General features: G+C 37.8%; 8 protein-coding genes, 1 long non-coding RNA gene, 2 other non-coding genes and 4 pseudogenes across 44 annotated transcripts; 2 read left to right on the top strand and 13 right to left on the bottom strand.

The window, feature by feature from the left end:
* Window positions 1-3,183: 3,183 nt before the first annotated feature.
* Window positions 3,184-4,939, bottom strand: LOC148292490 (TMV resistance protein N-like; annotated as a pseudogene).
* An 18,292-nt stretch (window positions 4,940-23,231) lies between these two features.
* LOC148292489 (TMV resistance protein N-like) lies at window positions 23,232-30,116 on the bottom strand. Its single transcript, XM_088245431.1, has 4 exons — window positions 29,165-30,116; window positions 27,013-28,120; window positions 26,644-26,928; window positions 23,232-26,519 (listed from the first exon to the last, which is right to left on the bottom strand). The coding sequence occupies exons 1-4, from the start codon at window positions 29,632-29,634 to the stop codon at window positions 25,068-25,070; spliced, it is 3,315 nt and encodes a 1,104-aa protein (XP_088101557.1). The 5' UTR covers window positions 29,635-30,116; the 3' UTR covers window positions 23,232-25,067.
* A 494-nt stretch (window positions 30,117-30,610) lies between these two features.
* LOC110774281 (putative CoA ligase CCL6) lies at window positions 30,611-71,927 on the bottom strand. The gene is given in 21 exon segments (XM_088245434.1): window positions 30,611-30,997; window positions 31,392-31,511; window positions 31,592-31,774; window positions 31,992-32,131; window positions 32,301-32,501; window positions 32,504-32,545; window positions 32,968-33,085; window positions 33,162-33,237; window positions 33,318-33,384; window positions 33,472-33,559; window positions 33,691-33,779; window positions 33,782-33,800; window positions 34,085-34,249; window positions 34,355-34,449; window positions 34,538-34,577; window positions 34,824-34,900; window positions 50,700-50,748; window positions 50,899-51,751; window positions 51,924-51,997; window positions 52,378-52,477; window positions 71,793-71,927. Coding segments are annotated over 18 exon segments (1,623 nt in total). The 5' UTR covers window positions 50,905-51,751; window positions 51,924-51,997; window positions 52,378-52,477; window positions 71,793-71,927; the 3' UTR covers window positions 30,611-30,949.
* Window positions 35,279-36,229, bottom strand: LOC148292488 (uncharacterized). The gene is made up of 3 exons (XR_015826291.1): window positions 35,798-36,229; window positions 35,579-35,674; window positions 35,279-35,302 (listed from the first exon to the last, which is right to left on the bottom strand). It is a non-coding gene; the product is annotated as an uncharacterized LOC148292488 (long non-coding RNA).
* On the top strand, window positions 36,163-36,236 carry TRNAI-AAU (transfer RNA isoleucine (anticodon AAU)). Its single transcript has one exon. It is a non-coding gene; the product is annotated as a tRNA-Ile (tRNA).
* Window positions 41,756-44,769, bottom strand: LOC110773634 (TMV resistance protein N-like; annotated as a pseudogene). Its single transcript, XR_015826242.1, has 4 exons — window positions 43,876-44,769; window positions 43,635-43,840; window positions 43,259-43,548; window positions 41,756-43,184 (listed from the first exon to the last, which is right to left on the bottom strand). The product of XR_015826242.1 is annotated as a TMV resistance protein N-like (transcript).
* Window positions 46,628-47,226, bottom strand: LOC110772147 (putative CoA ligase CCL6 pseudogene; annotated as a pseudogene).
* On the bottom strand, window positions 47,223-48,569 carry LOC148292487 (putative CoA ligase CCL6). Its single transcript, XM_088245437.1, has 6 exons — window positions 48,506-48,569; window positions 48,295-48,382; window positions 48,135-48,201; window positions 47,979-48,054; window positions 47,785-47,902; window positions 47,223-47,360 (listed from the first exon to the last, which is right to left on the bottom strand). Exons 1-6 carry the CDS (start codon window positions 48,554-48,556, stop codon window positions 47,269-47,271), a joined length of 492 nt encoding a protein of 163 aa, XP_088101563.1. The 5' UTR covers window positions 48,557-48,569; the 3' UTR covers window positions 47,223-47,268.
* LOC148292486 (TMV resistance protein N-like) lies at window positions 52,484-57,969 on the bottom strand. The gene is made up of 4 exons (XM_088245433.1): window positions 57,365-57,969; window positions 54,956-56,063; window positions 54,584-54,868; window positions 52,484-54,461 (listed from the first exon to the last, which is right to left on the bottom strand). The coding sequence occupies exons 1-4, from the start codon at window positions 57,808-57,810 to the stop codon at window positions 53,043-53,045; spliced, it is 3,258 nt and encodes a 1,085-aa protein (XP_088101559.1). The 5' UTR covers window positions 57,811-57,969; the 3' UTR covers window positions 52,484-53,042.
* Window positions 71,928-72,325: 398 nt separating the features above from the next.
* LOC110774282 (TMV resistance protein N-like) lies at window positions 72,326-77,951 on the bottom strand (annotated as a pseudogene). The gene is made up of 4 exons (XR_015826287.1): window positions 77,260-77,951; window positions 74,047-75,154; window positions 73,676-73,960; window positions 72,326-73,553 (listed from the first exon to the last, which is right to left on the bottom strand). The product of XR_015826287.1 is annotated as a TMV resistance protein N-like (transcript).
* A 400-nt stretch (window positions 77,952-78,351) lies between these two features.
* On the bottom strand, window positions 78,352-84,609 carry LACS2 (long-chain acyl-CoA synthetase 2). The gene is made up of 19 exons (XM_021978166.2): window positions 84,250-84,609; window positions 83,434-83,497; window positions 83,231-83,320; window positions 82,898-82,954; window positions 82,699-82,747; window positions 82,448-82,524; window positions 82,125-82,164; window positions 81,942-82,036; window positions 81,673-81,837; window positions 81,272-81,382; window positions 81,061-81,148; window positions 80,907-80,973; window positions 80,751-80,826; window positions 80,557-80,674; window positions 79,893-80,138; window positions 79,585-79,724; window positions 79,226-79,408; window positions 79,022-79,141; window positions 78,352-78,691 (listed from the first exon to the last, which is right to left on the bottom strand). Exons 1-19 carry the CDS (start codon window positions 84,390-84,392, stop codon window positions 78,644-78,646), a joined length of 1,977 nt encoding a protein of 658 aa, XP_021833858.2. The 5' UTR covers window positions 84,393-84,609; the 3' UTR covers window positions 78,352-78,643.
* On the top strand, window positions 83,812-83,885 carry TRNAI-AAU (transfer RNA isoleucine (anticodon AAU)). The gene has a single exon. It is a non-coding gene; the product is annotated as a tRNA-Ile (tRNA).
* Window positions 84,610-86,112: 1,503 nt separating the features above from the next.
* LOC110773650 (RING/U-box superfamily protein) lies at window positions 86,113-88,171 on the bottom strand. Its single transcript, XM_021978174.2, has one exon. It carries the CDS (start codon window positions 88,063-88,065, stop codon window positions 86,824-86,826), a length of 1,242 nt encoding a protein of 413 aa, XP_021833866.2. The 5' UTR covers window positions 88,066-88,171; the 3' UTR covers window positions 86,113-86,823.
* A 9,428-nt stretch (window positions 88,172-97,599) lies between these two features.
* On the bottom strand, window positions 97,600-101,654 carry LOC110770115 (uncharacterized). 32 transcript variants are annotated; one of them, XR_015826467.1, is made up of 9 exons: window positions 101,489-101,654; window positions 101,227-101,391; window positions 100,367-100,605; window positions 100,225-100,276; window positions 100,007-100,067; window positions 99,788-99,870; window positions 98,902-98,944; window positions 98,036-98,386; window positions 97,600-97,926 (listed from the first exon to the last, which is right to left on the bottom strand). XR_015826467.1 is itself a non-coding variant. In XM_088246096.1 (8 exons), the coding sequence occupies exons 4-7, from the start codon at window positions 100,243-100,245 to the stop codon at window positions 98,195-98,197; spliced, it is 372 nt and encodes a 123-aa protein (XP_088102222.1). In that variant the 5' UTR covers window positions 100,246-100,276; window positions 100,367-100,605; window positions 101,209-101,391; window positions 101,489-101,654; the 3' UTR covers window positions 97,600-97,926; window positions 98,036-98,194. The 32 variants fall into 32 exon arrangements, 11 of the variants coding, with proteins under 11 accessions (XP_088102222.1, XP_088102220.1, XP_088102226.1 ...); XR_015826459.1 differs by having other exon boundaries at window positions 98,036-98,767; window positions 99,788-100,067; XR_015826456.1 differs by having other exon boundaries at window positions 98,036-98,944.
* A 13,583-nt stretch (window positions 101,655-115,237) lies between these two features.
* On the bottom strand, window positions 115,238-115,801 carry LOC110756318 (uncharacterized). The gene has a single exon (XM_021957732.1). The coding sequence runs from the start codon at window positions 115,799-115,801 to the stop codon at window positions 115,238-115,240; it is 564 nt and encodes a 187-aa protein (XP_021813424.1).
* Window positions 115,802-117,762: the final 1,961 nt, after the last annotated feature.

Raw genomic sequence — 117,762 nt, 5'->3', positions numbered from 1 at the left:
AAACAAAACATAGTTTAACAAGGAAAAACCCTAAAATTGCAGTGAATAGTGTTTCTGCCGTGAACAGTATTTCTAATGTGAACAGTATTTCTGCCGTGAACAGTACTTTAGGGGTTCTTAGTGTCCGTTTTTGACGCAAAATACCTTTCTGAATAGGGAATAACATAATTAACACAACTCACAGAAGGCCTGTGACATATGGGCATTTTTAGGGTTTTAAGGTGATCTGCTAGGTCAAAAACGTGTTTAAAGTTTTGAAAATATGAAAACCGAATCAAAACATGCTTTTTCCAGATTCTTTAATATTCTCAATATTTCAGAAAACATGTTCAATCAATTTTCAAAAATTAAACATAACCAAAAATAATATAGCATAACCAAATATGTAAACAGATGTAAACAGATTAGGCATGCTTGAACAACGATTACAGATATGTGTGAACAACCTAAAGCTCTGATACCAACTGTTAGATTTCTTTAGTAAATAATCTCGATCTTTCACACAAACATGTAATACGTATAAATACATGGAAGACATACCTGGAGCCATCTTTTCCCTGAGTACACAGCTTTTGAACTCATCCTATCCGTTGCGCAGCAATCCTAGCAATTTATCAGGGACGGCTCAAGAACTTCTGCTCTCTCTCAGAATCTGTTTCAGCTCTCTCTTTATGATGAGAATAGGTTTTGAGAACGTGTCTGATGAGAGCAGGGCCTTAAGCTTATATAGGTCTAGGTCAAGTCGTCTCTACTCATCACCGAGGGCCGACTTGACTAATCTTCCAAGCCCACTTAATCGGTTCACGCAAAAAGGAAACAAAAATAGGACTCCTTAATAGGCCCTAAAACCTTTCCTTATTTCACAAGGTTTTGGGCCTCAAGGTACAACTTAATTTAAACCCTTATCAAACTTGATGTGACTTAGTATCTAGTGCACCGATCTAATTAGGAAAACATAACACCTACGAGCTAAGAATCCTGGGTCCGTCCCTGCCTCTAAGCCTATTTCCATGGCTTCCAAGAGGTTGTGCGACCCCAATTATCCCACTGTTGCTCCCCCTCAGCCTACAATCCACTCAAAGTCAAGAAATACCACCTTTGAATGCAACAATTAACCATCAACAAAACATTCTAACATGCACAGTGGTGACATCTTGACAAGCCAAAAGACTGACCATCAAGCAAGTAAATTATTTCATTCAACTGTATGGCTAACTATTGTAAGAATTTTCACCAGTATGAAACCATCCATCAATAAGGACTTCCTCTGTCAGATGTTGTCGCTTGTGGTAACCAGAAAACAAGGATTTTCCTCTCAGGCAAATCTCTCCACGTGGCACACTGGAAAGTGCATCATATCCCATTTCTGGCACTGACTCAAGCCTTGTTTCAATAGTTGTCATGGGGACAACCACAGTTCCCATCATAGGAAAAACATTGCCAATAGACGTAAGACATCCACCACAGCTTTCAGTGAGGCCTACATGTCAAAGAGCGTAACAAGCTGATGGAAAGCTCTTTTTTAAAGGAAAACTTTTATAAACTACTGTTGATGTGTTGTGCATCAAAATTTAAAAAGCTCGCATCACTGACTAGAAAATCTTGCACACATGGTACATCCTGGATCATGCATATATAGTTGTAATGATAAGTAATTATTTTCCTGTGCATGATTCTCATTGCCCATCTAACTGTGATCTACCTTAAAAACATCATTATCTTTTCTTGAACGAGATCAGAATTATCCTCAACTGAGTCCATTAGAAGTGATCATGTATGTAAAGTGAATATACTTTTATGAATTGATAGATAAATTAACTCATGTAAAAAATTGTTATTAGGAACAGTTATCTTGAGCTGGCCTACAATAATGTACCAAAAAATTTCTAGGCTTATATTCAGAGTACTAAATAACAGTTGACCAGGTTTGACCAATGGCCTCGACCGGGACAAAGAAGAAAGAGCTGACCAATATCTCCTTTGTGTATTGGGCTATCTGGAAGGCCATTCTGAAGGCGAATTCTGAGGTCTGCAACTGTAAGTGAACCCAATGCCTGTCATAACACAAGCCTCAACTGGAGCTGCAATGTTTTTTGAAAGCACAAGAATCAGTGGTTGAATCAAAACTGGAACTAGACCTGAGGAAACCCATAAATAAATGCACCTCTTTGCTCCCAACAGAGGAATCAGTGATAAATATCGACTTGGATGGTGCTTGCAGGGCAGAAATATCCACTTGGATTGCATTGTTGCCGCTTTCATTTTCTTCTGCCACAACACCTTCATTAATTTCCTTCTCTCTCTCCCCAACATGAGGCAACATGCAAAGCCCTAACCAACAACGACGGGATAATGCAGCAACACCAAGGAGAAAACAAGGCAGAGCCAAACAGCAGCCTATTCTGCTATCAAAAACACAATGCAGCCGCAGGAAGAGCAAAGTCTACAGCCAGCAACACACCTTAACAAAGCAGCATGGCAGCACCAACCCGCAAAGCAGGTCAAAAGAGAGGAACTGTGAAGAGCAACTAGCCAAAAACAGTGGCTCACCAAGGGGAGACCAACAAATAGGGACTGCAATAATAGCAACCCCAAACTGAAGGAGGAATCACCAGTAACAAATCATCCACACAACCAAGCAGCAAGAAGAAAAGACATCCAGGAAACTAGCATGAAAAGAAAAGCAAGACCACGCCACAAGGAATAGCAGGCACCAGAACACTAAGTGATCACAGACTAGGGGAGATTCCACGGCACAATTGCTGGGAGAGATTAGCAGGATGAGGCTTGAAGCTTCAAAGAATATTACTTGGGAAGTATAACTTTATACCCTTACCCTAGTGGACACCATCTACTCAGAAACAAAAAGGTGCAACGAGTCTCCTCCCCTCTTATCTCATCTTGAATCAGAGCAAAACTGCACCATTCCAACAATACATTCTACAATGTCCACCATTCAAAACTCAATTGAAGCCTACGAAGACAAAATCCTCATGTTAAACTAGCACAAAAACAATCACAAATATTAATCACTGAATTCTACCCGCAGGCTTGAAAATGTCAGCTTGCAAGAAGGATGCAAATCCTTATCATCCCAATCACATTTGAATGCTGGCCTTTCGCTTTGGAGGATTGATCAATTGGTCTCTTCATGGATGTATCCATGGCTCCATACTGATGCCTTCATCCTGGTGGCATTACTAGGTGGACTCCGCAGCTTTTCACAGCTTTGCTAATACGCACCAAGTGAACTCGAAGTGTAGGCAAATAAGACGGCACCAGCCATGAGCTTTTTGCTCTTCCTTTCCTGCATTCGTACTCCCATAAGGTTTCCGTGGCTGACATCATTTCAAAGAACAGAAAATACCACAGCCACACTACACTTGACTCTTTCGCTGTAGAATGAGTATTATTAGTGCATCGTTCATTGATGGTAATATCAATAACAAACTCCCTGACGTTAAGTCTTGGTTTAGTATCAAAATGGAACCTGTTTTTGGTTTTTTCAAGAAAAGCACAAAAAGCCAATCCTTTGTTCTCAAATTTATAATTTTGAGGGATTTTAATAGAGAATGCACATTCACAAAGATCCTTCAAATCTTTACGAAAACTGAACCACTTTGGAATCTCACTTCCAGGAAATACAACTCAACTTCCGATTGCTGAGAAGAGAGAAAGAGAGAGAAGAGATTGACCTGATTTCCTAACATGTTTTTCTTCTTTGCCGTGCGAGCCAGATTGTTACACAGTGTCCAACAATTAGTCAAGTTCATTTCAGGGATCATTTGAGACTCTTTACGTTCCAAAATGTCGGACAATTTTGAAACTCTTTCTAATGATACACAATCACCCACATCTAAAATTTCAATTTCTTGGGGAAGATCTGGGATTTCTCTAAGTCTCTTGCAACCAACCAACCGAAGTTCATGCAAGGTGACAAAGTTGCTAATGCATACAGGAAGACTAACAAAATTGCTTCCTGATAGATCAAGTCTTTTTAATATGGCCATGCAATCAAGAGTCACAAGGAAAGCAGTAATTTCTGAAAGATTAGATCCCCCCACATTGAACTTAGATAGCTTGGGAAATGCTAAATTGTTTCTGTGAAGAGTGACAAGTGAGTCTGCACTCCTTGAATCTGCAGACTTCATCATTTTAGGAAATGTAACCAATTTTTGGGCATTTACTGACAGAAATTTCCACTAGCTGCTGCAACTCGTAAATGCTGCATGGAAGATTCATAAGGTTTTCGCAGCCAGTTAGATACAATGTCTTGAGGCTAGTGAAATGTCGAATTGATGATGAAGGCAACTCTTTGATAGAAGTCTTCGATAGATCTAGGTATGTCAAAGATTCCATCATTCCCATAATTTCAGGGAAATTCTCAAGACTTATGCACCCTTCAAGATTCAACTTCATCAGAGATTTCAAGTTGACAATTCTTGGAAACAAAGTAAGACTATGGCATCCTGTAAGACTCAACTTAACAAGTTTATGAAGGAATCCAACAGAAGGATGAAGCTCAACTAAACTTGTACAATAGTTTAGATTCAACTTCTCCAAGTTTGGGACTCCAGACCAGAGAAGTCAGGGGTTTTTCTCAGGAATTGTTGTGCTCCACATTTATAAATTTCAAACTCTGTCCCACAAAACAGGGAGAAAAAGTGCCTGACCGAAACTGCCCCTTTGAAGACGCATAGTTTTTGGAGAATAAGATGACAGAAATCTTCGACTCTTCTATTGCTCTGAGTAACGCCGGAGATATTTCTTCCCCTCTCTTAAGACCATCATCTCTGAAGGTTTTGATTCCCTTCCCAATCAGATTACTGTGCAGATGATCTGTGAAGTTGAACCGCTTATCCTCACCTCTGAAACTCAGAAAGACGTCGTATGTGCATGCTCTTGGAAGGCTCATTGAATGCCTATTGTTGGATTGCATGCCGGAGAACTAAGCAGGCTTGTCAAAGAGCTGGGAATGGGACTTATTATGCCGATGACTAGTCTAGTTATGATGATGGCCTCTTGGTTAATTGGCATCTTATTAGCCAACACTGCGACTTAAGAAGATACAACCAGAATGGGAGGAAGAAACAAAGACGAAGAAAAGGCCAATCTGGTTCCATTGGAAGTTCAAACGTCTTGGCCTGTCCAGTGGTTGGCAATGGGTCGACCCATTAAATGTGTAATAAATCTTTAAGCTAAATATTAAAAATCTCCGCCAACAAGGTCTAACAAGGTCTAGTCCAGTAGAAAATGACTTGAACTTGTAGAGCAGTGGTATTATATTCGAACCCAATGGCACCCTAGTATATGTGAGAAATCCCCCGCCCTTTATAATTTAGACTATCAATTATATTAACAAAAAATAGAAAATTCCAACTCGAACACAACTTGTTTGTTAGACGAATAAGAAGACAAAATCTGTGCAACCCGTATATTAAATGGGTTCCGTGGAACTGTTACCCAGGTAAACCTATTGATATGCAATCTATTTAGCATATTTGAACCAAATGGGAAATCAACATATTTGAAACTCAAAACAAGAAAAAAGTGTTGTGCGAAAACACTTCCAAGACCTTGTCGTTGATGGACTACGCAACAATCACAACACAAGCTACGCAAAGATAAATCGCACACGAAACCACAAAAGCAAACACACACAAGAACACACAAGAATTTATAGAGGTTCGGCGTCGTGCCTACGTCCTCTCCGGTGATCCCCGAGAAAATTCACTAGTATGAGAAAAATCCATTTGGTTACAATAAAGAACTCCCTTTGATCTCTCTCTCTCTAGATCTCTTTTTCTCTCACCCTAGGTTTGTATATCTTGAACCTCTACTAAACCCTAGTCTAAAGTACCTATTTATATGTATAGGCCTTTAGCACAATCATACAAGGAATAGGAAACTAAAAAACCTCCCAAAATTAGGCCAAAAACCGACCTGTTTTGAAACAGGAAATCGTGATCCGCTCGAGCGCCTGCGCCAAGATGCCTCTGCCGCTCGAGCGCCTGCAGTTTCCGCTCGAGCGCCTGCATGCTGGGCTGCTTCCTTCTTTCCTTCGTTTAGTCGAGCCAACTCCAACAATCTCCACCTTGGTGAGCCTAAACACCTTTGTGAAAACCATGGATCCCTAGAACATCTTCAAACCTCTTGGAAATCGTTCTAGTAACTCCCAAGAGCTCCACCTCAATCTTCAGCATGTAACAAGATTGAGCAAGCTCAAACAATGTCTAAACTTCTCAGCTGTAACTGGCTTGGTCAAGCAATCTGAAGCGTTCTCATCTGTATGAACCTTCTCTATCGCAATGTCCCCATCGTTCACCCAATCCCTTATCCGATGGTACTGTACATGAATATGTTTGGATTTTCCATGATACACTTGGTTCTTGGCCAAACATATAGCACTTTGACTGTCACACTTAATCACCACTAGGTCTTGAGCTATCCCGAACTCTTGTGCCAATCTTTGCAACCATAATGCTTTCATTGCAACCATAATGCTTCCTTAGAAGCCTCCGTTAGTGCCATATACTCCGCTTCAGTAGTAGACAATGCAGTGACTGATTGTAGCACCGATCTCCAGCTAATCGGTCCTCCACCACAAACGAAAACATACCCTGTGGTGGACCTTCTCTTGTCTAAGTCTCCCGCATAATCTGAATCCACATATCCCAACACACATGCCTTTCTTTGTTGTCTTTCAAACAAAATCCCAAACCTCTTGGTGCCCTTCAAATACCTGAAAATCCACTTCACCGCATTCCAGTGTTGTTTGCCCGGATTTGCCATGTATCATGAAACTACACTTACAGCTTGAGCCAAGTCGGGACGTGTGCAAACCATTGCGTACATGAGACACCCTACTGCTCTTGCATACGGAACCTTACTCATCTCATCCTTCTCTTTGTCAATAGAAGGACTCTCTTGGGCACTTAGCCTGAAGTGCTCCGCCAAAGGAGTAGACACGGGCTTGCAATCCAACATATTGAATCTTTCAAGTACCTTAGCTATACTTGCTTTGTGACAGCCACAACTTGCCCTCATCTCGGTCTCTCCTTATTTCCATTCCTAGGATCTTTTGTGCGGGTCCAAGATCCTTCATGTCAAATTCCTTCCCAAGTTGGATCTTCAACTCTTGAACCTTTGACATATCTTGACACGCAATCAGCATATCATTCACATAAAGTAGTAACAGAATGATCTTCCCATCCTTGAACACATGAGAATACACACAGCAATCCGATTCACATCTTCTATACCCAATCCGCAGCATATAAGTGTCAAAGCGCTTGTACCACTGTCTTGGAGATTGCTTGAGCCCATACAAAGACTTCTTCAACCTGCAAACCAGATTTCCCTTACTTGCTTCAACGAACCCTTGAGGTTGACTCATGTAGATATCTTCCTCTAAGTCTCCATGGAGAAAAGCTGTCTTTACATCCATTTGCTCCACCTCCATGTCCCACTGTGCCGCTATGGAGAGTAATAACCGTATAGAAGTATGCTTTACAACCGGGGAAAAAATTTCATCATAATCAATTCCTTCCTTCTGTAAGTATCCCTTCGCCACTAGACGAGCTTTGAATCTAGTTGGCTCCTTCTCACATATTCCTTCCTTCTTCCTAAACACCCACTTGCAGCCAATCACCTTTCTGTCTTTGGGTTTAGGGACCAACTCCCAAACGGAGTTCCGGTGTAGAGATTCCATCTCATCCATCATAGCACTCATCCAACTTTCCCGCTCCGCACTCTCAACTGCTTCTTGGAACGTAGTTGGGTCTCCTTCACTTATGTTTAGAGCATAGTGATCGGTTCATAATTGTATATCATTTTGTACCCTTCTAGCTTATGATTTGGTTATGTTTTTGAGTTAAACTTGTGCTTTTAATCCTTTTTGTGTTTATCTTTCAGTTCATTGAGCTTTAGGTAATAATGATGGCTTTGGATAGTAAATGATGCAATCCATGCATGATAGGGCCTAATTTGGATGAATGGATGAAGAGCTTAAACACAAACTCAATTTTGGCTACAGTCCCCTGCCAGCCCAGTTTCGTAGGTCATATTGCAAGCTTTGTTTCAGCAACCTACATAGCTCGGATGAGGCCACATTCTTCATGAAAGTTGTTCCAATGGGTGTGTAATATAACATATCCAAAATGCAGCCCCATTGGATAAATATGGAGTCTGTTACCTAGCAAACACAGAGCCATGCTCAGGATGGATTTTATCAGCGCGCAAAATGAGTTAACAATTTGTTTTGGCCTTAACTTCCTCCTCCGACCTTGGATTGGCCCAAATGATATATGGCTGGAAAGAAGACATTCTGAACTTCAAGTTTGAGTGCTTAAAGTCTTAATTTGCTTAAGGGAAGCCCAATTCGTAAGCCCTTGAAGTTTCTGGTCATGCTGACCTCAGGATGAGCTATTATTTCTGGTTGGAAGCTTGGTCATGGTGACATGAAGATGAGCTAGGGCTGCTGGTGGGATTTATTAGTGAAGTGCATCAACCATTTCAGATTTTATAATGCAAGTGTTGTATGCATTAGTGAAGTGCATCAACCATTTCAGATTTTATAAAACAAGTGTTGTATGCATTAGCCATACTTAATTCAGATTTTCAGCTTCCTTAGGCCTATATATAGTGAGGTTTCCCAAGCTTGTAAACACACCCCAAGGGGGGGAGCTCTCAAACACTTCTCTAGAGCTCCCTTCCCTTCTCTCCCTCAAATTCTCTTAGTTTCTCTTTCTAGTTTTCAATTGTTGTAATGAAATCTTTTGTGTTGAAATTTTCCCTAAGTTTTTCTTAGTTCCACTTTACTTTTCATTATGTAAATTCTTTTCTTTAGTTTCAAGTTTGATTAGTTTCCAAGTTTCAATTATGGTTTTTGTTCTTATTCATTATGCTTATAAGTTAATATGCTAGTTTGAATGATTGATCACCATTTAGGCTTGCATGTTAGCTATCTTGGTTTGAATTAAGAGTAGACACCATGCTTTAATTCGAATTGAACTATGAATAGGAAGAGTATGTATGGACATTCGACAACAGGGATTAGATACATGCTTGGTTGTTTAAATTGTTCTTCTATGCTTAATGGGTTCCTAATGCTTAATTTTAGGTTAGACAACAAATGATCAAATTAGGGAATTAGGAACACAAGGTTATGACCACACACCATGGCTTAATCATACTTTAGCTAGAATCAATCCATTAATCTAATTGAACTTGGGAACTTATCTGCTTGAGTTAGTTATTTCTTTCTTCCTTGTTTTATTTATTTCCTTTCTTTTTCATTTCTGTTTTGTGTAGGGAAAATGAATTGAATCATTCAATCACCAATCCTCGTGGGATCGACCTCGCACTTACATATGCTATACTACCAAACGGCTCGTGCACTTGCGAGTATCACAAGTTGAGGATGCAGCTGAATCCATTTTGGTGCAGCTGTATCTACACAACACATAGTGAACTGCGTCCGTCTCCCATCCAAACCGTTGAGGAGGTTTGATGGTTCTCTTGGGCCTGGACCTTGCTATGGATGGTGGCTCCACCTGATCTTGAGCCTCTTCTTCTTCTTCATCTTGAGTCTGTTGTTGTTGCCCAAATTCCTCCACCTCAGTGTCGGACTCCACTGCTTCATGGACGTCTCCAATTGGCTGCAAACTCGGAGTACCCCCGAACACTCTACTAGATGATTCTGTAACGGTTGTTTCTGTCCCAACAACATTCTCCTTCACCTTTGGTTTCTTGACTTTAATCATAGGCATAGTCTTCTCGTCAAAGACAACGTCTCTACTGAGTATCTTCTTTCGGTTCACTGGATCCCATAACTTGAAACCCTTCACACCACTCTCAAACCCGAGGAATATGCATTCAAGAGACTTTGGCTTCAACTTGGTTCTCTCATCACTAGGTATAAGAGCATAGGCACTGCATCCAAATACTTTCAAAATAGAATACTCAACAGACTTGTTAGACCATACCTCTTCCGCACACTTGAAATCAAGATACTTTGATGGTGACCGGTTAACCAAATAGGAAGCGTGGTTAACCGCCTCCGCCCAAAATGGCTCGGGCAAGCCTGCATGAATCCTCATGCACCTCTCACACTCCATGAGAGTTCTGTTCATCCTCTATGCGGCTCCATTTTGTTGGGGCGTCTTCTTCACGGTAAAATGCCTCTTGATACCTTCGCTCTGGCAAAACTCCAGAAATTTGCTATCTTTATATTCCCCCTCACTGTCACTCCTAAGGACCTTGATCTTCCTTCCTGTCATGTTCTCTACTTCTGCCTTCCACACCTTGAATTTTGTGAAGACTTCGGATTTCTCCTTCATGAAATAGACCCAAACCTTTCTAGAAAAATCATCCAAGAAAGTAACATAGTACCGAGCTCCACCCAATGACTTAACTGGCGCGGGCTCCCATACATCCGAGTGAATATAGTCAAGCACTCCCGTGCTCCTCTTTTCCTTGTCTCTTTAAGTCTTTCCAAGTTCTACTTTAATTTTCATTGTTATGTAACAAATGGCAAGTGCAAAGAAGGTTTCGAACATATCATGCTAGAACGATGCCAAATTAATTAATTAATGAATTATTTTTTTTAATTTTATTTTACAAGAAGAATTTACAAGGAACAAAAATAAATAAATAAATAAATAAATAAAATTCAATTTTCATTTAAGTCATGCAAACATTTATCACAATCTCATCAAATGTGTTCGGAAAGTGACTCAAAACAAAACAAGACTCAAAATATAGAAAAATAAAAAAAACAAGCAAGAAATATATATTTTTTTTTTTTAATAAGAGAAACTAAATTTACTTGGTACACTCCAATACCCCCAAACCTAGATATGAACATTGTCCTCAATGTTTAAAAATTAGGAACAAGCAATGTCATAACAAGAAATGAAAGGTACTAAAGTAAATATAAAATCACAAAACACACAAGAATTGAAATAAAATAATTACAAAATAAAAATTACAAACAAACAAAAAAAATAAAAATAAAAAAAACGAAACAGTAAAACACTCGAAACAGAAAACAAACAGTCTTACACAAACCAAAACCCAAACGATTGAAAGCCCAACCCAAAAGAAGTTAACACACTTTGAAACCTAACAACGGTGAAAACCCGAAGCCCACAATGAAGTCCGAAGCCCACATGTTATTATTAATTTATTTTTTTATTTATTTATTTTAATTTAATGAAACGTGAATTGGGAGTGCGAAGGCGGGTATTTACGAAACAGAAAAAGTGTGGTCCTTGATGCCTTGGTTCCTGGGAAGTCACGGGGAAAATAGGTGAGGGACGTGTCGGCGTGCAGAGGCCGCTTTCACATCCCCCAAGCTAGAATTATTAGACTCGTAGGAAGGCGCGACGACTTTTTCACTTGAAGGTGGTGAAAGGTGAAAATGCAATTAAGGGGGTTGGGAAACGGGTGCGGCGACATATAGAGATAAGCCGTAAGGGCTGCACAGAACTCAGAACCGCAATGGCTAGGGTTAGCAAAAACTAAGTCTATAAAAGGTAAAAAAAAAGAAAGGGTAAAAAACACAAACTCAGAAACACACAAAAGAGAAAAGAAAGAAAGAAGATAAGAAGTGAGAAATCAAATGGCCTCTAACTACCCATTTTCGTTGGATCTCAACCTAGCTCCACCGACTCAGACACGAGGCCAAGCAGCGGCACCAGTATGGATGCCCTACTTTGCTTCCGCACGGGGGCCTGTGACAGTAACTGACTCAATACTCCTGGACAACGATGTTGCCATTGGAGTGGCTAGAAATTTAGTGACTCCTAAAGATATACGTGTTCTGGGGACAAGGGATGACAACCGGGTCGTGAGCGATGCCCTGGCACTGAGCGTGCAGAGTACGGCAACAGTCGCAAGTTTGGGTCATCGCCTACTTGCGAAGTCCCATGAGGTAGAGGTGCTGAAAGGTCAGTTGGCGGCGGAGCGAAGTATGGTTGAGGAGTGTCAGACTGCTATAAAAAGCTTGAAAAGGGAGAGGTCAAGGATAGTGGAGGTGAATCGACACCAGCTAGAAGTATTGCGGGACGAGAATAGAAACCTATCAAAGATGGTAGAGTTGTACTCTCGCGACATGCGAAAACAGCTGGAAGACCTAGACAGACCGGGTAAACGCAAACAAGCAGATCGCGAGAGTAGTTACGCTCTAGCTAAGATTGCGATCTTTGGGAGCTCAAGTGATGAGCCCCAAGAAGCTGTGCGTGAAGCCCCGGAAGAGGACAGCCAGAGGGCCAAACTCAAAGCTCCAATGGTCGAGACACCAAGCACCGAGAAGAAATGATTTCCTACTGCATTATTGTTGTTTTTATTTTATTTTGTTGTTTTTGTGTTTTCGTTATTTTGTTTCGGAAATAAAATAGTAAAGTTGCAGAAGAAAAAAAAAGAAAACGGAAAAGAAAGCACACTTCCCAAACTTAAATAAACTAAAGATGATAGCCGAAAGGGAAAAGCAAAAACACAAAGCTCTAGAAAATGAAAGTAACGGGCAAAAATATTAAACACCAGAAAACACGGAGGAAAAAAAAAGTAAAGTAAAGTAAAGGTGCTCCCCTTTGAAGCGATTAGGTCGAGCATGCCCGGGAAATCCGAAATGGTGTTGGCTCTCTCTCATCAGCATATGTCTATTTAAACCACACTTCTGCAAGCGGATGATACCCAGCATTTCTTCCTGCAAACTCAAGGAAAAACATCAAAAAATTCAGAAGCAAAACAATGGCATCCTCATGCACTCACCTTGATGATCTCGACCTTGAGCTGTCCCTTGCACCTCCGAATGCCCAGACAAGGGCTCCTCCAACTCCTGTCTTCCCAAACTCTTCATATCATCACGGCACGGCCTCAAACTTTGCTGAGGCAATACCAAACTTTTCTGAGGCACTGTCAAACAGAGCAGTGCTACTAGGAGGCATGATTAGCAGCAAGCTCACTCCGACAGATCATCTGCATGTGGCACAGAGGTCTGACAAGGCAGCGGTAGAGGAGTCCCACAATTTAACTGTGCTCCACGCGGTCTCGGCTACCAATTTGGGCATGCGATTACTGGCGAGGACACGTGAGTGTGCCGCGCTGAGCGAGGAAGTGGCTTCCTTGAAGGCTATGGTGGCAGACTTGCAGAAGCGGCTTTACTGTGCCAATCAGCACGTGGAAGCACTGCAGAGAAAAAATGAGGACCATGTGGAGCTGCTGCAGATTCTACAAGTGCGAGAAAATAGAGGCAAGTCATGATGATGATGGAGATGAAGAAGATGAAGAAGATGATGATGATGTTGTTTTTTTATTTTTATTGTTTTTATTTTTGTTTTGTTTTGTTTTGTTTTGCTTTGTTTTTTTTTTGTTTTTATGCAATGTTTGAAATAAAATAAAAAAGTGTTTTAACACTCAGAAATAAACTAACTAACCATACCACGTAAATAAATAAATAAACTAACATAACAAAACAAAAACAGAAACAAAACAAAAACAAAGACTCAACAGAAAAGAAAACAAAGAAAATAAAGAAAACTTAATTTAAAAACACACGAATATACAAGCAACTCACGGATGACCAGTTAAGGGCCTCAGAAAACACAGCCAGGGGATCCGGGAAGGTTGGAGGGGTCACAATGGTCCCGCTTAAAACCCAAACTTCTTAGACGCCGAAGGTGTCGCCTATAGAACTCCTAGACACTGTATTGACGGAAGTGCTCACTGGAGTTACCATAAGTCAGCTCATATGAAAAATCATTTTAAATTTTTGAATTTTTTATTTTTTTAAATTTTTATAAAAAAGAAACAGAAATTTTAAATAATAACAAGTAAAGAGAAAGGATTGAAATGCTCCCCCTTGAAGCGATTAGGTCGAGTGTGATGCAATTGGAGGTCGCGACTTCTCCCATTGCTCCACACTTCCCATTCTTATGATTGAGGTTGCCATCTCTCTCCATTTTTATTAAGCTGTCATAAATTGCTAAAACAAACACAAAAACTTGAAATGGAATTAAAAGGATTAGGAAATAAAAACTAAAATGAAAAGGAAAATCAACACACATCCAATTCCATGCTTCAAAGCAACAAGCGCCAATGGGTTGTGTAAGCTGGGACTTAAACCTAGTTCTCTTGCTTGTTGGGCAATTGTCCTTTTCTGTTGGACTACAAACACAACTTGTCCATTAACGCCATTAAATTTAAAACATGAAACTGTCTAGAAAAACATGAAAATGAAAAATAAAAATAAAACAAGTAGGGAAAAGAAATAGAACCAAACTATGTTGCCAATCCCCGGCAACGGCGCCAAAAACTTGTTGTGTAGATACAGCTGCACCAAAATGGATTCAGTTGCATCCTCAACTTGTGATACTCGCAAGTGCACGAACCGTTGGTAGTTTAGCGTATGTAAGTGCGAGGTCGATTCCACAGGGATTGGTGATTGAATGATCCAATTTAGTTTCCCTACACAAAACAGAAATGAAAAAGAAAGGAAATAAATAAAACAAGGAAGAAAGAAATAACTAACTCAAGCAGATAAGTTCCCAAGTTCAATTAGATTAACGGATTGATTCTAGCTAAAGTATGATTAAGCCATGGTGTTTGGTCATAACCTTGTGTTCCTAATTCCCTAATTTGATCATTTGTTGTCTAACCTAAAATTAAGCATTAGGAACCCATTAAGCATAGAAGAACAATTTAAACAACCAAGCATGTATCTAATCCCTGTTGTCGGATGTCCATACATACTCTTCCTATTCATAGTTCAATTCGAATTAAAGCATGGTGTCTACTCTTAATTCAAACCAAGATAGCTAACATGCAAGCCTAAATGGTGATCAATCATTCAAACTAGCATATTAACTTATAAGCATAATGAATAAGAACAAAAATCATAATTGAAACTTGGAAACTAATCAAACTTGAAACTAAAGAAAAGAATTTACATTACAAGAAAAATAAATTACAACTAAGAAAACATTAAAGAAAGCTAGAATTGAGAACTAGAAAGCAAAACTAAGAGAATTTGAGGGAGAGAAGGGAAGGGAGCTCTAGAGAAGTGTTTGAGAGCTCCCCCCCTTGGGGTGTGTTTACAAGCTTGGGAAACCTCACTATATATAGGCCTAAGGAAGCTGAAAATCTGAATTAAGTATGGCTAATGCATACAACACTTGTTTTATAAAATCTGAAATGGTTGATGCACTTCACTAATGCATACAACACTTCCATTATAAAATCTGAAATGGTTGATGCACTTCACTAATAAATCCCACCAGCAGCCCTAGCTCATCTTCATGTCACCATGACCAAGCTTCCAACCAGAAATAATAGCTCATCCTGAGGTCAGCATGACCAGCAACTTCAAGGGCTTACGAATTGGGCTTCCCTTAAGCAAATTAGGACTTTAAGCACTCAAACTTGAAGTTCAGAATGTCTTCTTTCCAGCCATATATCATTTGGGCCAATCCAAGGTCGGAGGAGGAAGTTAAGGCCAAAACAAATTGCTAACTCATTTTGCGCGCTGATAAAATCCATCCTGAGCATGGCTCTGTGTTTGCTAGGTAACAGACTCCATATTTATCCAATGGGGCTGAATTTTGGATATGTTATAGTAAACACCCATTGGAATAACGTTCATGAAGAATGCGGCCTCATCCGAGCTGTGTAGGTTGCTGAAACAGATCTTGCAATGTGACCTACGAAACTGGACTGGCAGGGGGCTGTAGCCAAAATGTGTTTGTCTTTAAGCTCTTCTTCCCTTCATCCAAATCAGGCCTTAACATGCATGGATTGCATCATTTCCTATCCAAAGCCATCATTATTACCTAAAGCTCAATGAACTGAAAGATAAACACAAAAAGGATTAAAAGCACAAGTTTAACTCAAAAACATAACCAAATCATAAGCTAGAAGGGTACAAAATGATATACAATTATGAACCAATCAAATGTCACTTTCGACTGCTTCTCCATGGTACAATACTTGCAGAACTCAAGTTTGCAACTGTGCACGCCTTTAGAAGCTTCCGTTTGTGCAACTCTTGCATGGCTCGCTCACTCATGTGCCCTAGCCTCAAATGCCAAAGCTGAGTATCATCTTCTGAGTTCTTCTTGGTAGATATAGCTGCTCCACCGGTCACTGTTGTACCACATAGTCGATACAGGCAGTTAGGTTGAATCTCCCCTTTCATAATCACGAGCGAACCCTTCGAAATTATGAGCTTTCCTCCCACACACTTTTACGAATAACCATTCTTGTCAAAAGTACCCAGGGAGATGAGATTCTTCTTCAGCTTAGGTATGTACCTAACCATACCCAATGTTCTAACCACGCCGTCATGCATCTTCAATTTGATTGTACCTGTTCCTTCGACTCTACAAACTGAGCCGTCCCCCATCATAACTTCGCCGCCAATGTCCGTCTCATATGTGTCAAACCAAGACTTGTTTGAACACATGTGATACAAGCACCCGGAATCCAAAATCCAATTAGAAGCAGAAACCCTGGAAGTAATAGCAAGTGCATCAGTATTAACAATGCTATTAGTAAGTAAAAGCTCACCGTCACTCTCTTCCGCGACCCCGGCTTCATCCGGCTTCTTCTCTTTGTTTCTCTTCTCTCTCCATGTAGGGCAATTCTTCTTCCAATGATCCTTTGACCCACACTCGAAACAACCATCTTTCGCCTTGGATTTTGACCTTCCCTTATTGCTCTTCTTGCCCTCACGCTTGCTCGATCTACCTCTCTCTCCGGACTTGACCACAAGACCTTCACCTTGAGAGACTCCATCGGAACGTTGAACCATTCTGTCATGTGTCAGGATGTCTTGCATGACCTCTTCATACTTCAAGGTTCCCTTCCCGAACATAAGCGTCGTGCGAAAGTGTTTATAAGACGGTGGCAAGGATGTCAACAACATCACGGCCTTGTCTTCCGACTTATAAACCTCATCCATTCTCTGCAAGTCAGCAATACACCTATTAAAGGCGCTTACGTGCTCCATCATGCTTGCGCCCTCCTCCATCTTAAGAGAGTGAAGCTCTTCCTTCAAGAAAAGCTTGTTGGACAATGATTTTGACGCAAACATCTCTTCTAGCTTTTCCCATGTTTGCTTTGCGGTGTCTTCCATCGCATTACATAACACCTCATCGGTTAGATGTTGTTCGATGGATCCTCTAGCAAGCTCATCTAGGTCATCCCACTCTGCATCTGTCATGGTTACCGGCTTCTTTTCCTTGCCTTCCAAAACTTTGCTGAGACCTTGCTGCTTAAGAACATGCTTCATTCTTCTTTGCCAAAGCGTGAAGTTCTCCTTGCCGGTGAACGGCTTTAACTCCACCTTTGTGCTTGATACCCGTTGTGACTTAGTACCGGAACATTCTTCGTCCTTGTCGCCTGCCATCTTCAACACACCGCCGCTTTTAAAGTTATAAGAGCACTTGGGCATAAACCAATGCCCGCCGCAAACCTGGCTCTGATACCACTTGTTGTGCGAAAACACTTCCAAGACCTTGTCGTTGATGGACTACGCAACAATCACAACACAAGCTACGCAAAGATAAATCGCACACGAAACCACAAAAGCAAACACACACAAGAACACACAAGAATTTATAGAGGTTCGGCGTCGTGCCTACGTCCTCTCCGGTGATCCCCGAGAAAATTCACTAGTATGAGAAAAATCCATTTGGTTACAATAAAGAACTCCCTTTGATCTCTCTCTCTCTCTCTAGATCTCTTTTTCTCTCACCCTAGGTTTGTATATCTTGAACCTCTACTAAACCCTAGTCTAAAGTACCTATTTATATGTATAGGCCTTTAGCACAATCATACAAGGAATAGGAAACTAAAAAACCTCCCAAAACTAGGCCAAAAACCGACCTGTTTTGAAACAGGAAATCGCGATCCGCTCGAGCGCCTGCGCCAAGATGCCTCTGCCGCTCGAGCGCCTGCAGTTTCCTCGAGCGCCTGCATGATGGGCTGCTTCCTTCTTTCCTTCGTTTAGTCGAGCCAACTCCAACAAAAAGAAAGTTCATTTTCACAACCTAAAATGAGTGCAAAGACGAACCCAACACAATCTCATCTATTGAGGCAAATAGATAGAGATGAGATAAGAGAGCATTGCAGAGGTTTGTTTTCAATGCTATCCACAACATATTCACCTTGACAAAGTTAAATTCGATTCATTCTTATTCCTCGACATGATTTTCGTTGCCCATCTAGCTGACCAATCTCATCTGCATAAGACATCATTATCTTTTCTCAAACTAGATCAGGATAGTGTTCGAGTCCATAAGAAGTGATCACATACATAATGTGTATATACTTTTATGAATTGATGGATAAGTAAACTTGTGTAAAATGGTTATTATGAACAGTTATCTTGGGCTCGCCCAAAAATTGTTGAAGTAACATTTAAAAATAACTAGCGAACATAGCTTTCTAGGCTATATTCAGAGTCATTAAATCACAGGTGACAAGGTTTAACCAAGACCTGAGCTTTACTACCTCATTGGCTGTAGTTGCATAGCAAAACAGCAACCTGATCACAGATAATCTTAACTCCTGGGAAAACATGTTAAAGTAATCTAGACTTCATTAATAGTCGGCTGGTAACTTTGAAATAGTTGGCAGTTTGTTAGTAGTTGTGTGTTAAAATAATGGTGTGGTAGAAGTTAGTTGAATTAACTATGTTTGGTTTTAGTTGTGTTTTTAATGTGCTAGGTCAATAGCGGCTATTATATAAAGCCACCCTTTTCTCTTCATTTTGAATCAAGTCAGGACAACATCATTATCTAAAATAGCTTTCCACTACTTCCTGTCTTTTGAGTATCACAAGAGAACAAGTTTCTTCTCTTACCTATTATTACTCCCACATAATCGTACCCACCACCAATAATATCATTCCTTTATTCCATCAAAGTGGTATCAGAGCTGTAAACTCAGAACCATATGGCTTCAAACAACAACTTGTTGCAGCCCCAGCTTCCAAAGTTTACAGGGAAGAATTATAGTCAATGGAGCTTCCAAATGAAGGTGCTGTATGCTGCTCAAGATTTGTGGGAGGTGGTTGAAAATGGCTTTGTGGAGCCAAATGATCAAGCATACCTCACTCAACAACAACTCACAGAGCTGAAGGAGACACGTAAGAAGGACAAAAAGGCTTTATTCTTTATCTTTCAAGTAGTGGATGAAGCTATCTTTGAAAGAATCTCATCATGCACTACATCAAAACAGGCGTGGGACACTCTCTTTGCATCATATAAAGGAGAAGAAAAAGTGAAGATGGCAAGACTGCAAACTCTAAGAGGTGAGTTTGATATGTTACGTATGAAGGAGTCAGAATCTGTTGAAGACTATTTCAATCGTGTCATTTCTCTAGTCAACCAACTGAGAATTAATGGAGAAAAAATTGAAGATCAGAGAGTTGCTGAAAAAATTCTTCGAAGTATGTCCCGAAAGTTTGAATATATTGTGGTGGCAATTGAAGAATCCAAATATCTGTCTACTTTGTCTCTTGACAGTTTAATGGGTTCTCTTCAATCCCATGAGTTACGACTGAAGCAGTTTGACTCTGGCCCTGTTGAGCAAGCTTTTCAATCTCAAGTCTCATTCAGAGGAAGTTCTAAAAGAGGAGGAGGCGGCTTTTCTCATGGACGAGGAAGAAATAATCAAGGACGTGGCTATGCAAATGACCAGAAAGAAACTAATGATGAAGGCTCTGCACAAGATTATGGTTATTCAATAGGAAGAGGAGATTATGGTTATCCAAGAGGAAGACGGGATTATGGTTATCAAAGAGGAAGAGGAGATTATGGTTTTCCAAGAGGAAGATGAGATTATGGTGGTTATTCAAGAGGAAGAGGAAGAGAACAAGGTTCCTCTCTTTCTAATATTCAATGCTACAATTGCAAGCAATATGGGCACATCAAGTCAACATGCAAAAACAAAACAAATGGGGGAGCTGAATCAAGCTTTGTGCATGAAAAAGCTTCTGAAAGGGAAAATGATAATGTGGTTCTACTTGCATATGCAGCTGCCAGGGAAGGAAACGTGTGTGCAGAAAAATGGTATCTTGATAGCGGATGTAGTAATCACATGACAGGCAACAAAAGTGCCTTTGTCAATTTCAAGCATACCAACAATTCAGAAGTGAGGATTGGTTATGGTGGAAAGCTAGTGGCCAAAGGATGTGGAGATATTCTTTTTTTGTCCAAGTATGGAGAACAAAAAAGAATCTCTAATGTGTTATATGTTCCAGATTTAAATTACAATCTCCTTAGTGTGGGGCAACTTCTTCGTAAAGGCCATAATATTCAGTTCAGGGAAGACCAGTGTGTAATTAGAGACAAGTACAACTCTCTAATTACAAAGGTGCAGATGTCAGGAGACAATATGTTTTCTCTGAACATAAAGTATGAATCTTTTGCTTGCTTAAGTGCACTTATCAAGGATTCCTCATGGTTGTGGCATCTAAGCTATGGGCATTTGAGTTTCAGCACACTATCATTGATGGGGAAACAACATATGGTATGAGGCCTACCAACTATACAGCATCAAACACAAGTTTGTGAAGCATGTGTGCTGGGAAAACATCAGAGAAATTCGTTTCCTACAGGAAATTCTTGGAGAGCATCCCATCCTCTTGAGCTGGTGCAATCAGATGTATGCGGGCCCATGAACACAACATCAACAGGAGGTAACCGCTACTTTCTTACATTCATTGATGATTATAGCAGAAAGACATGGGTCTATTTTCTCAAATATAAATCAAAGGTGTTTAATTACTCTAAAGTTTTCAAAGCTTTGGCTGAGAAGCAAAGTGGATTTGCATTGAAAACCTTGTGGTCTGATCAAGGTGGAGAATTCTCATCCAATGTGTTCGAAAATTTTCTAAAAGAAAATGGGATTAAGCATCAGTTTACAGCTCGGTACACCCCACAGCAAAATGGTGTGGCCGAGAGAAAAAATAGGACCATTATGGAATTGGCAAGAAGCATGTTGAAGGCAAAAGCAATGCCTAATCGTTTTTGGGCAGAAGCAGTGGCATGTGCTGTATATCTCTTGAATCGTGCATCGTCCAATAGTGTGGAAGGCAAGACTCCTCAAGAAGCCTGGAGTGGCCTCAAGCCATGTATTAGTCACTTAAGGATATTTGGCAGCATTGCTTATTCTCATATTCCTGAAGAAACAAGGAGAAAATTGGATGACAAATCAGAAAAGTGCATTCTTGTTGGGTATAGCGAAAAGGCCAAGGCATATAAGTTGTTTAATCCATTGACTAACAAGATTATTGTTAGTCGTGATGTCAAGTTCAATGAAGAAGAAGCATGGAATTGGAGTGAAGCTGAAAATCAAAGTCCAATACTGTTGGACATTGGCCTTGAAAATCCAAATTTAACTCCATCATCACAGGAATCTTCATCACAAGGGTCATCATCAACTTCTTCTAGTGATAGCAGTGAGGAAGAAGAAATTTGCAGAGGACAAAGGAGATCAACAAGAGCTCATCAACCATCCACAAGGTACCCATATCTAGTGATTATATTTTGATCACTAATGGTGGCACAAATTTTGCTCTATTTGTAGATGCAGACCCAATTATGTTTGAAGAGGCTTCAAAGGATGAAAAATGGGTGAAGGCTATGGATCAAGAAATTGATTCCATTAAGAAAAATGACACATGGGAGCTGGTTGATCTTCCTCAAGGAAAGAAGCCTATAGGAGTAAAATGGGTGTATAAGACCAAGCTGAATGCTCAAGGAGAAGTTGAGAAATACAAAGCTCGCTTGGTAGCTAAAGGCTACAAGCAAAATTATGGAATTGATTACAATGAAGTTTTTGCTCCAGTTGCACGCTTTGACACCATCCGAATGGTGTTAGCTCTTGCTGCCCAAAATTGTTGGAAAGTCTTTCAAATGGACGTTAAATCAGCGTTCTTGCAAGGTGTTTTAGAAGAAGAGGTATATGTTGCTCAACCTCCAGGTTATGTGCAGGGAAATGAAGAAACAAAAGTGTGTAGATTGAAGAAGGCTTTATATGGTTTGAAACAAGCTCCAAGAGCTTGGTACAGTCGGATTGATGCATTCTTCCAAGAGTATGGGTTTCACAAATGCCCATATGAGCATACTCTTTACACCAAGAAGAACTCTCAAGGTGAGATTTTGATTGTCTGTTTATATGTGGATGACTTAATATTTACTGGAAGCAATGCTCAAATGTGTGATGATTTCAAGATGATTATGTCACAAAGATTTGAAATGACAGACCTTGGTTTGCTTAATTTCTTTCTTGGAATTGAAGTCAAACAAAATGAGAATGGTATCTATATTTCTCAAAAGAAATATGCAAAGGAATTGTTGAAAAGGTTCAGGTTGGAAAATGCAAAGTCAATTGCTACTCCAATGGAGGTTGGTGTTAAGATAGGAAAGAATGATGAAAGCACAATGGTAAATCAAACTTTGTTTCGAAGTCTAGTGGGTGGCCTCTTGTATTTAACTACAACAAGGCCAGATCTTACATATGCAGTAAGCTTCCTCAGCCGTTTCATGGAGTCACCAAAAGATGTTCATTGGGAGCTTGGAAAGAGAATCCTAAGATATGTGGTTGGAACTATCAATTATGGTTTGCATTATTATCCTGTTCAGAATCTAAATTTGATTGGCTACAGTGACAGTGACTTGGGTGGAGATGTTGATACTTGCAAAAGCACATCTGGTTATGTCTTTAGCATTGGCTCAAGTGCGATTTCATGGTCCTCTAAAAAGCAATCTATAGTGGCACTTTCAACTACAGAGTCTGAGTATGTTGCTCTTGCATCAGCAGGTTGTCAAGCTAGGTGGCTGAAAAGTATTTTAGAAGAGATGGGTCAAGTTCAAGAAGGCCCTACAAAGCTGCTCTGCGACAACAAATCAGCTATTTGTCTTTCCAAAAATCCAATGTTTCACAGCAAGAGTAAGCATATCAAGATCAAGTTCCATTTTATCAGAGAGCTAATCAAAGACAAAGAAGTTGAGGTTCTGTATTGCAAGTCCCAAGATCAGCTGGTAGATTTGTTCACCAAACCATTAAAGAAGGACCTGCTCATCAAGATGAGGAAATTAATTGGCGTAAATGAAGTCTAGCTTAAGGGGGGATGTTAAAGTAATCTAGACTTCATTAATAGTCGGCTGGTAACTTTGAAATAGTTGGCAGTTTGTTAGTAGTTGTGTGTTAAAATAATGGTGTGGTAGAAGTTAGTTGAATTAACTATGTTTGGTTTTAGTTGTGTTTTTAATGTGCTAGGTCGGTAGTGGCTATTATATAAAAAGCCACCCTTTTCTCTTCATTTTGAATCAAGTCAGAACAACATCATTATCTAAAATAGCTTTCCACTACTTCCTGTCTTTTGAGTATCACAAGAGAACAAGTTTCTTCTCTTACCTATTATTACTCCCACATAATCGTACCCACCACCAATAATATCATTCCTTTATTCCATCAAAACAGAGCAAAATGAACTGAAGCAAGATCAAAGTCCACAACCAGCAACACACCGTAACAACACAGCAAGGCAGCACAAAGCAGCAAAGCAGGGCAAAATATTCTGCACATCAGATTACAGCAACTGGAAGAGATGAACCAAGAGGACCAACCAGCCATAGACAGTGTCGGAGAATGACTAATAGGACTGTAATAACAGCAACCCCAAATTCTTGATAACAAAATCTTGACGCGATGGTACAACACTCATGTGGTTCTTACAATCACGCAACCAAAACGTCCGCAACTTGAAAATTTTGCTGGTGCATATGGGAAGACTAACCAAAATTTCTTCCTCAAGGAAATCAGTACTTTCTGATAAACTGCATTTCCCCACACTGAATCCAATTAGCTTGGGGAACGGTAAGTTGCCTTCAGCATAACTTTCTGTTTCCAATATATTTGAGAAATAGCTAGGCAGGCATTAAAGAGAGGGAGTCTTCTTATGAAATCTTCAAGTTAGTTCGAATCCCAAGGAAGGTTCTGCACTCCACGAAACTTTAGACTTCACCATTTTTGGAAATGTAGCCAGTTTTGAGCATCCACAGACAAAATGTTTCTCTACATGTTGCAGCTCAAAAATGCTACATGTGTGTAACAAAGGACGAGCTTTCATTTTCTTCTGCGACAATAGTTTCTTAATTTCCTTCTTTCTTCTCCCCAACATTAGGCAGCACGCAAAGCACTAATCAACAATGACGGGAGAACTAATGCAGCAATGCCAAGGAGAAAACAAGGCAGAGCCAAACAGCAACCTGTTCTGCTATCAAGAACAAAATGCAGCCGCAGGAAGAGAAAAGTCCACAGCCAGCAACACTAACCAGCAAAGCAGGTCAAAAGCGAGGAACTGTGAAAAGCAACTAGCCAAAAACAGTGGCGCAGCAAGGAGAGAGCAACCAAGAGGGACTGCAATAAAAGCAACCCCGAACTGAAGGAAGGAAAGTAGAATCACTAGTAACAAATCATCCACAAAACCAAGCAGCAGGAAAGAAAAGACATCCAGGAAACCAGCAGAGCAGTGACATGAAAAGGAAAGCAAGACCATGCTAGCCATCAGGAATAGTAGGCACCAGAACACTAAGTGATCACAGACTCAGGGAGAGATTTCCACGCCACAATTGCTGGGAGAGTAGCAGGTTGAGGCTTGAAGCTTTAAAGAATATTGCTCGGGAAGTATAACTTTATTCCCTAGTGGGCACCATCTACTCCGAAACAATAAGGTGCAGACCAATCTCCTCCCTCTTATCTCATCTTTAATAAGAGCAAAACTGCACCATTCCAACAATACATTCTACAATGTCCACCATTCAAAACTTGATTGAAAAGAAACCAAAATCCTCATGTTGAATTAACACAAAAACCATAACAAATAATAATCACTGAATTCTACCCGCAGGCTTGAGAATGTCATCTTGTAAGAAGGATGCAAATCCTTAGCATCCCAATCACATTTCAAGGCTACTGATCTTACGCTTTGGAGGATTGATCAGCTGGTATGCTGGTATCTTCAAGGACGCACCCATGCCTCCATACTGACGTATTCATCCTGGTGGCATTACTAGGTGGACTCCGCAGCTTTTCACAGCTTTGCTAATGCGCACAAAATGAACTCGAAGTGTAGGCAAATAAGGTGGCATCACCCGTGAGCTTTTCGCTCTTCCTTTCATGCATTCGTACTCCCATAAGGATTCCCTGACCGACATTATTACAAAGAATGGAATATACCACAGCCATACTACAGTTAACTCTTTCCCTGTAGAATGTGTATTATCAGTGTGTCGTTCATCTAAGTAAATATCAATAGAAAAATCCCAGATGTTAAGTTTGGGCTTAGTATCAAAATGGAACCTATTTTTGGTTTTTTCAAGAAAAGCACAGAGAGCCAATCCTTTGTTCTCAAATTTGAAGTTTTGAGGGATTTTAATGGAGAATGCACATTCGCGAAGATCCTTCAAATCCTGACGACAACTGAACCACTTTGGAATTCCACTTCCTGGAAATACAACCTCGACATAAGATTGCTGAGACGAGAGAAAGAGAGAGAAGAGATTGACCTGATTTATGAACATATTTTTCTTCTTTGCAATGCGAACCAGATTGTCACACAGTCTCCAACAATTAGTCAAGTTCATTTCAGGGATCATTTGAGACTCTTTACGTTCCAAAATGTTGGACAATTTTGAAACTCTTTCCAATGATACACAATCACTCACATCTAAAACTTCCATTTCTTGTGGAAGATCTGGAATTTCTCTAAGTCTCTTGCAACAAACCAACCGAAGTTCATGCAAGTTGACAAAGTTGCTAATGCATGCGGGAAGACTAATGAAATTGCTTCCTGATAGATCAAGTCTTTTTAATGTGGCCATGCAATCAAGAGTCAAAAGAAAATTGGTAATTTCTGAAAGATTAGATCCCCCCACACTGAATTTAGATAGCTTGGGAAACACTAAATTGCCTCTGTGAAGAGTCACAAGTGATTCTGCAGTCCTTGAATCTTCAGATTTCACCATTTTAGGAAATGTAACCAATTTTGAGCATCTACTCAAAGAAATTTCCACTAGATGCTGCAATTCATAAATGCTGCATGGAAGATTTGTAAGGTTTTCACATCCGGTTAGATACAACGTCTTGAGACTAGTAAAATGTCGAATTGATGATGAAGGCAATTCTTTGATGGAAGTCTTCGATAGATCCAGGTATGTCAAAGATTCCATCTTTCCCATAATTTCAGGGAAATTCTCAAGATTTATGCAGCCTTCAAGATTCAACTTCAGCAGAGATTTCAAGTTGACAATTCTTGGAAACAGAGTAAGACTACGGCATCCGGTGAGACTCAACTTAACAAGCTTATGAAGGAATCCAACAGAAGGATGAAGCTCAACTAAACTTGTACAATAGTTTAGATTCAACTTCTCTAAATTTGGGACTCCAGAGAAGTTAGGGGTTTTTGTCAGGAATTTGCTGTTCTCCAAATTTATAAATTTCAAACTCTGCCCCACAAAACAGAGAGAAAAAGAGAGAGGATCACATCATAAGCTCTTAATAAACTCCCAATATGCTGAAAAAGAAAAAGAAAAAAAATAAACTCTTGAAAAAAGCTGTAATTTTAAATACCTTGAATTCCAAATCCAGTTGTAAAATGCGGCTATGAGGCATAGTAAGACCAACAAGTTTCTTTGGATTAAAATTTGCTGGCAAAGATTGCAATGGATATTCAGGCCACCTGAGGAGCCGCAACTCATTGGGAAGATAATCAACTTCTCCAGATAAGCGTGCATTACGATTTAAAAGAATTTGAAGATTTTTCATCTTTGAGAAGCTTTTAGCATTCAAGCATATCTCATCTGACTCAAGGCCAGCAGGCAACTTCACCATGATACCTTTGATCTTATCTGTTCCCTAGTATGAAAAAGCAATAGTATTAGCAAAGGATAATTTTTTGTGAAATAATTATAGAAGTGTTTCAAATTATATTCTACTTACTGTATTTTCAGTTAAAACATGGTTAACATCCTCGTGAAACCACAACCTACTACGCTTTCCAGGCTCAGTTGGCGACTCTTGGCGAACTACTTCTTTACCCATTTCTTCTATCAAGTCATGCATCCAAATCCTGCCTTCTTCCGTAATATTTATAAGAGCCTTTTCCACGAGTACTTCAAGATCATACTTAGGGTTTAGGTCACAACCTTCTAGTATTTCAATCACATAGTCCTTGCCTACACCTTTAAAGAAACATGCAATATCAAGGAAAACTTCCTTCACCGCATCTTCTAGTGCACTATAACTTATTTTGAGAATGTCTTGAATCTCTTGGTTAGGCACTCTTCTGTAACCATCTAATGCACATTTCCATTGATCAATACTTCTACCACATAGATGTGAACCTAAAACCATAAGAGCTAATGGAAGACCTTGAGCATAGTCTACTACATTGTTTGCAAGTTCCACATAATCACCATCTAAGTGTCCATTTCTTGAAAATGAATTCCAGCTGGTGAAAAGCTTTAAAGATTCGTAATGGTCTAACTTCTCAACCTCATACATTAGATTGACTTGATGTGCAATTAGCAAATGCTTGTCTCTTGTCGTTAGTACAATTCTGCTGCCTGTACCAAACCAATCAGACCCTCCAACTAATTTGTTTAATTGGTCCAATAGATTCACATCATCAAGAACTAAGAGAAGCTTCCTACCTTTCAACATTTTCTTTATCACATTGACTCCTTTGTCAACATTGGTCACCTTTACTTCTTTCACCCCTAGAATCTCAGAAAGAATAGTATTTTGTAGTTCGACTAAGCCTCCATATGGCATTGATCTTTCTCTAACATCTTCTAGAAAACAGCTACCTTCAAACATATGGGCAGTGGAATTATAAACAGCTTTAGCAATTGTTGTCTTACCTATTCCACCAGTTCCCCATATCCCTACCATGCGAACATCGTTTCCCCCAACACCCAAAAGCTTACTTATCTCGTGCACACGAGACTCTATTCCAACTGGGTATGTCGCTACATTCAAATAATTATGGTTTAATACTTGTATTGAAATCTCTTCAACAATGTTGTGGATAAATTTTGCTTCATGCCTGCAAGGTTAACAATATATGAAAGTTAATGATGAATATATATATATCTATATATATGAGTGCTCAATCGCTAATCAGTACGTAAGTTAATAAGGTTGCTAACCACTCATTTGATGCACTCCACAATGTCATATAATGATCCAAAATATTTATTTTTCAGGTCATAATTCAAGGAACATCTCTACAAAAAAAGAAGAAAAAAAGTAGACAAATCGGAAATTGTTTAACCATTTGATTATTCTTGCGAACATTTTCATTGTTTATAGGAAATATTGTGTTCGTCTATTCGTCTGATTAAAGATAGATTAAGTGTTGTCTAATTTCACTAATTTGTTTTTTCAAGAGTGATCATTGAATGATAACCTAAAAAATTGAACGGTATGCAAATATGAGATGACATAATAGAGTGGGTACAAACAAGTGGTTAGTCGTATTAACTTACTTAGCGCTTCCTCCCCCAACGCAGCAACTGCTTCCCCTATTCCCCACTCTTCCAAACCATCCACCACCTCCCCCACCTACCCTAGGGGGGTGGAGCTGGGGAGAGGAGGAGCTACTTTAAGAAATGAAGGGCTTAATTTGGGTTTTTGTAAGTTTTATGGTACGTTGAAGTAAGAAATGAAGGTCAACTTCTACAATTTGTCCAAGTTGATAATAGAAGATGAATTAGTCATAAAGGGAATTTATTCCTTCTGAAAGGGATAATTTTTGTTGATGCCATAGCCCAGCATTACGGGACAAAGGAGTCCAGCATCTCTATGTGTTCAGTGTAACAGCCGGCGACCATGCCACCCCTTTTCTTTATAAATAGGGCATTTACTCCAGGTACTAAATATGGTTTTCCTATCTTAACCTTACTATGCCCAAATAAGGTTTTCTTACGTGTGAGGCCCAACGCCCGATTTTGAATTTTCCAATCAAATTCAATCCTAAGCACCTTAGTACATGGGTCCTAATCCCACACTAACAGTTGCAATTTCTATTAAAAGATAAAGAGTAAACAAGTTCAGTAAGCAGATATAGTGCGTGGTTGAAAATATATACCCGTTGGAGAAACACCACCCGGACAGATTGGCCACTTTCGTAAGAGCTCTCCTCCATCTTTGCACCTTCCCCATGTCATCTTTGAACTCGCATTCATAGTCAGCAAATGCCTGACCGAAACTTCCCTTTTGATTCCGTACATCCGACGGATTCACCTTGAAAAAAATAGGCCAAACTATTTGTTCCCTTGATTCTTTACTTTCAAGGATCTTGACGAGTTCATCCAAACACCACTTTGAAGACGCATAATTTTCGGAGAATATGATGACAGAACTCTTCGACTCTTTGATTGCTCTGAGAAGCGCCGGCGATATTTCTTCCCCTCTCTTAAGAGCGTCATCTCTGAAGGTTCTAATTCCTTTCTGAGTCAAATTGCTGTGCAGATGATCAGTAAAGTTGAACCGCGTGTCCTCGCCTCTGAAACTCAGAAACACATCGTACGTCATTGAATGCATGTTATTTGATTGCATACACGAGCACGAAACAGGCTGATCAAAGAGCTGGGAAGGGAATGGCCTCTTGGTTTCTTTTATTTTAATAAGAAAGCATCTTATGAGCGAGGGAAGCTGCGAGAAAGTTTGCTGAAACTTCAACCTCCTTAGTGAGAAGAACACTGCGAAGAAAGGAAGAAATAACCCAAGAAAAAAAGGAAAGGACAGTGTGCTTACGTTGGAACTTCAAACATCTTTTCAGTCCAATTATGGGAGCAATAATTGATTAGTTTGGTGTGTTTTTATGAGCGAGGGAAGCTGCGAGGAAGTTTGCTGCGAGCTTCAACCTCTTTAGTGAGAACACTGCGAAGTCAAAGAAGGGAAGACAAGGATGGGAAGAAAGAAAAAAAGAAAAAGGAAAGGCCAGTGTGATTCCGTTGAAACTTCAAACATCTTTTCCAGTTCAATTATGGGAGCAATAGTTGACTAGCTGGGTAGTGGAAATGTCCAAAACGACACAGGTTCATCCTATATAATAATTTTTATTTTCTGATGAATTATGGGGAAATCCTTTTCACCAAACAAAGACAGGATCATGTAGTGAAATAACAGAGGAGTTTGATCAAGGAATTTATTAACTCGTTATCTATGCTTTAATTTCATTCTAAACCAAATTGTTGTATTACGTCACAAGTGGTCTTTGAGATTGATGGATTTTCTCTCAAGTGTATTCCGGAATTTGTTCTTGGATCTAGACATTTATCCGTTCGTGTTTCTGTGATGTGTTAGAAATCATCTTCGAAATTGGACGGGTATCCTCATCTCTAAAGCTTAGGAAGACATCATATGTCCATGAACGGGTGAAAGAAGAAGCGGAAGAGGCTCCTAATTGTTGGTTGTCATTGATATTTTACATTGCATAAACCAAGATCTATTGAGAATCAGTTATCATTGGTTTTGGGGCTATAGCAATGTAGATACAATTGGTACTTGAGAGATCAGAAGTAAAGTAGCCATTAATTCTTTATCGTCTTTAACTTCCATACACATGGTTTGGTAAGCAAGCATTTCTTGTCAAGTATCTGACATTTATACTGAAAGAGTGAATGAATATAGCATTTCTGTGTGTATTTGCAAGCACAAATAACTGACATTGGGGCAATATATATATATGGTTTCTCAAACCAGAACTTTCATATTATCTTTATTTATACACAAACTAACTTAGACAGACTCACAGGGATCCAAATCCAGTGTCTTCGTGGGTAGCACCTGCCTGCTATCAGCAATCACATCTTTGGGGAATTGTGGTAAAAAGGTCTTATCCAGTAGCTTCCGGCTTTTGACATTGCTGTCATACCCTTGCTTCCTTTACTTCACTGTACAGTTTATCAATGCGGTCCTGCAGATGATATTCCGACAAATATAAAATTAACATACTTAACAAACTTCAGCTTTTACTATTTAAGAGAGAGAGAGAGAGAGAGAGAGAGATTTAAATATAGGATGAGAGAGACCTGTTTATGGCATAGCACTTGATCATTAACAATAGAAATTCTTGCCATTTAAGAAATAATTCAAGGGTATAGCCGTATGGGGCTGTGTTTGGTTACTAGGTTGGCCCTTAAAAAGTACATACTTTTAGGTGTCATCAGTTGTGGGATATTGATCAGGGTGGAGGCAGGGTATTTAGTGAGTGCCAAACTGAAGACATACCAGGTGCTTGAAAAAGGAAGGCACAGAGTTACAGTGAGGAGATTTAAGAAAATACTAGAAAGAGAGAGCAGGAGGCCTACCTTGTAATATTTAAGTAGCTGTGGTGTCTTCAGTTTGAATGTTGGAGTTATGAGATCCCTCTCCATGTCAAAGGGATTTGGTTCCAAGTGAACTGCTTTTAATAGCTCAAAACCTCGAAGCTGCAGGAAGGTCACCCAAGTCAGATTGAGTAGACATTAACAAAGCATCAAACAGGGAGTTGAGACAATTATTTACATACTTGCTGCTTTTGACCAACACTATTGAGCTCATCCAAAATGTACTTTCTTGCCTTCAGGTTTTGACATAATGATTTGAAATCATCGGTCAGATTATGCTCTGCTGCCCAATCCTCCAATGCCTTTCTGTCAGGGACCACCACAGCAACAAGAAATGACTCAAAGCTGTTCCCATAAACCCAAATCTGCCAACCAGAGGAAAGTTAAGACATCCAGAACTTTAGAAAATAAATAAAAAATAAAAAAAAGAGAACAAACAATACAAAATTTTCGCAAATTAAAATGTAGTACAAAGACAAAAAATACAAACTCATCAATGGAGGAAAACAGAGGTGAGTCCTAATGTATGGAAATTGTTCTACTTGTATTGGATGTAGTAAGTTAGTAAGTATAGCAATGTACCGATCTGATAAGAGGTCATTGCAGGTATTTGCTTTCAATGTTTTCTACAGCAACATATTCACCTTGAGACAGTTTAAATATATTCCTTTTCCTATCTATGATTTTCATTGCTCCATTAGGCTGCAATTCTCCAATGTCACCTGCAATCCACTCAAAGTCAAGAAATACCACCTTTCAATGCAACAATTAACCATCAACAAAACATTCTAACATGCACAGTGGTGACATCTTGAAAAGCCAAAAGTTTGAGCATCAAGCAAGTAAAGTATTCCATACAACTTTATGGCTGACTATTGTAAGAATTTTTACCAGTATGAAACCATCCATCAACAAGGACTTCCTCTGTCAGATCTTGTCACTTGTGGTAACCAGAAAACAAGGATTTTCCTCTCAGGAAAATCTCTCCACATGGCACACTGGAAAGTGCATCATATCCCATTTCTGGCACTGACTCAAGCCTTGTTTCAATAGTTGTCATGGGGACACCCACAGTTCCCATCATAGGAAAACATTGCCAATAGACATAAGACATCCACCACAGCTTTCAGTAAGGCCTACATGTCAAAGAGTTTAGCAAGCTGATAGATAGCTCTTTTTTTAAGGAAAACTTTTATAAACTACTGTGGATGTGTTGTACATCAATATTTAAAAAGTTCACATCACTGACTAGAAAATCTTAAATGCATGATACATCCTATATCATGCATATATATAGTTGTAATGATAAGTAATTATCTTAACCTTATAAATTTTCCTGTATTTTCAAAATTATGCTTTAGATTTCATCGATTAAACAATTAATACTAGCTTCTTCAAAGATGACAATGAATTCATACTAGGTCAATGTCTTTTCTTTTTTCCTGGCCAAATATAAAGGTCACTGCAAAACCTATGAAGATTACCTAATGCTAGCATCACCATTCATATGATTCTATATATTTCCTAGATGACTTAGCAAATTTTCATCCAACCATACCATATTCTTGTGATAAAGTACTGCAGGCGGTGACCCTCAAAAATTCCTCCACATGCCTAGGCAAAGGTGCAGCACCAGACAACAGTATACGAACTCGTCCCCCTAATGCTTGCTTTATCTGCCACAAGTAACACTTTGTTAGAATGTAAAACAGCTATTTCAAGAATGGAATGGTGAAGGATGGGATGACTGACTTTATCAAAGACAAGCTTGTCCAAGAGAGGTGCTGCTTTTTCTTGTGGCAGACCCTTCTCCAGATTTGCCAACTTGCTGTCAATTAAACCTTCATTAGTTTTATTGTAGAGATGCAAATGCAAACAAAAACATTTCCATTTTATCAACACTCATACTAGTTATAAGCATATCGGAACAGTGTCTTCCTCAATGCACCACCAGATGAAACTTTATTGACAACACCTGCATACAGAAAATTTAAGCCAAATATTTAGAATAACAAAAAACAAGGACATATATCTATATAGTTCAGTATAATGCATGCTTTACCAGTGTATATGCGATCATACACTCTAGGGACCCCGCAAAACATAGTAGGCCTTAGTTCCTGAAGGTCCTCCATTAGAAATCTGATATCCTTCAAGTTCGAAGTAAAAATCACATTGGGAACCAGTTATAGTTGTTAACGCAACAAAAGAACGTTTGATTGAAACATATAAGTGTAACAAAAAAGAAATCACTGCAATAAATGACTCTGTTATTACTTACTCCTCGCCAGAAGCCTATAGAGGAACCCTTGTAGATGCAATAGCTCTCCATTATTTGATCATATATATGGGCCAAAGGAAGAAAGGAAAATACAAATCTTCTTCTGTACACTGAAATAATCATGTGATCAGTTTCAATGTCAATGCCATATGATTAGCACAAGGAAATAATCACCGAGTTCAACTGATAAACTTAACAACAAATCCTGTTCTCAACTTTCTAGTGGTAATACTTCCTTGTAATCACAGAACTTGGAAAGAGAAATTAAAAGTTTAAAAAATGTGCAAAGAAGAGGCAGCATAATCATTAATTTGTACACTCCAAGGATATATATCGTAAAAAGGCTAGGAAAGTCATTTATTATTGAAATAGTAATCTGTGTTCAGTTGTTTACCACTTTATCTGTTAGGAAAAGTATTTGCTCCACAGACAATACTTCTGCCATAATTGCTCCATTAGTAATAATAACACCTTTTGGTTCTCCAGTTGTTCCACTTGTGTAAATTATAGTGCAAATGTCAGTCCGCTGTTTTGGAGGTAGTTCACAATCTAAATTTCCCTGAAAAAAGATGAGGAAAGGTGATTTTACATTATTGCAAATCATTTGACCAATCCTTTACCAATGAAGAGAATTTATATGAGAAAAACAGTTTTAACAAATTACCAACTGAGAGAATTCCTCCCAAGAAAAACAAGATACCCCCAGTCCTTCAGCTTCCTCCTTTTGAGTGCTAGAAATATTTGCAAAGCTGACAATTGCTGAACAAAGCAAATGCATAACTGAGATACCATCCTTAGAAGTTTCACCTTAAATTCCAAGTCTTTAAGGAAATAGCATATGACCTACTTTTTAAATGCGTAGAGCAATTTGGAAGGCATGACAGAATCTGCACAAAGCATTTCGATATGAGCAGGACATTATGAAACAAGAGAAAGAGAGCCAGAAACAACTAAAATTCAAAACTAAAATGCCATATATTTATTAAACTAATGAGGGTCAAAATACACAAACTAATGAAGATTTTAGTACCACAATATCAGAAATCAGCAGCCTTAAACATTTAAGTAATCATGATGATCCTATAAAGAAAAGGTACTCATGATCATGAGGAAATGGATAGAAGATAACTTACAGCAGGGATCTTGTTCTCTTGAACAAAAGCTATGGAAACTTCAGCATGATTGATGATGAATTCAACTGCATTAGCACCTGTTATATGTAAAACCATGAAAAGTTAATGAGATATATTTAATCGAACTCAACCACCATCATTGAAGTCCAATTGCTACTGGAAATTCTATTGAGGAAGAAAATGTATAGAAACTCTAAAACTCATGGTGATATAAGTACTGACGATCATTGACAAAGAGAAAGAAATCATAACAAGGGTGTCATACAGAGGAACATACGTTATGGCATGGCTATTACAGGCCTGTAAAACATCTACAAAACATAGATTCATTACAGTTATTCAACCTGTCAAAAATTTGCTTCCAACATAAACAAACTTTTCCATTCAAGTGAGCACGGCATGCATAAATATGAAGCCAATCGTGATTCATGAAAATAGGAAATACAGTATTTACCTCCAAATATACCACAACGATCTCCCTGTATACATTTAAAAGATAAAAAAATATGAAACACCAAAGTTAGTTTCATTCTTTTTTTTCCCTTTGCTATGATAAACACCAACCTTTCGCAGTTACTCCTTTTCATTATCAACTTACATCAACTCTAAAGAACATCACACTACAATTATGAATTTTTTCATTTCTTCGTTCACAACATAACATACTGCATGTCAAACTTTAATGCAAATTATAGTAACACATTAATTTATGCATTCATACACACACATATATTCTCAATAGGCACGTGACTTACGGGATTGACACCGCGGCTCCTGATGGCTGAACCCATTCGAAGGGCTGCATCATAAACCTCTTGATATGTAAGCCATACCCATACATAAGGACCCACCTGCCATTTCCATTAAACAAATTGAAAATTAGCATTTCATAAACTTTTTTGGGGGAAAAAAAAAAAAAAAAAAAGAGCTTATGGGCTTCAATGGGTTCGAGCTGTTGCTCAAAAAGAAGGTACCTTTGTGTCCGTGACTTGACGCCGACCAAGCATTGGATTGTTCGGATACTTTTCGCAGAGTCGCTGCCAGTAAAAGCAGAGTTTCAGCCATGTCTATCTTTTTCAATATGTTTTGAATTGATTGCAATTTTCCTGTGATTTTAAGCTTTCTAGAAAACTAAGAACAGGGTTTGTGCTATTCGAGTTGCAGAGCGTGGATTAGTAGAAAAGCAAGCTTCTTTTTCTTTGTTTTCTGCTTCAGCAGCTTCTCTAACCTTTCTTTTGGCTGACCACAACCAGAAATACCTTTCTTTTCGATCAGCACGATATGCCGTTTTCTATCCCATTTTAGTATAGTAGTAAAAAGTACGGGGAAATTATCAAATGGCCTATTAGCTCAGCTGGTTAGAGCGTCGTGCTAATAACGCGAAGGTCGCAGGTTCGAGACCTGCATGGGCCATTCTCTTCTTCTTCTTTTTTGGTTACTTTTTAGAGATATTCAGTCATATACTTATTCTTAGCACTAATAATATAGATAAACTCTACACCATTTAATTTCTATAAACAAACCCAAAAAATGACAGCTGAACCTATTGAACTCTCATGATATCTTAGTATCAATGTTATCATATTCGAACTCCCATGATATCTTAGTATGTATGAGAAATTCCGCTCCCTCTATCGCTTATCTTAGCAATCTCGAACTCAAACACAACTTCCCGTATATTAAAGGCTTATTTACTGTAGTACCCCCTGAAACTTTGGTCAAATCTCACTTTACCCCCCGAAAGTTAAAATGACCCACTTAACCCCATTGACCAAGGTTTTGTGTTCCACTTTGCCCCCTACCATTATCTCCATTCATAACTCCATCAATTTTGATGACGTGGCAAATTTTAGTCTTTTTTCCACAAGTGATGATGTGTCATGTGCAGACTCCTTTTTTTTTTTTTTTTTTTGCTTAAAGTGGACTAAAATATTAATAAATACAAAATTAATTACTTATTTAATTAAAATTTTGAAAAATTAATATAAAAAACTTATCTTCTTCTTCATCTCTCTCTTTTCCCCAACAACCACCGCACACCAACCCCTCCTACTCCCCACTGCCACCTCCTATATCCCTCCACCATATAAACCACTAGCACCACCATACCCACATATCCAAACATCAAAACCTACCATCTAAATCACCATACCCACTATAGAATTAAAGAATTTAAGGAATTGTTTTGAAGATCAAGGTACTGGAGCTCCCTGAGTTGGCCTATAGAGGATGGAATTTTTCCTTCAAGTGGATTTTGAAGTAGGTCAATGTGTTGAAGACCATATATCAAACCAATATCTTCGGGAATTGGGCCACTAAAGTGGTTCACTGCTAAATGGAGGCGTTTAAGATTGGGAAAGTTTTATGGCAGTAGTCCTTGGAAATGGTTAGTGGAGAGATTAAGATATTTAAGTTGGTCTAGATTGGTAAATACATGTTTTGGTATTTGGCTAGCAAAGAAATTTCCAGACAAGTTGGGGGTGTCTTGAGAAGTTGTGTGGTGGGAGGGTGGTAAGGGTTGGTTGCTAGGTGGGTGATGTTGGATAGGTTTGGAGTGGTGGTGGTGAGGGTGGCTTTGGGTTGGGTGGTGGTTGTGGTCTGATGGTGTGAAGTAGAGGTGTCAAACGGGACGGGCCGGCCCAGCACGGCACGAGCCCAGCCCGTTTAAATGAGGCACGGCACGGCACGAGCACGAATATTAGTGGGCCGTGCTCGGCACGGTACGAAAGCTTGGATCGGGCTGGGATTTAAAAAAAGGTCCAATGGACCGGGCCGGCCCATGGCCCGAAATTAAATGGACTTGGCCCGAGCCCGCTTCAAGCACGGCACGAGCCCGAGCCCACGGCACGGCACGGCCCGAGCCCGAGCCCGCTTCAAGCCTCTATTGCATTTTTTTAAGAAAATTAAAAAGTTGGAATAACAAACCATGCGTGAGGCCATGCGTGAAGTACTTTTCAGTAAACAAACCATGCGTGAAGTACTTTTCAATAACAAACCATGCGTGGTTTCCTCCCCACGCACATATTTTCAGTAGTCTCCTGGCTGGTCAAGTTTTATAACTCCCATGCCTACCTTTTATAGTTCCCAAGTCTGTTTATTGACACAACACAAGCTTCCCCATTATTCTCTTCAAGGCTGAGAGCTCCAGCTCTCCTTCACGTCAGTCTTGTTGACTGCTTCGAAACCCATATCTCCTCAGCTCAAAATGAAATATTTCCTTCCTCAAACTTGTTCATCTGCCTCCTGAATAGAACATATCGGAAAATTAGCCCAATCGGAGAAATATAAACACCTCAAACCCCAGTTGGAGTACGAACAGCTCATCTCTGTCTGATACTCTGTGTTAAGCACGGATGTCTCTTTGCATGCGAGTTTCTGTTGCGATTTGCATCTCTATTCCTTCATAACAATTGTTTCTGAGGTTGATATCTACAACATATCCAAATTTCAAAGCAAACGGAGATTTCTATCTACCTTAAATCGTGTTCAAGGTGAGAATAGTCTTCACTTTCATTCTGTTTGCTGGTTTCGCTTTAGTGTGCCCTTATTCACTCTTGCATGTGGCCTTCCTCTGATCTATTGGCTTCGTTCCTTACATCAAAGTTGTTTACCTATGTCTTAGTTATAATCTGTGAAAATTGGAGCTTAAGCTAAGAAGTGTAGTTATCTCAAAGTGTGATGAAGTGTCGCCTACTCATTTTGTTCTGCTGTATTGATGTAGGCTCGAATTCTTTCTTGTGTGTCAATTTCTGTTGATCAGCAAGAACCAATTCTCTAATTCTACAGAGTTGGATTTGCAAGGTAAGAGCTTTAACATATAGTTTCTATGTTTGGTTGCTCAAAATTTGTGAGAAACATTGATTGTAGGGTTTGATCTTGTTTTTATTTTTATTTTTAATTATTTATCAAAACAACAGTCTAAATTTTTTGATTTTTTGGTGTGGGTTTTGCAGATTCTACCTTCTGGGTTCTAATTGAATGGTAAGTATCTGGTTTGGATTTTCAACCATTCTTTTCTTAATATAATTAACAGACTCTATACAAAAAGCTCAACACATTAACCCCATTGAGAATATATTTTGACAGAAAGCTGAAATGGATCCTCGAGGTATTTGAGATTTTTTCTGGAGATTCTGTAATCACAAAGGGAGGTATTTATTTAATTTTTCTGGTTAATGGATCCTCAAGATTATATTGATTTTGGTGAGCATTATGATAATAATTTTGAACATCTTAATCCTGATGACATGCCTAATCATGAAAATAACTTAACCTCTAATGATGTGGAGCAACCTATGCATGCTGTGATGTCTCTTGAATCAAACACTCAAGGAGCAACCTATTTGGTTCATCTTCATCTAGTAGTGCAGCTGTTTTTGGTATGCTTGCTAGCAAAGGAAAACAAAAGAGTGTAATGAGTTCTCGTACTGAAGTTTTTAAGTATTTGGATACTGCATTTGTTGAATTTATGACTGAGGAAGAAAGAAATAATTTCAATATTTTGGATTGGTGGAAAGCACATGAAAAGAACTTTCATGTGCTTTCCATTATGGCACGTGATGTACTAGCAACTCCGGTGTCCACAGTAGCTTCGGAGTCTGCTTTTAGTGCAGGTGGTCGTGTGCTGGACGAAAAGAGGACGAGGCTTACTCCTCAAATATGCGAGGCACTTATGTGTTTTAAGGATTGGGAAGATGCTGATTTTCGAACTCAAAGTTTTGTAGATGAAGATCTCTCATATTTTGAAGATGACAGCACAAGTTCCCTTAATGAAGAAAGTTAGTTGAGATTAATTTTGGACAAGTATTTGATTGACTGCATTGGTGTCCTAGATTAATTTTGTTTTCCATTTTTTGTAATTTGGGAGGGCAATGGTACTCTTTTTCCTTGATCGGATTTTCCTCCTTTGGGGGTTTTTTAAGGCAAGGTTTTAATGAGGCTATTTTTTTGCCCTCCAAACTTTCATATTATTTAGATGTTTGAGTGATTAATGTTTTTAAATAGTTCATCATTCCTTGCTTCTAATTATATTTTTTATGTTTATAATATGAATTATGTAGTGGAAAAAAAATCAAGGGAAAAAAAAAATTCAAATTAAATGGGTTGGTTCTTGGGCCCGAGTATGGCACGAGCACGGGCACGGCACGAGCACGGGCACGGCACGAGCACGAGCACGGGCACGGCACGAGCACGGGCACGGCACGAGCCCGGCCCGGTCCGTTTCAATTTGGACATGGGCTTTGGGCCGGGCTGGGATTTATGATTTTACTAAATGGGCTGGCACGGCACGGCCCGCTAAGATAACTGGGCCGGCCCGGCACGGCACGAAAATGTTAAAAGCACGAGTTTAAATGGGATGGGCCGGCCCGTTTGACACCTCTAGTGTGAAGTTAGGGGAAGGGGAGGGGATAACAGAGAGAGAGAGAGAGATGGAGAAGAAGATATTTTTTTAATATTAATTTTTTTCCATCTTTGATTTTTTTTTTTTTAATATTAACAAGTAATTACATTATTTAATTATTTTTATTAATATTTAGTCTACTTAAGCAGAAAAAGTGGGACCTACATCTGACACATCATCACTTATGGTAAAAAGACTAAACTAGTCATGCCACGTCATCAAAATTGACGAAGTTATTAATGGAGATAACGGTAGGGGGCAAACTAGAACACCAAACCTTGGTCAAGGGGGTTAAGTGAGCCATTTTAACTTTCGGGGGTAAAATGAGATTTGACCAAAGTTTCAGGGGGTACTACAGTAAATAAGCCAATATTAAATCGGTTCCGTGGAACTGTTACCCAAGTAAACCTATTGATATGTTTCATTTGTTCAATCTATAGCATATTTGAACCAAATAGGAAATCAACATATTCGAAACTCAAAACAATATAAAAGAAAGTGGAATAGCCAAAAATACATAAAAAATAATATTAACTTGAACAAGTTCGAGTTTAATATTCTAAGAAATAGGATTTACAGGATGAGAAGGCCCTCTTAAGGGATCCCAAACTCGGAGTTCCACGTGGCACAATTGCAAAGCTGTAAACAATAGGGTGCAAACCAGTCTCCTCTCCTCTTATCTCTTCTTGCATAGAGCAAGACTGCACCATTCCAACATCCACCATTCAAAACTCAATTGAAGTCTAAGAAACCAATCATGTGGAATTAACACAAACAATCACAAATATAGATCACTTTCTTGCTCCATAAGCTCCTCTACCCTCTGCCTCTGTCTTCTCAGGGGTGGTGTCGGCTGTGTTATTTGTGTGCCATCTTCTTTACCTCTTCATATGCTTCTTCTCCGCCGATTCCTTGCAGCTTTGTGTCGACGTATGATCTTATCCACCGTGTTATGCTCCTCGACGGCCATAGTGTCTCTACCCAGTGATACTAATGTTGTTGAGGATGCTTTTAAAGTGCCTATGGCACTCACCCCTCGGACTATGGTAGCGCTCTTTGTAGCTGTGATGGCGTATCCATCACCATTTTCCTCTCGGCTCTCTGGTTACTGTGACTTCTCTGGTGGTTGTGGTCCTGCGTTGGGCGCTTTGCTAATTGGTTATCGGTGGTGCGGCAGTTCTCCTTTCCTTGTTTTACGGGTTTTCTTTGGTTTCCTTGCTTTTTGTATTGTTTTCCTTTTAATTTGACTGGGTGAGAAGCTTGGTCCTAGCCTTGTCCTGAGGTCTAGCTGCTTCTCCCTGGTTCGTGTATTTCTGGCACTGTTTGCAATTTCATCCTGTTTGGTTTCTTCGAAACCAAACTTTCGACCAAAAAAAAAAAAGAATTCTACCCACGGGCTTGAGAATGTCAGCTTGTAAGAAGGATGCAAATCCTTATCATCCCAATCACATTTGAATGCTACTGTCCTTTCCCTGGAGGATTGATCGATTGGTATCTTCCTGGACATACCCATGCCTCTATACTGAGGTCTTCATCCTGGTGGCATTACTAGGTGGACTCCGAAGCTTTTCACAGCTTTGCTAATACGCACAAAATGAACTCGGATTGTAGGCAAATAAGGCGGCATCACCCATGTTCTTTTCACATTTCTTTTCGTGCGTGCCATTCTCGACATCAAATCATGGAAAGGGATATAATACAGCCACACTAAACTCGATTCTTTCCCTGTTGAATGAATATTATCAGTGCCTACTTCATTCACGTACATATCAATAGCAAACTCCCTGATGCTGGGTTTAATATGAAGACATAACCTATTTTTGGTCTTTTCGAGAAAAGCACAAAAAGAAATTCCTTTGTTCTCCCAATTGAAATTTTGAGAGGTTTTAATAGAGAATTGACATTCGCAAAGATCCTTCAAATCCTTACGATAACTGAACCACTTTGGAATTCCCCTTCCTGGAAATTCAACCACGACATCAGATGTGAGAGACAAGAGAAAGAGAGAGAAGAGATTGACTTGATTTATGAACATATTTTTCTTCTTTGCAATTCCAACCAGATTGTTACGCAGTCTCCAACAATTAGTCAAGAACATTTGACTGAACATTTGAGACTCTTTACGTTCCAAAATGTTGGACAATTTTGAAACTCTTTCCAATGATAAGCAATCACTCACATCTAAAAGTCGCAATGCTTGTGGAAGATCTGGAATTTCTCTAAGTCTCTTGCAACCAACCAACCAAAGTTTACCCAAATTGACAAAGTTATTAATGCATACGGGAAGACTAACGAAATTGCTTCCTGATAGATCAAGGCAGGTTAATGTGGTCATGCAATCAAGAGTCAGAAGGAAATCGGCAATGTCTGAAAGATTGGATTCCCCCACAGAGAATAAAGATAGCTTGGGAAACGCTAAATTGCCTCCATGAAGAGTCACAAGTGATTCTGCACTCCTTGAATCTTCAGACTTCGCCATTTTAGGAAATGAAACCAATTTTGAGCATTTAAGGACAGAAATTGTCTTTAGGTGCTTCAACTCATAAATGCCGCGTGGCAGATTTGTAAGGTTTTCACATCCGGTTAAATACAATTTCTCGAGACGAGTGAAATGTCGAATTGACGATGAAGGCAATTCTTTGATGGAAGTCTTTGATAGATCCAGGCATTTCAAAGATTCCATCTTCCCCGTAATTTCAGGAAAATTCTCAAGACTTATGCAACCGTCAAGATCCAACTCCAGCAGAGATTTCAAGTTGACAATTCTTGGAAACAGAGTAAGACTACGGCATCCCGTAAGACTCAACCTAACAAGCTTATGAAGGAATCCAGCAGAAGGATGAAGCTCAACTAAACTTGTACAATAGTTTAGATTCAACTTCTCCAAGTTTGGGACTCCAGAGAAGTCAGGGGTTCTTAGGAATTTGCTGTGCTCCACATTTATAAATTTCAAACTCTGTCCCACAAAACAGGGAGAAAAAGAGAGAAGATCGCATCATAAGCTAATGAACTCCTGAAAATACCAGTCATTTTAAATACCTTGAATTCCAAATCCAGTTGTAAAATGCAGCTGCGAGGCAAAGTAAGACCAACAAGTTTCTTTGGATTAAAATCGGCTGGCAAAGATTGTGATGGATATTCAGGCCAGCTAAGGAGCCTCAACTCATTGGGAAGATAATGAACTTCTCCAGACAAGCGCGCATTATGATTTATAAAAAGTCGAAGATTTTTCATCTTTGAGAAGCTTTCAGCATTCAAACATACCTCATCTGACTCAAGCCCAGCAGGCAACTTCACCATAATACCTTTGATCTTATCCGTTCCCTAGTATGAAAAAGCAATACTATTAGCAAAGGACAATTTTTTTGTGAAATAAAAATAAAATGTTTTAAATTATATATTATACTTACTGTGTTTTCTGTTAAAACATGGTAAACATCCTCGTGAAACCACAACCTACTACGTTTTCCGGGCTCAGTTGGTGACTCTTGGCAAACTACTTCTTTACCCATTTCTTGTATCAAGTCATGCATCCAAATGCAGCCATCTTCCGTAATATTTATAAGAGCCTTTTCCACGAGTACTTCAAGATCATACTTAGGGTTGAGGTCACAACCTTCTAGAGATCATACTTAGGGTTGAGGTCACAACCTTCTAGTATTTGTATCACATAATCCAATAGAAAAATGCAATATCAAGGAAAACTTCCTTCACCGCATCTTCTAGTGCATTATAACTTATTTTGAGAATTTCTTGAATCTCTCGGTTAGGAACTCTTCTGTAACCATCTAATGCACATTTCCATTGATCAATACTTCTACCACATAGATGTGAACCTAAAACCATAAGAGCTAATGGAAGACCTTGAGCATAGTCTACTACATTGTTTGTAAGTTTCACATAATCACCATCCAAGTGTCCATTTCTTGAAAATGAATTCCAGCTGGTGAAAAGCTTTAAAGATTCATAATGGTCTAACTTCTCAACCTCATACATTAGATTGACTTGATGTGCAATTAGCAAATGCTTATCTCTTGTCGTTAGTACAATTCTGCTGCCTGAACCAAACCAATCAGACCTTCCAACTAATTTGTTTAATTGGTCCAATTGATTCACATCGTCAAGAACTAAGAGAAGCTTCTTACCATTCAACATTTTCTTTATCACATTGATTCCTTTGTCAACATTGGTCACCTTTACTTCTTTCACCCCTAGAATCTCAGAAAGAAGAATACTTTGTAGTTTGACTAAGCCTCCATACGGCATTGATCTTTCTCTAACATCATCTAGAAAACAGCTACCTTCAAACATATGGGCGATGGAATTATAAACAGCTTTAGCAATTGTTGTCTTACCTATTCCACCAGTGCCCCATATCCCTACCATGCGAACATCGTTTCCTCCAACGCCCAAAAGCTTATCTATCTCGTGCACACGAGACTCTATTCCAACTGGGTACTTTGCTACATTCAAATATGCATGGTTTAATACTTGTAATGAAATCGCTTCAACAATGTTGTCAATAAATTTTGATTCATGCCTGCAAGGTTATACAATATGCGAAAGATTAATGATGAATAACATTTTATAATATTATATATATATATATAGGGTTTTTATCACAAATGGTCCCTGAGGTTTGCGAAATTATCAAATTTCGTCCCTAACATTTCTTTTTTGACACTAATGGTCCGTAAGGTTAGCCTCCACACATCAAAATGGTCCCTGCCGTTAGCTTCTGTCAAAATTTTCTATTAAATTGGTGATGTGGCACATGTGTGGAGCCCACACATCCAATGGTATATTGCCATGTGGATTTAAATATAATATAACATATTTTTAAAACTTAAAATCCATTAAAAAAAAATTAAAAGCAAGTTAAATCTTTTTTAATATATTTTTAAATATCTTTCTCTCTCTCCCTCTCCTTATGTTCTCTTTCCCTTTCTTCCTCAGAAACCCACTCCTCTCTTCCTCCTCTGCCTCCCTTCGCTTTCTCTCTCCCTCTCCCAGTGTTCTCTTTCCCTCCCCCCCTCGCATACCCACTTCTCTCTCTCTCAAAACAGAGCATGAAATATATTTAAAAATATATAAAAAGATTTAAATTGCTTTTAATTTTTTTATTTATGAATTTTAATTTTTAAAAATATTTAAAATATATTATATTATATTATATTTAAAACTACGTGGCTCTATACCATTGGATGTGTGGGCTCCACACATGTGCCACATCAATAATTAAAAAAATTATAGATGGAAGCAATATACCAGTGGGTGTTTTTCACAAGGTGGGATTCGAACGCTGGACCTCACTGAGGCCAGCTAACATTCGCCCACTTGCAGGCCTAGCCAGGATATCCACTAGACCAAACCCCTTGGGTACAGTGTTTGGGTCTTCTAATCACTTGGGAGAAAAGAACAACTGTGCTACGATTTTATTATTATTTTAATTTTTGGTAAAGATGAACTTTCATTAATAAAGACCAAAGAGAGGTCATAGAAGTTTATTTATGAAAGTTCTTGAAAGATAATCCTTTGGGCCTCTAGAACATGAAAAATAATCAAGGGTTTGCATACCAATCAATTAATGAAAGTTTAGTTGCTACATGACGTTATTGTTATTACTTTTATCATTTGGTTATTTATCTATGTTATTATATAATTTTTATTTCGTATGAAATCCTAGAGCAAATCTTTTGATTCTTTGGAGAATACAAAAAAGTCCTAAGTGAATCATAAGAGAATCATGTAATTACAATCTATTAAAATCATAAGTAAAATCTTGTAATTACAAATCTTGCTGAAATCCATTACATTAAAATCATGTTATTACAATCTATTAAAATCCTAATTGAATACACCCCCTAAGCTACAAGGGAGTGGAGTTTTTGCTCACACACTAGCAAGGTATCATAGGAGTTCGAACTTGTGACCCTTTTGGCAACTTTTTCTTTTTCTTTTTCTTTTTGGGTGGATTTGTTGGTGATAAAGACAACTAAGAAATCCACAAAGATTATTTTGCATTGCATAGACCAAGATCTATTGAGAATCAGTTAATCATTGATTTTGGGGTTGTAGCAATGTAGATACAAGCAATTGGTACCTGAGAGATCAGAAGTAAAGTAGCCATTAATTCTTTATCGTCTTTAACTTCCATACAAATGGTTTGGGAAGCAAATCATTTCATGTCAAATATGATATCTGACATTCATACTGAGAGTGAATGAATATAGCAATTCTGTGTGTATTTGCAAGCACCAATAACTGACATTGGGACATATATATTGTTTCTCAAACTTTTCATATTATCTTTATTTATACACAAACTAACTTGGACGGACTCATAGGGATCCGAATCCAGAGTCCGTCCAAGTTAGAGGTCACCCAAGTCAGATTGAGTAGACATTAACAAAGCATCGAATTAGAAACAGGGAGTTGAGACAATTATCTACATACTTGCTGCTTCTGACCAACACTATTGAGCTCATCCAAAATGTACTTTCTTGCCTTCAGGTTTTGACATAATGATTTAAAATCATCGGTCAAATGATGCTCTGCTGCCCAATCCTCCAATGCCTTTCTGTCAGGGACCACCACGGCAACAAGAAACGACTCAAAGCTGTTCCCATAAACCCAAATCTGCAAACCAGAGGAAAGTTCAGATATCCACAACTTTAGAAAACAGGAAAACAACCAAAAGGAAATTTTCACAAATTAAACCAAAAATACACTCAAAGTCAAGAAATACCACCTTTGAATGCAACAATTAACCATCAACAAAACATTCTAACATGCACAGTGGTGACATCTTGACAAGCCAAAAGACTGACCATCAAGCAAGTAAATTATTTCATTCAACTGTATGGCTAACTATTGTAAGAATTTTTACCAGTATGAAACCATCCATCAATAAGGACTTCCTCTGTCAGATCTTGTCGCTTGTGGTAACCAGAAAACAAGGATTTTCCTCTCAGGCAAATCTCTCCACGTGGCACACTGGAAAGTGCATCATATCCCATTTCTGGCACTGACTCAAGCCTTGTTTCAATAGTTGTCATGGGGACACCCAAAGTTCCCAATCATAGGAAAAACATTGCCAATAGACGTAAGACATCCACCACAGCTTTCAGTGAGGCCTACATGTCGAAGAGCTTAACAAGCTGATGGAAAGCTCTTTTTTTAAGGAAAACTTTTATAAACTACTGTTGATGTGCTGTGCATCAAAATTTAAAAAGCTCGCATCACTGACTAGAAAATCCTGCATACATGGTACATCCTAGATCATGCATATATAGTTGTAATGATAAGTAAATATCTTAACCTTATAAATTTTCCTGTATTTTCAAAATTATGCTTTAGATTTCATCAGTTAAACAATTAATACCAGCTTCTTCAAAGATGAGAATGAATTCATACTAGGTCAAGTCCGCCTCACAATGTCTTTTCTTTTTTCTTGGCCAAATATAAAGGTCACTGCAAAACCTATGAAGATTACCTAACAACATTTATATGATTCTATATATTTCCTAGATGACTTAGCAGATATTCATCCAACCATACCATATCCTTGTGACAAAGTACTGCAGGCGGTGACCCTCAAAAATTCTTCCACATGCCTAGGCAAAGGTGCAGCACCAGACAACAGTATACGAACTCGTCCCCCTAATGCTTGTTTTATCTGCCACAAGTAACACTTCGTTAGAATGTAAAACAGCTATTTCAAGAATGGAATGGTGAAAGATGGGATGACTGACCTTATCAAAGACAAGCTTGTCCAAGAGAGGTGCTGCGTTTTCTTGTGGCAGATCCTTCTCCAGATTTGCCAACTTGCTGTCAATTAAATCTTCATTAGTTTTATTGTAGAGACGCAAATGCAAACAAAAATATTTCCATTTTATCGTCACTCATACTAGTTATAAGCATATTGGAACAGCGTCTTCCTCAACGCACCACTAGATGAAACTTTATTAGCAATACCTGCACGAAGAAAATTTAAGCCAAATATTTAGAATGACAAAATTCAAGGACATATATATATCTATATAGTTCAGTATATAATGCATGCATTACCAGTGTATATGCGATCATACACTCTAGGGACCCCGCAAAACATAGTAGGCCTTGGTTCCTGAAGGTCCTCCATTAGAAATCTGATATCCTTCAAGTTCAAAGTAAAAAATCACATTGGGAACAAGTTGGTAATGCACCAATAGAACTTTTGACTGAAACATATAAGTGTAAGAAAAAGAAATCACTGCAATAAATTACTTTTATTACTTACTCCTCGCCAGAAGCCTATAGAGGAACCCTTGTAGATGCAGTAGCTCTCCATTATTTGATCATATATATATATGGGCCAAAGGAAGGAAGGAAAAATACGAATCTTCTTCTGTACAGTGAAATAATCATGTGATCAATTTCAGTGTCAATGTCATATGATTAGCACGAGGAAATAATCATTGAGTTCAATTGATAAACTTAACAACAAATCATGTTCTCAACTTTCTAGTGGTAATACTTCCTTGAGGCTTAAGCATTGAGGCGAGGCGTATAAGCATTGAGGCTTGAGCATTTTGAACATTAATTTATTTTAATAAGAAAAATTTATGAATAATACAATACAATTAAATTGTACAACTAACTATACGAAACTTCAAATTACAGTTGCGAAGAATTAGAGAGAAAAAAAAAATACTCACTTGCAGTCAAGGTCTTAAATATCGGAGGTATCGGAAATATCGGAAGTCAAAAAACACGGAAATATCGCAGAAAATATCGGGATATTATCGGTATCGGAAAAAATTGAATAAAAACCACGGAAATTGTAAGAAAAACTTGGAAATTTTTATTGAAACTTTGCAGGATGTTTATTTAGTCAATTATCTATTAGTTTATCACAAAAAATTGGAAGGAAATGCATTGCATGATGGATTTAACTGATTTAAGTTGATTATATAGCGAGCTGCCAAACACTGTAAGTGTAGAAAATATGTACTAATTAATGAAAGAAGATTAAACACACCATAATCATTTATATATAATGAATTACTACAATATTTTACACTTTATACATTGCATGGTAAGATATATGAGTGACTTAGTACCATATAGAGTTCCTATGAGGTTCAAAATTTTCACTATCTTCATCATCTCTATGTGTAGAGTAAGTATATTTTGAAGAGTAGTCATCAAATGATAAATCCCCAAAATAGTTTTGCATGTGATTGTTAACATGCCACCCATATGGATCCGAGATTGGTTGACGTTGTCCATAAGCAAAATCATTTGAAGATTGAGTCTCGGATTCTTTCCATGAGTCACTTGATTCCATCCCAACATGAATGGGATATGAAGGGTAGGGAAATGGTTGGTTATGAATATAACCATAGTTACTACTCATCTCATGTGAAAATTTGTTTCTTGCAAAAAGAATTCAAAACAAAACCATGTATATATATAAATATTTTAGTATTTTCACAAAAACATAAGTGATATGGTGGTTAAGGTGTTGAAGGAGTAAAATGATTTTCACAAATACCATGTATATAAATATTTTTGGGTTTCGTATTAGGATATTATCGGGATATTATCGGGATATTATCGATAATATCTCGATATATTGCCCAAATCATACATAAAAATGTTGAAAATATCTTCCCGATATTATCAGGATAATATCGGGATAATATCGGGACAATATCGATATATTGACGATAACACTATGGTTTATTGTTAAAATATCGGATCCCTAAAAATCAGATATTATCGGGATAATATCGGGGATATTATCGGGATAATATCGGGGATATTATCGATATTTAATACCTTGCTTGCAGTCGAAAGATGAAGAGAATTCTTGAAATTAATGGAGATTATTTGGTAATGATAGAAATTAGGGTTGTATTATACAATAAATAAATATATATATATATATATAATTCCATGTATTAATATATTAATTTAGAAAAGCTACAGTCGGCTGGAGATAGAAAAGGCAAGAAGATATTAATTCTTCTTGCCTTAAGTTTATTACAATAAAGGGAAGATAAAAAAAAAACAGAAACTTGCGTTTTTATTTCTTTTCAAAACACTCCAAATGAAACGACGTCGTTTAACTTTAAATTTTTTTTTAAACACTTCAATTGAAACGACGTCGTTGCATTACAATTAACCTAAAAAATAAAAACACGCGAGTCGTCTTCCTCGCGAAGTGGTCTTCCTCGCAGAGCCGCAGCCAATTTGCAGAGTCGCAAAATTTCTTCCAGTTCAGAGTGTCCAGATCTGGCGCGCCTAGCTCCGCCTCGCTCCGCCTTGCGACGCCTCCTCACGCCTTCCCCGTGCTAAACGTGCAACTCTCGAAACAGCCGACAGCCTCGGCGATTTCCTGCCGCCTCGCTCCAACGCGCGCGAAGGCATGCCTTTGAAAACACTGATATAAGCACTGATGATCATTGACAAAGAGAAAGAAAACATACCAAGGGTGTCATACAGCGGAACATAGGTTATGGCATGGCTATTACAGGCCTGTAAAACATCAAGAAAACACAAAAGCATTACAGTTATTCAACCTGTCAAAGAATTTCCTTCCGATATTGACAACTTTTCCCTTCAAGTGAGCAATGCATGAATATGAAGCCAATCATGATCCATGAAAATGGGAAATACAGTATTTACCTCCATTGCAATAAGCCACTGGGGGCAGTTTGATCCAAATATACCACAACGATCTCCCTGTATACATTTAATAAATACAAAAATATAAACTGCCACAGATGAGCTGACTCCATCTCTTTCGAATCGAAATAAACTGCATGTTCATGAGAACATACTTCATCCATGTAAACTCTGGCTATCAAGCAACAATTGCCAGAACTGTTTTGCTTAATTTCAACAGCAGCACAGAGAGCCAACCCTGTTATTGACCATTTGAAATTGGGAGGGATTTCAACAGAAACTTCACATTCACTACGCTCCTTCAAATCCCTACAATAGCTGAACCACTTTGGAACCTCATTTCCTGGAAACACAACCTCAAACACAGATTGTTGGGAGAGAAACAGAGAGGACAGAACAACCAGACACAGTACAATCTTTTTCATCTTTGCCACACCGGCCAGATTGTCACAGAGTCTCCGGCAATTAGACAAGTTCATCCAACCAATCATATGCGAGTCACAAAGTTGCAACACCCCAGCTGGGAGCACTATCAAGGATGATGACATGGCCATGGATTTGGTTCCAAATGAAGACCCTTTACATCTAGAAAATTCGAAGCTCAGCCATGGTGTTTCTGAATTCTGACGAGTAAACATCAGCCATCAGCAAGCATGCAATTAGAAAAAGGGCATTGAGTATGGTGTTTCTAACCATTACTTTTGTGCTCATCAAAAATGTTTTTTTCTTGCCTTTAGGTTTAGACATAATAACAGGTCGAAGCATGCTCTGGTCCCAAGTCCCCCAATGCCTTTCTGTCAAGCACCACCGCAGCAATAAGAAAAGACTCAAAGTTGTTACCAAAATACCAAACCTGTGAACCAATTGGGAAATCAACATATTCAAAACTTCAGAAGATTCGAATAAAGCAAGTGGAAATTAGTGCTAAGACCCCAACAAACAGAATCTCATCTACTGAGGCAAATAGATAGAGATGAGATGAGAGGGCAAGGGTTTGTTTTCAATGCTATCCACGACATATTCACCTTGAGACAGTTAAATTCGATTCATTCTTCTTCCTCTGCATGATTTCATTGCCTATCTGGCTGACCAATGTCATCTGCATTAAAAACATCATTATCTTTCATGAAGGAGATTAGAATTATCCTCAAATGAGTCCATAAGAAGTGATCAAGTACGTAATGTGAATGAACTTTTATAAATTGATGGATAAATTAACTCATGCAAAATGGTTATTAGGAAAAATTATCTTGAGCTCGCCCTACAATAGTGTACCAAAAATGAAACAGAACTGTACTTTGGTAGCTTGTTGGAGCAACGATAAAACATTCAAAATTAGCTAAAATAGCTAAAATAGATTTCTAGGCTATATTCAGGAGTACTTAAATTACAGGTGAGGTGACCAGGTTTAACCAATAGCCTTGACAGTTGTATATCATCACAGGAAATTCAGGGGCAAACAGAGAAGAAAGAGCTGACCATTATCTCCTGTGTGTGTTGGGCTATCTGGAAGGCCATTCTGAAAGTGTATTCTGAGGTCTGCAAGTGAATCCAATGCCTGTCATAACACAAGCCTCAACTGGAGCCGCAAAGTTTTTTGGAAGTACAAGAATCAGTGGTTACATCAAAGCCGGAAGAAGACTTGAGGAAACCCATAAATAAATGCACTTTGCTCCTGCCAGAGCAATCAGTGAAAAATATCGACTTGCATGGTGCTTGTGATGCAGGGGCAGGAATAATCTCTAGGGAGTGTAAGCAGCACCAGAACACTAGGGGATCACAAACTCGGAGTTCCATGTGGCACAATTGCTAAGCTGTAAACAATAGTGCTCTGGAAGTATATCCTAGTGGACATCATCTACTCTGAAACAATAGGGTGCAAACCAGTCTCCTCTCCTCTTATCTCATCTTGCATAGAGCAAGACTGCACCATTCCAACATCCACCATTCAAAACTCAGTTGAAGTCTAAGAAACCAATCATGTGGAATTAACACAAACAATCACAAATATAGATCACTGAATTCTACCCACGGGCTTGAGAATGTCGGATGCAAATCCTTATCATCCCAATCACATCTTTCCCTTTGGAGGATTGATCGATTGGTATCTTCAAGGACATACCCATGCCTCTATACTGAGGTCTTCATCCTGGTGGCATTACTAGGTGGACTCCGCAGCTTTTCACAGCCTTGCTAAGACGCAAAAAATGAACTCGGATTGTAGGCAAATAAGGCGGCATCACCAATGTTCTTTTCACATTTCCTTTCATGCGTGCCCTCCTCCACATCAAATCATGGAAAGGGACATATGACAGCCACACTAAACTCGAGTCTTTCCCTGATGTATCATGAGGGATTTCTTCATTGATGTAAATATCAATAGCAAACTCCCTGATGCTGGGTTTAATATCAAGATGTAACGTATTTTTGGTCTTTTCAAGAAAAGCACAAAAAGAAATTCCTTTGTTCTCCCAATTGAAATTTTGAGAGGTTTTAATAGAGAATTGACATTCGCAAAGATCCTTCAAATCCTTACGATAACTGAACCACTGTGGAATTCCCCTTCCTGGAAATTCAACCTCGACTTGAGATTTGAGAGACGAGAGAAAGAGAGAGAAGAGATTGACTTGATTTATGAACATATTTTTCTTCTTTGCAATTCGAACCAGATTGTTACGCAGTCTCCAACAATTAGTCAAGTACATTTCACTGAACAATTGAGACTCTTTACGTTCCAAAATGTTGGACAATTTTGAAACTCTTTCCAATGATAAGCAATCACTCACATCTAAATATTTCAATGCTTGTGGAAGATCTGGAATTTCTCTAAGTCTCTTGCAACTATTCAACCAAAGTTTTTTCAAGTTGACAAAGTAATTAATGCATACGGGAAGACTAACGAAATTGCTTCCTGATAGATCAAGTCCAGTTAATGTGGTCATGCAATCAAGAGTCAGAAGGAAATCGGCAATGTCTGGAAGATTGGATTCCCCCACAGAGAAATATGATAGCTTGGGAAACGCTAAATTGCCTCCATGAAGAGTCACAAGTGATTCTGCACTCGAATCTTCAGACTTCGCCATTTTAGGAAATGAAACCAATTTTGAGCATTTAACGACAGACATTTCCCGTAGGTGCTTCAACTCATAAATGCTGCACGGCAGATTTGTAAGGTTTTCACATCTGGCTAAATCCAATTTCTCCAGACGAGTGAAATGTCGAATTGACGATGAAGGCAATTCTTTGATGGAAGTCTTTGATAGACAAAGGTATTTCAAAGATTCCATCTTCCCCTTAATTTCAGGAAAATTCTCAAGACTTATGCAACCTTCAAGATTCAACGCCAGCAGAGATTTCAAGTTGACAATTCTTGGAAACAGAGTAAGACTACGGCATCCCGTAAGACTCAACCTAACAAGCTTATGAAGGAATCCAGCAGAAGGATGAAGCTCAACTAAACTTGTACAATAGTTTAGATTCAACTTCTCCAAGTTTGGGACTCCAGAGAAGTCAGGGGTTTTTCTTAGTAATTTGCTGTGCTCCAAATTTATAAATTTCAAACTCTGTCTCACAAAACAGGGAGAAAAAGAGAGAAGATCGCATCATAAGCTTTAAAGAAACTTACAACATGCAAAGAAGAAAGATAAAAAAATGAACTCCTGAAAATACCAGTAATTTTAAATACCTCGAATTGCAAATCCAGTCGTAAAATGCAGCTGCGAGGCAAAGTGAGACCAACAAGTTTCTTCGGATTAAAATTGGCTGGCAAAAATTGTGACGGATATTCAGGCCAGCTAAGGAGCCTCAACTCATTGGGAAGATAATCAACTTCTCCAGACAAGCGCGCATTATGATTTATAAAAAGTCGAAGATTTTTCATCTTTGAGAAGCTTTCAGCATTCAAACATACCTCATCTGACTCAAGCCCAGCAGGCAACTTCACCATAATACCTTTGATCTTATCCGTTCCCTAGTATGAAAAAGCAATACTATTAGCAAAGGACAATTTTTTTTGTGAAATAAAAATAAGAAGTTTTAAATTATATAATCTACTCACTGTGTTTTCTGTTAAAACGTGGTAAACATCCTCATGAAACCACAACCTACTACGTTTTCCAGGCTCAGTTGGTGACTCCTGGCGAACTACTTCTTTACCCATTTCTTGTATCAAGTCATGCATCCAAATGCAGCCATCTTCCGTAATATTTATAAGAGCCTTTTCCACGAGTACTTCAAGATCATACTTAGGGTTGAGGTCACAACCTTCTAGCATTTGTATCACATAATCCTCGCCTAGACCTTTATAGAAAAATGCAATATCAAGGAAAACTTCCTTCACCGCATCTTCTAGTGCATTATAACTTATTTTGAGAATTTCTTGAATCTCTCGGTTAGGAACTCTTCTGTAACCATCTAATGCATATTTCCATTGATCTATACTTCTACCACATAGATGTGAACCCAAAACCATCAGAGCTAATGGAAGACCGTCAGCATAGTCTACTACATTGTTTGCAAGTTTCGCATAATCATCTTTTAAGTGTCCATTTCTTGAAAATGAATTCCAACTGGTGAAGAGCTTTAAGGACTCACAATGATCTAACTTCTCAACCTCATATATTAGATTGACTTGATGAGCAATTAGCAAATGCTTATCTCTTGTCGTTAGAACAATTCTGCTGCCTGAACCAAACCAATCAGACCCTCCAACTAATTTGTTTAATTGGTCCAAATGATTCACATCGTCAAGAATTAAGAGAAGCTTCTTACCATTCACCATTTTCTTTATCACATTGACTCCTTTGTCAACATTGGTCACCTTTACTTCTTTCACCCCTAGAATCTCAGAAAGAAGAATACTTTGTAGTTCGACTAAGCCTCCATACGGCATTGATCTTTCTCTAACATCTTCTAGAAAACAGCTACCTTCAAACATATGGGCGATGGAATTATAAACAGCTTTGGCAATTGTTGTCTTACCTATTCCACCAATGCCCCATATCCCTACCATTCGAACATCGTTTCCTCCAACGCCCAAAAGCTTATTTATCATGCGCACACGAGACTCTATTCCAACTGGGTACTTTGCTACGTTCAAATACGCATGGTTTAATACTTGTGGTGAAATCGCTTCAACGATGTTGTGAATAAATTTTGATTCATGCCTGCAAGGTTATACAACATGCGAAAGCTTAATGATGAATAACATTTTGTAATATTATATATGCTTGTGATAAATGGTCCCTGACCTAACTTTTTTTTTTTTTTTTTACATCCTTAAGGTTAGCCTCCACACATCAAAATGATCTCTGCCATTAGTTTTCGTCAAATTTTCTATTAAATTGATGATGTGGCGCATGTGTGGAGCCCACACATCAAATGGTATATTGCCACGTGGACTTAAATATAATATAACATATTTTTAAAACTTAAAATCCATAAATAATTTTAAAAAAAAGCAAGTTAAATCTTTTAAATATATTTTAAAATATCTCTCTCTCCCTCTCCTTGTGTTTTCTTTCCCTTTCCCCTCGCAAACCCACTCCTCTCTCCCTCCTCTTCCTCCCTTCGCTTTCTCTCTCCCTCGCCTTGTATTATCTTTCCCTCTTTCTCTCTCAAAATAGAGCATGAAATTTATTTAAAAATATATAAAAAGATTTAAATTTCTTTTAATTTTTTTATTTATGAATTTTAAGTTTTAAAAATATTTAAAATATATTATATTTAAAACTATGTGCCTCTATACCATTGGATGTGTGGGCTCCACACATGTGCCACATTAGTAATTTAACAGAAAATTTGACAGAAGCTAATGGTAGGGACCATTTTGATGTGTGGAGGATAACCTTAAGGACCATTAGTGTCATAAAAAACCGTTAGGGATGAAAGGTGATAATTTCGTAAACATCAAGGACCATTTGTGATATATAAAAAAAGGCCTATATATATATGTATGTATGTATGTATGTGTGTGTATGTACAACTCCCTTCTAAAAGGAATCCCCTTTTGACTATTTACAAAAATGGAACACAGGTTCGGATAACATGAACCGTTTATTTTTAAGGACATTATTCAAGGACCGCTCTTATAAAAAATTACCAAAATCCAAAATATTTAGTCATCTAAAAATGCGGCAACAAATAGATTAATACAACTTGTCCTCTACAAGATGTTCACGGTGATAATCAAATCGTACGATTTCGGATTTTGAATATTTTTTGCAGGGATAATTCTGAATTTGGGGATCGAAAAACTAGACAGTTTGTATGTATAAGGATCAGGTTCAAAGGACACACAAAAGCCACATCTTTAAACCTTGGATGTTCAAAAGCATTTGACATTGAAAACAATGCCTTTGTATATCGGTCCTCATCCTATTCTAACAGTTTCAATTTCTATTAAAAGATCATAAATGAACAAGTTTAGTAAGCAGCTAAAGGTGCGTGGTTGAAAATAAATATATACCCGTTCATGAAACACCATCCGGACAGATTGGCAGCTTTCGTAAGACTTCTCCTCCATCTTTGCACCTTCTCCATGTCATCTTTGAACTCGCATTCATAGTCAGCAAGTGCCTGACCAAAACTGCCCCTTTGATGCCGTACATCCGACGGATTCACCTTGTAAAAAACAGGCCAAACTATTTGCTCCCTTGTTTCTTTACTCTCAAGGATCTTGACAAGTTCATCCAAGCACCACTTCGAAGATGCATAGTTTTCGGAGAACACGATGATGGAAATCTTCGACTCTTCGATCGCTCTGAGAAGGGCCGGTGATATTTCTTCCCCTCTCTTAAGACCATCATCTATGAAGGTTCTAATTCCCTTCCGAGTCAAATTACTGTGCAGATGATCAGTAAAGTTGAATCGCGTGTCCTCGCCTCTGAAACTCAGGAAGACGTCGTATGTCATTGAATGACTGTCGTTTGATTGCGAGCCGGAGAAGTAAACAGGCTGATCAAAGAGCTGGGAAGGGCACGGCCTCTGGGTTTCTTTTTTTCTTTTCTTTTTTAATAAGAAAGCATCTTATGAGCGAGGGAAGCTGCGACAAAAGCTCATAGGCGGAGTAGTTGTCTTTTAATTCTACTATAAACTAGTGTTTCTTATCTTTCTTTTTATATAATACTAATAAATAGTGGACGGTGGAATGGCGTCCATCACTAGGAAATTTCCTTTATTTTGTGGTTTGAATGCACAGTTTTTGAGTCTTCTACTCCCACTTGGGAGAAAAAAACCACTGTGCTACGATTTTATTATTATTTTAATTTTTGGTAAAGATGAACTTTCATTAATAAAGACCAAAGAGAGGTCATAGAACCGCCGAGAATACACAACATGGAAGTTTATTTATGAAAGTTCATGAAAAATAATCAAGGGTTTGCATACCAATCAATTAATGAAAGTTTAGTTGCTACATGACGTTATTGTTATTACTTTTATCATTTGGTTATTAATCCATGTGGCATAATTAATTCATGTTATTATATAATTTTTATTTCGTATGAAATCCTAGAGCAAATCTTTTGATTCTTTGGAGAATACAAAAAAGTCTTAAGTGAATCATAAGAGAATCATGTAATTACAATATATTAAAATCATAAGTAAAATCTTGTAATTACAAATCCTCTGAAATTCATTACATTAAAATCATGTGATTACAATCTATTAAAATCCTAATTGAATACACCCCCCTAAGCTACAAGGGAGCGGAGTATTTGCTCACACACTAACAAAGAATCACATGAGTTCAAACCTGACCCTATTGGCAACTTTTTCTTTGTCTTTTTGGGTGGATTTGTTGGTGATAAAGACAACTAAGAAATCCACAAAGATTATTTTACCTTGTCACTTGTGGTAACCAGAAAACAAGGATTTTCCTCTCAGGAAAATCTCTCCACGTGGCACACTGGAAAGGGCATCATATCCCATTTATGGCACTAACTCAAGCATGAGTACTTCTGTGGTGCACCGGGCGTATGGGTACAGCCAGTCACTGTGCTTGTTTTTAAAAACAAGGGAAACCTGAGCAGCAGGTCAACAAGTGAAAGATTTCACGCGCATCAACGTCGTCTTCTTCCCTAAGCTCATCTGGCTGAAGTTCAAACTAATTTCTTCTTGGTCTTCAGAGTCATCTTCTTCAACTTCTCTTCGTGGACTTCAAAGCCATCCTCTTCGTGATCTTCCTCCTCTCTGCAACATCTGGTTGAACTTCAAATTGATTTCTTTGTGGTCTTCAATATCTTCTTCAACTCCTCTTCTTGAACTCCTATTCGTGGTCTTCAAAGTCATCCTCTTCGTGGTCTTCCTCCTCTCTGCAACATCTCTCTCTTCTTTGTCATCATTGTCAAAACCCCCTTATTTTAGGGTTTGGATTTTGGTGATAATGGGTTAGCATTTCAGGTTGATAATAGGAATTGGAATTGAGTTTTTCCAGTCATTGGTGGGTTGTTGGCACTCCTCTCATCTGCAATTGATCCCTTGTGAAAGCATTTTGTATTAGCTCATTGTGAAAGTAAGTTAACACTTTGTTTTATGTTATTGTTAATTGAAATTTTGTAGTGATAACTTGGGGAAAGAGGGGAAGTAGGTTGTTGACATTCATGAGATGAAGTGGGTTTCTGATTGTGAAAGTGTGGTGACGTGAAGTGGGTATCGTACATTGGTGGTTGTAATGTTCATGCAATTTTAAATACTGTCATGCAATTGCATATGTCTATATGCAATTACTAATCGCCTGTATGCAAATCCAAGTCACTGAATGCAATTACAATATATAGTTTTGTTTTTAAAATATGCAAGTGAGGTGATTTCGTGGTAGGTAGGTAGGTTTGACTGTATTTTGAATATTTTGTTATGGAGCGTAAAGTGTTCCGAAAGTGTAATGTTAGGATTGGTTAAGATTTGGATTGGGATTTAAAAGGATTGAAAATCCCGGCCCAAGAGAGAAATGCATGGGTGGGTTGTGTGCATTATCTGTGCGATGTTATAATGGAGGGCTGATGCACTTGCAAGTAGTGTTGTGCAATTGCATATCAGTATATGCAATTACTAAGAGACTTGTGCAATTGCATATCAGTATATGCAATTACTAAGAGACTGTGTGCAAATCCAGGTCACCAATGTGATGTGGTTTTTAAAATATATAGTTTTGTTTTTAAAATATGCAAGTGAGGTGATTTTGTGGTAGGTAGGTAGGTTTGACTGTGTTTTTGAATATTTTGTTATGGAGTGTAAAGTGTTCCGAAAGTGTAATGTTAGGATTGGTTAAGATTTGGATTGGAATTTGAAAGGATTGAGAATCCCGGCCCAAGAGAGAAATGCATGGGTGGGTTGTGTGCATTATCTGTGCGATGTTATAATGGAGGGCTGATGCACTTGCAAGTAGTGTTGTGCAATTGCATATCAGTATATTCAATTACTAAGAGACTTGTGCAATTGCATATCAGTATATGCAATTACTAAGAGACTGTGTGCAAATCCAGGTCACCAATGTGATGTGGTTTTTAAAATATATAGTTTTGTTTTTAAAATATGCAAGTGAGGTGATTTCGTGGTAGGTAGGTAGGTAGGTTTGACTGTGTTTTGAATATTTTGTTATGGAGCGTAAAGTGTTCCGAAAGTGTAATGTTAGGATTGGTTAAGATTTGGATTGGGATTTGAAAGGATTGAGAATCCCGGCCCAAGAGAGAAATGCATGGGTGGGTTGTGTGCATTATTTGTGCGATGTTATAATGGAGGGCTGGTGCACTTGCAAGTAGTGTTGTGCAATTGCATATCAGTATATGCAATTACTAAGAGACTTGTGCAATTGCATATCAGTATATGCAATTACTAAGAGACTGTGTGCAAATCCAGGTCACCAATGTGATGTGGTGTTTAGGGGGTTTAGGGTGTATTAGGCTTTGGATAAGTAGTCAGATTCTCGTCACTAGAAAGAATTGCATGATAGTGTTGTGTACTTGATTTATGCAGGTTATGGAAGCTCCAAAAAAGGGAGAAGCGAAAGGAAAGCGTAAGGTCCAGAGTAATGTACAACATTCAAGAGTTGGTCGAGATGCATTTTTTAATTTCATGTAAGTTACACATACATCTAAAAATTGGAAATGTGTTTGCTTAATATTATGATGATTTTTTTTTTTAAAAAATAAATGATTTACAGAAAAAAAGAACGACATGAAATGGGGAAAGTGCGCAATGCAAAGTTGGATAGTAAGGTGAGAGATGGCAATGGATTGTGTCAGTTTATTAATTATTGTATGAAAAATGTTATTTTAATGAGAATTTATTTTTTCAGGTAGAAGAACATATTGTTAATAAGTGGAGGAAATTGAACCCTGAAGAGAAGGCAACATATGGTTCTGCCTTCGAAGGTTCGAGTGGGAAAGTTGAAGGTTTGAGTGGGCAAGTAAACGACTCAGTGAATGAGATGGGTTTTATCACTAGATGCAGCCCGGATCGATTCCATCGAACGGTGGAAAAATTGTCAAATGAAAAGCGGTTAGCAATTAATAGTATTGGGTTCGGTAACGTGTCATCTTTGTCTTGCACTCGTTTACACCGCCAACTATGCCAATTTTTGATTCAAAGGTTCAATCCTGATACGTCTTCTATAGAACTGCACGGAAATGTGTTTGGAATAAGTGCCTATGACTTCGGGCGTGTTATGGGTCTTAAGAACACCGGTGAGAATGTTGAACTTGGCTGTCCGGTAGAAGATGAAAAGGTGGAACAGTTAGTGAAGAGTTTCGGTGGAAATGGTAAAAGAGTATTAGTAAGAGGTTTAGCTGAACAGTTGGAAAAGTGCGAAAATGCGGATGAGGACTTTAAAGTTCGATTTGTGATGTTTGCACTTGGCACTGTACTTTGCCCAACATCTTCACCATCAGTGAGTGGGAACTATTTAACTTTATTGACGATCCCAGGAAATATAGAGAGCAAGAATTGGGCCGACCATGGATTCAACTTCTTACGTGAAGGTATTAGGTCGTTCAAAGCAAAGAAAATTGCATATGTAAATGGCTCACTGCTTTTTCTCCAACTATTTTATTTCGATTCAATTGTCGATGGTGGAGTATATGTTGATAAATCTTTGGTTCCCATTGTGTCCTGGGACAATAACTCAGTGTGGAAATTGATTAAATGGGTTAGAAAGCAAGGTGGGTTTGATAGTCCTACCGTTCGGGTTGTTTCAAAGCACCGTTCAACGAATGAAGTGTCCGGAGTAAACGTTGACAGAATTGTTCAAGAAGTTGCTATTAGTTTGGCTCCAGTAATACAGACCGAGGTGAAGCGCTCAGTTGAAGGACTTGCTGTCACTTTGGGGCCAATAATACTGGCCGAGGTCCAGCGCTCAGTGTTGGAACTCACTGACAAGGTAATGAGTCAAGTGAGCTCCTTCATGAAGGACGCAAAAGAACCTCTTCATCCGGGACATGGAGATGTAAATCAAACTAAGGAGGACGGTGAGAATGTTGTGATGAAGAAGGGTGAAGAATGTAGCAAACTAAAGGAGAAAGGTGCAGTTGATGTGAACAATCCTTGGACGCCATTACCGGATGGACATGGTTTCATTGAACCCGAGGTATGATGAGCGATTAGGAGTTTGAAGATCGAGTTTCTTGTTATCTTTTACATTTATTAAGTACGCATTTATTTACATAGTTGTAAAATACTTAAATTTTTTTTTCCTAAATGTAATATTTGAATTCCCTTTTCCACAGTTGAAAATGGGCGTGGAAAAGAGGAAGTTCACAAAATATGCCCATGGTGATAGAAGTGGAATTAAGACACGCCATATGACAGAAAGGCGTCCAGGGCATCATTGTAGAGAGCCATGGGTTGACCCGTCAAATGCAAAAGGAAAGGCAGTGCAGAAGACGGCGTCGAAGATTAAAATTGGGCCTTTCAAATTAAAACCTGGGGACTTAGCAGACTCCGATTTGGAGTTGTTTAGTTATATATTTAGGTCTAACGACCTTTCAAGGTAACAAACAAGTGTTGAATTATGAAATCGACCAAATTCCTTATATGTTGTCGCGTACGTGAATTTTATTATAACAATTGATTTCTTCTTCCGTTGTAGTGGGGAAGTTATAATTCAAATTGAAAATGAACATCATGTCACTAGAGGTGAGTTAATGTGCTTGAGGCCCGAAATGTGGATTAATGATGGAGTTATGAATGCACAAGTGTTTCATCTACAAGAAAAGGGGTCAAGGAATTGGTATTTCCCCACATATGTATCGGTATGCATTCATATTTTTCAAACTGTTATAGGTTGTGATTTAGTAAATGAATTTAAGCTTACACTATATGTCAATGTAGGATAAAGTTAATGATACAAGTGATGGTAAACTTTTTGAATTGGGTGTCAAACTAAGAAGGGAAAACTCAAACCGGTTCACCGTAGGCCTTAAGAAGTGCGAGAAGGTATGAATTTAAGTTGTTTTTTTACAAAATCCTGAGCTAGCTTTTGTATACGCATGTTTTTCTAAGCAAGTCATTGTGCTCGTAGATGTTCATCCCCGTTATGGATCGAATCGGGAGTCATTGGTATTTGCTAGTGGTGCTTATTGGTGAAAAAAAAGGTTGAAATATGGGATAGCCTCCCCGGTCCTAAATACAACGCAGCTCGTTATCAACAAACGGAACGAATTGTAAGTTTAATTGACCTAATTTTAGTTAGTATTTTTATTTTCCTAACATCCCGACTAAGAATTGATTTGTGTTGATTGTGTTGTAGATGAAAGTTTTGGATCATATTTACCATGATGAGATTGTCAAAGATTTTGAAAAGGGTTGGCTGTTTGAAAAATTCAACATTGTGCGAACTGACAAGGCCCGCAAACAACTGAATGGATGTGATTGTTGTATCTTCGTCATGAATTGGCTAGAAGACATTGAATGCACATCACACGGTTCAAATCAAGTGAGTCGGCCTATATATCGTTTCATTGTTTTGTGTTCTATGTCAAATATTTTTGTTAATCATTTCTGTAATGGGTTGTTTTTTATTTGCAGTTTCAACATGCAAGCGAGCGGGTTCGTGTTGCACTATCATTGGTGAAGAACCCAAAAAACACGCGTTTAAAGGAAGTAACCGAGTCCGCTCGAAGAGTAGTTGACGAAGAACTTAACAAGTTGGCCGAACATGGTCCCTTCATCCCTCATCATCCCATTGCAAGGAAGCCAATGACACGCTCTCAAGCCAAGGAGAAAGTTTGACAGTAGATCATAAGGGATTACAGTTTAGAAAATAGGTTATGCTACATGTACATATCCCTATTTGCGCACAGTTAGTCTGTTGTAATACACCAAGTGCAATTGCATGACATGATGCTAGTGTAGAAATTAGGTGTTATTGCATGTACATATCCCTATTTGCGCACAGTCGGGGTTCTTTTTAATACACCAAGTGCAATTGCATGACAAGAGTGTTGCACGTCAAGTAATTGAATTCCATTATTTGCTTACAAATGCATTTTTGGTTTTCTGCATGACATCGAAACATTTCACCCCCAGTAAGGCCCAAACACAAATGTAATTACATTTATTGAAACTGCATGCACATTGAGTTGATGGTTAAGGTAGGGCAATTGCATGTACTTATACCTTTTTGCGTACAGGGACGTTGTGTTTGCAATATATCATGTACAATTGCATTACATGATGACCAATTGCACGTTATATATTTCGTATAATAGATTGCGCACATCAGTTTTTTGGTTGCTGTAATGGGAACATTACAGCATATCTGGGGCCTAGACATCATTTACGAAACAGGAGTTCCTAGTTCATTGATAATAAAGGACTCTAACCATAATTAGGGGTTTTTTTTGTTACTTTTTGTTACAAAACTAAACCTTCAAACTATTCTACCGTACCGATTATAACATATAACATCCGATATTACTGCCTAAATTATAACATCTAAAATTACTTCTGATTCTATGATAAATACCACAATGCAAATATTAAAATACCGGTGCTTCACGGAGCTCGCTTTTCCAAAATCGCAATTGCTTCGTATACCTCGATATTGTCCCATTTAGTTGAACCAGCATCAACAAGTTGAGCGTATTTCCTAAACATCTCAAAGCCGATCTCAATCCCGCCATTGTAAATGTGGTACTTGGTCACTGAATCTCCTTCACGAAATATGTTGTTATTAGTTTCGGTGGGAGGCTTGGTGACATCATGGGCTCGTTTCACTCGTTCGCGGACAAAATTCGAACAATCGTCATCATCATCATCATCACCCACCCTCTTGTTCTTAGGAGTGCAGGAGCCTCTTGTTCTACCAACCATTGAATGTGACATATTGTTTGGGTTTTCTTTTTTCTCTTTCAGATTTTTTGCAAGACCTAGGAGTGGAAGTATGAGTAATTATATTAGTTAAAGAGTTGGAATGTTTTGCGTTGAAATGTAGTGTCTGTTATAGAAAGTAACTCAACTTAAATAATTATTGGAATGTAGTTGGTAATTGGTTTGTAGTTAAATAATCCTTTTTCGGAGGAACCTCGAATGTTTCTAAACGAACGCACTCCTTTGCGTTCGGTTGAACATACAGTGCGTTTATTTGAAAAAGTAAGTTCGTTGGGGACATATTTTCGGCGAACAGGAAATTTTCCTCAATGAACGCACAACCTTGCGTTCGTGTGAACAAACACTCCGTTTGTTTGAAAAAGTAAGTTTCTTGGGGTCATTTATTGAGTGAATGGGCAACTTTACTGAATAAACGCACCCATTGCGTTCCCTTGAACAAATACCCCGTTTGTTTCAAAAAGTTAGTTAGTTGGGGTCGTTTTTCCGACGAACGGGAGACTTTACTGAACGAACACACCCCTTGCGTTCCCTTGAACAAATACCTCGTTTGTTTCAAAAAGTAAGTTTGTTTGGGAGATTTTTCCGAGGAACGGGAAGCTTTACTGAACGAACACACCCCATGCGTTCCCTTGAATAAATACACCGTTAGTTTCAAAAAGTATGTTGGTTAGGGACATTTTTCCGGGAAACGGAAAACTTTACTGAACGAACACACCCCTTGCGTTTCCTTGAACAAATACACCATTCGTTTGAAAAAATAAGTTAGTTGGGGACATTTTTCCGGGGAATGGGAAACTTTACTGAACGAACACAACCCATGCGTTTCCTTGAACAAATACCCCATTTATTTGAAAAAGTAAGTTTGTTGGGGACATTTTTCCGGGGAATGGGAAACTTTACTGAACGAACACACCCCTTACGTTCCCTTAAACAAATACACCGTTAGTTTCAAAAAGTAAGTTTGTTGGGGAGATTTTTCGGAGGAACGGGAAGCTTTACTGAACGAACACACCCCCTGCGTTTCCTGGAACAAATACACCGTTCGTTTGAAAAAATAAGTTAGTTGGGGACATTTTTCCGGGGAATGGGAAACTTTACTGAACGAACACAGGCCCTGCGTTCACTTGAACAAATACCCCGTTCATTTGAAAAAGTAAGTTCGTTAGAATGATTTTTCCAGGGAACGGGAAACTTTACTGAACGAACACACCCCTTGCGTTCCCTTAAACAAATACACCGTTAGTTTCAAAAAGTAAGTTTGTTGGGGAGATTTTTCCGAGGAACGAGAACCTCGAGTACCCAAAATTCCACCGAGGACAATGCTTTCCGATTATAAGCTCACTGATGAGTTAGAAGTCGAGGAAGCATTTAATGGGTACCCAGCTTCAGAATGGCTTGCAAATTAATCCGACTATGCCCACTACAGAGATGAGTACATAAGGTATCATCATTATGAGGACTTACGTGAAGCGGTACGTTCTACACTGAACACGCCTCATTGAACTTACACTTTATGCTTTAAATTGATATAATTTTTCAAATATGATCCAATGATACCTAAATTCCACAGGAAGGAGAACATAGAACTCTTGAAGGTGCCAATATAAGACTAGGAAACATCTCTCCTCAGCCATGGTCAGTGCGAATACCAAGCTGGACCGCCGATAATGGAAGTCAACTTCTGCGGATACCCCGTGGACAAGATAGCCTTGATCTACCATTACCTGCTAGCGTAATGCATGTAAGTAGTTTCCATTGCATAATTTATTCATAATTGATGCCTTCCAGTGGTGATTGTTGTAATTGCATGTGCCTGAATGTAGATAACTGCTAAAGCTGCAACCGAGCTTTTGGAGCTGAATGCTGGCTTGAATGCCATACTATTTTCAACTTCATTGGAAGCAAGCATAGAGATCAGGCGCCTGCGGCAAGAGATTGTAAGTCAGTTCAACTTCATGTCATAGTGATTTCAGAAAATTAACAAACATCACCGATGTTATATTGACATAACATACCAAGAATGAATATGATCGATGTTATATTGTAATAGGAGATATTGAAGAACACCATGGGGACAACCATTGCAAGTTCGGGTATTAGTAAAGACGTCCTAGCTGATGATGCAGAACCTGTAAGTTTGTTACCTCCATTGCCCCATTCGATTTAGAAGATGTTCAATTTTGCAATTTTAAATCATATGTTACATTCTGCAATGCAAACCATCATCACTCGTGTGCACAACAAAATTGAACAAAATTTATTATTTATATATGTCAATGTTTCGCTGTATATAGGAGTATCGCACAAAATGTAAACAGGACATAGTTAGAAAAGGAAAGTCCAAAATTGTGGTACCAGAAGAGCATGAAGAAGATGAGGAAGAAGAAGAGAACGCATCGGAAGAAGAAGATGAAGAGGAAGAGGAAGATGAAGAAGCACAGGAAGAAGAGGAAGAAGAAGATGAAGAGGAAGATGGAGAAGAACAGGAAGAAGAAGAGGAAGATGAAGAGGAGAATGAAGACGAAGTTTGGGTCGAAGAGAAAGAAGATGAGGATGAGGATGAGGATGAGGACGGGGCCGCAGCTAAGGGTGATCCGGATGCAGAACACCACTCCACAAACCAAAAACGCAAAGGTGATAAAAGTGTTTATTCATGTACCCGAAAGATAAAGAAAACCATGTAAATTATGGATACGATTACATTTTTGGGATCATTGGCCCATTTTGTAATATAATATGTTCACTTTATTGCCCCTTATCGTTTCTCATTCTCTGTATTTCGGTTCATTTCGCCCTTCGATTTATAGTTAAAAAATAGGTCTAAGTATGCCTGTACAACAACATATTATCCAATTTTCGTTATTAGGGGTTTGCGCACAGTCACTATTGCATTGTATCACCGTCATGCAATTGCATGTTTGCAATTCAACTGCAGACCGTCTGTGGCCAAACTAAACATAGCTTACAAATGCAAACCTAAATAATGTATAGCGCAAACACAAAGAAAAGCAAGTAAATACTTTATTATGACCCTATGTCTATTATTAAATATTAGGATATTCACAATTTGGTTAACGAAATTCAGGAATTTTTTTAATATGAGCCTCTTGAGCTATGTGACAATGGCTATTACTAGGTAATTTCGATACTTGCTCGTTTTGTAATATAATATGTTTGGAAATAGCCCCTTACGATTTTTCATGCTCTGTATTTCGGTTCATTTTGGCATTCGATTTATAGTACACAAAATTCGGTCTAATTATGCATGTACAATAAAATATGAACACACCCCTTTCGTTATTAGAGGTTTGCGCACAGTCACTCTTGCATTGCAGCACTGTCATGCAATTGCATGTTTGCAATGCAAACGCAGACCGGCTGTGGGCAAACTAAATAGAGCTTAAAAATGCAAATCTAATTAATGTATAGCGCACAGACAAACAAAAGCAAGTAAATACTTTATTATGACCTTATGTCTATTATTAAATATTAGGGTTAATCATATTTTGGTTAACGAAATTCGGGATATTTTGGAATTTGATTCGCCCTACATGACAGTTTCTATTACTAGGTAATTTCGATAATTGGTCATTTTGCAATATAATTTGTTTGGATTATTGCCCCTAACAGTTTCTCATGCTCTGTATTTCGGTTCATTTCACCCTACCTTATTTATAGTCAAAAAAATATGTATAATGCTGCCTATACAACAAAATCGGATCCAAATTTCGTATTTCCGTTTGCGCACAGTCACTAGTGCATTGCGTCACTGAGATGTAATTGCATGTTTTGAATGCAAATTCAGACCGGCTGTGTGCAAAACCTTTAAGACTGTAAACACAAAGCTAATGAAGGTATATAGCCAACACAAATTTCTTATTTCCGTTTGCGCACAGTCACTCGTGCATTGCGTCACTGTCATGCAATTGCATGTTTTTAATGCAAATTCGGACCGGCTGTGTGCAAAATCTTTAAGACTGTAAACACTAAGCTAATGAAGGTATATAGCCAACACAAATTTCTTATTTTCATTTGCGCACAGTCACTAATGCATTGCGTCACTGTCATGCAATTGCATGTTTTTAATGCAAATTAGGACCGGCTATGTGCAAAACCTTTAAGACTGTAAACACAAAGCTAATGAAGGTATATAGCCAACACAAACAAAAGCAAGTAACAATTTCATTACGAAATTGGGTATATTTTGGAATGTAATTTGCACTTTTCGGCCCAACAATTTTCTAATACCAAGTATTTTCAGATAATTGGTATTTACCGATTCTAATATTGAAAAAATAATTGCCCCTTATCCTTTCTGATGCTATGTATTTTGAATCACCGCCGCCTACATAAAACTTCCATCCAAGCACCCCATACAAGTCATAACACAGTTTCTCAACAATACATACATAAAACAATAATATATCAAACATATGAAAGCATCTTGTCCATCACTAAATCTACATTTAATGTTAATTGTTACATGTAAACCAAGTTCCAAAACTACAATTGTTTTGGGTAGAACCAGTAGATTTGGAAATAGGTTCACCATTGTCGAAGGAGAAACCATCGTCCATGTTGGGGGTAGAACTCGTTCGGTCTACACTAGAAAAGCTATCAGAACCGGACAAATCAACCACATAGTTGCCTCTGCATTGAGAACCCGTTTCACTAGCATAACTGTAGCTAATGTCCGGGTACGGCCTTTTCTCAGTACTATACTGATAGCTTTCACTCCCTGAACGGATATTCACACCTGCAATTCTACTTGGATGCAAGTTTCTTTGAGAGCAAGTACGCTTTGTATGTCCATATCCGCGATACAAATGACATTGTCGACACTTGCGCGTTCCACCCTGGCTTGCTTGACTGCCTTTTGTCTTAACGATCTTTGGATCTTTCACAATATTTTGAGGACATTGCCCAGAACTACCCAATTTCAGACTTGTCTCTTCTTCCTTTTCCCGTAAGCCTTCACAAATTCCCTCCCATTTACTAAACTCATTTCTCAACATGGCATAACCATCTGCACTCTTCGATGCATAAAAACATACTTTGTTTGACATAGCACTTAAACTTCCATACCTCGCCATTTTTACACCTTTGTTGGTAGTGTCTTTGCCTTTGTCGAAACATTCTGTACATGTATCGCTTTGGGCACTCTTTGTCCATCTCTTCATTATGAGTGTTGGAGGAATTTCCGTAAGGAGCTCGCACTTCATTACATAAAACAGGTGGCAACACGGGATCCCTTCACTTTCATATTTCCGGCATCAACACTCTATCCGCATATTTTCCCCACCGTGGTCAACACAAGTCCAATTATTATGCGGTTCATCATATTTTGACAATACGTATATGCTTCATCCAACCAATCATATGCGAGTCACAAAGTTGCAACACCCCAGCTGGGAGCACTATCAAGGATGATGACATGGCCATGGATTTGGTTCCAAATGAAGACCCTTTACATCTAGAAAATTCGAAGCTCAGCCATGGTGTTTCTGAATTCTGACGAGTAAACATCAGCCATCAGCAAGCATGCAATTAGAAAAAGGGCATTGAGTATGGTGTTTCTAACCATTACTTTTGTGCTCATCAAAAATGTTTTTTTCTTGCCTTTAGGTTTAGACATAATAACAGGTCGAAGCATGCTCTGGTCCCCAAGTCCCCCAATGCCTTTCTGTCAAGCACCACCGCAGCAAGAAGAGAAGACTCAAAGTTGTTCCCAAAATACCAAACCTGTGAACCAATTGGGAAATCAACATATTCAAAACTTCAGAAGATTCGAATAAAGAAAGTGGAAATTAGTGCTAAGACCCCAACAAACAGAATCTCATCTATTGAGGCAAATAAAAAGAGATGAGATAAGAGGGCAGGGGTTTGTTTTCAATGCTATCCACAACATATTCACCTTGAGACAGTTAAATTCGATTCATTTTTCTTCCTCTGCATGATTTTCATTGCCTATCTGGCTGGCCAATGTCATCTGCATTAAAAACGTCATTATCTTTAATGAACGAGATTAGAATTATCCTGAAATGAGTCCATAAGAAGTGATCAAGTACGTAATGTGAATAAACTTTTATAAATTGATGGATAAATTAACTTATGCAAAATGGTTATTTGGAAAAATTATCTTGAGCTCGCCCTACAATAGTGTACCAAAAATGAAACAAAACTGTACTTTGGTAGCTTGTTGGAGCAACGATAAAATATTCAAAATTAGCTAAAATAGCCAAAATAGCTTTCTAGGCTATATTCAGGAGTACTTAAATCACAGGTGAGGTGACCAGGTTTAACCAATGGCCTTGACAGTTATATATCATCACAGGAAATTCAGGGGCAAACAGAGAAGAAAGAGCTGACCATTATCTCCTGTGTGTGTTGGGCTATCTGGAAGCCCATTCTGAAAGTGTATTCTGAGGTCTGCAAGTGAATCCAATCCCTGTCATAACACAAGCCTCAACTGGAGCCGCAAAGTTTTTTGAAAGTACAAGAATCAGTGGTTAAATCAAAGACGGAAGAAGACTTGAGGAAACCCATAGATGAATGCACTTTGCTCCTACCAGAGGAATCAGTCAAAAATATCGACTTGGATGGTGCTCGTGATGCGGGGGCAGAAATAATCACTAGGGATTGTGTCGCCTGTGTGGTAAGGGGCCTGGACCGGAGCTTTACTGCCTCATTAGCAGTAGTTGCATTTGTGAAAGCCCCTCTTAAACTTGCGAAAACAACTCTTGAACTTGGACAGCATTGTTGGGGTTGATGACTGCACCCCCTTTCTTTAAGTCCACAAGTATCTACATCGAATGAAGGACGAGCTTTCAATTTCCTCTGGAACAACAGCTTCATTAATTTCCGTCTTTCGCTCCCCAACATGAGGCAACATGCAAAGCCCTAACCAACAACAATAGGAGAACTAATGCAGCAACACCAAGGAGAAACTAAGGCTGAGCCAAACAGCGATCTGTTCTGCTATAAAAAACACAATCCTAGTGGACATCATCTGCTCTGAAACAATAGGGTGCAAACCAGTCTCCTCTCCTCTTATCTCATGTTGCATAGAGCAAGACTGCACCATTCCAACATCCACCATTCAAAACTCAATTGAAGTCTAAGAAACCAATCATGTGGAATTAACACAAACAATCACAAAAATAAATCACTGAATTCTACCCACGGGCTTGAGAATGTAAGAAGGATGCAAATCCTTATCATCCCAATCACATTTGAATGCTACTGTCCTTTCCCCTTGGAGGATTGATCGATTGGTATCTTCCAGGACGTACCCATGCCTCACGACAACTGAACCACTTTGGAATTCCACTTCCTGGAAATTCAACCTCGACAGCAGATCGGTGAGACAAGAGAAAGAGAGAGAAGAGATTGACTTGATTTATGAACATATTTTTCTTCTTTGCAATTCGAACCAGATTGTTACGCAGTCTCCAACAATTAGTCAATTTCATTAGATTGAACATTTGAGACTCTTTACGTTCCAAAATGTTGGACAATTTTGAAACTCTTTCCAATGATAAGCAATCACTCACATCTAAAAATTGCAATGCTGGAAGATCTGGAATTTCTCTAAGTCTCTTGCAACTATCCAACCGAAGTTTCTTCAAGTTGACAAAGTTATTAATGCATACGGGAAGACTAACGAAATTGCTTCCTGATAGATCAAGGCTAGTTAATGTGGTCATGCAATCAAGAGTCAGAAGGAAATCGGCAATGTCTGAAAGATTGGATCCCCCCACATAGAATTTAGATAGCCTGGGAAACGCTAAATTGCCTCCGTGAAGAGTCAAAAGTGATTCTGCACTCCTTGAATCTTCAGACTTCGCCGTTTTAGGAAACGAAACCAATTTTGAGCATTTACGGACAGAAATTTTCACTAGGTGCTTCAACTCATAAATGCTGCATGGCAGATTTGTAAGGTTTTCACATCCGCTTAAATTCAATATCTTTAGACGAGTGAAATGTCGAATTGACGATGAAGGCAATTCTTTGATGGAAATCTTCGATAGATCCAGGTATTTCAAAGATTTCATATTCCCCTTAATTTCAGGAAAATTCTCAAGACTTATGCAACCTTCAAGATTCAACTGCAGCAGAGATTTCAAGTTGACAATGCTTGGAAACAGAGTAAGACTACGGCATCCCGTAAGACTCAACTTAACAAGCTTATGAAGGAATCCAGCAGAACGATGAAGCTCAACTAAACTTGTACAATAGTTTAGATTCAACTTCTCCAAGTTTGGGACTCCAGAGAAGTCAGGGGTTTTTCTTAGGAATTTGCTGTGCTCCACATTTATAAATTTCAAACTCTGTTCCACAAAACAGGGAGAAAAAGAGAGAAGATCGCATCATCAGCTTTAAAGAAACTTACAACATGCTAAGAAGAAAGAGAAAAAAATGAACTCCTAAAAATACCAGTCATTTTAAATACCTCGAATTGCAAATCCAGTCGTAAAATGCAGCTGCGAGGCAAAGTAAGACCAACAAGTTTCTTTGGATTAAAATTGGCTGGCAAAGATTGTGACGGATATTCAGGCCAGTTAAGGAGCCTCAACTCATTGGGAAGATAATCAACTTCTCCAGACAAGCGCGCATTATGATTTATAAAAAGTCGAAGATTTTTCATCTTTGAGAAGCTTTCAGCATTCAAACATACCTCATCTGACTCAAGCCCAGCAGGCAACTTCACCATAATACCTTTGATCTTATCCGTTCCCTAGTATGAAAAAGCAATACTATTAGCAAAGGACAATTTTTTTGTGAAATAAAAATAAAATGTTTTAAATTCTATATTCTACTTACTGTGTTTTCTGTTAAAACATGGTAAACATCCTCATGAAACCACAACCTACTACGTTTTCCGGGCTCAGTAGGCGACTCTTGGCGAACTACTTCTTTACCCATTTCTTCTATCAAGTCATGCATCCAAATGCGGCCATCTTCCGTAATATTTATAAGAGCCTTTTCCACAAGTACTTCACGATCATACTTAGGGTTGAGGTCACAACCTTCTAGTATTTGTATCACATAATCCTCGCGTAGACCTTTACAGAAAAATGCAATATCAAGGAAAACTTCCTTCACCGCATCTTCTAGTGCATTATAACTTATTTTGAGAATTTCTTGAATCGCTCGGTTAGGAACTCTTCTGTAACCATCTAATGCATATTTCCATTGATCTATACTTCTCCCACATAGATGTGAACCCAAAACCATCAGAGCTAATGGAAGACCGTCAGCATAGTCTACTACATTGTTTGCAAGTTTCGCATAATCATCTTCTAAGTGTCCATTTCTTGAAAATGAATTCCAACTGGTGAAGAGCTTTAAGGACTCATAATGATCTAACTTCTCAACCTCATATATTAGATTGACTTGATGAGCAATTAGCAAATGCTTATCTCTTGTCGTTAGAACAATTCTGCTGCCTGAACCAAACCAATCAGACCTTCCAACTAATTTGTTTAATTGGTCCAATTGATTCACATCGTCAAGAACTAAGAGAAGCTTCTTACCATTCAACATTTTCTTTATCACATTGATTCCTTTGTCAACATTGGTTAACTTTACTTCTTTCACCCCTAGAATCTCAGAAAGAAGAATACTTTGTAGTTTGACTAAGCCTCCATACGGCATTGATCTTTCTCTAACATCATCTAGAAAACAGCTACCTTCAAACATATGGGCGATGGAATTATAAACAGCTTTAGCAATTGTTGTCTTACCTATTCCACCAGTGCCCCATATCCCTACCATGCGAACATCATTTCCTCCAACGCCCAAAAGCTTATCTATCTCAGGCACACGAGGCTCTATTCCAACTGGGTACTTTGCTACATTCAAATACGCATGGTTTAATACTTGTAATGAAATCGCTTCAACGATGTTGTGAATAAATTTTGATTCATGCCTGCAAGGTTATACAATATGCGAAAGATTAATGATGAATAACATTTTGTAATATTATATATATATATATATATATATATGTGTGTGTGTGTGTACAACTCACTTCTAAAAGGAATCCCCTTTTGACTATTTACAAAAATGGATCACAGGTTCGGATAACATGAGCCGTTTATTTTTAAGGACATTATTCAAGGATCACTCTTATAAAAAATTACCAAAATCCGTTCATCAAAAAATTACCAAAATCCGAAATATTTAGTCATCTAAAAATGCGGCAACAAATAGATTAATACAACCTTTCCTCTACAAGATGTTCATGGTAATAATCAAATGGTACGATTTCAGATTTTGCTAATTTTTTTGCAGGGATAATTCTTAATTTGGGGATCGAAAAACTAGACAGTTTGTATGTATAAGGATCAGGTTCAAAGGACACACAAACAGAGGCGGAGCCACAGTGGGGTCAATGGGGTCGCGCGACCTCTTGGAAGCCATGGAATTAAGCTTAGAGGTCCCTTGGAGCTGCTGGTGCGACCTCTTGGAAGCCATGGAATTAAGCTTAGAGGTCCCTTGGAGCTGCTGGTGCGACCTCTTGGAGCTGCACGCCAAGTGGTCGATGAAATGACTAAAAGAAGAAGGGTCTGCAAGCTGAAGAAGAAGGCCTGCGCGCGGGACTGTGTTTTTTTCTTTTTAAAACAGCCTGGGTAAAACGACGTCGTTTTGGCCCAGGGAATTTTTTTAAATTACCTGGACAAAACGACGTCGTTTTGGGCCAGGTCTGAAATAAAAAAAAATTAAAAAAAGGGGCCAACATCCTTCTCTAGCCATTGCTTCTCTCCAGACTCGATTCCTTCATTCTAACCCCCAAAGACTAGCCAATTACCATAGTCAAGAGAGCACAACTTTGAGAACTCTGGCCAACCCTTGTCAAACCAAACCCAACCATCGTTGCATCTTGTGAGTTCTATTTCCATTTCTGCACCACTTGGAAGCTTAAGATGTGCAGGACTTGATAAATTCTCTCCATATCTCATCAAAAACTTAACTGGAATTTTCTGTAGAACAGAACATGTTAAGAGAAAACATTCTTAGCATAGTAATAGAGAGAGAGAGAGAGAGAGAGAGAGAGAGGTGCTTACAATTCTGGTGTTTTTAGAAGTCTTATCTAGAATGATCCTGAAGAAATGGGGTATGGAAGCTGGACTATCATGAAGAGAAGCCACGTCTGAATTAACTCTAAAGCTTGGTTGAGTTTTATGGGAAAGCTTGCAAGAAGGAATCTAATAATTTCAATCAACTCAATAGTCACTACTTTATTGGTTTTTATTCATTTATTTTATTCATGTTTTTATAGTTATCTCTTCATTTTCTTTTCTCTTTTGAGATATAGTTATTTCTTTCATTTATCAGTTAATTAATCGAGATACCATTGAGGCAAAATAATATGTAATCTCAGACTAGAGTTAATCAAATTTCAAGACTGAAATCAAGTGATTGTCTTGTTTGGGAAGAGCACATCACATTATTCTCCAACCATGTCCATGGATGCCCCCAAATTATTTCAAAGTTACAATACTTTTCAATCTTCGAGGCTTTTCAAAAATAATGCCAGCATTAATTAATTCCCTACTTTTCCAATCCTCAATTTGACAGGAAACATCACAAACATCTATGTATGTGAAAAAACCATCCAAATCCATCACCCTCTCTGTCAAAAACTCAAATGGTCCTGTGTTCACTTCTCCATTCGCCGGCTCAAACGGAAAATCAATGGTCCTATACTTGTTGTCCGCCAATTTAGAAGCCGGATCACAATAAGGGTTGACACGAATGGTATAGAATAAACCTCACAAGTTACAAACCATAAATCTAGTCACACACCATGAAGCAATAGTAATTGGAACAATAAAATAATTTTTATTTTATATCTCCAATGTTGTCTTTCCATGTGGTAAGATTCCATGTGGTAAAATTTTTATTGGGACTTTTACACTAAGACCCCGTGTGGTAAGATTCCTGGCTCCGCCATGCCTTTGTATATACCCGTTAATGAAATAAACAAGTTCAGTAAGCAGCTAAGGTGCGTGGTTGAAAATAAATATATACCCGTTAATGAAACACCATCCGGACAGATTGGCTGCTTTCGTAAGACTTCTCCTCCATCTTTGCACCTTCTCCATGTCATCTTTGAACTCGCATTCATAGTCAGCAAGTGCCTGACCGAAACTGCCCCTTTGATGCCGTACATCCGACGGATCCACCTTGTAAAAAACAGGCCAAACTATTTGCTCCCTTGTTTCTTTACTCTCAAGGATCTTGACGAGTTCATCCAAGCACCACTTCGAAGATGCATAGTTTTCGGAGAACACGATGATGGAAATCTTCGACTCTTCGATCGCTCTGAGAAGGGCCGGTGATATTTCTTCCCCTCTCTTAAGACCATCATCTATGAAGGTTCTAATTCCCTTCCGAGTCAAATTACTGTGCAGATGATCAGTAAAGTTGAATCACGTGTCCTCGCCTCTGAAACTCAGGAAGACGTCGTATGTCATTGAATGACTGTCGTTTGATTGCGTGCCAGAGAAGTAAACAGGCTGATCAAAGAGCTGGGAAGGGCATGGCCTCTGGGTTTCTTTTAATTTAATAAGAAAGCATCTTATGAGCGAGGGAAGCTGCGAGCTTCAACTTCCTTTGTGAGAACACAGCGAAGTCGATGAAGGTGAAGGGAAGACAAGGAAAGGAAAGGAAACAAAGAAAGAGGAAGGGCCAGTGTTCTTTTGTTGAAACTTCAAACGTCTTTTCCAGTCCATAACGACAAAAGCTCATACGCGTAGTGGAAAAATCCAAAACGACAAAAGCTCATTCGCGTAGTGGAAAAATTTTAAAATTACAAAAGCTCATACGCGTAGAAGTTGGTGTGTTTCAGTGTTGTCCTTTAATTCTACATTAAACTTTTTCTTTTTCTTTTTTGAATACAAGCGATAGTCTAAGATACATGGGGAGCGGAGTTTTTGCACACACACTAACAAGGTACCACGGGAGTTCAAACCCCCCTGTTGGCAACTTTTTCTTTTTCTTTTTGAGTGGATTTGTTGATGAAAAAGAAAACTAAGAAAGCCACAAAGATAATTTTACATTGGTAGCCATTAATTCTTTATCGTCTTTAACTTCCATACAAATGGTTTGGGAAGCAAATCATTTCTTGTCCAATATATCTGACATTCATACTGAAAGAGTGAATGAATATAGCAATTCTGTGTGTATTTGCAAGCACAAATAACTGACATTGGGACCAATAATATATATATGGTTTCTCAAACCAGAACTTTTCATATTATCTTTATTTTTACACAAACTAACTTGGACGGACTCACAGGGATCTGAATCCAGAGTCTTTGTGGGTAGCACCTGCCCACTATCAGCAATCACATCTTTGGGAAATTGTGGTAAAAAGGTTTTCTCCAGTAGCTTCCGGCTTTCGACATTGCTGTCATACCCTTGCTTCCTTTGCTTCACTGTACAGTTTATCAATACGGTCCTGCAGATGATATTCCAAAAATTATAAACTTAACATTCACTTGACGAAGTCAGCTTTTACTATTTGAGAGAGAGAGAGAGAGAGAGAGAGGGAGAGAGAGAGAGATTTATTTATAGAATGAGGGAGACCCGTTTATGGCATAGCACTTGATCATTAGCAACAGAAATTCATTTCTTTTAAGAAATAATCCAAGGTCACAGCCGCAAGGGTGGGGAAAGGATATTAAGTGAGTGGCAAACTGAAGGCCTACCAGGTGCTTGAAAAGGAAGTCGCACAGTTACAGTGAGGAGATTTAAGACAATATATAGAAAGAGAGAGCGGAAGGCATACCTTGTAATATTTAAGTAGGTGTGGTCTCTTCAGTTTGAATGTTGGAGTTATAAGATCCCTCTCCATGTCAAAGGGATTTGGTTCCAAGTGAACTGCTTTTAACAGCTCAAAACCTCGAAGCTGCAGGAAGGTCACCCAAGTCAGATTGAGTAGACATTAAAGCATCGAATTAGAAACAGGGAGTTGAGACAATTATCTACATACTTGCTGCTTCTGACCAACACTATTGAGCTCATCCAAAATGTATTTTCTTGCCTTCAGGTTTTGACATAATGATTTAAAATCATCGGTCAAATGATGCTCTGCTGCCCAATCCTCCAATGCCTTTCTGTCAGGGACCACCACAGCAACAAGAAACGACTCAAAGCTGTTCCCATAAACCCAAATCTGCAAACCAGAGGAAAGTTCAGATATCCACAACTTTAGAAAACAGGAAAACAACCAGAAGGAAATTTTCACAAATTAAACCAAAAATACAAACTCGTCAATGCAGGAAAACAGAGGCGAGTCCTAATGTATGGAAATAGTTCTACTTCTATTGGATGTAGTAACAAGCAACGTACCGATGTGATAAGAGGGCATTGCAGGTATTTGCTTTCAATGTTTTCCACAGCAACATATTCACCTTGAGACAGTTTAAATATATTCTTTTTCCTATCTATAATTTTCATTGCTCCATTAGGCTGCAATTCTCCAATGTCACCTGCAATCCACTCAAAGTCAAGAAATACCACCTTTTAATGCAACAATTAACCATCAACAAAACATTCTAACATGCACAGTGGTGACATTTTGACAAGCCAAAGACTGACCATGAAGCAAGTAAATTATTTCATTCAACTGTATGGCTAACTATTGTAAGAATTTTTACCAGTGTGAAACCACCCATCAATAAGGACTTCCTCTGTCAGATCTTGTCGCTTGTGGTAACCAGAAAACAAGGATTTTCCTCTCAGGCAAATCTCTCCACGTGGCACACTGGAAAGTGCATCATATCCCATTTCTGGCACTGACTCAAGCCTTGTTTCAATAGTTGTCATGGGGACACCCACAGTTCCCATCATAGGAAAAACATTGCCAATAGACGTAAGACATCCACCACAGCTTTCAGTGAGGCCTACATGTCAAAGAGCTTAACAAGCTGATGGAAAGCTCTTTTATTAAGGAAAACTTTTATAAACTACAGTTGATGTGTTGTGCATCAAAATTTAAAAAGCTCGCGTCACTGACTAGAAGATCTTGCATACATGGTACATCCTAGATCATGCACATATAGTTGTAATGATAAGTAAATATCTTATAAATTTTCCTGTATTTTCAAAATTATGCTTTGGATTTCATCAGTTAAACAATTAATACCAGCTTCTTCAAAGATGAGAATGAATTCATACTAGGTCAAGTCCGCATCACAATGTCTTTTCTTTTTTCTTGGCCAAATATAAAGGTCACTGCAAAACCTATGAAGATTACCTAACAACATTTATATGATTCTATATATTTCCTAGATGACTTAGCAGATATTCATCCAACCATACCATATCCTTGTGACAAAGTACTGCAGGCGGTGACCCTCAAAAATTCTTCCACATGCCTAGGCAAAGGTGCAGCACCAGACAACAGTATACGAACTCGTCCCCCTAATGCTTGTTTTATCTGCCACAAGTAACACTTCGTTAGAATGTAAAACAGCTATTTCAAGAATGGAATGGTGAAAGATGGGATGACTGACCTTATCAAAGACAAGCTTGTCCAAGAGAGGTGCTGCGTTTTCTTGTGGCAGATCCTTCTCCAGATTTGCCAACTTGCTGTCAATTAAATCTTCATTAGTTTTATTGTAGAGACGCAAATGCAAACAAAAATATTTCCATTTTATCGTCACTCATACTAGTTATAAGCATATTGGAACAGCATCTTCCTCAACGCACCACTAGATGAAACTTTATTAGCAATACCTGCACGAAGAAAATTTAGGCCAAATATTTAGAATAACAAAATTCAAGGACATATATCTATATAGTTCAGTATAATGCATGCATTACCAGTGTATATGCGATCATACACTCTAGGGACCCCGCAAAACATAGTAGGCCTTAGTTCCTGAAGGTCCTCCATTAGAAATCTGATATCCTTCAAGTTCAAAGTAAAAAATCACATTGGGAACAAGTTGGTAATGCACCAAGAGAACTTTTGACTGAAACATATAAGTGTAAGAAAAAGAAATCACTGCAATAAATTACTTTTATTACTTACTCCTCGCCAGAAGCCTATAGAGGAACCCTTGTAGATGCAATAGCTCTCCATAATTTGATCATATATATGGGCCAAAGGAAGAAAGGAAAAATACGAATCTTCTTCTGTACACTGAAATAATCATGTGATCAATTTCAGTGTCAATGTCATCTGATTAGCGCGAGGAAATAATCATTGAGTTCAATTGATAAACTTAACAACAAATCATGTTCACAACTTTCTAGAGGTAATACTTCATTGTAATCACAGAACTTGGAAAGAGAAACCAAAAGTTAAAATAAAAAAAAGGTGCAAATAAGAGGCAGCATAATCATTAATTTGGAAACTCCAAGGATATATATCGTAAAAAGGCTAGGAAACTCATTTATTATGAAAATAGTAATCTATGTTCAGTTGTTTACCACTTTATCTGTTAGAAAAAGTATTTGCTCCACAGACAATACTTCTGCCATAATTGCTCCATTAGTAATAACAACACCTTTTGGTTCTCCAGTTGTTCCACTTGTGTACATTATAGTGCAAATGTCAGTCCTCTGTTTTGGAGGTAGTTCACAATCTAAATTTCCCTGAAAAAAGATGAGGAAAGGTGGTTCTACATTATTGAAAACCATTTTACCAATCTTTTACCAAAAAAGAGAATTTATATGAGAAAATAGTGTTAACAAATTACCAACTGAGAGAATTCCTCCCAAGAAAAACAAGATACCCCCAGTCCTTCAGCTTCCTCCTTTTGCGTGCTAGAAAAATTTGCAAAGCTAACAATTGCTGAACAAAACAAATGCATAACTGAGATACCATCCGTTGAAATTTCACCTTAAACTTCAAGTCTCTAAGGAAATAGCATATGACCTACTTTTTAAATGCGTAGAGCAATTTGGAAGGCATGACAGAATCTGCACAAAGCATTTCGATATGAGCAGGACATTATGAAACAAGAGAAAGAGAGCCGGAAACAACTAAAATACCATATATTTATTAAACTAATGAGGGTCAAAATACACAAAGCCAAGTTCGTCTTTATATTTATATTGAGGTTTGATGCCATGGAATTGGATTAGGAAGATTTTAGTACCACGGTATCAGAAATCAGTAGCCTTGAACATTTAAGTAATTATGATGATCCTATAAAGAGAAGGTACTCATGATCATGAGGAAATAGATAGAAAGATAACTTACAGCAGGGATCTTGTTCTCTTGAACAAAAGCTATGGAAACTTCAGCATGATTGATGATGAATTCAACTGCATTAGCACCTGTTCTACGTAAAATCATGAAAAGTTAATGTCATATATTCAATCGAACTCGACCACCATCATTGGAGTCCAATTGCTACTGGAAATTATATTGCGGAAGAAAATGTATAGAAACTCTAAAACTCACGGTGATATAAGCACTGATGATCATTGACAAAGAGAAAGAAAACATACCAAGGGTGTCATACAGCGGAACATAGGTTATGGCATGGCTATTACAGGCCTGTAAAACATCAAGAAAACACAAAAGCATTACAGTTATTCAACCTGTCAAAGAATTTCCTTCCGATATTGACAACTTCTCCCTTCAAGTGAGCAATGCATGAACATGAAGCCAATCATGATCCATGAAAATAGGAAATACAGTATTTACCTCCATTGCAGTAAGCCACTGGGGGCAGTTTGATCCAAATATACCACAACGATCTCCCTGTATACATTTAAAAGATACAAAAATATAAAACACCAATGTCAGTTTCCTTCTATTTTTTTCCTTTTGCTATGATAAACACCAACCTTTCACAGCTACTACTTTCACTAACAACTTGCATCGACTCTAAACAACATCACATTACAATTATAAATCTTTTCTTTTCTTCATTCACAACATAACATATTGCATGTCAAACTTTAATGCAAATTACAATAACACATTAATTTATGCATTCATACACACACATATATTCTCAATAGGCACGTGACTTACAGGATTGACACCGCGGCTCCTGATGGCTGAACCCATTCGAATGGCTGCATCATGAACCTCTTGATATGTAAGCCATACATAGGGACCCACCTGCAATTTCCATTAAACAAATTCAAAATTGGCATTTCATAAACTTATTTGGAAAGAAAAAAAAGAGCTAATGGGTTTCAATGGGTTCGTGCTGTTGCTCAAAAAGAAGGTACCTTTGTGTCCTTGACTTGACGCCGACCAAGCATTGGATTGTTCGGATACTTTTTCGCAGAGTCGCTGCCAGTAAAAGCAGAGTTTCAGCCATGAACTCACGCTAGGAATTTGAATTACAATATGTTTTGAATTGATTGCAATTTTCCAGTGATTTTAAGCTTTCTAGAAAACTAAGAACAGGGTTTGTGCTATTCGAGTTGCAGAGCGTGGATTAGTAGAAAAGCAAGCTTCTTTTTCTTTGTTTTCTGCTTCAGCTTCTCTAACATTTCTTTTGGCTGACCACAACCAGAAAAAAACCTTTCTTTTCGATCAGCACGACATGACGTTTTCTATCCCATTTTAGTATAGTAGTAAAAAGTACGGGGAAATCATCAAATGGCCTATTAGCTCAGCTAGTTAGAGCGTCGTGCTAATAACGCGAAGGTCGCAGGTTCGAGACCTGCATGGGCCATTCTCTTTTTCTTTTTTGGTTAATTTTTAGCCCAGAACAAACTGTCAAGCTAGATCGATACGCTTAAACACAATTACCTCCTTTTGGTTTTATCTTCTCCTTTTCTCCCGAGTATCAAAGTGAGAAAATTTAAAACAAGACAATATGCAATTTGTTTCTACATCATATCCATATAAATATGCCAAATTTTCCGGGAAAGTTTTTGTCCATTTACTCAGGATCCAAACAAACATTTAAGCATGCATTCACAACAAAAATGTGACACTCAAATTAACGTAAATTATTAACCCCGTAACACATATAACGCACGACACATGCAAGTGCAACAACAGCAAGTAATTCCAAAATGGGATGAGAGACATACCTGAGAAACTGCCATGGAGACTCCAACCCCTCCGGCAACTCCATGAGCCCATCTTTAGCATAAATGCTCCTGTACACAGGCCCCGCCGATGGCCTCCCGTCTGCGGCCGGCCTTGATTCTTCAACCTTCACTATAAAATCCATCAACCCTTTTACCCGACTCAGCTAAGTAAGCAAGCTAGCTAGCTAAAATGAAAGAACCTATACAAGATGAAGAGATAGCTAGCTAGAACGATTTGGATAGCTATGGTAATATTATGGTGTTGAAAGCTTTTTGGTGAATGTTATAATTAATAACCAGAACCAGAAAGGGAGGTGGGACGGTTTGGTACAGCTGAAAGCAATAAATTCTGGTTTTTCCGCTTTAGGAAAAAATATTCATATCTTCACCAATTTATAGCGGCGTTTATGAGGGGAAAGTCTTAAAGCTACCAGCTAGCGGCATTTATAATGGTAGATGAAGTTTGGTGGGTGTTTCGAACTTTTTTTTTTAATACAAGTGATAGTCTAAATTACAAGACGGAGGGGTGTTTCTCACATATACTACCAAGGTATCATAGGAGTTGAATTTGACTGAGACCACTAATTTGCAGGTCAAGACTCTTTTGCATTGAGCTAAAGCCGATTGGCATTAACTTATTGGAACTAGTGCTTGTTTTTGTAAAGAAATTTGGTCTTTCTATTTTGTTGGTTTTTTGGTGAGCTGCCTTGTGGTACATTTTGGTGAAATGGGTAGCCAAATTAGAATGATTCATCAATTATTTGAAACAATTTCCTGATGCAGGCATGTTAATTATAGTAACTATTTTCTTTCATGGTGATGTCATGTGGATCATGAGCAATAAATGGTGCAACAATTCACACAAGATCCAGCTAAGTTGAAGACCAAGTGGTTGGAAAAACAATATTCAGACATTTGTATACTTGATCTGCTGGATAAGATTTCCAATCTTTGTTAATGTTGATTTAAATATTTGGTTAGTATAACTTGTTGAATACCCTCAAGATTTTAATATAATTAACTTTGCCCCAAGTATTTTTCTATTGTGTCTTTAGAATTAAGGACCTATAGTTAAATGGAAAATTGTAAATTGATCCTTTAGATTTTGATGTTTGTAAATTGATCCTTTAGGAAGAAAAAAAAACCATATTATATAATATATAATATGTGCAGGTGGGTGAGATTGGGTATGAAAAAAAGAAATTAATGGTAGATTGATGCATAAGTCTAAGCAGTCCATCAAAATGGTTGTCTGTTGGACTAAACTCCCAACAAAATTTGTGACTCTGTTAGACATTTGGTACAGCAATGTTTGAACCTTGACAAGATGACAACATCCTGATGATATCTGACAATTTGAACCTTTTCTTTTTTTCTTTTTCTTTTTTTAATTAAAAGATTAATTAAAGTTGCAACCTAAGCCCAAGGTAGCTTTTCTTTTTTCATTTTTCATTTTTAGTTTTCAACGCATTTGAGTCTATTTATGTGAGATTTTTGTTATTTTTATGAACATACGGGGTAAATTGGGCTCAAAGTAAATTCGGCCTGAACTACACAATGGGCCTATAGCTTTGATTCTGGGTTGGTTTATTGTTGAAAGGTTCAGTTTTCATTCAAGTCCAGAAGCTGGCTGGCCTTAGTTGGGCATTGTTTTTCCTTGCTCTGTCAGCCCATTTTTCAAGTCATGTATCCAAATATGATTATATATATACTGCAAGAGTAGCAGCAGCAACAGGGGAACAAAATTAACCAAAAACTACCAAACAGCAAAACCAGGCAGCCCCCGTAAAAGGAAACTGAAATTCTACAGATATCAAAAAGGAAGCAGCCAAAAGAAACCATAAATCTAATTTAGCAACCCAATTAAAGCAAAGAACTCTGCCTGCAATTCAATTTCAACCCCAAAAAATCTTTGTTCTAAATTACACGATCCATGCATCAACAAGGACCAAATCAAAATGCTACAATATTACACAGAGATCTAAAACACCAAAAATTACCAAACTTGTGGCGTTGACTTTCCCCAGTGTGGACGACCGACCACACATTCTACCAACCCACTAAAGTCAGTGAGATGAAAAGAATGACAAAGACAAGTACAGAAGAACACTGAACCCATTGCACTTCTTCACATCCTGCTCTTTCTCTGTTTTCTCTGCCTAGTGCCTACCCCCAAAAAAAACCTAAATCAACCCAAACCCCCAAATTGCCACTACACTTTAGCCCTAACCCTAGCTCACATGGCATTTTGCATTATTGTCGGTAGGTTTTTGCTCTAACACAAATAAATGGCGCCAAAACCCATTAAATCTCTCTCATTTATGAGCCTCTCTATAAAACCCCAGTTTTTTGTTTTGTTTTGTGTGTTTTTCCTGCTCTCCTTCTCTCTCGTCAATTCTGGGCATTTAATGCCTCCTCACTCCTCAGCTCCCAATTAATGACCGCACCAGCCTTCATTTACTCTCCGACTCTCCCATCTCCCACCGTCTGTTTTCCCCCCTCCCTCGCTCGCTCCATCCCCTCCCTCCACGTGTCTCTCCAGAATTTAATCGTTCCGATCTTTTCTTTTGGTTTCTATCTTCTGTTAAACCTCTCTGGCGATAACAACGCCTCTGGATCTCCGCACCGGAGGCGGCTCGACGAGAAAGCTGACATCGCCGACGATCTCATGAACATCGGGCTCGTCATCGACTTGCTCCGGCGAGACGATCCTCCGGCCCCGCCGCCGGAGAATCTCGCGCTCGGCTCCGTCAGCGGGAAGAAGCATTTCCGGCGGAAGAAAGGCGATTTCATATTCACGCCGCCTCTGTACGTTGACCTGAAGGAGAAGACCCGAGGCTTAGTCAACGACCCGAACGGCGACGGCCGCTTGCTCCAGAAGCTTCCTCTCCGGTACCGCCACGGCGACGCCGTCGCTGGCTCTGTCACCATCATCCTCTCCGCCGACGCCGAGCTCCGCTCGAATCCGAACGAGTGCGATCGCTTCAGGACGAAATCTCCGCCGTTGATCCGATAATCATCCCAGTAGTTGGAGCTCCTCCTCGGCGACCGGTCCTCCGCGCACCGTTCGATCTCGGTGACGATCGAATCGGAATCCCGAGACGCTGGAGCTTCAGCAAGCGGCTCGAGCGCGATGCTCCGGAAAACGGCGTCGTCGAGGCTCGGCCGGATCCTGGCTGCCATCAACGGAACGAACGGAGACTCCGGGCGGAATATTCCGGCGCGGCAGAGAGGACAGTTGGCGTGAGATCGAAGCCACATGTCGATGCAGTCTACGTGAAACACGTGCGAACAGACCGGAAGAGTGCGAACGTAGTCGTCGTCTTGGAACTCGATCAAGCAAACAGCGCAGTCTTTACTGAGAGGATTATTCAAACCGGTCGACGTCGTTTTGGACGTGTAGAGAGAGAGCGGGATCGTTTTGATAACCGACTCGTCGAGGCCGTAGGGAGAGAAGGCGTGGAAGGCGAGTTCGGCCGGGTCGAACGACGAGTCGTACCGTGGAGAGTCGAGGTCGCCGATGGAGGAGGGGAGGTAGGAGCGGCGACGACGGCGGCGCCAGCGTCGTTGGAGGCGGAGGATTGGCGGGATGACGTGTTGGGAGATGAGGCGGGAGTAAGTGACGATTAGGAAGGCGGTGGCGACGACGACCACCATGGCGATTAACGGCGGGGAGAAGTCGATGGGGTACTTGGACGGCGGAGATGATGCATGGAGTGAGGTGGCGGCGGTGATGATGGGAATGGATAGGGTGGGTGCGAGTGCAGGATATGGCGATGGAGCTGGAGCTGGAGCTGGAGCTGCAGCAGCAACCATTTTTATGGCGTTTATCAGTGGAATGAAGTCATGCTGTTTTGAAGGAGAAGTGTTTTGTGGGGAAGGAGGGAGGGGTTTAATGGTTACGGTTGACTGTTTAGTCGTTTTGTTTGCTTTTTTTGTTGCGATGCGGTGCGTTTCGGGAGGTCGATGCCTACGACACGTTACGACACGTCAGCGTCAGTGAATTTAAGGCCGCGTGAAGCTGCTATTTTCCTGTGCGGGTTGCACCACGTTGCTGTCCACGTGGACTATTTCTTTTTTGGGTTCGTATTTGTGTAAATTCCTGAAAAGACCAAACTAACCCCAACAACCGTTGTTGAAAAATCTCAACTCAAAAGTTTGTCACACACAGGCTTACAGTCTACTATAATGAATTCGCAACTTAATTGTTGACCAGTTATGTCTCGATTCCGTTTTGTATCTTGTGAAGAAGAATATTTTTTTTGGTAAGTCTTGTCAAGAAGAAATCGGAAGATAATGTATGGATAAATGTTTTTGGTTTTTTCAACCAAAAAATTGGAACATTATAATATACTAGCCTCTCTGCACGCACTTCTGTGCTTGCGAGAGGCTTTTTTAAAAAAGGTTTAAATTTATTTTAGAATTAAAAAAGATAATTGGTAGTTGTGTTCCATAAAAATAGGATCCATTATATGGATTTTCTTTTAATTTTAATTTTTTTAAATATGAAAAAGGGTGAATTTACCATATTATTCTCATTTAATTAATAATTTCAATTCTTAATGTTTGCATTAACCAAAGGCATTTTCTGGTATTTTGAATGTTTCACCATTCTCTGCCTTTTGCTTTATATATACTAACCTCTTTGCACGCGCTTCCGCACTTGCGAGAGGCTTTTTTTAAAAAAATTTAAATTTATTTTAGAATTAAAAAAGAGAATGGGTAGTTGTGTTCCATAAAAATAGGATCTATTATTTGAATTTTCTTTTAATTTTAATTTTTTTAATATCAAAAGTGTGAATTTACCATATTATCCTCATTTAATTAATAATTTCAATTCTTAATGTTTGCATTAACCAAGGGCATTTTCTGGTATTTTGAATGTTTCACCATTCTCTGCCTTTTGCTTTATATATATAGATATATATATAAATCATGGCATGGTTTTCAAACTGAGAAATTTTTGCTTGTTCTCGTGGTATACCATGTACATAAGATATGTAGAAATTTTTTATTTTTTTTAAAATTTTAAAAAGAGTGTAGTAAGTTGGAGTATATTTCCACATGTTTTATGTATATGGGATGGAACACCAGTTGGCTGGTGTACCCGTAAATTTTTACAATAATTGAGTTATTTACACTAATGTCATTTGAGGTTTTCGGTGTTTTCACAGAACTCCTTGATGTTACGAATATCCCCAAAGGGTTTAAATTGTTTTTAGAAAACCCCTTCTTGTTGATTTTTTATCCAAAATTTGACGATTTATATGAAAAATTTATCCAAATGACAGAGTTACTCATTGAGATTAGATTGTATACACATTCATTGAGGTAAATTTTGTCATTTGTATAAGTTGTTTTTAATGAAATCGTCCAAAAAGACTTGGATGAACAATCAACGAGAAAGGATTTTATAAACCTCAGGATGTGTTAGTGTAAATAACTCATAAATTAAATTGACGTGGTTTAAGAAAACTAAAAAATATAAAAAGTTTGGTCAAGAATGATTTTTGGTTTTGGATATGCAAATAAAAGAAAGAATGGATGGGCCTCCAGTAGGATTATTGGGCTATTTGGATGGTGACCAAGCTCACATTTCAAGGCCTTGAACCAACGGATTCCGCATTAGTCGAATCAAATATTGTAATGCAATCTAATTAATATCCATTAACACTAACCATCAACACTAATTATGGATGCTCATGCCCAAGACAACAACAACCCTCGTCGGATCAACTGGCGGGGAATAATCGCCAAATGGTTGAAAATAATCGTCAAGTGGTGGGGAGCAATCGCCATCCTCTCCGTCGGCGCAATCCTTATCGTCGTCTTGGCAATCTTGATCCTCTTCAAGCAGGTCGTAATCAAACCCCTCGACCCTGAGTTCCGCCTCCAATCCGCCACCGTCTCCCTCCTCAACACCTCCGCTGCCGAATTCACCGCCACGTGGGACGTGAAGTTCATCGCCGTTAACCCCAACCACAAGCTCAACATCTCCTACAACAGCATGCGGGCTGCCATGTTCTACAAAGTGAACAACAGCGACGGCAACGGCGTCTTGCTCGCAACGAAGCCGGTGTCGCCGCCGTCGGCTTTGATCCCCAAGGCCGAGACCACTCGCAGTTTCAGAGTCGAAACGGCGTCGGCGTACGTGGGCGAGGACGTGGCGAATGAAATCTCAGAGGGGAGAGCTCGTGGGTCGGTGAGCTTTGTGCTCAGGTTTTTGGGTTCGTTTAAGTATTCCTCGTACTGGACAGATCCCAGAAAGTTTGAGGCCTCTTGCGACCGGGTCGAGTTCGGGTTTTCCCCGGGTAACTCGACCGGGGCACTGACACTGGGTCAGTCAAGGGCATGCGGGACTGATCTGAGAAGAGGTAAGTTTTGTCTTTTCGATTGATTGGTTTGACATTTTCTTGGTAATTTGGTTTGGTTGGTAACTCTTGTAGTAGTCGCAGTTTATTAACTCTTTGAAATCTGATTTTTTTTGTTAATTCATTGTATAATATATTGTAAAATAATTGTAATATTGTTGAAGGTTTTTTTTTTTTTTTTCCTTCTCTCTTTTGGGTAAAAATTCCAGAAAACAAGCACTGATAAACCCTAAACTATATTACCAGGTGGAAAGGATATAGTTCATATAAAGCAGTTTAGGGTTTAAAATTTTCAGCTCAATAGAGTGCAGAAACTTCAATCCACATCTACAAAATCATGCATTCTCTCCAACCTCCTCATCGGTGCCTCACCGAGGCTGAAAGAAATCAACAAATATTTTTTTTTTTCCAACCAAAAACGAGAATATATACATATAAATCACGGCATGTAATTTAACAATTGGAATTTAAGATGTCTTCTAACTTTGGTAATTGAACCAACTTATAGATCAAGTTACCACATGAGAAGAGGGGGTAGTGGGAGAAAAATATGGGAGGATTTTGTTCATCTTTTTTTTTTCTTATATAATTTGTAATTACTATCTGCCCTTTCCATATCAACTTTAAATTTTGAATTTTTAACTCAAATGGTCCTCAAATTTATACAAAGTTGCATTTTGATCCCTCAATGATTCATCAACTCTTTATTTTTAGGTGCATTGGTCATACCGTCTATAATATTAAAAATGTCTCTCTCAATATATGCAACAAAGCAATTATTCATCCATAAATTGAAAGACCTATTAAAATCAATAGAAAAAAAAAATTTCACAAACTGAAAAAAAACACAAGTAAAGAGAAAATAATAAATAATAAGAGAACTACTAACAAACTTTAATTAAATGAATTAACCTAATTAAAACTTGATAGCTTAATATGGAGTTTGAGAGAAAGACTCACAAGCTTCGCAATGAGAAAGTATGCTTTGCTGCTTGTCTATGCTCCAAGAAAAGAGAAAGTTTTTATCGATTTGTGTAAAAGGGTCCAAATCTCACGCTTAATTACTACGGTGCCCTAATAATAAGAGCTATAAACCGATTTGGAAAAGGAAAGGAAAGTGGCATAAGCTGGGAGGAAGGGCTCACGTGATAAAATAAACATATTATTTAATATACATTATTCAATAACAGCAATACATAGTACATTCTAAAAGAAATTTTTTTTTAAGTGAGGGCTTAGGACTATATTGGTCCTCACGTGCCTTTAACCCTCCTCCCCTTTAGGTTTCATTTTCCTTTCTCATGGAAAATTTTGGGAAAATAAGCCACTATTAAATGCACATTTTTTATGACCATTTTGTCCCCATTATATATATATATATACAGTCCCCTTCTATTGAGGGATCCCTCAATTTGAAGGACGCCCTTTAGGGTACCCTACAATTTTTTTTCCAATGATCCAAACCATTTATTTTTTAGGTCTTCATTCATAGATCATCCCTACAAAAAATTAGACAAATTGGAAACCGTTTCGACATCCAATTGTATCCTACAAAATCAATGAACACGGTGCTTCAAGAAAGTACTAAAATTTCTATAACTCAATTGAGTGGTCAAATGAACACGGTACTTCAAGCAAAAGACAGAGAATGATGAAACATTCAAAATATCAGAAAATGTGTTAATGCAAGCATTAAGAATTGAAATTATTAATTAAATGAGGATAATATGGTAAATTCACACCTTTTCATATTTAAAAAAAATTAAAATTAAAAGAAAAATCAAATAATAGATCCTATTTTTATGGAACACAAGTACCCATTAGGTAGGCGCGGAAGCGCGTGCAGAGAGGCTAGTATAACATTAAATCCATTTTTTTTTTTAAATATTTGATTTCATGGGTATATTGAAAAATTAAACAAACGTTGTTTTGCAAACTAAATATGGGAAGAAATCTTTCATTTCCCACCCCTTAAGAGAAGGCACGGGAAATTATTTCCCACGAATTTTTTTCTGCAAACCAAACAGAATGTTAATTATAAATAAAGAACCCATTTATATAGATGTCGTTACGAACCCTAAGAAAAGGTAGCAGTGGGAGAAAATAAGGGATGATATTATTTAATTAATTTTTTTTTTTTTACAGAACATCTATCTTTTTTGTTAATAATTTGTAATTACTATTTTGACCTTATGATATCAACTCATTTGATTTAGTGTAAATTAAATAAGGGCATAATTGACACTTTGTAAACAGTTTGACTAAATAGTTGGCAAGTCGAATAACGTACGTTGGCTAGAGATGGTTCCAACTCGACTTTTTGTACCAGCAACCAAGAATCCAATTTATGATGGAATTTGAATTAAAAAAAGGACTGTTCTCGCTCTCTCTTATTTATTAGTCTCTCTAATTATTATTCATTAACACTAATTAATTATGGGTGCTGCTGCTGATGCTGATGCTTATGCCGCCGAAGAAGACAAAACCCCTCAAGCTCGTCAGACAATGTGTATTTGTATCCTCTTCTGGCTCACGATCCTTGCAGGTGTGATCTGGCTCGTCAACCTCATCGTCAGGGACATCGCAATCAACCGTGAGAACCCCACGTTCCGCCTCCACTCCGCCACCGTGTCCCTACTCAACAACGCCTCTGCCTCCAACTTCACCGCCACTTGGGACGTGACGCTGGTCGCCTCCAACCCCAACCACAAGCTCGAAATCTACTACGACACCATCCAGGCCACCATCTTCTACAACCGCGGCAACAGCCATAGGGTCAGAGTCTTGCTGGCAACGAAGCCGCTGCCGCCGCCATTGGCTCTGAGGACCAGGGCCGAGACCACTTGTAGTTTCCGCATCGAAGCCGCGTCCGCGTACATAGGTGATGACGTGGCCAAGGAAATCTCGGAAGGGAGAGCTCGTGGAATGGTGAGGTTTGAGCTCACCCTGTTGGCTATATATAAGCTTCCCAGCTGGTATTGGAAAGATCCCAAATTGTTTAAGGCCTCGTGCAACCCCGTCGAGTTTGGGTTTTCCCCGGATAATTGGATCGGGACGGCTCAGTCAAGCCAATGCAAGGGCGATGGGGATCTAAGTCGTTTGGTATTATATATTGCAACATGAGTTTATTGACTCTTTGAAATCCATTTTTTTTATAAAAAAAATTTATATTCATCGAATGGAAAAAGAAGGAACCGCATTAACCACATAAAGCACAGGGAGATTGTGTGATTAAGGGTGGCTGACTGTTTAGCCAAGGGGAGCTATAATTTTGATTTGGGGTTTGTTGTGTTTGATGAGAATCCTAGATGGGTTTCGGCTACCTTTGATGATGATTTGTTAAGAGTTCCTAGAATGCCTATTATCTCTGTCATTTAGTTTTTGTGTGTTTAGGGGTTAATCCCTCCCATTTCAACTGAAAAACAGAAGAAGGAACTGCATTCAACATAAAGAAATTACAAATAGTATAGGGTGCAAAAATCTTTAATTCCGAAGAATTTGGTGACCTGAGGGGATGCCAAAAAGAAGGCCCCATACACGTGTTGACATGGACTAGGAATCAAAATAAATAAATCTGGGAAATAAAAGAAAATCTTATGTGTAATATGCATGTTGACATGGACTAAGAATCAAAATCAAATCTTAATCTTACAGCAAGGATTACTCTAAATTTGAATTTAGCAAAATTACACAAAATCAAATCTTAATCTTACTCAAAATCTTATGTGTAGTATCTATTTTCTTTAAATATACAAGTACCAATATTTCTGTATTGTTAGAAAATTGAACATATTTTTTATTTTTATTATTGTATAAATGAAATATGGAAACGAGAATAAATAATTCTTTTTTTAATGATTAACGTTACGAGTATTTTCAAACACTATAGCGGGAGTTATATATTCCCATCCTCTAAAATGAGTTTAGGGCTGACATCCTCATCGAATTGATTATGCTAAATATATGGGTATTTGTAAAACCCGTAAAATTCATATCTTATGTAACAACTCCCATAAATAGCACGGTCACCTTCTGTTTTATAAGAGTGTTGCTAAACGAACCCTAAAATTAACTGAGTACACCCTATGATCTAAGTACACCTTATATATTTAAATCAAAATGTAAAATTAACTCAGTATACCCTATTTAACTACCAAAAATACCTCTGATATACCCTATACACTCTGAAGCATTGGTGGCCTCCTCTCTAAGCATCCTTACAGGGAAAGCTCAACCGAATTGATGCACAATCAACTGGGAGCGACGCAGGCTTGCCACCAACGCATCTAATTTCTGATTCACACCAAGGTTTTGTTGCCACCCGAATAAATAGTCTGCGAGGTCCAGGGCCACCCACTCCTTACTCATGCTTATCTATTTTGGAAGCTGAAGAAACCTGTCATTCATTTCCTTTTCAAAAGTTCTCCTCGTCGGGAAAAGATGTTCTGGGACTTGGTGGAAGTTGTAGTGGAGGTTTCAGCAGGGCCGTCCCTGAGATTTTGAGGGCCCTGTGCGAAACTTAAATTGGGGCCTCACATAATCTAATACAAAAATACTATAAAAAAAAAATTGCCATAACTTAATGTTATAAATAATTTTTTTATAACTAAAAGTCACCATCAATAAATATGTAATGACAATTAGAAATCAAATTCATAAAAATTTAAATGTGTCCATTTGATAAATTTAAATGTTTGGTACAAAAATAACCTCCTTGTGCCTGCCCCTATAAGGTCCCTTGCTGCCTCAAATAAGCAATCTCTGGTTAATAGGAAAAAAAAATTGGCAATCACAAATTAAAGAGTAGCATAACTATTTGATTTTGAGTGGTCTCTATGAATTTAGGAATTATGAATTTCTCTTTTTGGTGTTGAAATTCCTGAAATTGAAAGAATAACAAAAATGGTCAAAGGACTAAAAAAAAGAACCAAAAGAAAGATTGATGAATGATGATGATTACTTTACCAGAAAATCAGAGTTTAAGAGAAAGAAAAACCATGAAGTGTTTTTGGTTTTGAAGTAAAAAGTGTTGGGGGAATATATATACTCTTCTTGTTGTTAGCTTCGATATTTCCCTTTTTTTCTTTAAAAGGCTTTCTGTTTTTTTTTATTGATATTTATAATAATTATGTAAAGTTTGTGGTTATAAAGCAAAAATAATATGAAAAAAGCCAAATGGACTGACTTCAGCGAGAATCGAACTCTAGCGCTTCCGACAAGTGAACATGCGCTGGAGCCAACTCCACTAGACACGCTCTTGTGCAAGTATTTTGCACGCTATACTATATATACAATTCCTATAATATTAATATATACAATATAAAGAATTTTTTTTTTGGGCCCTCAAGAATCGGAGGCCCTGTGCGGTGGCGCCACTTGCACCACCCCAGGGCCGCCCCTGGGTTTCAGCAAGAATGCGGCTTCCAAAGTATTCAAGTTCCCTAATGCAGCCAAGGTTTGCTGAATTCTATATATACATTTCATTATGTTATTGCAATTGAGTGGTATGTTGCTTAAATCTGGATTCATATTTCAAAATCAATTGGCTTCATCAAATTCCGAAAAGAATAATGATACAATATAATATAGATATGTTTTTAACCTTTTGAAAAATGTAGATATTTTTCACTTACGTTTGATTAGGGTTGAATATGGTGTACATTTGTTTCATACTTCAACATATCTTTTTTGGCCATTTTATATTAGGGTAAATTTGTAATTTAATAAATAGTTTGATAATCGGATGTACTTAGTTAATTTTAGGGTTCATTTAACAACACTCTTTTATAACTCCAATTTATAAGTTTTCTTATGGCAACATTACTGCACTTCTTACAATCCACTTCAAAGTCCCCAGTGCATTCAACTACACCATAAACGGTCCTTGTGTTTGATACTTTTAGTTGCCCATGAGCATGTGCAACGATCCACGAACAACTTTGTTACATAATTGTGTTAAAACTTGATGCACTTTTTTTCGAATGAACTTGGTATTATAAAGGGAATTGGGGCTTTTCAAATAAATTTCATTAACTGTGTCTATTTTACCAAAGAAATTTTCATCTGAGTATTTTAATATGCAACTTACCATCCAAATTATAGCCCCTCGATTGTAAGGGCAACGCTTACGAATTTCCAGACTTCCTACAGTGAGACAAGTTTTGCATGGTGTGAAACGCTTTTCATTCAAAAAAGAATACCAACATTGCGCTAGCTCGTATACATAAATATTTTGTTCTATTATAGATTTAGATGTAACCCTGATATTTCCACTTTAAGTATCCTGAATTCGGAGTTTCTTCAGAAAATACTTGTGTCGATAACAAATTCAATTTTTCTGCATAAGGCCCATTATGTATAAGCCCAAAATAATAAGTCTATAAGTAGCTATGGTATCTTGGGGCAAAAGCAAGAAAGACAAAAGACTTAAAAAGATCAATAGTTTCGAGTAAAACATGTTTAGTAAATTGAAATATGATACAAATTCTCTAAAACAAGAGTGTATTTATATACATTTTTCTTATGTTTAAATGATTTGTGTAGTAAATTTTAGGGCTTGTCCAATATAGGTCCCTATATTTTCTATTTCCTAGACACATACCCATCATTCTATAAATCTATGTGTAAAATCCAATTTCAAATTTAAATGACCAGTAGGATATAGGGAGCTTTAGTAATACACCCAAAATAGGAGCTAAAATTATAAAAAAACCCTACATGAAATTCAATTTAGAAACATACCCAAAAACCATTTATTACATATGGAATAAGTGTTGAAGTTACTATAAATTACATCTCTGCCATTGATTAACTTAAAACAAGCCCAACACATAAAAACTAAAAAAAAAAACCCAAAACAAGCCCAGCAAGCCCGAAATACATTATTAATACCATATCATAAAAATACAGTGTTAATACCATGTCATAGAAGTACATTGTTAATATCATTCCATAGAAATACATTGTTAATACCATTCCATAGAAAAATATTGTTAATACCATTTCATAGAAGTACAGTGTTAATACCGTGTCATAGAAATACATTGTTAATATCATTCCATAGGAGTACATTATTAATACAATTCCATAGGAGTACATTGTTAATACCATTCCATAGAAAAATATTGTTAATACCATTTCATAAAAGTACATTGTTTATACTATATCATAGAACTATCTTGTTATTACTATGTCATAGAATCATCTTGAGTCCTTTCCAAAGGCATAAACTTTCCCAGCATCACTGATCATCATTGTCCTGCCAGCCCCAACAGCTGCTTGAACAATTTGAATGCCTTGCAGAGATCTGCAACATAACGGAGTTCCATTAACTTTTCTTTTAAGTCAACTAGTTCTCTTTTCTTTTTCTTGCATTTTATAGAATTAGGTCTAAGGAGTGATCAAGAATTGGCAACCTGATTTGCCGAGGCCTCCTTTCCTCTTTAGTGGTGCCATGTCCAAGCTGTCCTGAGTTGTTAGAGCCAAATGAATAGACAGCTCCTTTTGAAGTTACAGTAATACTGTGACCCAGCCCTACTATTGCCTGTGATTTCTCCCTTCTGAAACATGCCTCTCTAGCCAACAAGAACTTCAAGACTAGGTTTCATGAAACCCCCACATCTTTGCTTCAATTCTTGACGTTTCTCCACTGTCATTGGCTTAAATATACCACTCTTTTGGCAAATGTCCAGAGTAGCAAGCTCTGATATGGACAATTCAAAGTCAGGAGCAAAGTTTGCAGACTGCCAGAAAAATGAGCATATTGCCTGCAACACACACATCCAAAATCAAACCAGCAGCATTATCAATTCTAAGATTTAAAACACCAATACATTACCAAACTTTAGAGCAACAGGTCACTTGCCTCTAGCTTTGCAAGGTCTTAAGGATCCAAATTGCATGCAGTAAGGACATGAAGGACAATTGAGGGGTTGGCAGCTAAAGAGAGTTCTCTGGGGATTAAGGTCCCAAAGCGATGACATTGCCTCATTTTGAATGTTGGTACAGGAGTGGAAACAACAATAGTGGTAATTAGCTGGTCAAGAATGTTATGGTATTGTATAGTTGGGGTTCCACTAGCTGTGGCATCCATTGGCAATACCAAAATTCGCAGTGGCCAAGCTTTGGAAAGGAGAAGTTCTAAATTGCTGAAAATTATGAAATATTGGTACAACACTTACCACATTACTCCTCTCAATTATCCAACATTAGCATCTAAAGTTTTAAAATGAACACATTCTTGCTAATTTTATTCATGGATAATCTATGCAGGGGTATCTACCTTGACAAATATGTTATTGATCAACAAACTTCAAGTCTCAAACCTACAAATAAAAAAAATACCTATAAAAAAACTCTTTATATGACAGCAACTACAAGAACAAATAATGCAACAAGTTATGTCCAATCAACATGTCATAAGAAATGGTGTCAAAGCAACAAAACAGAAGGCATGTACTGGACTTGAGGTTTCAAAATCGTTTACAACAAAAGACCAAACATCTGCAAAATTAGAAACCAGAGAAATTCACAACCCGACCATTTTGATCATAGTTCAACCAAAGCCAAAACTGTAAATTTTCAGACTATCCAAATCAAAAGGGGTTAACAAAGAAACCCAAAACCTTAAAACAATTATAAAAAAAAAATAAAAAAAAACTTGAGGTAGACTAAAAGATGGAAAACTTTGAGAAGTAGAATACTAGTAATAACAAGATACCTCTACAAGAAGAAAAAAAAAGAAAAAAAAGTACACTGTTAATACTACGTCATAGAAGTACACTGTTAATACTATGTCATAGAACCATCTTCCTAGTAAAAATCACATTTTGCATATCATAAACTTCAAGTGCACATCTATATATAGAGCAAAATATAGAGCATTCTTTGTTACTGAGAATATGTTAATACTATGTCATAGAAGTACACTGTTAATACTATGTCATAGAAATAAACTCAGTTGCTGGGTATGAACAGTATAACAACTATTCATACCACTTACTGGAAGTTAACAACTACATCATTTCATTTACATAATAGGTAGGATAAAAGTGTACAACTCCATACCATTCAAAATCAATACACAAACAAGAAGAAGAAGTTGCATTTGAATCAACAAACAAACCCTAGAAAGCATTGAGTTGTAAGCAACCTCAGAATGTTTGTACCTCAACAAAATCACACCATTGATTCAGCAACCGAAACCTCCCAGCTAATACTAACCTCCATGCAGTAATCGCCTTATTTACAGCTGCAAATAATTCAAGAAAAAAAGAAAGAAAGGTAAAGGAGGTTTCATAGGGCTATTCTAAGGAATGAACAGAAACGGCTAAGAATTATTATAATGAGTTTTATAAAGCAAGAAAACTCATTGATATTTTTCTGACCATTTTCATGGCACATAAAGAAAACAAAATCATAGAAGCGCGAGAATTCAGAAAAGTCTACCTGCAAAGGGAGGATTTTTCTTTTGTTAATGGAACGCTAAGGTAGGAACCACAATTTGGCAATAGCATATAAAGCACTCTTTTTTTTCATGAAGAATTAGACATCACTCATCAATTAACAATAATCTACTTTAAAAACTTCGATGAGTAAATCTTACCACCAAGTCTAACCGTGACATTAGCTTGAAAACTTCATCGAAAATTGATATCCTGTCAAAGCGGACACTCTACTTTATAAAAATCTGAAATAAAAGGGGAAACAAAATGCTCGAATGCTAAAATTAAGTGCCAGAATGTTACTTGAAATTGGAAAAAAGGTTCTACAGCTTGATACAGGATGACCACATCCTAAGGGTGCTCCAAATCATGTTCTGTTGAATAACTGTAGCTTATATATAGAGATTTATACCTAGGATGTAGTTTCAACTGCACCAGATTTAAGAGCTAAATTAATGCCTCCCTAGAATATTTAGTCATCTGTGATTCATTGTTTCCTCTGTAATCATCCCCATGACCGTATCCATTTACTGTCCTGACATCTGCCATTTAACAGTCAGAATTACTACTCTAGACTCATTAATAATCCAAATTGAAACTTTTAAAATGACTGGTCATAATTTACATAACAAACAACTCATATCTGATTAACGAAAAGAAAGCTTTTCTTCCTGCGTGCAGGTAGAGAGTGTGTGTGTGTGTATATATATATATATATATATATATAGTAGCAAAACCAGGCTAGATAACTTATATGTCTCAACCCACTGAAAAAGGAATTTTAACAAGTAAACAACATTATTATCCTTCTGTAATAGCAGAAGCAGTGGTAAGACTGAAACAAAAATTGCTAACTAACAATAGCTTAGCATGTACATCATACAAACAGTAAATGTTTATGCAAATGCTCAACCATTCAGCTAAATACTAAAAACACAGTACCAGCATTACAAATCATATTAGAACTAACACAAATAAGCAAGCAAGTAATTTTCAGATTTTTTTTAATCAATTTATTTATCGCAATTTGTAAACGAAATGCAAAACTAAGGAAAAAAACCGTAGACATATTCAAATTAATCACAAAATCGCAAAGAAACTGCTCAACAAACTTCGAATTTCGGCGATAATCAAACCGATCATACCAATATGATTCGTCTGACCTTGAAATGGTATCTTCGTTCTTCTTAAGCTCATCCTTGTGAGCGTTCTCTCAGATCTGGTGCAGTATGTGGCCATAAGTGTTTGGACAAAATTACGGCTCAGAAGCTGTGGGCGTGGATGAGGTATCTCCTTCAATCTTTCCTGCTTGTGAATCAAACGAAAACCTGAAAAAATGACGCTGTTGAGGCCACTTGAGGATTGAAAATTCGAAATGGAGAAGAGAAATTGAAAGTGAAAGAAGCGATGAGGAAGATGACGAACCTAAGTCTTGGAAGAAGAACCGATAAGAGCATTGCCTAGAGCACGGAAAGGATTGGCGGAAGAAGATGAGCCTGGAACCACACGAGCTGCTCCACGACTTATGAGCTTATGCATCGCCATGGTCGATGCTCTTCTTCTTCTTATTCCTCTTCAATCTACAACATAATTGTTATTAAATAAAAGATTATAAAATAATAATAATAAATAAGTCGGCTGTTTCTCAAAATTGCACCCAAAAGGGCAAAACCGTAATCTAATATAACTGTTGAATTGAAAAAATCAACAGCTGTTGATTTTTGGGTTTATTTTGGGTGTGTTTATATACATTAAATAGTATAGGGTTTATTTATAGTTTTATGTCTAGGAATGGGTATTTAACTAAATTTCTATAGGATATAAGAGGTCATAGTATTCCCATGTTTTTACATCGTTGCCACCAAACTTCATATTTTATTTATAATTTATTTCAAGCATTTCATTAACTGCCATAATTGTAATTAATACTCCCTATTAATAGCATATGAATCATCCCATTTCTTTTGGTTGCCATTCCCTCTAACATATCAGCCCCAAAATTGCAAACCAATTTTTTTTTTTTTTGTAAATTACATATCCAATAATGTACCTATGAAAAATATAAATATAAATATAAATGTGTAAAAATATAGGTATATTATTTAAATAAAATATAAGTACATTATCTAGGCTTAATTGCACTACTACAAAAAACACTTTGCGCGACGAAATTTTGGTCGCGCAAGTTCTGTCGCGCAAAGATCGTAAAGAAAGGTTTTGCGCGACGAACGATAACAACTTTGCGCGACGAATTATAACTACTTTGCGCGACGAATACTATCAACTTTGCGCGACGAATATTAATTACTTTACGCGACGAAAGTTAATGTCGCGCAAATCTTTGCGCGACGAAATATTCAATTTTTTTAAAATTTTGTTTTTTTTAAAAAAATTTATATTTTTGTTTTTTTAAAATTTTTAATTAAAATAAACTAGTTTAATAGTTTGCTCGACGAAATATTTTGTCACCCAAGGTTTTTGACATTTTTTTATTATTATTTCTCTTATATCAATTTCATTATATTAATTTTTCAAATTTGTACTTTTTAAATTTAATTTAATTGTATGATTTTATTTTTTTTAATCACTTTAATTTAAATTGAAATATTCAAAATAAAATTACATATGAAAAATAGTGGTCAAATTATCCAATATATATAATATTCAAAATGTACACATAAATTAACAAAGTACAATAATAAAATCTACAAGCCTATTGTGGTGATAGTGGCGGAGGATATGTTTCGATAGCGTCCAAATCCTCAACTTAAGCCGTCAAAGTCTCGACGATTCCCTACAAAAAAAAAACAAATATTGTCAAATAACAACAAAATAACAAAAAATTAGAATAAACTCAAAACTAACTCCAAAAACACATATTAATGAAAAAAAAATTAAAGTTTGGAGAGAATATACCTTTTGGCAAGATTTTGAGTGAGTGAGAATGAGAGGGAGAAGTGAGTGTGAGAGAATAGAGAAGATAGTGAGAGAGAGATGAAAGAGTGAGTGAGAGTGACAGATGATGAAAAGAGAGATAAGAGAGTGAGTGAGAGTGATAGATAGTGAAGAGAGAGATGAGAGATTAAGTGAGAGGAGTGAGTGTGAGAGAAAGGGTAGGATTTGGGGAGAAGGAAAGAGAGAGGAGAGGTAAGAGTAGAAGACATTGAGAAAATGGTGGAGGTGTTATTTTGGTTTTAAAAACCGTATCACTTTGCGCGACGAAACGAAATATTGGTCACGCAAAGTCTTGAATTTTTTTTTTTTTTAAAATTCCAATTTTTGGTGCGCGCCCAAATTTTTAGGGTTTTGCGCGACGAAATTTTGGTCGCTCAAAGTTTTGCGCGACCACAATATTCCCGCTTCCCATTTTTGGTACCCGCTCAAATTTTTCGGGTATACTTTGCGCGACGAACTATATATTGGTCCCGCAAAGTCGTAACTTTTTTTTTTTAAATTCCCATTTTTGGTACCCGCCAAATTTTTAGGGTATACTTTGCGCGACGAACTACTATATATTGGTCGCGCAAAGTTGGAAAAAAAAAAATTTTAAAATTCGCATTTTTGGTACCCGCCCAAATTTTTCGGGTATACTTTGCGCGACGAACGACTATATATTGGTCCCGCAAAACTTTGCACGACGAACGACTATATATTTGTCCCACAAAACTTTGCGCGACGAACTATATATTCGTCCCGCAAAGTCGTAATTTTTTTTTTTTTAATTCCCATTTTTGGTACCCGCCGAAATTTTTAGAGTATACTTTGCGCGACGAATTATTATATTGGTCGCGCAAAGTCTTAAAAAAATTTAAAGCTACTAATAAATATATATACTATTCAGTTTCTTAAGTGTTATACGTACAAAATAAACAATTTTAAAGCTACTCAACGATCCAACCGTCAAACTTGTTTGTTTATAATTCGAGATCATATACGCCAAAATTCAGAAAAAATAAACATTAAGAGATCAAGTAATGGGACAAAACATTTCGACGGTTATAAAAGAAAAATCAAGATTTAACGGTTATTTCAACTCTGATTTTGATGATTTTTTACAGCTACACTCCTTGACCCTATATGAATACAATGACTGCATTCGATCATCAATTGAAAATATTTACACTAGTGGATACCACAAAATCTTATGTTATATTTAATGAAAGTATAAATAAACTCTTAATTGTTAGTGAATATATTGTTTTGATGGCATACACATTCTACGAAACTAGTTTCAACGATCCAACCATCAAACTTGTTTGTTTACACATCGAGATCATATACGCCAAAAATCAGGAATTTTTTTTTTTTAGAGATCAAGTAATGGGACAAAACATTTTGACGGTTATAAACGAAAAATCAAGATTTAACGGTTATTTCAACTCTGATTTTGTTGATTTTTTTACAGCTACACTCCTTGACCCTATATGAATACAATGACTGCATTCGATCGTCAATTTAAAATAGTTACACTAGTGGATACCACAAAATCTTATGTTATATTTAATAAAAGTATACATAAACTCTTAATTGTTAGTGAATATATTGTTTTGATAGCATATGCATTCTACGAAACTAGTTTCAATGATCCAACCGTCAAACTTATTTGTTTACACTTCGAGATCATATACGCCAAAAATCGGAAAAAATAAACATTCAGAGATTAAGTAATATGACAAAACTTTTCGACGGTTATAAATGAAAAATCACGATTTAACGGTTATTTCAACTCTGATTTTGATGATTTTTTACAGCTACACTCCTTGACCCTATATGAATACAATGACTCCATTTGATCGTCAATTTAAAATATTTACACTAGTGGATACCACAAAATCTTATGTTGTATTTAATGAAAGTATAAATAAACTCTTAATTGTTAGTGAATATATTGTTTTGATGGCATACGCATTCTACAAAACTAGTTTCAAAGATCCAACCATCAAAACTTGTTTGTTTATACTTCGAGATCATATACGCCAAAAATCGGAAAAAATAAACATTCAGAGATCAAATAATAGGACAAAACTTTTCGACGGTTATAAACGAAAAATCACGATTTAACGGTTATTTCAATTTCGATTTTGATGATTTTTTCCAGCTACACTCCTTGACCCTATATGAATACAATGAACCAATTTGATCGTCAATTTAAAATATAATACATTTAAAATATTATATTTTTCTAACAAAATAATTTTTTTTTTAATAATTTTTTTTTGTAAAGACTTTGCGAGACGAAGTTTAGAAATTCGTCGCGCAAAGTCATGCAAAGATTTTTATAAAAAAAATTATTTTATTTATTTTTGTAAAGACTTTGCGAGACGAAACACACTTCGTCGCGCAAGATTTTGTGCACCGAATTTTATTTTTTCGTCGCGCAAAGTCATGAAAGATTTTTACAAATAATTTTTTATTTTCTTTATTTTTGTAAAGACTTTACGAGACGAACCACACTTCGTCGCGCAAAGTCATCCAAAGATTTTTAAAAACAATTTTTTATTTTGTTTATTTTTGTAAAGACTTTACGAGACGAACCACACTTCGTCGCGCAAAGGTTTGTCGCGCAAAGTGACTTTGTGCGACGATTTGTGTTTCGTTGCGCAAAATTTAGTCGCGTAAGACTTTGAGCGACGAAGTTTAATTTTCGTCGCGCAAAGTCACTTTGAGCGACGAATTGTGTTTCGTCGCGCAAGGGGTTTTTTTTACTAGTGTTGTAAGGTAAGTTAAGTTGAATTTGAAGGGTGTAAGCCAAATTTACTAAATTTTTTTATCATAGTAGTTGTATACATGTTAAAATATAGGCTTAATTGTAGAAATCGTCTCTAAACTATACCCCATTTTTCATTTTCGTCCTCAAATTCCAATAATAATTGTTGTAGCCCTCAAATTAAGTCTTGGGTTGCATTACTGGTCCTTTTCATCAACTTTGTCAATTTTTATGTTAAATGCAGGATAAATAAGGAAAACTGAATTAAATGAAAAACTGAAAGGGAAAAAAAAAAAAGAGTTATCACTTTGAACATAGGAGCTTACCAATCTGCAGCTCAAAAATAGTAAGCATGAAAAAAAAAATTCAAACCTTTCAATCTAATCTGGGTTTTACATAAAAATTGAAAATGGTAACTGAGATTTTATAGGAGAGAATTAAACATATAGCTCTGCAAGATGGGTAGATCCAATTATGCTAAAATATGAAACCGAATATGAGAATATTTGTTTGTGGGAATTTTTGGTATATTCATCTCCTTGTATGAGGTCATATTTATGATACAAAGGAGCCTTAGTGGCCAAGTAAATAATAAATTTTTATTTCTATTTACAGTAGGAAATCAGGAATTAAAAGTAAATAAAATTTAATTATAATGGGAATCCTTGGTGTGTAAGGAAGAAAGTCAATGGTCCACAAGTCACACCAACGCTCCCCCTCACATTGGTGCATACATATCGTAAATGCCCAACTGGTCTAGTGAATTGTGGAACGCTCTACTGGAAATTGTCTTTGTCAAAATATCCGCCAATTGATCCTTGGATTTTACGAAAGGAAACTAAATCACTTTAGCTTCGAGCTTCTGTTAGATATAGTGTCAATCCACCTCAACATGTTTGGTGTGATCATGTTGAACTAGATTATGTGCAATAACTATTCCAGCCTTGTTGTCACAAAAGAGATTCATTACAGATGTAGGTCTATACCCAAGTTCAGTAAGCAATCTCTTTAACCAAATGAGTTCTCAAATTCCTTTACAGTGCGTTTGGATGAGGAAATTTAAACGTACAATGGATTTCATAAATGACGGAAATTAATGTTCTAGAATTTGTAAAGTTTCATGTTTGGGTGACGGCTTTAAAACACGGAATTTAACCTTTATTTGTAAAGTTATCTTGTTTTAAAACTCAATCTCCCTTGGGATTTTAGAAATGACAACTTTTACATAGAATTTAAAGTTGGGATTTATGATCTCCAAATTCCATGTTTTTTCCCATGCGGAATTTCTAAATTTCTATGTTTTTTTTATCCAAACACGGGAATTTGTTCATGTCAATTTAGAAATTCTGACTTTTGCCAAAATCCGAAGTTTATTTCCCTCATCCAAATGCACCATTAGAGAGCAACATAATACTTCCCTTTGAACAAATTAATTTCAAACCATAACAATTATTAAATTTGAAAATTGGTATATATAATAGAAAATAAATAAGCTATCAATTTGAAAATTAAAATACGAAATGATCAAGTAGTCAAATTTATTAAAAAAACCGAGCATATTCTTGTCTTTTTATAGGAACGAGTATGACAATGCCGGGCTCATGATATATCAAGAGCCATTCCTCCTCCAAAGCTGACATGGCTTCCTTAAAAAACAACACGTATTTCTTCTTCTTCTTTTGTTTTTTTCACCGTTTTTCTTTCAACTCCATTAATTCATGCACAAAATTTGTTTCTGCCATAAACAAAAAATCTGGGCTAGGCAATTTGCGGACGAATCTGGTTGATGGGTTCTAGATAAATAAGTTATGAGTTTCATCATAATCAACATCTACAAATATAAAACCATTACAGGAACAAATATAAAACCATTAGAGGAGCCCAGTAGGTTGGAATACGGGAAGAAGGTGAGGTTTTTGAGCAAAGAACTGTTGTCTGCGAACAACGATGTTTCGGGGTCCAAGGATCGGAGTTGATTCTCAATCAATTGTCTGTCTGCATTTTATTTTTAAAAGGGGGATAAATCCATTAATTCTGTTGGATTGGGTTGGAATTGATAAAGAGTAGAGAGAGGAGATGGGATTAGGATTTAGGAATTGATACATAGCAGAGAGAGAGGAGATGAGATTATGATTTAGGAATTGATACATAGCAGAGAAAGAGGAGATCATGTGAATTGATATAGAGAAGAGAGAGGTGACAGTAATGGGGTTGGGTTTGGCTAAGGGTGGCTTGGGGTGACAACGTTGTGGCTGGGTGTGGCTTGGCCACATGGGTTTTGGTGGTGGAGTGCATAGGTGGTTTCTGGATTATTTTTTCTCTAGATGAAGGCTCGAGTAGTTAATGGAGTTGAAAGAAAAAAAGTTAAAAAAACAAAAGAAGAAGAAGAAACACGTGTTGTTTTTAAGGAAGCAACGTCAGCTATGGAGGAGAAATGGCTCCTGATATCAGGAGCCATGCATTGTCCGTATATTTAAACCATACGGTAGTAATTACGCCAAGCTTTAATTACTTTTTTTCTAAATAAGGAAAAAAACTGACCCATTAAATCCTTGGAATCTATACAAAATTGAAACACAATTAATGGGCATTGAATTGCAGCTAATTTGTTAAACAAATCACGTTAAAAATGTAATCAAGGGTATTATAGGAATTTAAAAACTATAACATTTAACACATTAAGCTTGATTAGGAAACTTGATGAGTTGGATCCTAGTCATCGGGTTTTTTGTATAAAAATCGGGCTTTACTTATAGAAAAATAAAATGATGGGTTGTAAGTAAGAAAATATTAATTTGAAGGGGAAAAGTCAAATTTACTATAAAGAGAAAGAGGGAAGGATGAAATTGAGAATAAATAAACATAATATGCCTTTTACCCGAGTCTTGTGGCTTCTCAGGAGTGAGCTTCACTTGGTCCAAGAAGAAGAAAAAAATATAGAAAGAATGGAAGAGAAAGAGAAGAGTGAGCTCTGTGAAGAGATAGCGTGAAGAAGCAAAGCGATGGGAAGGAAAAGACATATGGAGAGAATAGAGTGTGAAAATAGATTGGGGTATTTTCGGAAGTTCGTAAATTGCATTAAAGCCCAACACCTCCTCGAGAGTGTAATTGCCGCATAATCAGAAATTGAAAGTAACTCATTAGTTAGTTTCCCAAAATTAATTGTTTTCTCTTATAACAATTATATTCACAACAATTGATTTTTTTTTTCTTCTAATCTTACCAAACAGGCTAGACTTTCAAAATTTTCAAAATAATTACTTATGCCGTCAATAAGCAATGCCAAATGGGCAAGCGAGTTTCTTTACCAAACTTAATGTATGAGATTATGTATGTTTGGAATCCCTAAAATACACTATTTTATTAGAGTTCAGTTAAGTTTCTTAACAAGCCTAGTATTTAACATTCTTTTCCTTGTAATACAAGTAAATATAGGCCAAGAACCTCTTGGGGCAAGAACTTATTGTCCCGCATAGAATTCCCATTAGGGCAACCAAATATATAATCTAAGCTAATAAATCCAACACTGCTCTCTTATGTTGCGAGTAGTTTTGCGAGTTGTATGGCTTATTTTTAGTAGTTTTCTTTGTTTCCTTTTTTTTTTTTTTTTTTTTTTTTTTTTTTTTTTGGGGTCTAAACCATGAGGTGGTCCTGGATGGGCCCCAACTATGGGTGGCACCTTTAAGCCTTAACCACAACCCAGACTAATCCCTACTCACACCGGGTCGGCCCGTAATGGGTAAAGTGTTGGCCAAAGTGGTGACTCCGTACGAGAGCAGGGATCGAACCCCTGACCTCTCTTAAGGAATGAGAGTGCCGAACCACTCACACCAACCACCTTGGTTTCTTTATTTCCTTTTTTACTCACCACTACTACAAAAATTGAAATAGACGACGGGGAAACACCGTCGTCTTTTTCTTTTTCAAACCGTCGTTAAATCGACAGTCGTCTTTTTGAATGTCAAACTACGACGGTAATTAACCGTCGTCTATTACAGGTAAAGACGACAGTTTTTAAAAGAACCGTCGTCTATTAGATATAATAGACGATGGTTTTTTGAAAAACCGTCGTCTTTACCTATAATAGACGACGGTTTTTCAGAAAAACCGTCGTCTATTATATTCATAGACATCAGGTTTGTTTAAAAAACTGTCATCTATTAATTGTAAAGACGACGGTTTCATGAAATACTGTCGTCTATTAACTCTAAGACGACGATTATTAACTATAAAACTGACGTAATTCTTCATTTTAGTTTTTTTTTTCTTGTTTCCAATGGTATCAGAAATATATACTCAAATATGATATTACCTACGCCATACATATATATACTCAAAAATTGCTTCTTTTATAAATAGAATATCAAGAGTACCCTAAAACAAAATAAAATCTAAAAAATGAAAGTACTCTTAAGCCGCTAGCTACAAGCTACAAGCCTGATTACAATAATACACCCAAATTCCTATACCTAATTATCCTTCAAGTCAAGTTCTCCATATGTATACACAGCCATACATTCATCATCACCAATTTTCCTCTGCATTTCTTCAACTTTTACCACTAGGAGTAGCTTCGTTAGAACCACTTCCATGGCCTAGGAAACTGCTTAACAAGCCAAAATAATGTAATAGTGAGATATACAATCCAGATAGCATTACCAATAATGAAAGGATTATTAATATAGGGCTACATAATATAATTACTTAACTTGAAACAATTAGAATCATAGATCAATAGAATAATGCCAACCTGGAGTAAGAGTACTATATTCTCTATTGGATGCTGACTAACTCCAAAAGTTGAGATATAAGTACACAGATTTGGAATATTTCAAGTATATCTTGTGACAGAAAATTCATACCATGGTTGTTGGAGGAAGCCTGTATAAGATGATGGTGCTTGTGCTTCCATAGCACCCAAAGTATCACCATGATAAGATCATTTAAGAGCCAAGACCTGAAATAAACAACTCCTATGTCAACAGAATTGAAGAAAATCTGACCATAACTTCCAAAGTTACATCACTTTAGCAGATCGTTACAACAGACAAGGCAATGACTTGGCCTAACTGGGCAAAAAGTAGCCTACACAATCATAACTAGAGAAAAAGCAGCAGCTAGAAAAGTTAGCTTATCTAAAGCTGAGACCATAATTCTTACCCCATCCACCTCACATAAAACTATTCCAGTACTAGCTAAACATATACAAGTGAAACATTAAGCCACCAATGGAAAAATAATGGACCAACTGCAACATTAAGGCAAGAAACCAATCTGCAAGCTACAATTCCAGAATTAGGCAAAACCACAATAGATACAATTGGCCCCTCAGTTTCTGTTAATTATGTCTACAGAAGTCAACAAAATTTAGGACAGAAATTTGAATCATTTCAAATGAATAAAGAAACTGACAGTTCTTTAGTCAATTTATCAAATCAAACAGTTAGTTCTTGCAGTTGCATGATAAAAGAGTTTTTCAGCAGTTTAACTTTCCCAAGGCCTCACAGCTAGGAAACCGTATCTGCCTGCATTTAGATTTCAACAGAGTTTGGGGAGTTGCATCACAAACCACGTACCCCAAAAATCGATAATAGACTCTAGTTCAAATCTATAACAGAGTGTGCTTCAACGATGAGCACAATTATGAACCCATAATGAAGTCCAAAAGAATTCTTTGTTCCGTATCTAACAACTTATACAGTGAAGGCATAATCACACTCAATACACCAAACCAAACTACCACAGAAGGCTGATTCCAGAATATACGCTTGCAAACAAATTACACTCAATACACATCAAGATATGAAATAAAACCCAAACTGAACAACCATCAAAGACTGATTCTTTAAAAGGAACGTATTGTCATATAGATGATTTGGGAATCTTATAATGAAAGAAATTAGAAATGCAATGCCAGCATGTGTCTCTGTACTCAATAAAATATAATTGATCATCACTATTTCCAAACTCATAAAACATCCAAAGAAGTGGACAATTCTTTTCAAATCAAGAAACTCATCTAATTGCATAATCTTAAAACCAGGGCCACTTTCCAGGCCCTGCAACTCAACAACAAAACACTAAAGGTACAAACAAAAAACATATGAACTAGAATTTCTGAACAAAATAAAAGCAAAAAGGTTAAAAAATTCAACCACTAAACTATATACAGATTAAATCAAGTCAGATCCAACCACAAAAACATACATCAATAAGCACCGAAATTAAAGAACAAACAAATCGTAACCCTATATGTCAGACAAACAAATAAACAAGAAAAAATAAAAATTGAAATCAAGTCAGAAGAATCCTAAGCTAACCCTAGAAAAGTAGGTTCGTACCTTTCTGGTCTACGAGGAAGAAGATCTAATCTAAAGCTCTTAAAACGGAAGATGGGAATCCATTTGGGGGCTTAAAAATGGTCGAGATGAGGAAGGGTAACTGCCATGGGAAGCGTGAGGGAGATGGCGAACGCGGCTAGCTCGGTGGACTAAACGACACGATGGAGATAGCGATCTCGGCGAACTCGTTGTCCTAAACGGCGTGACAGAGATGGCGATCTCGGCTAGTTCGGTGGACGGCGAGAGGGAGATGTGCTTCATCGATGTGAGAGAGAGGGTTTTCTGCAAGGTTCATGAGAGAATTTGAGATATTACAGTGTTTTGAGCGAGCAAGGGTTTTCTGAAAAGCTCCGCGCTCGCGAACTTAAAAGTGAATTTTTGTTCAGCAACCTCCTAAAAAGACGACGGTTCTAATAAGGTATCGTCGTAATTTTAAAAATCAACCCAACACATCTATGTATTAGGTACCTTACCACGACGTTTTTATAACTTTCGTCGTCTTTTAAAATACCACGACAGTTTTTATATAAAGGGTCGTCTATTGGGTGTCGTAGTTTAACAAAATTGTAGTAGTGCACGGTGTAATTAAGATTCCTTGTATTGGTAGGTTTATTTGTAAAACACACTTGTGAATTCTATAAATTGCCTCCAGAGTGGAGAGAAATAATAATCTGAAAATTCCCCAAATATTGTTTGACTTCTTACCGTCTCTCTCTGTAGTCTCTCTAATCATAAATTAACACTAATCAAGACTAATTATGGAAGCTGCTCCTGCAGCCGAAGACAACAACCCTCGTCGGGTCGATTGGAAGAAGGTTGTACTCGAGGGCTATCCCATCTGCGTCTTGCTGAAACTTATTATTATTTGTTTGGTAGGAGGGTTCATCGCCTTCAGGGACCACAGAATCCATCTCGAAGCCCCCGCGTTCCGCCTCTACTCTGCCACCATGTCCCTTCCCAATGCGTCCGCCTCCGAATTCACTGCCACGTGGGACATGACCGTCGTCGCGTTCAACCCCAACCACAAGCTCAACATCTCCTTCAACAGCCTGCAGGCGACGGTCTCCTACGCAAAAGACCCCAGCGGGGGTGCAGCAGTCTTGCTCGCGACAAAGCCGGTGCCGCCGCCCTCCTTTCTAACCACAGGGGCCCAGACCACTAACTGTTTCAGAGTCGAAACGGTGTCGGCGAACATAGGTGATGATGTGGCCAGAAAAATCTCCGAAGGGAGAGCTCATGGAGGGGTGAGGTTTGAGATCGATATGTTGGGTCAGTATAGGTATGCCTCGTATGACAAAAGTCCCAGAATGTTTAAGGCTTGCTACCAGGTCGAGTTTGAGTTTTCCCCGGGTAATTCGACCGGGGCACTGACACGAACGCACCAGCCAATTGAATGCGAGCTTTAGGGGAGAAGTCATACTTATTATGCGTTATGGTTCAGAAAAAAAGTACAAAAGAAGCTTGTCATGTATGTAATGTGATTAATTTTAATTTTAATTTGATTTAACACTCATATATTTGGATACTTTTCGACAAATCTTTTGTGTTAAATCCCATAGCTAGCTGTGCTTATGATAAAAATAAAAAATAAAAAAGATGAAGAGGTGAGTCAAGTTGAGTTTTCTACAGTTTTTTATTGATGGTGAATAAACTAGTTGATAATCATGTTGTTTTCTTTCCAAACACATGTTTTAGATACAGATGAACTAAAAGTTTATAATTCCCATATCAGAATGTTATTCAGTGAATTTTCTTATGCATATTTTAATAGGGTTTTGCTTAATTTCTTATAACAATGACTTTAGTGTTGTGAACCAGTGAATGTTCCTATTTGCTGCTGTCAACGTGTGGTTCGTTTATTTTCAAATGTAAATCATATCAATTTGAGGGCCTATATGCATGTTAGTCACAATTCGAGGCCTATATGCATGTCATCTTGTCATCTTGTCATCTTGTCATATTCTGAAGGTTAACAATCAAATATATATAACAAGTGAAATGTTTTACTTTCATTTTGTCATCTTGCACTACTTTGAATGCAAAATCCAAAGAGCTGAACAAGGTTTGTGTACGTTGGAGTTCATATATATGAGTATCAATTCATTCTTAAACTCCAACGTTCCTTGCTCTGAACATTTTGACAACCTCTTCACAGCCATTTCTCGTCCGGTCGCCAGTTTTCCCTGCATTAATTATAAATCCATCATATATCCCCTTTTTTTAAAAAAAATAAGCCAATCGATTATTATGTTAGTGAACAGTTGTCGCAAAAAGGAAAAAAGAACACTATAATATTTCTCAGCTATATCGATCCAGATCATCAAACAACTCTCTAATTTTGTATATATGCTCAGGTAATTGAAAATGTGACAATTTGAGGCCTATTTCTTATATCACTACTAGAAAATCTCATTATAAGTCACAGACAATTCGAGGCCTATACGGATGTTAGTCATTGACAATCTATAGACAAAGAGTGTTGGCCACGGATTGGCCACAAAACACTGAATTGTGCTTGTTGCTGGCGTTACCATTAAATTTTCGCCACACCAACGGGTGTCCGTGGCCTAAACCCTAAAGAGCAGGCCCAACCACATTATCCGCTCTTCTTGCAGCTCATTAATAATATAAAACAAATATATATTTTTTATAATTATACATGGGCACATGAGTGTCTGATTGAGCCCTAGCTCTGCTAACAGATATAGAGGAGCAAATTGTGGTTACAAAGGTTTCAATTTTGGTCACTAAATATTACCGCTGAGAATTTGCAGCCTATTTTTGTTGTAGTGTTTCTATCCAAACTCATCACACAGAGCCCTCATCGAGAAAGAAAGAAAAAAAATAGTTACTCCCCCTAGTTCGATTTGTCGATCGATGATTGAAAGTGAGATTTAGATTCCATCATGGACGAAACTTCTTGTGTTAGATTCAATTATGAATTGGATCTCATGGGTGCGGACAAAATCGAAATCGGAGTGACCATCGCTTCTTTTTCCTCCGTTTTTTTATAAATTTTTTATAAATATATATATATTTTTTAAACATATTTTAAATCTCAATCTTCCAAGTTCATCCAAAAATAGGGGAATTGTGCATGAGCCGTCAACATTTTAGAGGCCTGAACTAAAAAATAAAAAACTGAGGAGGACTTCTCGCCTTATGCTCGCATGCAATTGACTGACCCGCTCGTGTCAGTTCCCCTGTCCAATTACCGGGGGAAAACCCAAACTCGACCTGGTAGCAATCCTCAAACTTTCTGGGACTTGTGTTACACGAGGTATACCTATACCAACCCAACATCTTGAGCCCAAACGTCACCCCTCCACGAGCTCTCCCTTCTGAGATTTCTCTGGCCACTTCATCACCTACGTACGCCGACACTGTTTCGACTCTGAAACGGTGAGTGGTCTGGGCCTTTGCGGTCAGAAACGAGGGCGGGGGCACCGGCTTTGTCGCGAGCAAGACTGCGTCCGCGAAGGGGTCTGTTACGTAGAAGATCGTGGCCTGCAGGCTGTCGTAGGAGATGTTGACCTTGTGATTGGGATTGAACGCGACGACCGTCACGTCCCACGTGGCGGTGAATTCGGAGGCAGATGCATTGGGAAGGGACATGGTGGCGGAGTGGAGGCGGAACTCGGGGGAATTCATTCCGAGCTCGCTGACGGCGTTGCTGATTAACACGATCATACTTATTATCCATAAGCAGAAGATGATGGGTAATAATATGAACTCGTGGCAACGGAGCCGATGAGGGTTGTTGTGTTCGGCGGCAGAAGCAGCTGTCATAATTAGTCTTGGTTAATGTTTATTTATGATTAGAGAGACTAGAGAGAGAAACAGTAAGACTATATAGAGAATTTTGGTTTGAACTCGATAAGAAGTTTACTATTGTGGTAGATAAGAACTCAATTTCAGTTAACCTAGACAAGGTGAATGACTAAAAGATAATATTTAATTTTACAATAATATAATTAAAAAATCTCATAATTACACATATTCATTCCATACAAATTCATTTTGTTGGCGCTAAATCTGAACAGATAGAGATGAGTGCAACTTACAAATGAGATGGACGATCGAGAGATCGATTGAATATTGGATGCCGATTCTTCCTGTCCTTGGATGCTGATCCTGAATAGAAAGAAGTCGAGACTCGTAAGGTCTATGGAACCGGTGTGGAACCAGCCTAAGACCCTCCGATGCCGAAGTAAGTTTGTTGTTTTAAGAGCTCTTGCTGTTGACCATATAGAAGTATAAAAGTCAAGCTGAAAAGTCTTACCCCTGTATTGTAGTGGAAGGGCCTATTTATAGAGGGCATTTAGTATGCTCTTAGTGCTCATTTTCGATGTGGGACTCGTGGGAGGGCCTTCTGAGGTCGACACGAGTCTTTAGATATTTTGGGCGGGTACTTCGAGGCTGATTCTCTACAATCGGTAGGGGATGCCGATTGTAGACTGATCGGTTCATAATTGTATATCATTTTGTACACTTCTAGCTTATGATTTGGTTATGTTTTTGAGTTAAACTTGTGCTTTTAATCCTTTTTGTGTTTATCTTTTAGTTCATTGAGCTTTAGGTAATAATGATGGCTTTAGAGAGCATAATTCATGCAATCCATGCATGTTAGGGCCTAATTTGGATGAATGGATGAAGAGCTTAAAGACAAACTCAATTTTGGCTACAGTCCCCTCCCAGCCCAGTTTCGTAGGTCATATTGCAAGCTTTGTTTCAGAAACCTACATAGCTCGGATGAGGCCACATTCTTCATGAACGTTGTTCCAATGGGTGTATACTATAACATATCCAAAATTCAGCCACATTGGATAAATCTGGAGTCCGTTACCTAGCAAACACAGAACCATGCTCAGGATGGATCTTATCAGCGCGGAAAATGAGTTAGCAATTTGTTTTGGCCTTAACTTCCTCCTCCGACCTTGGATTGGCCCAAATAACATATGGCTGGAAAGAAGACATTCTGAACTTCAATTTCGAGTGCTTAAAGTCCTAATTTGATTAAGAGAAGCCCAAGTTGTAAGCCCTTGAAGTTGCTGGTCATGCTGACCTCAGCATGTGCTGGTTGGATGCTTGGTCATGGTGAGCTAGGTATGAGCTATCATTTCTGGTTGGAAGCTTGGTCATGGTGACATGAAGATGAGCTAGGGCTGCTGGTGGGATCTATTGGTGAAGTGCATCACCCAATTTAGATTTTCTAATACAAGTGCATCAACCATTTCAGATTTTATAAAACAAGTGTTGTATGCATTAGCCATATTGAATTCAGATTTTCACTTCCCCTAGGCCTATAAATAGGGAAGTTCTCTAAGCTTGTAAACACACCCCAAGAGGGGGAGCTCTCAAACACTTCTCTAGAGCTCCCTTCCCTTCTCTCCCTCAAATTCTCTTAGTTTTGCTTTCTAGTTCTCAATTCTAGCTTTCTTTAATGTTTTCTTAGTTGTAATTTATTTTTCTTGTAATGTACATTCTTTCTTAAGTATTCAAGTTTAATTAGTTTCCAAGTTTCAATTATGGTTTTTGTTCTTATTCATTATGCTTATAAGTTAATATGCTAGTTTGAATGATTGATCACCATTTAGGCTTGCATGTTAGCTATCTTGGTTTGAATTAAGAGTATACACCATGCTTTAATT

The sequence above is a fragment of the Prunus avium genome, chromosome 8 (assembly GCF_965620075.1).
Source record: "Prunus avium chromosome 8, drPruAviu1.hap1.1, whole genome shotgun sequence".
NCBI classification, from domain to species: Eukaryota; Viridiplantae; Streptophyta; class Magnoliopsida; order Rosales; family Rosaceae; genus Prunus; species Prunus avium.
The sequence above is the reverse complement of the archived record's forward strand: the minus strand, read 5'-3'. Positions and strand labels throughout refer to the sequence as shown.

Bases quoted from the DNA above. Each gene is read 5' to 3' on its own strand.
- LOC148292486 (XM_088245433.1), bottom strand. From the start codon at position 57,810: ATGACATACGACGTCTTCCTGAGTTTCAGAGGCGAGGACACGCGATTC. The intron at 56,064-57,364 runs GTATATATTTAT...ATAACCTTGCAG, and splicing joins GGATGGTGTTTCATGAACGG to GCATGAATCAAAATTTATTC. The intron at 54,869-54,955 runs GTGAGTAGATTA...TTTTCATACTAG, and splicing joins ACGTTTTAACAGAAAACACA to GGAACGGATAAGATCAAAGG.
- LOC148292487 (XM_088245437.1), bottom strand. From the start codon at position 48,556: ATGGAGAGCTACTGCATCTACAAGGGTTCCTCTATAGGCTTCTGGCGA. The intron at 48,202-48,294 runs GTAATGCATGCA...TTCTTCGTGCAG, and splicing joins GTATGATCGCATATACACTG to GTATTGCTAATAAAGTTTCA. The intron at 47,361-47,784 runs GTATGGTTGGAT...TTCGACATGTAG, and splicing joins TACTTTGTCACAAGGATATG to GCCTCACTGAAAGCTGTGGT.
- LOC148292489 (XM_088245431.1), bottom strand. From the start codon at position 29,634: ATGCAATCAAATAACATGCATTCAATGACGTACGATGTGTTTCTGAGT. The intron at 28,121-29,164 runs GTATATATTTTC...TTAACCTTGCAG, and splicing joins GGGTGGTGTTTCTCCAACGG to GCATGAAGCAAAATTTATCC. The intron at 26,520-26,643 runs GTATTTAAAATT...TTTGTGGGGCAG, and splicing joins AACTGGATTTGGAATTCAAG to AGTTTGAAATTTATAAATTT.
- LOC110773650 (XM_021978174.2), bottom strand. From the start codon at position 88,065: ATGGTTGCTGCTGCAGCTCCAGCTCCAGCTCCAGCTCCATCGCCATAT.
- LACS2 (XM_021978166.2), bottom strand. From the start codon at position 84,392: ATGGATTTTATAGTGAAGGTTGAAGAATCAAGGCCGGCCGCAGACGGG. The intron at 80,974-81,060 runs GTAATGCATGCA...TTCTTCGTGCAG, and splicing joins GTATGATCGCATATACACTG to GTATTGCTAATAAAGTTTCA. The intron at 79,725-79,892 runs GTAAAAATTCTT...AGTGGATTGCAG, and splicing joins TGATGGGTGGTTTCACACTG to GTGACATTGGAGAATTGCAG.
- LOC110756318 (XM_021957732.1), bottom strand. From the start codon at position 115,801: ATGATCGTGTTAATCAGCAACGCCGTCAGCGAGCTCGGAATGAATTCC.
- LOC110770115 (XM_088246096.1), bottom strand. From the start codon at position 100,245: ATGTCACGGTTAGACTTGGTG. The intron at 100,068-100,224 runs GTAAGATTTACT...CTCCCTTTGCAG, and splicing joins TGTCACGGTTAGACTTGGTG to GTAGACTTTTCTGAATTCTC. The intron at 98,387-99,787 runs GTACAAACATTC...TGTGTGTTGCAG, and splicing joins AATGGTGTGATTTTGTTGAG to GCAATATGCTCATTTTTCTG.